The following is a 144,179-nucleotide window of genomic DNA, read 5'->3' as shown; positions in this document are numbered from 1 at the left end:
AATATTAAATGTCTTTGCCAAAAATCTCTGTAAAAAGAAGGTTTGTTGACTGGTTATCAGTTCAAGATATCTTAAAGAATTCAGAAATATTTTCATAAACATAAGCATTTACTATATTTTGGTTGGATTTTTATATCTTATAATTGCTGTTTATGAATAGTTTGATGGCTCTTAACTGCTCATTAAAAACACCATGAACACTGAAAGTACGGTGAACATTAATAAAAATTCTCTAAGTTTTTATGGTGTGCTGGTAACTTCCTAATTCTGTTGCTCTAAGGGCCCATGCTGTTTCTCAGTCCTATTAACTCTTTTATCCAGACATTTTTTCTTCATGATATGCACAAGAGTGGATTCTCATATGCATGCTTCCTCCCTGCTGAAACCACTTCTATAAAACAAGCCCAGAGAAATCCCAATTAACTCTGCAGCTAAATTTAGTAATAAAATACTTTAAAAAAACCTCTTATGTACAGAGAAATCTAGATCAGTCAGGTAGTAATTGATAGTCCAAAGAAATATCAAAGTGTGTTGGGTAAATTATTCATGTCTTTGAGTATAAAATGGGAAATGCTGGTTTGTGGTAATGTAACTATGAGCAGCTGCCTTGGCTTGTCAGAAATGCCTCTAATCTGCCTTCTTGAAGTCTATCTATGCTTTTCTTCCCCAAAAATGAGGCTTGAGAAACAGATAAACTTTAAAGCACTTTACAGGAAAAAACTTCTGATCATTAGCAGCAGCCATACCTAGTTTAAAGAAGGACAAAGACTTTTAGAACTGGAATATATCTTGTCCTGTATGGAGATGGAATACCTTTAGCCTTTTGCTATATAACTTTTGCTCTTATCAGTTTGAAAAACCACAGCCACAGGGGAGATGATTGTTTCTAAACTGCATATCTCTTTCTTGCAGCTGCACATATACAAGCTCTGAAACTTCTCACTCATCGTGATAGTTTCTTCTGTGGGAAACAACAAGCAAGCTAGACACTGGACACTAGAAATAAATATGCCTTGTTGTGGCCAGATTTCAGAATAATTTAGATGCTTTTCAAAATTTTATCCATAGTCCTTCTCCCAGAATTTATCGAAGTCTCAGCCCTTAAAAACCAAACTAGTCCATTACCTCCTGCAAGGGTAAATAGCCAGAGTGAATCACATGCCCTGTTACATCCTTTAATGTCCTGCTGACATGAGGCATAGTATCAAATAAGTCAGAGAGACATTTTTATGTCACTTAACTGGATTTATGTACTTAAATAAAGGGGTTTGTTTCATGTCACTTTGGGTGTCCAGAAGCTGGGTGTTCTGAACTACACATCTGGGTGTCCCATCTATGTAGTCACTGGAGAAAAGAGTAGGACGACTTTGCTTCTGGAACTAGTGATTTATGGCTCCTGCCTTGAGATTAAATCAATCCTTTAAGGGTAAGAAACTCTTAAAGAATTAGGACAGTGACTTTAGCTATAAGTTAATTTTTAAATAGTGAAAATTATGTAAGATAAATCCTGTTCTCTGTGGCAAGCTCTGAAAGCAGAAGCTGTGCAAGAATTGTTTTCTATGAAAAAAATATTAACGGAATTGTAATCCCAGAACACCACATCTTAAGTCTTTGCTCTCATAGATCATTTGCATTTTTGTCCCTGACCATGGCATTGCCTTTAGTAATGGTTTTAAACATTCACATTCTGAAATTATAATAACAGCATATGTAAAAGTATCTTGTGATAATTTGATTAAATGTACTATTCAATTAATCCTATACTGCTAATGTGACCTTCACGAGATAGGGATGTAGAAGAAAAATAAGGTCACATAGTACCCTAGAAATTCAAAAGATCAGAGAGGAAAAAGAGGACTATTCTAAATATTTATTTGAAACACTCGAAAGCTTAGTTTTAACATTTAGATGGGCTATTTTATAATCATACTCAAAGGCTGGCTGCTTCCTCTCATTTCTTACCAGTGATGCACAGTCCCCTCTCTTCTGTGCTGGGGACAAGCTATGCAGACAGGCATGGCAAGTCTACTGTACTTTTGACCTGCTAGTTGCCTTTGTTTCCTGTCTACCTGTATTAATTTTGGTTCATTTGCACAAGTCTTCAAGTACAGCAAAATAAATACAATCTCACAGTGTAGCTTCTGCCTGCAATTAAGTTGAATAATTAACAAATATTTCTCCTTCATTTCTTTATACAGCTCTTGCATGGAGAATAGATATAAAAAGCAAGAATAATGCCAGAGGTCTCGCTGTTCTAGGTCATTTGGCTTTCAGACTCTGAAGCTGGCCTCTCTTGGGAAGGTCTGAAGTCTTCCAGTGGAAGGCAGGAGGAAATGAAAACAACCCTGTGGAAAAAGAAGAGAGGAATATTTTTCCTTCCTTGCTGGATTATATTCCCTTAGGGCTCAGCAAAAGTCTGTGCTGCACTGAATACGCAATAGATGGTTTTGGTATTGCTAATTCTGTGGTAATAACCCAGCAAGATAAAAAGCTAATAGGCTGCCCATGTGTTTAAAATAGTCTTCCAAAAACACGTTTTAAAAATAAATGTATTCCAGAAGATGAACTAGAAAAAGACATTTTTTATATCCTAATTATAAAAAAAAAATGTCAAAGCCTACATTAAAATTGATGTGAGTTTCTCTACTGAATTCAATTAGAGTAGAATTTTAAGAAGCAGTTCTTGAAAACTGTGCAGGAAATGTCTAACATTAATGCAGAAGCAGGTTCATGGCAAATCCAATTACCTGTGGACTATCTGCTTTTTCACAAGTGTGACAGAACCTATTGAATAACTACTGAATAATACATGCCTACATAATTCTGTTTGTCAACTTCATTACATCGGAATGTAGTAAAAGCTTTGATGGGTTTTCTACGTAAAAATCCTGGTATTGGTAGGTCTTTTGCTAACTGTCTATATCAACAAATATCAGTGGTACCATCTTCTCCTTTGGCAGCTTCCATTTACTGCTGTGATATCAGCTGTTATAACTTCTTCAGCAGTTTCTGCATTCCTTCTGTGTTTTGCCTTCCCTACAATCCATATGTGCATTGTAAATGCTTCTGTTAGTTTTCCCTTGATGCCTTCTTCTTGTGGTATCATGTGGCAACACATAGACAACTCCCTGTTCTTTTTTAACTTTCAGTAACAAATATCTCTAACTTCCCTTACTACTAAAGTCCTTCCACTCCTCTGCCTGCAGTATGTAAAGGTGCTTTCTTTCCTTTTTTTCTCTGTAGACCTCACTTTCCACCTTTTTTATTGTGCAAGGCATTGTGTACAACAAAACTGCTAATTATGGTTGGCTAAATATAATCCACCATCTGTGGAATTTCTGTCAAAAAGACTGGCTAAGCAATGACAAGCATAAAGGTGTTTAATAGTTATATAAAAGGCATTAAAACAAAGGTGTTGTCTGGGTGTCTGTTCAGTCATGGTTATTTTAGAAAGTATTTTAGAAAGTATTTTAGATTTACATGCATAAACAAGGGGGAAGCCATCCACCATTGTTCATTGTTGATGGAAATGCATCCACAGTTAGCATTTTTGCACGTCAATCACTCTCTCTTTTGTATCCTTTTGTTATCAGTATTTTTTTCTGTTACTCTTCATTTTCTTATTTCATTGCTGTTTCCAGAAATTTGTTCTTATCTCAGCCCATGATCTTCACCTTTTGTGCCTTTAATTCTCAGTTCCATCCCACTGCAGCAGGAAGGGGGAGTGAGAGACCAGTGTGTGGTTTGGGAGTCTTGGTGGGGGCACTGATTTGGGGCGCACAGTTCCTAGACCACAACACTTGACTGCATAAGCTGATGATAGTTTTATATGTAAGCAACAAAACTTGTAGCTGATATTATTCTGTGATCAATTTATCATATTTGAGTGACTTTGGGATATACCAAAAGCTGAAAGTTGCTATTAATCAATATATTAAAACCAGATCTTTGTAAATACACCTATATTTTCAAAGGCTTTTTGTCATGTCATTAGTCTGTATTAATTACAATCACATGACTAGTGATCGCATCCCAGTTCAACAAATGAATATGATTTAATTTTAATTTGAACCATTCTAACATTTTGTTTTAAATAACAGCTTTTTCATCTCTGAGTACATTCATAGCATGCTAACAAAAAGAAAACTGTTACTCTAGAAAAATGAAATGCGGTTAGCTTTTCTCATATGGATGCAATAAAGACCACTTCTGGTGCCTTGACATTGCACAGCTGAATAGTTTTTGACAGGGAAAATAACTATAGTTTAGTCTGAGCTTTGGCAGTACTACAAGTTATTAAATATTTGCAGTAATCCAGTAAGTGAAACTTTATTATAGGCAGGTTGCTTCAAAGTGTATTATCTCCATAGTTACAGACATTTTCATCATGTTGGCCTTTTTCTATATGGAGGCACTCTTTGATTCTTTATTTTTATATTCTTTCATGGACTGATCAATGGTCTTTTGGAAGCTTTCAGTTTTCCTTATTTCTCCTCTTTTATAAGTAGGTTGAAGTTTTTCTGAAATATTCAGAACGGAACAGTCTGGCAAACAAAAAAACCCAAAGCTCAGAGCTGCTGTTCAAATCAAGCATATTGAAGCTCACTTGTGTTGTTTTTTTTTTTCAATATTGAGTTTTATCAAGTTCTTTCATGACTTTATTTCACAAAAATAGTATCACTATGCATATGTTACCTTAGCTGTCCTTTGGGCTTCCTCTACCACACATGATAGTTCATCAATCTTAATGCACTTCTCTCCTGCTGCAGTTGGGAATCTGCCTCAAAGTGCAGATATGGAAACTGGGACACCTGTGTGGGAGCACATGGAACCCAGCACAGACGTGGGGACACCCGAGGGCAGTCCAGACACACAGGAGAGCTCTGGCACTGCCATGGGAATGGCCATATCAGAGCTGTTCTACCACATATAAGATCTCAGGGAACATCCCTGCTGAGGGTTGTATGGTGTCCTGCAGGTGCACCATCTGCTCCAAGTGCTGCTTTGCACTCTGGCTCCATGTTGGTAAACCCCATCTCCTGGCTGACAAGCACAGCCTCTGTTGCATCCCTTCATGACCTGCAAATCACCCGAGCTGAAGGTCACTAAAACACATGAAAGGAACCTTTGGTGTTGACCGATATTTGTTCAGGCCTGATTCAGTAAATCTTACAGGGTGGTCTCGACTAGGTGAGCTCTACTCTTGCTCCAGGCTCACATCTCAGGATTTGAAACAAATGCCTTCACACTTTGTAGAGGGAAAAATGAAACCCTGTTCTTCGGATTGATTGCACAGATAACGTGAGAAAGGAAAGAGGAAAGGTCTCACATGATGGGACTATCTTGTTAAAAGAGGAGAAATCTGTGAATGAAGGTGAGACAACTGTGATTGATGTACATATATGATAAGAGTGACGAAGCATATTAAATGTGAAATGTCCAAATCATGGTGCTAACATATTTTACCAAGTTCTTCCCCATATAACCATATGTGTTTCCTAAATAACATTATTATCATTAATGTCTCTTTGTAGTGATGATCAATAGACTAATTCACTTGTAGAAGGATTTTTTTTCAATAGACATTTTTTCATTAGTAATTGCAGTTATTTTCTGTCATACTTAAATGTAATATGAGGTGTTATTGAAGGTTAAAGAAGGAAAAGGTGAGGAATGATTAACTTAAAATTCCAACAATGTTAGGTGAAAAGTGGGAAACAGACTAGAGAGTGATGGAACATTTTTCAGAATAATATTTTTCAGAAACAGAAAATATGTTCCACCATTAGATATTTTCCTCATGTTTCATAGAAGCTGATTTATTTTATACTAGAGAGAAGTATCTTCTGTAAAAAAAAAGTAATGGAAAAAAAAATTAATCAATTGGACTGTATGCAGTGAAATAACCAATGCTGAAAAAGTTACTGAAAGCCACAAAATTACTGTGTCATCTTATAAATATAATGAGTTAAATATGATAAGTTATGTCATCTTATAAATGGCAAGTTTTATAAGGTAATTCTATATAATATTTTAAAATAATACACAAATAATCCATTCTGTTTCTTATGATAAGAAAATTGTTTCTTGAACCACATTAGTTTTTAGATTTATTCACATTGCCATGGACATGACTGGCATTTTTCACAATTATCTATGAAAGAGATAATTTTAAACTTTCTATTTATTAGAATAATTAAATATTTTTCATACAGTGGACTGTTTTGTATAAGCCCAGTCTAAGTATCCTATTGTAAAAAAGACCATGTAATTTTCTGCAGTCTACTGGGGCTTTTTAAAATTAATTATCATGCTTATGATGCAAACTTACTCTTTTCCTTGGTATTCAAGAGGGGTCAATATTAGCTTTCCAGAGTGGAGCCAAAAGAGTTTTTATTTGGTTGTAATTGTCACAATTTTGCAAAAGTCAATTAGATATTCAGTAGAGGTGCAGAAAATTTTACAATTGTGTCTAAATTTTAAGACAGTTGTTTATGTTTTCTGTTATTTTTAACAAATATTCCTAAGAAAAACACTTAATAGTTTTGTAAATCCTTAAAGGATTTGATGAGGGTACTAAGCACTACTCATAATACCACAAATTGAAGGTTTGAGTATTACAAAGGAAGGCACCATGGCAAGTAACACTTCTGTCAGATACCTGGTAGGTGATAAATTGAGGGACTGGTTAGAAGAGGACAGGGCTAATTTTTATGGCAGTCATGATAGTATTTGAGGGATGCTGATCTCAGTCGTGCAGAGCAGCATGAGGGAGGGAAAGGTGAACCTTTGTACTGAGCTGTGAGACTGGTGCCAGGTTACAAAGGTCAAATGTTTAATAGCACTCTTTCATTTTACAGCTCTATTCCATGTGTGAAGGCAGGCTAGGAATCCAGCTTTGATAAGGAAAAGGCAGAAACATACTTTGCTGTGCTTTGATTTTGGATGTTTTATGTTTCTTGAGTATAATACTATAGCCTCGAGAAGTGCCATGTTCCTCACTCAACAACCTAACATAGAACTGTGACCTAAACATCCATACTGCAGTGCACTGTGCTGAGGGAAAAAAGGAGGAATCAATTCCAGCTATTACAGTTGCTCTGGACTTCCTGGTGGTGGGCTCAGAGCCATTTTTCTATTCTGATTAGAAAAATTGCTTGAATCTACAGGAATTTCAGTGCTCTGTAGGGACTCTTCCGCACATTCAGATAATGTTCAGTTATAAAAACACAGCTCTCCATCAAACATTATTTAACTAATACCATAATTAACTGTATAGGGTTTGGCTGAGGTGGAGTTAATTCTCCCCATATCAGCCCTCACAGTGCTGTGCTTGTAGCTAGTATTTGTACCTAAAAAGATGTTGACAACACACCAATGTTTTAGCTGTTGTTGAGAAGAGCTCACAGAGCACCAACACGGTCTCTTCAACCTTTTCCCCATAGCAGTCAGCAAGTAGTAGGCACAATTTTTGGAGGCAACATATCCAGGACAGCTGACCCAAACTGCCCACACGGATATTCCATACCATGTGATGTCAGCTCAGCAACAGAAGGTAAGGGAAACGGGGAGAGGGAGGCATTTTTTATTAAGACATTTGTCTTCCAGAGAAATTGCTACATGTACTGAGGCCCTGCTTCCCAGGGAATGGCTGGACATTGCTTGCTGATTGGAAGTAGAAAATAAATCCTTTGGTTTTCTTTGCTTCTGCATGTGCAGTTTTTTCTTTTGCTTTATTAAGCTGCCTTTTATCTTGACCCATAAGTTTTCTTCCATCTTGCTTTCTCCTGCCCTGTCCTAATGAGGAGGGGAGTGACAGAGCAGTTTGGTGGGCAGCTGGTGTCCAGTCAAGGTCAACCCAACACACGATCTAAAATTGTGTTACATATGTTTATGAACTTCTACCCACTTCAGCTAAGACAAAAGCCACCCATAAAAGTTGCATCAAGACTAGAGAAAGGAAGTAAATATTGAAATCCTCAATTTACAGGTAGTAAACAGAATACCATGACAGGCGATGCTTCTTTGAAGGTCAGCCCAAATGATGGAATATATGAGCACAGCATGGAGCAGAAAAAAACCCACACAGAAGTTTTGTCCTTGGAATTGTAGCAAAACCCTGTTGGCTGCAGCAGCACCTACATTTTCTTTTTGAAGCTCCTCAGCAGTAGATTGGTGTTCCTATGGAAGACATATACCCTGAAATCTGGATGGTCTCACCTTGAAATTAAGAAAGGATGTATGGGCTCTTGTTCTGCATCATCCTGTAGGAGACCTCATCTCCACTCACACAGTGAATCCCGTGAGATTAGCAGCTGACTTCAAGACTTCTACTGATTTTTTTTAAATGGAATTACCATGAAAACCCCAAATGCTGCAGCCACCCTGCATCCCCCCCAGTGGAATTACAATGGTCCCATCATATAAAGATAGATCACATGTTCATATGGGCCACAACCAACAATTCCTTTGTATTTTTTACGTTACCTAGCTCAGTGGAGCTCCATGCTAGCTGATACTTCTCCAGATTAAGGAAATATAAATATTTAGTCACAAGTAAAATAACTCTAGCATGTTATGATGTTGAATCGCATGTGCTTTTTTATCAGTTTCTCAAAAAAATGACAACTTGTGATCTGTATCATGGGTCACATCTATAAGCAACAGGACATAGCTCTGTGAAAGTATTCAACACTTGTGCAAATAAGAAAAACTGGGAGCCTTTATGTTATATGAATGACTATTACTAACCCATATTTCCAATTAATTTACATTTTTTCCCCATAAGTTTATGAACACCTTATATAACCACAGTTAGTTTTCTACACTGACCTAATCTGTGACAATAGATTTACTCAGAGAAATGAATCCTTGCTCAATCTTACCATAGATCATCCTGTTTATGGAAAAGAGAGGGAGAAAAGGAGAGAGGAAAGTGCAGCTGTCTTTGTGGCTGAGGACTCCCTTTTCTGTTATTGAAGTTGGCGCCACGTACTTTTATTTGCTAAAAGCTCTTTGACCTGCAGACTAAAACATGACTGTTAATAAAAGGTCATGAAACACATCTGAAATGGTAATAAAATGAGTGAGAAGAAACTGCAAATAAAACACTTTGCGAGAATCCTTTTTTCCCTCGATAAGAATGGACTGTTCTGGAAAAACTAAAACTGAGAAATATAATCATGTGAAAGAAGCACATATTTTAATGCAAAAGCTTGTTCACTGACTAAATTTCCATGTCTCAAATCTTGACTAGATTTAAACTTTCTCAGGGGTCTACAGAAACAAGTAATTTTTGTTTATGTAAAGAGGAAGGGATTCTTTGCATAAGCACAGTGGTAATAGCTCTGGTATGTACTTCGAGGTCTGCAAAATTGCTCTTCCTGGGGAAAGCAGTTTATGAAATTTCCGTAGCTAAGGCCAATTTGCACAATCCAAGTAAATGTCTTGGGTTATTCTCTGAGGTATAAAGGGCTGAGTACACCCGACATACCACATTCTACCAGCACCAGTCATGGAGGCCCAGGGTAATGGGTGTCTGCTCTTGCACATCCTCTGAAGTCATCTCACTTCTGAATCCATATTTGTGCCCCATTCTCACAGAATTAGAATTAGTAATAATTATACTATGTAATAATATAGGATTGCTCAATAACACAAAGGCTAAATGCAGAATGATTTCCAGGGAATCAGATGCAAATCTGCGTAATCTTTAGGGTGGTGGCAAATTCATACACAGTGGGTGTGGACATTTTTTCAGGACTTTGCTTTATGTTCCTCACATTCAATACACACAAGGAAAGGATGGGAAGTATACAACTTCCCTCCCCACTATACAGCATTAAAAGACAAATATAGCTTCTTTTTTTTAACTTTGCATTAAGTGTTCAGCTTTCACCTTCCATATCGTCCAACAATCTGCTAAAATTTCCAGCAGCTACGTTTTCCAGTGAAGCCAAGTACAGGATGAGGTTTTCCAAAAGGTGAATGAAACAATTCATTGAAAATGTCAGTCAGAAGCCAGAACATAATTTTATTTGGTTTTTTTGATCCTTGTTCAGAATTCATATGATTAGCATGTGGCGAACTGTAAAATGAAGTGGAACCAAAGTGCCTGAAATAAATTTCACCTTGACCTGATTTCCACTTGACTGAATTTGTTGTAGTAAACTGGTGACACATAGTGGATAAACAGTAACACATGTCTGCACTCGGAAAAGGAGAACAGATGGTAAACACACTGATATAAGGGCTGTTACACAAGAGCTCTGTGTATAATTCAGAAAGGTCAAATCCCCTGAAAGACGAAACAAGTTTGATAAGGGAAAGGGGTTCATTGACAGGAAGGAGTCAAGTGGGCACAACTGAAGCAGACAAGGCTTTTGCCTCCTCAGTGGCTTTCACTCAGAAAAGGCATCTGGCCACATCTGTCTTCTTATGTAAAACCACTGTCAGAGGTGTTATTCACTTTCTCTGAAGGCACTTCCTCAGAGGATAGCACTGCCAGTCTACTGGTGGAAATTCTACCACTGTCCTAAAACCCATCTCTTCTGAAATAGTAAAAGCCATACTTTTAATGGTTTGGGAATATATTTTGACCTTCCAAAGACATTAAATCCTTAGATCTTGTCTTCTGCAGCATGGGTTATCTGTTCCCACTTGTGACCACAGCTGGCCGTGACTGTTTTGGGTAAAGGAGTCTAAGCTGGGTATGGAAAGGCAACTGTCTTTGAATATCTTCACTAACTGCAAGTCCACTGGTGTGCAAGAAGGGTTACTGTCCTTGTTTCTCCTACTGGGAACAAGCAATTTTTCCAGTGGCCACCTGGGGTTGAGTAGAACAGAGGTCACCCAGATCCTAAGTAAATTCCATGCGCACTCCACTGCCTAGGTTGCCAGTGAAGGATTTGGTCAAGATGGACTTGCAAATGAACAGAGCTACTCAGCCTCACATACAGCTGAAGTGTTCATGGTCAGCAAGAGCAAATAGGAAGACAAAGGAAAGATGAAAACCCAAATAAGAGGTCATTAGCCAGTGGTGATGGTGGTGTTCAGCTCCCAGACTGTGATCCTGCAGCAATTCAAGATATCCAAGTTAAAAAATTATGTACATGCAAATATAATTTTGCCAGCACATATTTTATCTTGTATGGTTCTAAAATCAGAATTTTTGATGCTCAGAAAGCACCAAAATATATCTAATAAGGGAGACAGATAATAAGCTATTTAGGAGAAAATAATTATGAAGATATTAGTTTTCAAAAATATTCAGAGGAATTCTATTAAAATGTATTTCATGTTATAATAGTTACTCTACTTTAAAGATACTTTCTGCTGTTAAAAATATACCTAGAGAGCGTTATTTTTAAACCGTATTTTTTCAATCTATTCTTGGCAGGAGACTATAGATTTAACATTGAAATTGTTCTGCTTAAGAACTCACAGAAAACAGAGGTGGAGTGAAAAATTAGGTGCTGAAGTCAGGCATGTTGAATGTTCAGCTTGTATCTGTTTTCAAGAGTTAACAATGCCAAAGTCATTTCACTTGTGACTTATTTAACAGCTGTCTGCAATTGAGGATCCAAATTTAGTCTCTTATCGCATCTTTTACTCCAGGGGCTACTTATTCCCTTAAAACAAAAGCAACCCAAGCCAAAAATTTTTACAAACAATACAAGATTTTCTCTTTAGCTATAGCAGGGACCTTGCCAATGTTCCTGCCAAACAAAAAACATTTCTTTACTTTTCACTAATGTGTCTGAAATTTCTTTGATGGTTACAGATCCAAGCCTAAGGGATTGTGGCCTTGAGATTTACACAACATAAGATGAGTAGAGGTGCTGTTCCATTTTCTTCCCCAGCTACTCAAATGTTGGAAAAAGTCCCTTCATCTACCCTACATCTCCATCACTGGCTTCTATTGGGCGTATTTCGTGGTGACTTTTACATATGACTTGGAGGATCCAAGAAAAGGCCAAAGTGCCCAGATACGGCACATCTCTGTACTTCCTGGGAAATTTCCAGAGGAAAATCAAAGTATGCCTTTCTGTGCACTTCTCATGCTACAGCCAGCCTGCATTTCCTGTGCACCTGCATCAACTTTTAATTCAGCTTCATTAATGAGCAGTCCAACTCAGGTACTCTGAGCCCAACTTTTGGTCTGTGAACCAAAGAACAAAAAAATACAAAAACTGTATGAGTAATTTTATAAGCGCATTTGTAATGTAAACTAAACTAGATAAGCATTAGCTGTAGTTTTAGTCACAAATTCAACCTTCAAATAATGAATATTAAAGAGATTATTGGCAATTTTTTGACTGAAATATATTTATGCAGAGAGGTCCTAAACAGAAAAGCAAATCAATGCAACTCTAGGTCTGTTTCTGAAGGATTAAAGATACAAGGACTACTGACTTCATGTCATGGTTTAAGCCCAGATGGAAATAAAGCACCACACAGTGTGGGTGTTAAGTACATGAGAAATCAATTCATTGTCTTAGCAGAGCAGCCAGTACATCATAAAAATCAAGAAGTCACTTTCTGATTCACCTGGCAGGTCCAGGTGACTATTTAGACTGTTAATGTAAAACTCATGTAACTCTAATATCAAGCCTACAAGCACTTGCTAAAAACTGGCCATCTGAGAATCAAATCAGCATTTTTATACAAAGAAGAAATTAAGTAACACTTAAACTCTCCAACATAGAAGCGGTTGCTCTGAGTGAGCGTAGAGAAGAGGATGCCTCTAAGAAAATACAGAGTGCCTCTGGAATCAGATATGTATGTAACAATAGCAATATGGTTTAATATTTCTGTAACAGAAAATTAACCTGAACATAGTACTATTGGTAGCTTTATTCTATAAACCTGGAAATATACAGTGATTTTTTTTTTTTTTTTGCCTTATATGACATTTAAGAGAGAGGATCACTGAGGTTACCTGAGTGCTGCTCTTTCAGAACCACTTATTAGTTCTGTCTTTAAAGGTCACCAGTAAAGGGTAAAGTTCCTGCCTTTTGCTTTTAAGAGTATTTTTTCCTTTATTTTTACTTAATGGAGGATATTTCAAGTTTCTGTATGCCAACATAGGGATTTAAAAGAACATGGAAAGGTAAATGGCTGTCAAGTTTGCCGTATGTTTTGTAGAGAGACCATGTCACCAGTGTATTACATAGATTGTTATCAATTTCCCAAAAAGGACACATTATCAAATGGCATATTTTTTCTGTTCAGCACTGGTATGTTCAATCTGTGCATCATACATCTCTATGGCTAGGTTGAATTAATTGTCATTTCAGGCATAAGCTTATAATAGGGAATATTAATGACTTCCTCTGCAGCCACATGACAATCACATTTACTTTTCAAGTAACTACCTTATGTCTAAAATTTGTTGATTTGTAATAGGAATCCAGTCTGGACAGAGAGAGAAGACAGAGTTCTTAAAACATTGCAATGCATATGCAGCCATATCTGGTATGCAAAAATAGCAACCCATTTGGGGGGTATCCCAGGCAAAAGGCAGAACAGCCTGAAATGGTTCCAATAGAGATTCCAAAAATTTAGGACAAGGCAATAATCTATGGCTTTGAAAGGAACTGGGGTAATTCTGGAGGTTTATCAAGGGCAGAAACTCTCCATGTTTACACTTCACTCCAGTTCCCATCTGCATGGAATTGCTCCTTCCTGACCAATTTAAGCAGCTGCTTGTGATTCAAAGTTACTTTTTCTAGTACCTAGAGACTGTTAAGGTGACAAAGTACTTTGTTACCTGAGCAGCAATGAGTTGGCCTCTTGGAGACCTGTGAAGGCAAATGGGAGATTTCCAAATTTTCCTTTGAAGTCAAATACAACTGGGATAAATTTTGTCACTGCCACTCTCATATCACCATCACTGCACATAAATGACACAATCAGAATTTTAAAAATAACGAATAAAATAAATCAAATCATAAACCACTGATACCTCTGCCAATTCCTTATTTGATCTGTGGAAAATGCTTTTCTGACCATCCAATCTATCAAATGAAGCTGATTGATAAAAGTAATTCAGTTGTTTTCAATTTTGGAGATAGCTCACATCTCAGCAAGGCCCAGTTCAGCAAATGCCTACAGAAAATACAACATACATATGGCTGTCCATGAATGAAGCGAGTAATTAATGAAGCGTACAACAAAGGTTCAACAGCTGGTTACTTTTTGGATGTTTGCTACATCCACACCACAGGACACTAACAGTTATATTGAACATGTTATATTTCAGCAATTTAGACGTACAAAGGTTTAACAGCTTTGCTCTGCAGGGGTCATATCAAGAGGCCATTAAACACCAAACTCGGAATAGTAATGGTTATAACCATATAGCATCCACGTATCTTTAAAGATGCATGGAATATATATCACCAACCACATTCACTAAGCTCAGGCACTGAGACTTTCTGAGCTGTGAACATGTAACTTGAAGTAAAATTCTGTGACAAGCTCTTTTTACAGGAGCTTTAAGAGTCTGCTTCTTATCTACTGATCAAAAATTTGAAATAAAAAGCTAAAAAGGAAATGTATCTGTGGAAAGAAAAAGTCCATTAGCAAAATATTCAATACATTTATAGAACTATAAAAAGTCTATATGTTACCATACCTGGAATCTTCAGAATTCTTAAGAAAGGCTATTTTTTAATTAAAAATAATGGAATAACTTTTGTTTTTCTAATAAATTCCTCAATTTTTCATATTTGTATATTTCAGTCTTATTTATTATGAGAGCTATCACTGGTAAAATAAAAAGAAATGGTCTTTAACCTGCAGAAAATTATATAGATTTACTGTAGACAACAACTTAGCAGAAAATAAAACAAATTTAATATGACTGCAAGATGAACTGTTATTTTGTAACTTCTTTTTATTATATGAAGACATATTTGTCTTCTAGATTGGTGAACTGAGAAATAAATATGTTGCCATTAAGTATTTGACAATGAGATCTACATCAAATCTATTTAAAGAAAGCCTGTGTTGCAGGAAATATGTTACCATTCTAAATGTTTTCCCTTCTTCCCTTTCTCTTTCTTTCTCTTCTACTGGACCTCTGCTTTTAGTAGGGCTGTGTTTCTACGTGAGGCCAGGTAAAACATGTGCCACAATTGAAGACGAAACCAAACTCATCCAAAAATAAAAGCCCATTAAAGCACTGAGGGCCTCAGTGGGCAAGATGAGAAGGCCATAATGGGAAAAAGTTCTGTGTGTAAGAATTGGATATCTTCTCAAATGAGGGAAACATCAAATGCAAAGTATCAGCACTTAAAATCCTCTGCAAGTTTTGTTCCATTCAAAATGGCCGACAAAAAAAACCAAGAAGGTTTTTCAAGGAATGACATTAGCTGGAGGAGTAATTTTTGCACTGTACAGAATCATGTACACTCTTTTTTTTGATTATTATATGTAACTCTGATGTTCAGTGCTCTGGGACAGTGAGGTAGATGTGCTGACTTTAACTAAAAACATTTCAGGGCTACAGCAGCTGCCTTCTGTAGAGGGATTGAACCAGCTGGGATTCCACCCTGCAGAGCTGAAGGCTGCAGTGGGATATGATAAAAGCTTACACAGTTGTGAAAAGAGTAGATAAACAAAATGGGGAACTGTTCATCACCAAATTTTACGGTGAAAGGACAATGCACAGTACTACAAAAGGAAGTGGATACCAAAGGAAAAGCAGGGAGAGATTGCAACTATTCTGAATGCTGGAGAGAAACAGAAAGTGTATACCACAGAATGTGCCCTCATTATCAGGTGTCTGAGTCTCCTCTCACCGTGATTTCAGCTCAGTTGGACTGACCATAATGTTTCACAGGAATACAGTCTGGGGGATCCCATGACCACATTATCATCAGATTCACACGGTGAAACTGTGTAGTTGGTTCATGAAACTTCCATATTGTAGCTCTATTTCATTATGGTTTTCCAGGACAAAATAAACACGTCTAGAACCCCAGCCTTCCCAGCCTTCTAATGCAGTTGTTTAGTATGTAAGCCCTTCTACTTTTCTCATAAATTCAGTACTAATGAGTGCTGTTATGGAGGTCTTCTACATTCTATTGACTGCATTTTACCTTGTGTAACATTCTTCAAAAAATCTCTGTAAAAAGTGATTATCTAGAACAACACATTAAGTTCCTCATTGAGAATTTATCTTGATGCCTACAGAGAACACAAAAAAAGAAAAGGAAGGGAAAAAAACCCCTATGCCTGAAAGTTATTTGGACAGATTTTTGAGAGATTTATTGGAACTCTACATAAAAGCCTGAGAATCATGCCTGCAGGAAATTAGCTATGCATTCCAAGAGACATTTTAAGTGGAATTTCGGAACTAACTCGTCTCTACTGTATGAAAATAAAAGACTAGAGAAACTTCCTGTGTTTCATCCTATGCACCTATATAGAAAAGAAAAAACTTGACAAAGAACATCTTATCTAATCTTCATATGCAGTAAATGTTCCTTCAGGGTCTGTCAAAGGTCTAATCAGCAGTCTGACTGCATCTCTGAGTCTTTAGGGTACACTTACAAAGACACTTCTTAAAGTGGTGTTACCCACACATCTTTTTCTATTTCTGAGGCCAATGTGAAGTGCAAAGGCTCCTGTAATGCTCAGCTGGTGTTGTAGTCCTTTGCAATATAATACATACACATGTATCCTGTTTGTGTGTCTATAATGAATGGAAGAGGGGCAAAATGAAGTAAGAATTCATTATGTTTGATGGAATGTCAGCATTGAGAGTGCTGAAAAGGGAAAAATTAAAGGTGCCAGTTCTGCCACAATTGTTCCACCTAGGAACTCACTGATACCATCTCTCCAGGTGCTTCTGAAGAGCCCTGACCTGAGTCCCAACAGCCTGCAATCCTCCAGCCTCCACTGCCCCTAGCCCAGAGCAGTAACAGAATTCACAGCGCTCACCACTTCCAGGCAGACCTCACGCACCACCCTCCCCGCCTCCCTCACTGTAGGGTTTTCCTTTCCCTGCCCACTCAAGTGCTGGAGAGGACTAGCTCTCTACAGCTGGGATCACTCATGCCTCTGGGTCAGGGAAGGACAGTGTGGGAGGAGGGGGAATTGTCAAAGGGAGGCAATTGTGTCTGCTGTCATGCAGCTTGGAAAAGAAGCATGCAGCAGGGCTGAACAGGTCTGCAAAGGTGATTGCCAGAAAATAGCATTCTATCTGCAGCCTTCTGAAGCATCTTCGCTTCTGAAACATCTCTCCTCTCCAGATTATTCTCCAAAAGATTAAAATTATTGTAACAGATGATGATACTGAGATGCTTTTTTGATAGTCTTGAATCAGAGAAGGCTCATTTGACACTGCACATTAATTTCGTTTACAGACTTAACTTGTCTGCCTTACTATAAAGTCAAATGATAACTCCAAATTATTACTGTGAGGATCAATTGAGGCTCTTACCTTGAGGACGCAGATCTATTTCCCAAAAATTTTTAAGTTAGTAAAATCTTTCTGGATTTTATTTCCCTCTGTCTCTGGGTGCAGATGGTATGCATTTTTATATCAAGTCTAGCATCAGAATTCATGGATGTGGGAAGCACTTTACATCTTTGTGTCAGCCCTATACAAGCAGTTTAGTTCCTTGGCTTACCCTGAAATCAGGGACAGGCTTGTGGCACCTCAGGTTGTACACAGAAACAGGCATGTAGGAGACAGGATGCCTTTTTTTTTCTGTTTTCAAATGTACAAGCTCTAAATACACTTGTCTTGTACTATCTTGCTTTGCTACTATCTAATGGCTTTGTGTGAGACTTCTCCTAAGTCCACATTAACTAATGCACATGAAAGCACAATTTTATTGCAGTTGTTTTTTGAGATCCCTACCAGATAAGAAGAATTTAGGGGTGCCCCAAGTAAAGATTGTATCCAGTACATGGTAACCAGACTAACTAGTGGGTTACATTTACGTTCAGTGCAATTGAACTTTTCCTCATTGTATTAATACAAACATTTTATCTGCTTTAATACTTCCTTGGTACCAGTCCCCATTAGTGTAAAGGCACTGGAATAACTGAGATCAACATCCATCAAACAGCTTGCAAAGATAGCTCAGACCATTGTCCAGAACCTGTGCTCCTGTAGCAGTGCATTGGAAGCAAAAGTCTTTAACAAAGAAAACAGAACCTGTTTGCCACGTCTGTATAAATTCAATTTTGTATCCTCCATGAATTGCTGAAGCTCGTTCAGTGTGATTTCAAGCAACTTTTGTCTTCTTTTTGGCTTAATATATGTCTTGTTGAGGCAGACTTTTAATTTGTTGCAGTCCTTGTCACCAGTGTTGAGAAAGGACCACAAAGGAATGAATGTAGGCTCTACAACAATCTTGGCATGACTTATTTGCCAGGGCACATGTGCGGCAGGTTAAAATCAGAAGGTTTATATTTGCTACTGAACAAATTTACAAGTTAGTTACCACTAATGAAGACCATTCCTGTTAACAACGAGATTCCACAGATATGTCCTGAGGCGCTCTGGGTGAACTGAATGGATCCATATCAAGTGATAGTCTGGGACTTTCTCTGCAGAGCTGGCTGTTATATGCTCACAGCACACGTGCAGTGCTGGTATGTTATGAAGCACTAGCAGAAATGGGAAAAGATTGGATCAGAAGGTTTATGATACAAGGCACGATTAAACAGAGCTGGCTTCCCTCCAGCTTTGTGTGTGACTGTCAGGAGCAGGCTAGAATGGCTGAGGAACAGATGGCTGGTACGGATGTTAGAAAGGTTTGTGTTTAGGCACCCCATGCTAAGCCAGCTAATCTACTTTACAGATGTCCTTGCTTTTGCAGCTGTTTTCTTTAGATGTCCTTGAAAAGTCAAAGTCTGATCTAGGGCTACTCCTAGATACACCTGATTTGGTTTGTATTTCATGCTGCTTTCACAGAGTAATAAAGCCAGTACTTCAATTAAGAACGGTCAAGCTGCAGCATGATGATTGTATTTGGCTACAACCTATAACTAGTTCCATCACCTCTGCAATCAGAATTGCATCTAAGATTATCTGACAGAGCACTTATATCATGAAATGGATATTTTTTTCTACATCAATTTAAAGGAAGTGATATAGTTAATTAGACTGTGTGAGGCTAGCAGACTTCTTGGTTCAGGCAATCGCCATCAAGTTCAGCATCCCATCAGTATCTCAGGGTTTCTGGGGCAAGTGTTAGTTAAAGTAAGGAATGAGACAAAAGTAGCCAACAGTCAGACAGACTAGCCCACTGTTGTACCTGAGAAGTTGAAAAACCATTACAGAATGGCTCTAAAACATTTGGATCTTTCTTAGATAAATAAAATCTTGCCCCCCAAAAGGAAAGATATGGATTGGGATTAGCTCAGTTAGAACATGGTGCTGATAACAACAGTGTTGTGGGTTCAGTCTGTGAATTCAGCCAAGCATTGGACCCGATGATTGTTGTGGGTCCCTTCCAACTCAGAATATTCTGTGATATCTATAGTGTTTGAAGCCCACAGGTTCAGCTAGAGCTATAGGTGCAGGGAGGGCAGTGCTTGTGTTGCCAAAGATGGTATGGTTTAGGGGAGGAGGGCCCACATACAGTGCTATTTTAAATTTTATTGCAATATGTAGCTGTCAAAGTGCAAAGGTATTTTTGAGAAGGGGCGTGCTGGACTGCAGCTACATGCAAATATTGGCTGCTCCTTATCCATTCAGATAGCAAAAGGCTACGGAATTGGAGTTGGTACTAGTGAATGAAATCTGCAGAGATTGTCACATCAGTTAAATTTAAGCACAGATCTGAAAACTGTGAGGTTTTATGGATCCTGGATTTTCATGGCTTGCTTGAATAGTGGAAATATTAACCATGATCATAGTTTTTATTGCCTATTAAGTGTAATGCTCTATTTTTTCTCAGTAGTCTATAGAAAACCGGCCTATATGAACTGTATACATCTGCGCATATGCTAAAAATATCTGTCTCATTTTTCCTTCTGGAAAATCTCTAAAGAAAAAAAAAATCCCTTATTTAAGAATCTTGTAGGATATGACATCTTGACATCTTCTTTTTTTCTTCTTCTTCTCCATGGAAATTTGGAAATAATGGTGCAGGATTTTCTAGTAAAGAGAGAAAGTGTAACAAAGCAGTGAATGGTAGGGAAACAATACCTTCCAGCTTGTAATTTTTACAGAAACTCTAGTGTTTCATCAGGGCTACGTGAGCACAGCCTGCCCTTTGTATCTGAAAGCAAAACTACCATGGGGCTTGGAATAAAGTGATTTGGATAGGAACTGAATTTTTACAAAGTGAAACACTTCCAAAAATGGCTGCATATATATCATTTGGGGTTTTTTCAGCACTGATAACCTGTCAAATTATTTCACTTTCTTTTTGTTTGGATAGATGATTTAGGTGTGTCCCATTCAGGGCTCTTTTAACTAACATATATAACTGTGATGGATTTATCTTCCATCAGAATTAAGGAATTCTGCCTGGTTTTGAGGTAGTTGAAAGAGAGAGCTAAGGCTATGCTTCCACAAATAAAAATCCAAGCAAAATTCAGATGATCTATGTGGAAAAACGTGGCTTGAAATTGTTTTTCTAAACTGTGTATGCAGAAAAGAAGGTTCTCAGTTGGAGAACAGAGAAGCAGATAAAGAAAGGAGCTTCAGAAAACTTGAAAAGGCTTGTCTTGGAGACAGTGGGCTTTGGGGTGGAGGTGTTGGTTTAAGACTAAGTGTTTGTTTCATTGTATATCCAAGGGAGAAGGATTTTCTACATTTTTGACATATGTGTCAGCCTCAGAACTCAGTAGGAGGCAAGGACTTCTTTTGTTCTTACGACCACATTAGAGGTGCAACACTTTTATTGCATTTGTGCTTTTCACTGCTAGAATTTAGCAGTATTGTTTCTTCTCTAACTAGAGCTCCTTCAAAGACACTAGCACTCCTTCAAGCCCGCATTATTTTTTCTCTTCATTGGAATATCCCAGGAAAACCAGCTATTTGTTAGGCACTGACTAGAAAAGCTACTGTTTCTAGCTTAATGATAACATTTTTGCATAACATCTTTTACCATGTGCCTAGCAAACTGCACACATCTTAGAAACACTGAGAAAAGTGGCAGTTGTATCAGAGTCTTTGAGTAAACCAGTATAACTGAAGAAAGTAAATTACATTAACTTATTATGAGAAAATTGGATGGAAAAATAAACAAAATTCTAGTTTTCTGAGCCAAACCAGAAGTTGGACCTTTTATAAAGTAACTATTTAGCTGCTGGTCAAGATGAAAACTTTAACATTAGCTTAGAAAGAGGTAGTTCAGATAATGGAGTTTTGACAACTGACACATCCTTTCCTTTCATGGGTTTATATCGTCTATGTCACTAAACTCTTTGAAAACTCAGATGTCTTTTCTAGTCTTGCTCCTTATTGTATATATGGTCTCTGTAAAGAGAATTTCCTCAAAGATTTAAAGGAGCCTGGAGTATCTTGTGATGACTCAGCTACCAGTAGGTGCAGCAGAGCTGAGCTGTAAATAAGCCAAATGAACAAATTACACCTCTTATTCTGTAGAAAAATGCATAAAATTTCTTAAATCAAGAGTTATCAGAGTGACAGCTTAAAATCTTCTCTGAAAAAAGACAGTAACTATCAAAGACAAGCTGGAGAGGTACAAAGGAACTCTTAGGGAGGAGTGGTACTCGATAGTCCTCAAAAATGAATTTTGCACATTTTTTTATTCTTTCATATTTCTACCAGAGATAGATAATTCAGGGGAAGTCTTTTCTTCAAAAAGAGAAGAAAGGTCTAGTGTGAAGATGAAAGAAATCTTGTCTTTCATGTTTTGGATCCAGGATCCACATGAATTGCTGTGGCAGAAGAGAAGAATGCAGGTTTCCTAACTGCTGTCTAAGGCCTCCAGCACCAATCCCTCTATTCACTCCCACATTTTTCTTGAAACTATGGCCCTGCCAGATGTTGCTTCTTAATGTATGAGCATCACAGGCAGAGGTGGTATGGCTGTTCTCAAGCAGCCTATGTAAACAGCCTGCAGACCAGGGTGGAGTGGGTTTAGCTTAAAATCTTTGGAATTTTAGGGATACACCAGAGACAGCACGATTAGAACAGCATTACTGGGACTCACTAGCATGATGCACTGTTAACCTGCAAGGCTTGAAATCCACTTTCTTGTTGGGAGTTCATAATTCCACAAAATCCACCACAATTTTTGGTTTTGACATCTGAAGGGACTTTGATGTTTACAGCACAGGTTTGCTTATGATCTGCTGTGAAATTTGCCCCCCTGAGATATGTTGCTGGCAGGTATGACCTTTTGGGGAAGCTGGTTTAATGCCTGTTTATTTCTTCTTCAAAGCTAACAAGTAAGTAACACAGAAAACTGTCTGCCTTTTCTGATGTTGGAAAAGATTATTTTGTTTCTTTAGTATGGAGAGTTGATTCATTGCAATTCCCTCAGTATTGCTCTTACCAGCAAAGGTTTCAGAAGGTAGGATGATTTGGTTTTGATTTAGTTTTTTTTGTCAGTACATGAAAATTATGATATTTACACAGTAATTTTTTACTCAAATTAATTAAGAGTATTGAAGCCAGTCTCCTGATTGTCCCCTCCTACTGTAATTTGGTGAACAATGTTTCTAGGACTTCTGAAACAGGACACTTTTTGGTTGAAACTAAATGAGGAGCAGAGCTGATGTGATCCAGCCATCACTGTGCATTCAGTCCACTGAAAAAAACCTAAAAATGGCCTGAAATAAAAGGTCTCAAAACATCTAATGTGGGCATCAGGTCCATATCACCAGATGAGGGGATCAGTTACTCAGCAGATCCACTCCTATCAGTCTGTGCTATTTCCCAGTGCTGGCAGCCAGTAAGAGCCTTACAAGACTCTAATGAACTCATGTAGAAAAAATGCAAACTCATAATTGTGACAGAAAGAGTGGCTTCCATTTTAGTCAGCTATAAGAGCTCATTTAGGACGCAGAATTCTGGGTTTTGCTGAAGCATTTCACATACAAGGAGCACAGATAAATAAATAATGAGTACCAGTACATGATAAAAACTGTATATTAGACAGCTAGGCTATAGCACAGTACAAGGGATTATGCCTACAGTTAAGAATAAAGTGCAGCTTGGATATTTCCATTGTCACTGAGGTACCTTAGGAAAGCTGTTGCTCCATCAAGTAGAAATGGAAACCCATAGAAGACCAACCAGAATTTAAAATAGAGCTTCTCCCTTCCCCTGTGACTGTCATAACATTTCTGGATTAAATTACCCTAAAACATGATAAAATAGCCACACTTTTCTTTATTCAAGACAAAACTACATGTCTGTTAAAGGATTTTACATGCTTCAAACAATAAACTTAATATTTTATTGAATACAGTTTGACACAGACAATAGAGATAGAGAAATACAATGTTGGAAACAATTTTGAATAAAAATTGGGGACTTGTATTTTCATACATTTTAGATAACACAAATGGTTCCTTGTGATCTTAGTACCTACAAAATGTTTTCTATTTTTCCAACAAGTGTGGAGGGCTTGCTATCTCATCTTGTCTGAAATTACAAGGCTAAGATCTGTAAAGAGAAAGCCATACTTACAAAACATACCAAGCTCCTTATCCTGTCTTCAGAAAATGGCAGAACGATAGCTGACATGAACACTACATGTGATGTATTTCTTCAAATAGATGTTATGAAAAGCTAAATCTATTAAAATCTAATTTTCCTTTCTTTACAGAAAAAGGTGCTTTTTATCACCTAAGTTGCGCTTTGTGCAGAGACTTTTCTCCAGGGTGTTGTAATTCCTGGAGTTCCAGTAGAAATCAGGACCTCATGATTAAACAATTCCTGTTTCAGTACCTTCTGTCTAAATTCAGTCATGAAGAAACTCAGAAGAAAGAAATCAGTGGGTTGAAGTGATGTGCACAAGGTTACATAGAAGATTTCTTCAAGCGCCAGCTGGAATCCTGATAGTATTCTGATACACTGCAATCTTTGCTATGCTTGGAGTGACTGTGGAACTATAAAAGACTTTTGGCAGCAGTATGTTTTAAAAAATGCAAGATGGCATGAAATACTATCTATCTTAGTTTCATTTAAAGGGTGGAGCTTTCACAATGCCCACACTACCTTCTGGAAAAAAAAAAAAAGATAAATCATTGAGTACCACTGCTCAGTTAAGATGTCCACAATCGAATTTCTGAAACTCTTTGAGAACTGTTGCTTTTTTTTTAGATCACAAAGTTTTGCTTTGAACCATATGAAAGCTAACAGAATGGAAATGAAAACATTTATTCTAATAAATTTGGATTGACTTGAATAACTGTTTAATAAACTTTATGTAATTATCTGCATAGTAGCAGCTGGAATGAAAACAGTAATGATGTCATAACAGTAATCAGCTGAACCTGGTTCAACATTTTTCTCTCAGACACCACAGCCTTATGACCCATCAACATCTGCCTCAGTTCAATAATCCTTAGATGTAAAAGCTGTATTAAATATTCTTTAGATCTACATTTATACTCTTAGATTTTCTTGTAACATGGCAGAATTCCACTCTTTGTATACAAAGTGAGTATTGTGCTTCTTACAACATGAGATTGCACTATTTGAGTTGTATCAATTGTGTCTGATGTTCCTTGAGGATAAATTATTAATTTGTTATTAATCTTGCCCTCCCAAACTCCTCCAGGTTATGCATCCCTTTTTTTTGCCACCTCAAATAATTTTGCTGCCTCAAAGACCTCATGATCAGACCTGTGTGGTATTTGTATGTATATGCAGTAGATGTTTGTGTGAATTTCTTCTGGGTACTCTGACTTAGCAGTGTCCAATCAGTCAAACCATCAATCATGTACCTATATTTTTGTCAGTGATTCCTAGGTAATTTGGATACTGGTCCTTGACTAGAAATTCATTATGATATCTTGTCAGATACTATCATATTATGGGTAATGACATTTGTGCTTATGTGTTATCCAAGCCTAACCAGCAATATGTGCAAAGCAAGAGATAAGCTTTTAGAGCAGGGAGAACTATTCTTAGCAGACAACTGACTCAGCAAATGTATCTATTTTCTCTTTATGAGTTAACTATTGGTCCCTGCTGGATGGCTCCCCAACCCACAGAAGTTTTTCTAATGACTACTGCATACCTCTGGCAGGAGAACTTCTGTAAGCACGTAATCATGACAGCTTCTCATCCCAAAAATAACTTTGCAGATAAAATGAACATAAAGTTTTAGAAGAAATGAATGTAAAGTGACTTTCAGTACAAATTAATCCATTTCAGGCTGTATCCAAGCAAACAGCTATTTATTTATGATGTTTCCTACTTACAGAATACTAAAATAGTTATACAAGGATCATCCAAAACTTAATCAATTCTACAAGAGTAAATGGGATGTTACGGAGTTGCAAATGTCCATGTCTGCACGCAGTACTGGAGCGTGTATTGGCTAATGTATTTTGTACTGAAATAATACAATTAAATGTTCTTATTGTGGCTAAATCTTGCAGAGCATATTTTAAAAACAGACTTCAGAGTGGTCCTTTGACTTTTGAAACACAAAATCTTGTGTCAATGACACTGCCTTTATCTTATGAAGTAACACTGGACACAGCGGGCATACTTCAAAGAAGTATCAATCTTTGCCACAGTGGAAAGCTTTTTATTTCTCAATTGAGCTAAATTCCTTACTTCACTCACAGAGTAAAAAAAGAGCAGATCTGTTTTCAGGATATGGCACTAGTTTGGAACTTAAGCTGTGGCATCAGGGTGCCAGGATTTCTGCAATATGATATTGTCTATTTTTTTGTCTGTCTGTCTGTCTCTTGCCCTCAACATCCTCTCTCTCTCTCGCCACCCTCCTGTCCCCAGAATTTCTCTCTTATGTGGGGGACAAGGATAATAAAAATAAATGGTAGCAAATGGAAACAGTTCAACTAACCACAAATGTGGCTGATTAGAAAATTAGGGAAAAGTGTCCTACTCTCAGGGGCTTCTGTTCTTGGAAAACAGTGGGGAAGCAGGAGACTGTAGTATGTTTCTTATTCATTGTCTCCATTTATTACATTAAAATAACTATCCCATTTTTGTTTGTGCCTCAAGTCCAAACGGATAGCAGAGTACAGGGAATGAAACATCCAACATACAATTGAATATACAAGCCAAGCTGACCATTAATAGTTCACTCTCCAGCATCTGGATCCTGAATATACAGTTATACAAGTTGAATTAATATGGTTGTTTACTCACATTCTTCCGGAGCATTTTCAGCCATCAGCCCTTTGCAATAATATTACGCCCAGCCAGGCTAGAGTCTGGTGACTGGTTATTCTTAACCAGATCCCTGAGAAAACTCCTGAATAAAAATATTAAAATACAGTAGTTTTCCTTTTCACTCCTATCTCAAACGTAAGTAGTGTAATTTAAAGTCCATTTAACCTTGAGTTATCTGTGTCCTTATTAGGTTATATTAAGTATAGTAAAAAGTTGCTGAGCACAGCAATAGTTGGAAGGTATTTTGATATTCCTTCGATTTTTAACCCCATAGACTTTTTTAAATACAGCCTGTGATTCAAATGTTAATTTTACTTGGAAGCAAAACTGAAGCTTATTCTCCACATGTAGAACTTAATTATTTTTAATTTTCCTGGATCTTTAGAAAGTACCACCTTATGGAGGAAATTCAGTCAAGGCAGCTTTGTCCAGCCCAAGGATTATATTTGAAAGGCCTCTACATGAAAATTCAGCCACTTTTAATTTTACTGTCCATTTTTATTCCACATTTGAGAGCTTTCTGCAGGGCTGTGTACAAGCTGCTATTTCACTGGGCTTTCCAGCTACCAGTAAAATTTTAGTTTGGGTATTAGGAAGCCCTTACATTAAAATGTCCCACATTTCCCTGGAAGGTCCTATCACCTGAAAGGAGCACTACAATTTTTTGCAAACTCAAAAAACTCAAAACTGTGTGATTTTCTTCCCAGTGGAATTCAAATCTGAGATCCTAGAGAACATCTGAAGACCATCTATTTAAAATATCCAAGTGCCACACTATGTCACATTCTGTGTCATAGTATATGCTTTGATCTATAAAAGGAGATAAGATGTTTCAATCAGCACTGAATAACAGCTGTCTTTAATGGTTTTAAAGATAGACTGGACTATTTCAACTATTATGTAGTGTCATCTTTAACATCTCAGGGGTGGTGAGCAGTGATTGTAAGATACATAGTACGGTATGAGGTGAAATTCAAATATTTCTCTCAATACAGAAACAAAAATAGTATTTGAGATGAAGTTTGGAGATTCTGAAAAAATCTTTATTCTGAAACAACACTTGTGGAAACTTTTTTTTTTTTTTTTTTGTATTTTCTCATGAAGCTTCAATTTTTGAACAAAAATTATGGAAACTTCAAAGTTTCTCACAACATAAAAATCCCAAACTTTGATGTGGTGTGCTAGGAAACATGAAAAACAGACAGCTGCAGGTCAACTTCCACTCCAACACTGTAGGTAAGAGAGGAAACAAGGATATATAAACAAAAGAATCCCAAGTTGCTGTGGTGTTAGGAAGATTAGGACTGTGGTGCTATAGCCTTTGTGTTTATATATCTTAGGAGACAGAGTTGAGAAAAGTGCTTCTTGTGAGGACCATAATCATGGCAATCTATCGATTTAGTTCAAAGCAAAGGTTAACAGTTCATTTAGTTACATACATCTGTGAAAGTCGGGTTTTTCACACTAAGGGGATCTCCAGTACAGCTGACGAAAGCTTATCAAGGTCACATGGCTGCAAGGAGAAGCCTGAGCAATTCAGAGATAAAGTGAAGAAACTTGTAGCTAAGACTAGTTATTTCACTGACACGATTTTGTCTTGGTGCAGTCTCAGAAATCTTTAAAAAGAAATTTGGAAATTGTCATGAAAGACATTCTGCACCCTCTTTGTGCACCCTCATACGGCACCCAAAGTACCCTGGGAACTTTGCAGGCACATGGAGAGAAAGCCAAGGACAGCCTTTGCTATCCTGCTAATCCAAAATTGTCGAGGCATTTCAGATCACTCTGGGGATACTGGAGTGATCACAGAAAGAATTTGTTTTCACCGTGGACTCTCCCCTTTTCTACATGTTTTCCCTTGTACTTGAAGAACAAAACACTTCACAAAACACAAACCTTCCTGTTTGCAGCACCTTCTCCAAAGTGAAGATTATGGCGATTTCTTTTTTCCATGAATTATTGCAGCTCTGCACAGTGTAATGCATTTGCTACCTAGGCCAATTTCCTGAACAGAGACACAGAGCAAGAAATATTTTATGATACAAAGCATCATCCTAATGACATTTCTTCCCAGAGGGAGAGACAGACAGAGGGAGAGAGGGAGAATTTTCTGTTTTCCTGCTTCCAGCTTTATCTACTTTGGGATCAACCATTCAATCCAAGCTTAATAAAGTAATTAGGTCAGTGTGAGGCAGTTTCCCAAGGGCAGAGCCTTTTAGAATTTTTTGTTCTTTCTTAAATGCAGAGATGTTATCCAGTATAGCATGGTTCCTACAAATATTGTTATGTAATGTAGATTTAATTTGTATATATAACGCAGCACTGCAGCAAATCATGATTATTCAAACTAAACCTGGCAACATTTCAATGTCAATTTCTCTTTCCCATTTTTCTTTTTCGTCTTATTTTTCAGGATCCAAAGAACTTATTTTTCTTGAAAATATTCTTTTTCTCTGTTGCTACCAGCAATCGATGGAATTTTTCTCAACCCTGAGGAAACTGTATTTGAGCTCAATTAAGTGCTTTGTCACTGTCTAAATGAGTACCTTGTGGCAGCAAGTGACCATCATCTCTACACCACAATGTGCACAAAGTTGTATCTGTATGGGATATGACAAAGAGGTCCATATTTAACTCACAATGCCTTTAATATATTTTCCTGTTACTAAATTATATGCATGTCCTGTGACATTCTCTACACTGCATTTTTGTTGTAACTGTACTTTTGTTTTGTTGATATGAGTAACAGTCAACTACTGTCTCTGTATTATTTTATGTACAAACGTGTCCTGCATCAGTTTAGCTATAAAGATTAATTGCTGGAAAGCCATAAAATACTTCTGTGCTAGCTAATCAGTTTAAGTAGCAATAATCTCTCTGAAACTAGAAATTCATTAATTAATCATCCCAACCGTAAATACAGTCTAGGCAGAAAAATCAATAAAAACCCCAACCACTCTTTTAAGGTCAGATGTTATCAGCCAAAACTCTGCTGTTTTATTTATGCAAGACTACACATCTAGTTAGAGATAAGGCAACCACTGCTAAAAAACTCTGCGCATGTGATTAAGAATTTTCATAAAGACCTGGGAAAAAAAAAGCCTTTTCAATTTTACTAATCTTGCTTTTTACCTCATCCTTCTCACACTATTGCCGTTGCATTTTAAGCAGACCACCAGTAACAGAGAATTGAGTAGGGTTTTCACTTAGCATAAGGAAAAAGGGCAGTTTTGATCAGTAGTGAATTTGTAGTCTTAATAGTTACTATTCTTTGGAAGGACTTGGGAGATTTTCCTATGTATGAATATAAATTCTACTTGGTGAAAAGTTTTACATATGTTCTGAAAATTCATGAATTATTGATCAATAAATTATTAACAGTTTTTCATAAGAAAGGATGGGGTGGGAACACTCAGAGATAATTGATGTAAAACCAGCTAAACCCCATTATTTTTCACACATATGATTACAGTGTGGTACTCAGTAAGACAAGATGCACTGTGTACTGAATCCTAAATTGCTACCAGATTTAGCTAAATCATAAAGATTTATCTTACAGAAAAATTTTGAAAGAAAAATCTGTCAAGGACTACTAAGCATATTAAGTGTCTCAAAGACAGACATTTTGCAGATACCTGAGACATATACTCTTACAGTTTTCATGCATCCTTTTCATAAATATCAGCTTCAGACCTTGACAGAGGCAAGCTCTTTAGCTGTTAGTCTTTCTTTAACGAGTGTTTCTTATCTCCTGCCCTAGCTTTTGCATTGTGTCACTCGCTCGTCCATACTTCTGTCAGCAGATGGCATTAGTCAACATGAGCCATGAATTTAAACCAAACAAAAGGGGGTTGATTGTTTCAGAAAAGGAAGTCTTCATCAGAGTACAATAACGAAGTGATCTGATCTATTTTCATTTTTGAAATTCCACTCTGAAAGTTAGGAAAAAGAGAATGAAATGGTTCTGAAATATGTGTCCTAATTCATTACATAAGGTAAAGGAGGAAACTAATTTTCCAGGAGAAAAATGTGAATTGAAGTGCATTATTTAACTCAAATATTTCCTAAAAAGTAAATGTAACAAAACCTTTCCAAATTCCATCTCTCAGGTCTGTAATAAAAGATTCTTCTGGTGAAATTATTATGTACTACCAAATAAAATAGTTTATTCCATTAAAAAGGTAATGTTAAAGAATCCAGTTCAGCAAACTAATGAGTAGCTTTGCCAACCCTACACATTTTACAAATGTCTTTCTCTTTGAATACACCAGATGAAATGTATTTGACTACTTCTGATAATGATGTGTGTAGATTTCATTCCTTCTTCAAAAATTCAAAAATCGTTCTAGTTATCAATGAGGAATGACCATACAAAGTGGGAGAAAATCTTTTGGAGGCTTTTGGGTTTTTTCAGCAATACTGACAGTGATTTTAAGAATATGTTAATTCCCAGAAAACAGACCACAGCAATGCCCAGAAACACAATGGCAGTTGAGCTGCTTGAAAGAGCATTCAAAGCAGGGCTAAACCTGTGTGGCTCACCTCTGCCTAACCTGGGGAAAACAACTTAGGGACTTTGAAAGAGAGACAAGGAAATCTTAAAACCAACCAAAACCATGCTTGTATAGGTTACTCACCAAGTGAAGTCATCGCTCTGCTTGTGAATCTTTCCCAGACATTCTGATCTCTTCCGAAATGTCAGGAGCCTTCTCAGCAAAGGTGCAAGTCACCTGCAAATTTACAGGCTTTCATAAACTGCTTTTTTTTGAGCACAATATTTTCATAATAGACTTAGATTTGTTTTCAATCTGTGTTTCACCTTTAGCATTGCCTGCTAGGGATACTTGCAGTTGACATCATGTTGAACACCGTCAATGATTAAACCATTTCAGACACCTGACAGGTACTACTCCTCATCCTCTCCCTTTTCCTCCCCCTGCCTTTTGATAGCTTTCATCTTTCTCCCTTTAACTATGAGCAGAAGAAAACTTCTCAGTTTGCTGAAACACACCTAAGCTGCACACTTAAAATGAGACGATGCAGGTGATGAAAATACTCATTTTTGTGTAACCATCCAGTGGAGAAAAACTGCAGAGCTTTGGAAAAATACACCACTAAGAATTGATAAACCTGTCTCATGGTCCGCTGAAAGAGGATTCTTTCATTGTGACTATTTTTCCAAGCAGCATTCTTTTCCTCATAAAAAGACCTCATTGAAAATTCAATAGAAAACTTTCAAAAGAATTTACTTATTTATATGGTATTTCAAATGTTTTCAGAATGAGCATGTTCAACAGCATAATGCCTAGAAGTATTATTTTAAAAATTATGGGGAAAAACTTTATGTGACAAATCATTAATATGCATTCATGTTTAAAAGCAGAAAAATTCTCATAAGTTATCTTTACTTCAAGCTGGAGTTTTGCAATTACAGATGTTATGCTATTCAGAATGCAATTTACTTTGTTGTTAAAATCCGCTTTGCAGAACTGAATGCATTTAAGACTGCAGCTGGGCAGGATGATTTCAGTGTTCATTTCAACTTTATAAAAATTTTGTGAATTGCATCCTTACTTCAGGAATTTCTTTCTGAAAAGCATTTTTCATTGACTTTGTGACTAACAATGAAACATAACTTTTGCTAGATTAATATAATGAAAAGAATTGCTGCTCTATTTTTACTTTTCTTGAAAAAAGAGAAATTTATTTAGATGATAATTTTATGTATGTTTTGCTAAAATTGGAAACATATTGAAAGCTTTTATTGCTCCTACTTCTGTGCAGTTTAAGGGAAATGATTTTATAGAAATCTTCCCCATCAAGAAATAACCAAGAAAATTAATTCCATTCAAACATCTGCAGCATTTCTGTGTATTCTTAATTTGGCAGTTCTTGCAGGGGTGATTTTCACAATGTGCTTAGCACCACCCTCAGGAAATCTTTAAGATGTTTCACATAAAACTGGAGAAATACCATATCACTACTTTCTAAGATATTTGCTTATTTCTTTCAGGAAAAGCTAATTATATGTGACATATGAACAAGCATGATAACTCATGCATATTCCAAGTTAAAATAAACCTATAGCCTAAAAAAAATATTTCCACAATGGGTAAGATGAACAGCAGGTGAGAAAAAGATGTATGGGGGAGAATCACAGATTATAGCTACCCATAGCTAATTGCTGCTTAGATGAAACATGTGCATCTGTTTTCAGCAATTAGTGTGGAGATCAATAGAAAACATATATATTTAATTAGACATATGGTTCATTTTACTATAATTGGAACCCCATGTCACTTCTGGCTCTCCATATGCAGTATGGTCTAAAATGTTTTCTGGGGTGTGTTTGCATCATATGGAAGGTGAAGTGCAGACACAAGCTGATACTCAGATCTCATTGTCTCATGGTGCTGTTAAATGTAGGCATTTATGGTGATTTAACCAGACCAGAAAACAATAAAACTTTGATTTTGAATGTCATTTAACCCTTTCCCTGATGTCTAACCACAGTGCATGTCTTGTAATAATCACAACTGTTAATACCACATCTGTTCACCAGTATTTGAGCTTACCAGTATTTTGAATTAAGTCATTTCCCAAATCTCTAAAAATTGAAGCAACTTTTATTTTTATACCTTCTGAGAAACAGATACATTCAGAATAAGGAAGAATGGTCATGAAATAATGAAATTTTACTCACTGAATATCTCTTAATCAGTGATTTCAGTCAAATCACAAAAATTATCAAGCAAATTCTGAATTGACAAACCCACCCCAGCTCCCCAAATGTGTTGATTTATATAATATTTGGTTACTCTATGTCAGTCTCATATATATTAAACTGCAAACGAGGGGAAGCTTCCTCTGCAGATACAAACAGCAATAGAATGCAGGAGGGAATTAGTAAAGCTTGTTCTCAATGCCCATACTGTCTGTATATGTGTGCTATCATAAGATGTGTTCATAAACATTTTAGGTGTTTAGCTCCAGTGTCTATCCTAGACTATTTTATATGCTCATTTAAATACTCCAATATTGCTTAGCAGATTATTTTATTAATTTAGCAGATATAAAATTAATTACATCGAAACAATATAGTGAAAATCACAGCTTTAGTATAGTTCTTGCTCAAAATACCTCACATTGTAAACATCTGCCTGGCCCAGGCTAATGGATCTATTTTAAGCAGAACTAGTTAACAGCCAGAGCAAGAAAGCTCTGTTAGAGAGGGTAAGGGAAATGGCAGATGGAAAGCTGCATCAACAGTAGTTGACTTTCATGTTAAAGATTCTCTGTTAGGTCTAATAAAGGATGCAGACACCAAAAAATGTGGCAGTGAAAGTACTCTTTGAAAGACAAATGGGTATGTATGACCTGTGAAATGACCCCATAGCTAAAGCATACAAACAGAAACTAAGAGCTGAAGTAAATTAGATCTTTCATCTGGATGAGAGATTTCAAAACCACATATCAGGAGAGCAACTTTGCAACCAGATATGGGATATTCCGGGCGAGGGAACTTCCTGGTTTTACACTCTGGTAATATCAGGAAAGGATTGATGTTTAATGTGGAGAGAAGAACGGCAAAAGCATTAAAGTACTGCATCTTAACTTTGAATCCAATATAGCTGCATTTTCTAAGGTGAGCTATTCAATGTGCATAAACCACCTTTGTTTCCAAAGATTATGTTTCAGGAATGAGTATCTTTGAACCAAATATTATGAACACTGGAGTCAAAACTGAGTATTTCCTCCCAATGCCCTTCACTAGCATATTTGATCATATACACTGAAAATGTTACTTTTCAGTCTAGCATGAGTATAAAAAAATGATGGTTTCACTTTTCCCTAATGTATTTGCTTAAAAACTTCTGCAGTTGTTATGCAGGCTTTTTATGAGAGGTAGAAAATACAGATTTAGCATGCCTCAAGCTGAGGAAAAATTTAATCCTTTCTTTCCATTTCTTAGGGAACATTCTAAACTAGTATTAGGCAACATCACCACAATCTTTTCTGAAGTCTGGTCTTGCCAGAGGAGGTCTGGGAAATTATTACTCTCAGGAGCCTTAAATTAAAAAATCTCTCTAATTAATTTGGGGAGAAATTAGACAAAGCACTCTTAAAAACAGAGCAAGGTTGGGTTTCAGGTTCCTGAAGAATGTTAAAATTAGAGTAAAGGATTCCTGGATTTAGAGCAAGTTTATCAGGAAGTTTCTAGGTTGCAATCTTGGGTACAGATCCTGAAACTCTGTCCATGTCTCCTTTAAAAATTTAAGTCCTTTTCTTCTTATACACATCCCTCTTTAACTACACAAGCTCCCTCTTCCCTATCTTTATTCACTCCTTATTGTTAGAGGCATCCATCGACCCAAGAAGACTTTCATCCTAAGGCAATAGCTGCATAAACACATATTTCCAGCGAATAAATCAGTTGCATTTATTTATTTTGTCAGAAAGTTGTTCTTTATCTTAATTATATAAATGGGCTCAGAACAGAACAGTAAGAGAAAAAGTGTTAGAAAAGCCAAGGAACATAATGTAGTTTCTTTCTCATGCATTGCTTCAAAGATCCACTTTGTCCTGCTTAATACTTTTTCCTTCTTGACCCTTAAAAGTGAAACTGTCCAGAACAAAAGTATTACTCTTGGACTGATGCCTATGAATATTGTCAGTAATTGCAGGAATTAATGGGAATTTCTAAGTGTAATTGTGATTGAATAAATTGACATCATTATCTTTGTTTTACAACGGGAAATTTCTTTCATCAGTATCTGAGTTCTTGCTTGCCTCATGCTGCTGCCTTGGATATTGGTGCTGGACAGAGGCCTGGGCATAGAGTGCACTGAAGGCCAAAATACAAAGAAAAACAAAAGAAGCAAAAAACCATCCCTGGTCCCTCTAGAAATCCATTGAAATTGAAACAGATTATGAAGTTTTGTTTTTGCAGAGTTGACAGAAGTGCAGCTGGTTCAGCCAGAGAATAGAGGGAGCTGTGCTGAACTCCAGTGTGATGTCTCGTCTGTAAGAGAAGGAAGGGGACAACTTGCATGACAGTAGCAGTCCACTTTGTGAGAGGTACTAACAGTTGATTTCATCCTTCCCAACTTTGCTCAAAATGGTTGTATAACTCAGGATAGTATCAGATATTTTGGCTGACAAGGCCAGGTTTATTGCAAGGGACACTTGAGACACCTTTGCACCAAGAGCATGTCCCTGCTCAGGATTTGCTGGGCTTCCCAGCTGCATCTTGGCTGCACAACAGAATGTGTCCCACAAATGGTAGACGTAATAAAAAAGCATAATCAGGCCAATATAAATGAGCAAGAGTGTTTTTCCCAGCTCTCAGGAGGTGACTAGCTCAGTGGTGTTGATGAAAGCACTGCACTACATTGGAGGTTGTTACAACAGCAAGCCCTGTGGCAAGGCAGAAGGGAAGTTTCTGTGTGAGCAACACTGCCGGTGTCTCCCTGTACCTGCCATGAGCCCGGGCCCTCTAACCAGGACTTAAGCACTTAAGACTGATTCAACACTGTGGGGAAACACAAAAGGTGGAAAAGATTTCAGATGCGAGAAATAAAAGCAGGTTTCAGAAAATGAAGCGAAAGGACTTAAGGTTCAGCTTTGCCTGTGAAAAGATAGAAGATACAGCTATACAGCAATCGAGGACATTAAAATCAATGGTTAGAGTTTCTAGGCTTGGCCTAGATAGACTTGGAAGTTGCAAAAAATATGCTTAGCAAGATAGATAAGTTTAAGCCTTATAATAGAATATTGTGTATTGTTAAGGCATAACAAGCCAGCACTGTGTTCAACAGTTGTATGTGCACTATTGTGGATTGGGTAAGACAGCTGTCTGTAACTTTTAGAAGCATGCTGATTGGCTGAGAAGCTTTTAAGAATACTCCGTTACCAGGATGTTTTTGGATGACCTTGGCAACGTGAGCTCTGTACCATCTGTGTCTCAACTCAGTATGTGAGACTGATAATGGAATAAAATAATAAAAGGCTTCTGGAGCGCCTGTCCAGGCTCTCCATCCTGTTGCCGAAAACGCTGACACAACACCTTCTGCAGGTTACCACTCACACAGAGATTATGCCTCTGTTCAGGCTAAAGTGATTAGGTTTTACCCCAGACTCTGCCATGGAGTAGGTGTTGGCAAATAACTGACTTTTTGTGTCTAGCCCCACCCTTAAGAATCAAAGAGACAATAACTCTAAATAAAAGGTTGTAACACAGTCTTGTGATTTTTCACATTTTATGTGTGAATTATAAACTTTATAAGGAGTGATGAGTTTATCATCTTCTTTAAACTGATTTTAAAGTTCTTTTGTCATCAGGAGGGTAGGTCAAGGCCAGGTAAATGTTTATGGACATAACTGCATTGCCTAGGGAGCAGAGATCGGTGGTAGGAAATGCAAAACTCCTGCTGCCAGCTCAGTGAAAAGCCCACTGCTTGCAGTCATCTCACTAGCAACTTCTGTGAAGACTCAGCTGCTCCAGGGAAATGGGAAAATGCCATCTCCTCCCAGCCCACAGTTATTTAAATGCTCCAGTGTCAACCAATATTATACTGCTTTTAAGCTTTCTCCATTAGATCTGCCTTTATGAGAAAGCCACCCTTGAAGTCACTTGACCTCTTGGTGCCTCAGTCAGATGGAACATTGAATAAAACCAGGATGTTGCTAGAAATCATATGACTCATTTGGACCAGGGAGGGCGGGCATTTTTGGGAATTGTTTTTTTTTCTCCTTGAATAAATAAGTTTGACTAATCTAATTAGATGCAAAGGTACACAGATTCTGTTTCGCAATAATGTGTTTTCACAGTCCAGCAGACATCTTTAAAAGGTCAACAGTTGTATGAGAAAAAGCAGCATACATTTTGATTTGAAGCAATGCCCTTACTTCTATTCAGATCACTGGATCACAGGACCACTGCATGGAAAGTATTGGCATATAGATGATATGTGCTTTACGTGTCAAGACTTTAATTTATGTTATAAGTCTATTTAGAACTATAACTGAATTCTTGTTACATGTAAAACAATTCAATAAATGGAAAATAAAATTTTTTTCTCAGAATCAAGATACCATAACCTACAGTGATGACTTTTTTGCTATCATGATCCAGCAGCCTCCCCAAAGAGCTGCCAGCAATTGCCTGGAGGTCATGAGCTTGTTTCCTTCCCTTTTTTTTTGGCCTTCTGCCAAAGCAGACTTGTTCAGACATCAAAACCAACTCCACTTGCTGCTTCAGTATACCAACAATATCTAATGATCCTGCTCTGCCAAATCATGGAGTGGATTTACTAAATTACCATTGGACGCAGGACTAAAGATACCATGTTGTAATGAAATTCATTCAAATCAAAATCCCTGGCAACCCAGCTGGAAGCAGTAAAGCTTGAAACCTCCAACCTGAAAAATGCACACATTATCTATTAATCCACCAGATGGACAGATTATAACTATTTTTCTCTCGTCTTTTTTTGATTTAAATCACTTAGACATTCCATTATAAAGTACCTTACTGCAAAGAAGAGGTATTCAAATATTCAATTTATGTGAAGCTGTCAAATAGTGAGCAATTCCAGGAGTCTGACTCTTGTATTTAGATGTTTGCAATGCAGACTGAGAAATTTTGGAATGAGTATAACAGGAATTCTAGTACAATCTCAATTTTATGTATCTGGACACATAATATCTCTGCTTGCAAGCAAAGAGCAAAGTGGTTTTGATTGGAATGCAACATCCTACCATTCCTCATTATCGTGGCACACTGCTAAGCAGTGCATAGTCAGAAGATTCCCTTTCATGGTGCCACAAGCTCTTTCTTTAACTTTGGCAAAGGGACCCTTCACCTCATCACTCCTGATATTTTAATTTAGCTTTCACATTTGATTTCAAGATCAGCAAAGGTTGCATTTAAACCATGACATTTTTACAGCTTCACATGACTTTTGGGACCACCAATGCATTATGAAAGGTTTGTGAGCTTTAACGGGTCAGTCTGTTAACTGACCAAGTCGCACTAGTGTCTGAACAGGAAAAGATTGAATCTGGATGATCTCAGGATACCAAAATGTCTCTGATGCAGTGGCCCTCTTAAAATCCTGACATCCATTTATTGGGAGAAATAAACACTGTAATAATGGTAGTAAAATAAATGTCTGCACACACAGTATGAGAAAATGACATATACTATATGACTTGAAAGTTCATAAAAGCAGCACAGACGAAGCAGATGCATCAGTAGATCAGAAAAAAAGGGCAACAGTCAGTTCCAGAGGACAGGATACACAGGCAGTTTAAAGACATGGCTGGAAGCCCAAATTCTAAGAGAAAGCCTTTGTAGAAAGGGTGACATCAGTTAGCATGGCTATTAAGTAGGAGCTGTGTTCAGTCTTAGGGTCTACTGGTTTCTGCTCATAGAAGGTGTTGATAGTGTCACTGAGAAGGGACCAGCCCACTAAGAGGGACAAAGAACAGGCTGCAGCTGGTGCACACTCCAAGTTCACATCACAAGTTCAGGAGTCCTGGGAAGCATTTTAATGTCTCCAAACCCCTTCAGGGAAGGTGTAACTCAAGATGTATCTGTGCCTAAGCACAACAATAGTCTCTGTCTTAACATGACAGATACTCTTTAACTTAAACATACTCACAACACAAACTGTATGGATAAGGCTGCTTGTTATTTACAGTGTATTTCTCTGAATCCCACCTTGTCTCAGGTAGTGATGTGTCCTGTTAAGTACCCTATACATAAGACAAATAAAGTTATATTGACCACGATCACATGTTTGTTTCATAACCCCTTGCCTATTGTGAAGTGCTGGTAGAACTGTGTAATCCAGAGACCTCCCTCTTGACCTACTTCAGTGATAACTGCTTTTTGTTCCATCCTTTGATAAACATTATTTCACATCTGGAAGACAGTCCCAGATACTTTAATATCTGTAACAGATGTTTTGTATATAATTTAAAAATAGTTCTTAAGTGAAAGTTTAAAGAGCTGCTGCATATTACTTTTATTGTTGTTCTTATTTTAAACAAATAACTTGTAAGTTAGCTTCCTCCACCATTACAGCAATAGAAAAGTAAAATGAAATTCATTTAAGTATGATAGAGTTTACCAGACAGCAAAAGTAATTTTAATGAATTTTTTTGAATAGCGCTATTATTAACCATCAATGCAAAATCCTGCTGCAGAGCTGCACCCCACACACGTATTAGAAGGCATTATCTCATACCCAATCTCCTTGTAAGTTATAAAAAGCATTTTTACTCCTCACAATCTGTAGCTAATCAAAAGTTATTGTTTATTTACAAATTTCAGAAGTGGCTTAAACTTTGATGTTAATGCTGTTACAGGGGTATTTTGTGTGCAGATGTGAACTCCCTAGGAATAAAACTTCCAGTAGGTTTCACTGTCCATTCTCTTTCATTGATATTGTCTCTCACTGACATTTAAACCTCTGTTTTTGTGATTTCGCTCCAATTCCTATCCAGGTATAACAGAAATGCAGCAGATGATGCCAGTAGGCTTTTCTATTTGAAATCTCAAAGATGGGGTAAGTGTGGGAACAGCAGTATTATGGCAGACCTATTTTGCTCTCCACAAGCCCCAGCTGAATCACACTAACCAGTGGCTCTGTTGCTTCTGCTCTGGCTTTTAAAAAGATTTTCAATCCTCAGGGTGCTCTAGATGACAGACATTTTGAGCGAACTCTTGAGGAAACTCATTCTCACCCAATAGCGTAAGAGTTAAGAAAAAGTCCTCTCTCCATGTTAGAAGTGGCTGAACTTTGTTACCTAAATGCCAAATAGGTTTTTTCCCTTTATCTGCATCTCTGTCTCCACCCAAACGTATGTCTGCAGAAACTTCTGGTTTGTAAAGTTGCTGGATTGTTCACTGAGTTAGCCACAGTGATTCTGAACTTTATTGCTAATGGAACTGAAGTATTCACAATCCAAATATCCACTTCCTCAAAACGAATAAGAAGAAAAGAAAAAAAAAGAAATCTTAATTTTGCCACAATAACAGTATGAACATATACTGGGAAGTTTATTATGCTATAAATCGCTGTTATAAAAGAGTTTTCTTTGGAACAGTTATAAAATTAATGAAAAAAAGATAAACAGAGTGATTCATATGTTCATGTGAACTCTGCTAAGCTACTTATGAAGTGAATGAGGATTAGTGGTTTGTAAGAAGTCTCTGCTTTCTTAGCTATGAAATTTTGGTGCTTGACGGAAGAGTCTGATTGAAAATAATGACCTCATCCACTGATTTACAATTGACCATTCTGTTACTAGGGGTATAAAGAGGCTTTCTGCTAATTATAGCTTATTTGGGCTCATTAGGTAGAGACTGACATTTCTCATAAAATAAGAGGGTATGCTGGAGACATGTATGTCTTAGCTATGGTCTGGAATTCCGGTATCATTTGAGGACTGCAGTTTTGAAAAATAACTGAAGACCTCACAGGCTGCAAAGAGGAGGAAGCAGACAGTATAAAGGCTGGGCACCGTGCCACTGTAAATACAGAAGTGTTTGTCATCCATCACACCACTGGTCTGGGCAGTACCCAGAGATATGCCTACAGGCCACACTCAAAATCCGGTTTCATGGTTCTCAAAAACAATTAACTGAAACAGATATTTGTTTAAAGCTCTATTGCTTATGGATCTTATATGAAGTATGTCCATAGATGACCAAATCACATGTACTGACTCATATTCATGTAAACCTAAGGAAATTAGAGTGTAGAAAATGTTCAGATTAGGAGCTGTAGCGTTGAAAAATGTTTCTTCCTACATGTGGGAAGACAGAAAGAGTTAAAAAAGCAGAATTTGATCCTGAAATATCGCAAAGATCCTTCTATAACCTATTATCGAAATGGCATGAGCTTTTTTAAAATATTCTGCCTTCATAGGCTTTTTGACACACTTCCAAAAGTTCTGCAAACCCAGTGAAGTCAATGAAGTTTCTCAGTTACAACTGAGATTGAAAATATATCTTATTGAACTTTGTCATGATTTCTCTTTTGAGAGAAAACATAGACAACCATGATTATGAAAAATTCCTGTCAAACCATTTGTATATTCAAATGTTTTTGTAATATTTTCAAACAACTCTGTGAAGTTTTGGGCCTCACTTTCTTCTGATGTTGAGGACTGGTGCGTACATAAGGTACAAATGTATTTCTTCTTGCTTGTTTCTGAGTAAAACAATGATTAACCATACATTCCTTTTCCTAACTGTGTAGAAAGAATATCTTGGCAGATTTCCCACCTTCAAGCATTTGTATGTCTCAGTGGAGGCATGTGGTCTGAGAGCACCTTTTAATACTAATATAAGCCTTGCCATAGCGACACGAGTGTTGCCACAAAAAGGTCACTGAAATCACTTAGAAAAATAATTTGAATTGCTGTGGGGAAAATTACAGATTAAGACCAGCTTCCCAGGACTGTTGTAACACACAATTGTTGCAGTATCACACTCTGGCTCAGTTTTGCATTCTCTGTCCATTTGCAAGGAAACATGGCTAGATTTTTCATTAGGTATAAATATCAAGAAGTAAGAATACATGGGACTCCAGCTTTAATTGTCAGTAATTTGCAGCATTTACAAGTGATTTATACTGAGCACAGATAGTCAACAAGGTTTGTAGGCCCAGACCTGCAGAAGATGTTCTTTCCCTTCATGGCAGCGCTCAGGAAAATGTCTGTAAGGGTGGTAAACCTCCTCCAAGTGTTCAGGGCTTTGGTGAAGGAAGGGATGAAAGAACTCAGCCCTCAGAGTGACATCAGTCAGATGCAGAAACCGACTGGTTGCAATTGTCAGTGCTTTAGGCTGATCCATCTGATACACTGTAGGACACAGAAGGCAGAATTCTTAATAAATGGAAACCAAATTGTGCGCCAACAAATCTACCAGTGCAGAGCTGAGATTTGAGGCAGGCAACAGACCTTAAAACTTCTAAGTGTTCCTGACTTCCTCCTCACATGAAAACAGGGAATTGGTCTTCTCCTGTGTGTGTCTGGCCATTGTTTCCATTACAAGAGCATTAATTATAGTAAAAAAGGATAGGACAGGTACATAATGAACAGTTAACATATTTCTTCTAATCTTTCCCTTCATTTACTGTCTGTTCTGTAAATCACTGGCACAAGATTTTCCACAGGAAAAGTTGAGTTAATAAGCAAACCCCTTAACCTGAAGAAAATAACACTGAAATCTTCCAAACTCATCCTAATAACTCCTACACAATTCTGTGGTTCCTGAGTTCAGGCCAGAAGACAGACAGAAATATAATGAGGAATCATCTCTGGTTAGGCCCCACTGTCATCCCTTCTTCAGACTACACTGTGACTCTACAAGCTAAAGTAATTTGCAAAGGAACATTCACTATGCTTTTGTCTTAAGTTTGATCATGTATTAAAAACAGGATCAGAGGGGATATAAAAACCCCCAATATCACTCCAGCTGTACTCTTGAGTTCTACTACTCTGAGGAAAAAAGTCGTTTCATGCTTTTTTTGAGAGAACTCTAAAGTAGAATGAACAAACTTCTGTTTTTAAATGAGATGTACCACACAATTCAGCTAATCTCTTTTTTAAGCTTTGTAAACCCAGGTATCTTCCTTAAGAGATTTCTGAAAAAATTCTAGGCTTTTCAGAGCCTGTCTACTTTGAGTTGGTGCTTAAAGATGTAAAATCTTTTTGCCTTTTGAAGTCCACTCACCATTTGTCAAGGAAAGGACTAAGGAAAATTTATAGGCTGTATCTGGTACTTCGGGCAAACATGAAAATATACAACAGAAAAGAAAAAAAATGAAACCTTACAGTTTATTTTTATCATGCGCTCAAGAATCACCAAAAATATTTCACAAGAATCAAATAGCTGGAATAGGCGTGGCTGATGTGAAGCAGCCTGAAAGGACAAGAAAATTCATCTGTTCTTGGGCCTTAAACTGCTGCCTGATAAGTATTTCTCATGATGATGACAATTTCTTTGCTGAAGCTGAGAGAAGGTGGCATGAGTGGCAGTTATGAGATGATACCATGTACAGAGAGTAAGTTTACATTAGTTATTAGGAAAAAATTCTTCACTGTGACTGTGGTGAGGCATGTGAACAGGTTGCCCAGAGAAGTTATGGATGCCTTATCCCTGGAAGTGTTCAAGGCTAGGTTGGATGGGTTTTGACCAACCTGATCTGGCTGAAAGTGTCTGCTCACAGCGGAGGGGTCGAACTAGATGATTTTCAAGGTTCCCTTCCAAATCAAAAAATTCTGTGATTCTGTGATACAGAGAATCTGTCCCCATTGCTGTTGTCAGCACCATGGAAGAGCCAATTGTAACAGCATTTTTATCCAAGGGAATATGTGGAGACCCCTCCCTTTGAGGGACCTTGGTGTTGAAAATTGTCTGAAAATGACCCTCAAATAACTAAAAGAAGGCATCATCCTGAATCTGCTATATCGCATAATCAAAGAATCAAGGAATAAATTAGGTTGGAAAAGACCTCTAAGATCATTGAGCCCAACCTATGACTGAACATCCCCATGTCCACTAGACCATGGCCCTAAGTGCCACATCCAGTCTTTGCTTAAACACCTCTACGGATGGTGACTCCACCACCTCCCTTGGCAGCCGATTCCAGTGTCCAATCACTCTTTCTGTGAAGAAATTCTTTCTAATATCCAACCACAACTTCCTCTGGTGCAACTTAAGGCTACGTCCTCTCATCCTGTTGCTGGTTACCTGAGAGAATAGGTCAACCCTCAGCTGGCTACACCCTCTTTTCAGACAGTTGTAGAGAGTGGTAAGGTAACTCCTGAGCCTCCTTTTCTCCCAGCTAAACAACCCCAATTCCCTCAGCTGCTCATCATCAGACTTGTGCTCCAGACCCCTCCCTAGCTTCATTGTCCTTGTCTGGACATGGTCCAACACCTCAATGTCTTTCCTGAGTTGAGAGGCCCAGAACTGGACACAGCACTTGAGGTGTGGCCTCACCAGTGCTGAGTACAGGGGAAGAATGGCTTTCCCAGTCCTGCTGGCCACACTATTCCTGATACAAGTCAGAATGAGATTGGCCTTCTTGGCCACCTGGGTACATGCTGGCTCCTGTTCAGCTGCTCTCTGCCAGCATCCCCAGGTCCTTCTCCACTAAGACAATTTCCTGTTGGGCTGCATGGGGTTATTCTGTCTCAAAGTTTTGTCCTGAAAAACAAGGAAGCTAGAAAATTACTGTGCTGTGATGAAGTAATTAAGGACGCCAAATGAATCATGCAAAAGAATAATTTAAAACACACACGTCCCCATCACATATATATGGCAATAGGGATTTTAACTAACTAGCTTAATTGCTTCCAAGACCTGCTGACTTGTCAAGTGTACAGGATGGCAATGAAACAGCTCTGCTGAAGTCCAGATCATCCAATATCCTGCCAGTTGACACTTAGAGGCACAGAGCCACCTGTGTGCTCCTGCTTCTACTGAGCTGGGAGATATACAGAAGTATCCCACATAGGCACTGTAGTCTTGAGGAGTACAGAAGAAAACAAGGGGAAAAAATCAACTATGTCTTGACAAGTATTTAAACAGTTTAGAGTAAAAATGCTGGGGACCACACATTCAACACACAGAAGAAACTAATTTTTATAAACCTGCTTACCATCCATGCTGAGCATAGGACAGGGCAAGGGTGATCTGGGGTCCTGTCTTAATGCATATGCACAAAAAAGCTGGATTGTTGTCACAAAGATAGCCCCTAAATCTGTTTCCTAAACTTCTGAATTATCTAGCTTTTAATATTGTGGTTTTTCAAGATAGGCTGTGTGTTTATAGTTTTACTGTAGAGCAGCCAAAGAATTCAAATGAGCAGATCCAGCCTTTCTATAAACCTGTTGAGAATTTTTCTCTTCTTTGAAATGCACAGGAGTCCTTGCCATAGTGTTTTTTGTTTCACAGTCAATTTCTCACTAGAAAACATGACTCTAAATCAAGATGTCTTTTTCTGCTCCATATTCACGACAGGAAAGTTTGGAGAGATTGATTAAACTTACCTTCCTGTTCATTCACCTCATAGTCCTCCCTGACTTGCCTTTGATACTTAGTTTCCAGGGCCTAAGTTCCTGCCTAAACCTTAACATCATAAAATGAGTGCATAACTCATGACTAAACTCTAGCATGTTACAGAAATATCTTGGTTCACCTTCCCTCTCAAACTGCTTTTAGGACCGTGGGTGATCCTCTTCAAACAAAGCACACTGATTCAAGTCCATGTTCTCCCCTGTCACTCACCACTGAGAAATCAATGTTGGGAGGGCTTAGGCAGGGTGGGATATCCAACTAGAGCTCCTTCCTCTGTCTGATCTGTGTATAGGATTTAAACCTAGGTCATCTAAACACTGCAAAGCAAAACTAGAGGTGTTCAGTTCTGATATCCTCTCAGTCTCTCTTGTCCTACTGTGCAAAAATACTTAAATATTCATTGAGCTTAGACAGAGTGTGAAAATCGATATATTTAGATCACAATCTCTGCTCATATATCTACTAATGTTTGTGTCAAGTGGATCACCTTCAACAAACACAGACTTTGCTCAGCTTATTCTAAGTGTAAGGAAGCTCTCTTGGGAGGAAAGCAATTTTATTTCAAAGCTTTGCTCTAAATCAAATTTGTGGGGACTTGCATTTCAGGATTCACTTCTTTGAGTTCAGCTAGGATAACAATCTTCCTCTTTTGGCTTTTTTTACCATCACTTTTGCATCTACCCTACTTCTGGAATTGATTTGTAGCTGTGAAATGTATGTTAACAGAATCGTCTGCCCCTCTATTCAGAAATCTTTTTAAAAAAGAGCTAAACCCTACTCTTGCCTGAGAATTCCCTGTTGGCCAACTTAAGTTACCTCACATGCACCTGGCTGTTTTTTTCTGAGCCTCCTGGCTTTGGATATTTAGATACACTCTATCAGTTGCCTGGCACTAATTTGGCTGTTGAGAATTACCCATTTGTGCAACTAAGATCCATTTCTGTAAGAGCTCAGGACAAATGGGAGGCAGTGTGATGGCTCTAGGGGCTCTTTGAAGGTTGTGGGGACAGCAAGGGTGACACTGCCTCCTTGGTGGAGAGCCTGGAGGCACTGGGAAAGTTCCAGTGGGCCCCAGGCCAGGGGGTGGGCTGTGCCCACCCCTCTCTGTGACGCCACCTGGGGCAGAACCCAGACCTGAAACTTCAGGCTATTGTGCAAAAGCCAAGGAGAAAACATATGGAAAGAATGAAACCAGGGAACCTTATAAAAAGACTGAATTTAGAAAGATGAAAAATATGGAGAACAACCTGAGAGGATTTGCCTGAAGCAAAGGGTACTGCCAGCCTTTTTCTGTGCAAATAGAAACCCTTGGCAAAGGTTTGAGGTATGAGGTAATTGTTAGCAATGTTATGGTTAACCAATATCAGATTGGTACACTTGCAACACTCTCACTTTAGAGTGGTGGATTTTAAGAAATTGAGTGAGACTTCCAGATTTTCTTGCACTTGAAAAATCTGTTGAAAATAATTTGGGTTCCTCAGAACTGTTATTCACAGTTTCCTCTCCTTTTCCTGTCCCTTCACATTCCCACAACAAACTGTGGTCTCCGAAATAATTTTCCAAACGAAACCTTCAACTCAACCCAGGTAAACTCTGTCAGGATACTATATCCCTGTTTCATTTGCTATTTCTCATTGCCTTTATTTGAAGAGTGATAGGAATGTGTCTCACGTGTCTCGCTCCAGGGGAGCTCCCTACCACAGTACAGCAGAAAGACAGTAGTATACTTGCCCCAGTGCAGTTAAGTTCTTCTCAAAACAATTTGCTGACCCATCGTTTATGGCAGTGTGTCCTGCATCTTTTATGGTGAACCCTGGCAAAATAAGGACTGGCAAAGGTAGTATGCTGTTCATGGCATATCTGCAAGCACAGCCATTGCCCGTGTCCACGAACATTTTGTTTTGTGTTCATATTGCAGATATGGGTGAGGAAGTGTCTTTCTTTAAATACAATTATTAGTCATCCTTCAAAACATAAAAATGTTTTAGGATGGAGTAAATTGTAAGCATGCAATTAACTGAATTATTTTTTGCAGCTGAGTTGCTGGTGGGATTTTGTCCGTGCTTATGCTGCACAGGCTTTCACTATTTTGCTTCCTGCTTTATGTTAGCTTTGTGATTTGTAAATATGTCACAAGGAAGACTGTTGCCAAGGGATACATCAAACTAACATTTTCTAATTAATAAATTAAAAATCAATAGCAGGTTACACCTAATCTTTCTGACAATCCAACTTGGAAATTTTAAAGTTGGTAAATGTACAACATCAATGAGCAAAGATAACAATGATTCATTCTCCTTAAATAAATCCTGTTTCTCTTCCATAGGAAAATGTAAGAACTTTGCTTATATAGTAAGAACTAAGAGAAATTATTTATGAAAAAAAGATTAGTTTTTGATAAAGTACCACACACAAATTAAACAAATGAACTCATAAATGAACATATGTTAAAGAAAATGCAGATAAATCACACACCCCACCCCCGCTTCCCCAAACTATTAAAATTGAGATACCTTGTTCAGGCAAAAATATATTTCAGCCCTATTCTGTAACAGACCTGAAAAGAATTTATCTGGGTAGTGTCAACATTCAGCTTTCAGCTGTTGCACCTGAAATGCAGACAAAATATTTTGCTATTATCTGTACCTGTCTGAACTTGCTATACTTGCTACTCCAGGGCTGCTTTACACACTAGTATCTCTGATGCCTTTGCTTTGAAACAACGTTGTGGGAAATAAAGAGGTCTGTGGCACACCTACTTAATTTTTTTGTTATGCCTGCATTATCAGAGCAGGAATGTACACATTGCAACCTCTCCTGTTCTATGTTAGTGTAGAGTGACTACAGAATTCTTTCTGGATTACTCTGCAATCTGCAAGAACAAGCAATTACAGTAGGTACAAATTATTACCCTTAGTACAAACACCCTTTAAATATCGTGTAAGCACAGAAGGCTTACATGGTAGCCATGCCCTGTAACTCAGTTATCTAAAACCCTGTTAAATGTTTTAGAGACCCTTTCACAGAGTTCCCCATCAGTATAAAAAAAGTAAAAAATAATGTCAGCAGATGATACGTCACAGCCATGTTTTTAGCACTGAAAAGAATGAAAAATAATGGGTAATGAGACCTAAAATAACTCTTCAATTAAAAGGACAGTGGACATCCTATTTATTCAATCTAACCAAAACAAAAAGGTTTGCTTCATTAAAATAATTAAAAACATCAGAAAAAACAAGCAAGTTGGTAATCTAAAATGAATGTAAGCCATCTTTGATTCTCAGTTGGACAGTTCCAGGAGTGCATTTAATTCTTATCTAAATTATACTGGGACAATTCTTTTTTATACACTCTAGTGGTCTTTTTCAGCTTATTAAAACTAGGCTTTAATAATCACTTTCTGTGTTGACTATTTATTCTTGCTTTATAGCTAAATCCTTACTCATGTTAGAACTTTACCATTTATGCTGTTGTCCCTTTGTTGAACTAGTATTAACTCATTACCTTAAAAATATTTCTCAAAGGGTATTCGATTATTTATAGGCTATTCCACGATTTTTCTCAGCCACTGGGGAAAAAAAAATCATTCAGCAATCATATTTTTGTACATATACTGAGATAATTCTGATAAATTTAGCTTAATTTTCCATGTGTTTAAGACACAAAAGAGTAGTGTAACCACAGTGGACAGACATGGGGCATGCATGAGGGATCAGAGACTTGTAAAATTACTTTTCAGTAGTCCTAGGAGTTGTCAGAGCCTCTTCTACAACACTTGTAACTCTTTAGAGCTGGAACTAAGTTACATCAGGATTTCTCCACACAGATGTACGTGCTCTGGGACCAGCAGAAGATTGGGCACAGGGAACTGAAAGGGGTTCAGACAGAGAAAAAAAGTGGGGACAGTTTTCACACTGTCAGCAGCTAGTGGAAAGCTTGCCTTTGCCCACGGAGTTCTGTGTCCCCTGTAAAGTGCAGGCATAATACTGAATATAATGAAAAAAATAGATATCTTTTCAATGGTATATGATGCATAAAACATCTATTCTTGAGCCTCCTTTGCAAAAAATCTGAAGCTCAGCATCTCATCTTCATCTCAGATGAGATAACATCTGTCCTTCATTATCTCCACATGCGGGATTCTCTCTGATGTGTTTGTGAATAGCTCTTTTTTTTTTCTCTGATAAACCTGGCATTACAGGACTCTAACTTGCATTAGAAAACAAGGGTACTTTTTGTTGAATTACTAGTAGTGAGTCTTTCAGAGTTATGGGTTTAATGAAAGTTTCCATAGATGGTGGATTTTATTTGGATGGCATTACACTTCCATAAAAACAGTAGGTCTTTATCGTTTCCATATATACCTCTTATAGTTGTTTTTTGAGCTAGACACAGGGAAAGCTGATGTCATGTAAAACTTCTGTGAAGGGACCTTTCCAAAATTTTTTGGATCATTATCACAGAAACAGAATCAAGAACAAAAGTTTCTGAGAGGCCAGAGGAATTCTTACCAACCCACCTTTCTCTTATTGAGGTGCAAGGTTCAGCTTAGCTGTTCTTGGCCATCCTTACACTCACACCAACCACAGAAATACCAATGAGTGTGGTGTTTTCTAGCCATGATTAATTTTAGACCTAGGTTTTAATTTCACCTATAGTGTCTGCAGATCTCTACAAATAAAACTTCCAGTCACCCACATATAGTGAGTTCTAGGACAATGTGTAGCACTAGCATACCAGATACCTAAGTCCTATCAGCTTCCTATTCCCTATTCCAGGATGAGTTTTATCTGTAGTTTCAGTTGAGCACTAAGTGTGTATGATCTCAAACTCCATGTATCTGGAGAAGATAACAAAGTGTTTTCCAAAGTTTCTGAAGACACTACAATAGCTCCATGAAATAATTTTGATGTTATTAGGCAAGGATAAAAATTGTCACAACAAGGTGAAATAAGTGACATGAATGAGGCAAGAAGAAATGCTAAGTATACCTTTTCCCTATCCTTGAGATGATGTTATATACATATATAAATATATGTATATTTCAGCAGGAATGTTCATGGTACTTTGCAGACATAAGAGAGCTCCTAGAGAATTTACCATTTAAGGTTGTTTGTCATTGCTTTACATGAAACTACTAAACTTGGCAGGATCCATATTCTTTTCTAATATTATGAGGGATAAAATAAGCAGCCAGGGATCCCATAGACTGAGTAATGCTAAAAGAAGGTGTTTTATACTGTAAATCTGGCACCATCCACTTCTGTATCTGGATGCATCTGGTCTCAAGATGGCCTGGAGTGGAAGTGGACATCACGGTCATGTAAAAAATTCCTCTATCTCAGCTTGAGAACTTGGCTGCTCCCGAGCTGCAGGTGGTCCTCTGCTGGGGACACTGTCTCTTGCCAAGAGCCCTTAGCTGAGGTGGGAGAAAGGAAAGCTCCAGAGTTTCCTGTTTTTTTGAACTGAAGTGTCAATGACCATTATTTATTAACTGACAAAGGGGCCTTTTTCCCCTCTCTTTTAATTAGAATCTACAACAACTTGCTTTTCAAAGCTGAAAATACTTGAAATGATCCCAAGTAATATTCCAAAACCACTAGCCTAAAGCTGGCAGTTAGAAACCTAATGAAATCTGATCGACTGGCTGAGCCCTCCTTTTCCTACACACATACTCACATGCACGCACACTCCCCTTGCCCCAAATACACAAAAAAAGACCCCAGACAAGGCGAGCGCATTCCCTTTTAACAGCCATCTAAATTTGTCACATTTAGTGGACATTTTGGGATCTATACATGAGAGATTACACTTACTGCTTTGAGAGGCAAAATCTCCTTCATGAAACCTCCCAGAGCAGAGTAAGAAAAGTACATTCATTTCACAGGCTATATTTAATTGCATTCCAGGCTCATCACAGGGCTTTATAATCCTCTTCTGTGTGGAATATCTTCATGGTTTGAACTCCTCTTTAGCAGGGTAGATTTAGCATTTGCTGTGGGAGGGGGGAAAATCTAAATGAAGCTGTGCTGAGTTGCAGCAGCTGCTCCATCACAGGCTCTCTCCTTCCCCATTTAGCATGATCTTTATTCCAGCTCAGGCCTCTGCAGCACACACACACACACAAACACACACACCAGCTCACAAGATGTGAGGGTTTTGTCTTTTAATGGCAGAGCTTGACAGGCAGCTTGCTGCTGAGGTTCAGCCAGATACAGCTGGTCAAAGCAGTGCTGCTCATTTACATCTGCCTCCCATGCACTGAATTCTGTCAGGGTTTATTTTTCATGGATGGAGTTAATTGTGAGATGCTCAAAACCAAGAGAATATGGAAGATACAACATAAAACAAGCATCTGTTCTGTGACAAAACTGAAATGCTGACACAAAGAAGGGCTAAAGCTCAAGCAGTTTAAATGGCTGCATAGGTCTCATGTGTTTGAGTGCTCCAGGATTATTTAGTTTGTCTCATTCAGTCCTCCTCCTAGTAAGTTCTTCTGTCATAGCCTGCCCAAGGAAACAGCTTTTGTGCCTGTATTTGCAGTGTTTTGTATCTCAAGAGGTGCTTGAAGATTGTGATTGCACAGAAATAATTAAGACTATGTCACAGGTGTAAAAACAGCAACCAGTATAGAGATGGTGTATGACTGAAATGGTCTGAGGAAGGGGGACTTGGGATAGGGAGTGGGCAGAAATTGAGGAGGAGGGAGATGCATCAGTAGTGCAGATGTGAAGTAGGAGCTTCTTAAATTTGGCTTGAAACATGCCCACATCACCTCGAGCCTATCTGGTATTGCGGGCCTATGCTTCTTTTGCAGAGGAATGCCTGTCTGCAACATGCTTATTTAAACTCATCAAATCATCTGTGTGTTGTCCACCTGTTCCTCTTCAGCAGCAGCAGGATCACTGTTAGCTGGTCACAGAGCCATCATGATATATTTGCCACCAAGTGGAAACTAATTTTTAAGACTTTTCTGAAGACATTATGGTGCCCAAAAGTTTTCACAGGGAAAATATTTCACCTCTCTGAAAACACGGAAAAAACCTCTTCTCTATAGATCTTCAGTCAATGACTGCCTCAAGGAAATGAAGGTTTGTAGGAATATAAAACTGGCATGTGGCGCTTTTCACGCAATATCGAGACTTTTTTTCAAAAGCACAGATATTTATGAGAAATCATGTTTCGTTTCCATTTGCACAAAGCTTTATCATGTGTTCTCATAGCTGTGTTTGATTACATATTTGACGTCTCTTCCCATGAAAGCAAATCTCAAAAAAGAAACTTCTTTTGGATAACCCTACTTGGTATAATTGGGATATACTTTTTCCTATGCTAGCCTTTTTATAGGCACAGGAACATCAATGTTTTTCAAAATATTCCCCACACATAATGCATATGCAAAGAGATACACTCAAATCTTACTGATTCAAGTGTGACTTCAGCATTGTAAGTTAAACACACACTGAAAATCTTTGCAAAATGGTGCCTCAAACACTTGTTGAAACCTCCCTCCTTCATACCAAAGGGTCATAATAATTTGGAGTTAGTGCTGCCACTCTGAGTACTTTGATCTATGCAACAAACTCTTCCTTGTTGTCTGCTGCCCATCTGTTCATCTCCTCGCCCGATGAGAGCCTCTGGGCTTTCTGAAGTCTTATTTAGGTGGGATGCAGCAGAAATTCATCCCTGATCTATGAGAAAGGCTAAAATGTTGACACTTTTGAGTCAGGGGTTAGAAACTGAATCAAATGTGAGGACGAACAAATTGCTGCGAATTGCAGAAAACTGCTAGCAATCCGTGGAAGGAGGCAGAACTCAAACAAGAAATCCCACAAATTTCAGGAACCTCAGAATTCCTCTTGGCCATGGTGCCTTTACAGTCTTTCTCTAAACTCATCCTTTCAATGGCAAGCTAGCTACCCTTTGCTCCTTTTGTGTGTATCATTCTTTGCCTTTATTTTTTTTACAATCCCTTTCCCATCCTCCTCCTTACCTCCAAAAATATATGAGTAGATAAACAAGCAGTGACTGTGACCTCTCCCTGACTTTGCTCTGCTTCCAATAGAAACATGGTGCAGGTCGATGCTTGAGCAGAATTCATGATCATTTTAATCCTTTTGAAACAAATGTTTCTATGTTTTTGTCATCTGGAGCCTTAGGATAAACTTAGGAATAAGAATATTCTGTCTATATTTGTTTGCATAATTTTCAAGATCTTTATTTGTTTTTTATTTGTATACAGTATGGTGTTGCTGCCTGCTCCGAGCTTCCCCTCCCCCTCCCCAAGCTGAACCCCTTTGTTCTAAGCGTGGGCAAAACCAAATATAACTCAAACTCTTTAGCAGTGTCTGATTGGCCGGTCACCCCGGGTCTGCCCCCAGTCCGCCCCTTTCCCCTTCTCCGAATAAAAGAGAGAACCAAGGGGAGGCCCGCCCTCTTTGGCTTTGCAACTCTTTCTGCGAACATCTGTGTGCTTCTGTTTCTTTTGAAAGCTTCTAATTATTAAAATTAAGCAAGCTATGAGCTGTATTTCTCCCTCTTTGCTTCTGCTGGTGGTATTAGATTTGCAGCTACCATTTTGCCGCTTTTAAAGCTACTGAAATGCCAGATTGCCCGTGCTACCTCTCTAGGCTTCTCGAGGCTTTCTAAGGCATTAAACTATGAGCCTAGCCGGTAAAAAGCTGTAAGTATACCCCTCAGTATGGTGTTCACTACCAAATAGAGAGAGTGGAGCCTCTGTGGAGTCATAGCTGTCTGTGGAAAACCATTCAGAAATTTGGAACTCTCTTTCATGTTCAAGGAGTCAAACCCCTTCAGCAGATCAGCACCACCCTCTTCCAGGCCATGAAAAGCAATATTAAACTCGTCATGATCACTAACTGGTTTGTCCTTTTTCTTTGAAGTGTCATCATATGGAAGTCTGTACAAAGAGTAGAATTTTTTTTCTTAATTCCCCCATTTCTTTCTGTCAGCTATTCTCCATCCTTTATGTTTATACTGTTTCTCTTACATAAGCAGTTCCAGAATGAGAAAATCTGCCTTGTCTGTCAAAGATACTAGAAATTTTGCTTTTTCACATCGATCAAGCACTTTGACATGTGGTAAGTAGACAATGCAAAAGGTGTCACACCAAAACCCTGTGACTGAGCAAAAGACAACAAATATTTCCATGCCACCGCATTCACAACTCCATTCCAAATGCAATTGGTAACTAGTTTTGGGAAATTTGCAGTGTGTCTTCCAAAGGAACTTACGGGTTTGCCTGGAAGAAATGAACTGGATTGCCAGACTGCGTCAATTAATACTTTCTGAAATCGTGCATTGGGCTCCACATTGTGAGTATATTCTCACAGGTTCTACTGTAAAATAAAGGAAGGCTAGGTCTCAGCTTGTCCAGCTGGCAAATGTCAATATTTACACTTTTTTGTCTGCATTAAGAATTCATAACATCTTAATTTAGAGAACTTTAATGTAGGAACCCAATGTGTACTGATCTCTTTGGGCCCATAAAAACCATTTATTGTTTTTAAGAAAACAGAAGGATTAAATAAATACAAATGTATAAATGTGTTTGAATTTTCCCATGCTTTAATAGTTGAAGAAAGAGCTTCAAATGTGTGGTTATTTCTAGGACTTGTAATACCAAGTCTGAGATCAAGCAATTTTAAAAAATATAAATTTTATTGGAACCATGTTTTGCTTGCTCTTAAAAACCAACATTTTGGCTTTTAAACTCAGATAATTTTTGCGGGGAATTAATGCTTACTGCTAATAACTGGATACCATTTCTAAGAAATCCAGGAACAGTCTTCTGATTAACAATTAAAGATCTCTTGTGAATTTATCACATGGCCCAGATTTAAATTTGATCAGGTTCTCTAGTGTCTTCATTTGCATTATTGAGAGCTAATTCCAGAATTAAGTGGCTTAGTTGCAAATTTTTGAAGGACAGTGATGACGTTGATTATTGCATGAAGCAAGCCTAGGATTTTTTAAGAATTTAGGGGAATTAAAGACCCGGCTTGCAGTGGAATGTAGACACCTAAAGCTCCTAAAGCTTATTTATATTATGACTAAAAGATGTTTTGTTACAGAGTTACCTCCTTAGACATTGAAGTGCTAACTATTAGTTAAGTTTTGACCTGAGACCTCTGTTGTAGGCAAGAACATGAGAAGTGCATGACCTACATGTAGCACTGCCTCTCTGAATTTCCAGCTACCACCCATTAACAAAAAATTCCAGGCATGGCAGTGTGAAGAAATATCCTGTGTCAGGGAAAATCTCCTAGTTTCACATCATGCTGTCTTAATAAATCATGGATATGAGCAGAACTAGGACAGCAAAGAAGATGAAACCTCAAGGTAATGGTCAGTGGGTGAATATGTCAGCTTCTGCCACCTCAGTAGTGGTGTAATAGTGTTGGTTCTTAGGATACGTTACTGATATTTCTCCCATTCACCAAGAACTGCCTCAGCAAAACCTCGGGATGAGATGGAAAGGAGAAACATAGTAGTTTAACCCTGAGGGAGAGCATAATAGAAAGGCCTTTAATTTTCCTTTTTCATTTTACATGCCCTTGTGAATCCTCAAGCTTCCCCTTGAAGTGTTGCTGTCAGCTGAAAACATGGCACTGTGCAATCTTGTATCTTGGGTATTTAAAAAAAGAAAGTGTTTCTTAATATCAATTTTAGCCAGTTTTAGAAAATCAATCTGTGGCATTTCTATCTGGAATGTTACTGCAACAGCCTACTACACACCAGTTTGTGGTACCATTCAAAGCACTAAAACACTGTTCTCCTAAACTATGCTGGCCAGGGCAGTGGGAGATGCAAGGTCTGGAACTTCATGATTACTAGCAATGCACATGGACGAACAAGACTAAAAGGACAAAGTAGCCCTTCCAATTGTTCCTCTGAATCCTGGGTAGCCAAGAAGAGCCACTGCTTCGGAAATTTCAAGGTCAGGAAACATTTCAGTTAAATTTGGGGATCTGAAGGAGAGGGGGAAAATTACTTCCATGGGAGAGTAAATTTGGTGGTTGGAGGCAGGAGTGTGAGATGAGTCTTCCCACTGCCATTTAGTATAAAAGTTTTTGAGATGGATGAGCTGTGCAATGCATAGCTTGCTGCATTAAATTCAGTGGTTATGTTCACTAGGATGTCATATGTAAACTTATGGTGTTATTCAGCCCACACGCTCCCATAAAAGGGAGTTTTTTAGCTGTAACTAATAATTTTAGAGCATTAACTTGGAGCTCTGGTCCAGATGAAAAGAATCTGCTAGCAGTAGCACCTTATGATCTGGTCCGGTCTGTGTTACTGATTGAAAGCATGAAAAGGCACAACCAGTGTTTTAGACACATATTTAGATCATGCTTGGCAACCCCCAGAATGGTTAACATACACACTCTCACTTCAGATTATGTTTCAAATTGAACTGACACCTCTCTCTTTCCCTTTACTTTCAAAACAAGTAATAAATCTTTGACACGCCTCAAATGAGAAACTGGCTAGCCCTATTATTTTTCTTGAGATGAAAAAACCCCACAAAACAAAACCTAATAGCAAAACCAGAACTAGTTTAGTTGCAATACAATGGACTAAGTTTTTGGCTGTAAACCCTACTTGTGGTGCACTGCAGTGCACCAATAATTATTCTTGGATAAGACAAAAACATATATGGTTGTTTTAAAGTATATACACACAGAGGAAAAGTCCCAAACCTTATTCATTTTGGCTGTATTTGTGCTTATCTAACCATAAACCATGGTTAAAACTATTTTGGCAGTGTAACAGTGCATTATATAGTTTATTGCTTTTTGTTTTGGAAAATGAAAACTGCTAAGATATTGTGGTTTGGAAGCTGCTTGCAGAGTGTATACAGTGTTTCCCACAGGCACACACTTTCACTGTATTTTTGTTTTGTCAATGGATTACAGACGTCTCGTACAGTTAGGCTTTTATGTACCTTTTTAAAGACCCTTAAAAAGTGTAGGTGGACTCTCTGCACATTTTAATTTGAGTCACTCCAATGGTATCAGAAGTTATGTGTTTTACCATGGTAAATATAATAAAAATGTATTACACCACCCCAGAACTTATTGGTTTTATGGGTTATTGTAACAGGGTTTGATTTCTTACTTGCTAACTAAATCTTTATTCATTTTACCTTTCCTTAAAGAAGGTTTCCTACCCATAAAAATATTTCCCTTTCTGAAAATTATAGAATAAATAGAAGAGAATGGAATTCACAGTGGTTTTTTTCTATTGTGTGTACTGTCTGATGCCAAGATATGCACAGAAGGAGTAAATGGAGATATAGGTGAATAAAGAAAAGGAATTAGAGGGCAAATCATGTCAGGGGTGTGTGATGGGTGCTGATTCTGTGGGATTGCAACAGTAACAACTGAACTAGGTTTTATAGTGAGAAGGATTACACTATTCATGGCTTAGGTTATTTTTTGAGGACACTGAATAGATAGAGAGATATGAGGGGTAGTATCAGGATAGAGGTGGTGCTTAACATTTAATTGGAATTGAGAAGTCTGTTGAGTAGACTAGGAGCTTTTCACATAGGGACACTGGGGCCATCAGAGTTGTACCAGAGCCCTGCTTCACCTGGAGACCTGAAAGGTGGCCTGAGACTACCTGGATTGTTGATGGATTGTTTACAGTGTTCTCACCAGTACTTTCAGCTCTTACAGTTGTGTCGTAATTACCTCTCAACTTCAAATCAGGATGGTTCCTGCACCCACTGTGCTGGGTGGTGATGAGGAGACTCCTTGTCTGTTTTGCTGAAAATTAAACAAAGTGTGGTGAGATTTCAAGGATTATTAGGGTAAAAATAAAATGTTTCTGTCCAAAAGTTACAGCACAGATGCAAACTCTGTCAGGTGTCCATGGGTCAGATCTCTTAATTTCCCAGCATGGTCCCAGAGGTAATTCCTCACTTGGGATAGATAATTTATTTTGAGGAAAGTTTCACGGAGATTTCTGTGTTTCCTCCCTTTTATGAATAAAATGGTGAACTGCTGTTTAAGTCCATTTCAGTCTCTTTTTCATCCTTTTTACCTCCCACTCGTATATCACTATCAGGGGAAGAGTAGCTTGAGCATAATTAACAGCTTCTATAAAGGGGTAAAAAATTCCTTTCTTTGTTCACTTTTATCTCAGGACAGAAAGGCTGGTAGACGTACAAGGAAATAAATGACTAACTTATTAAAGTGCTTGTCAAAGAGAAGAGGTTCCATTTTGCACAGTCCAGTATGTGAGTTGAGAGGAAGTAGGGAAATATTTTTCTAGTGGAAAAATGCAGTCTCCAGGATAGTCATGACAGTGAGCAGAAGCTGAGTGGTGCCCAGGTGCCAGCCTCCTCCCACCACAGTCATGTCTCCTAAGCAGCTTGCCTGGCTATGCCTGGCACTGTTCAACACCAAACATGCTGTGACAGGCACTCCAGATTATGGGCTCCAGCTGTGCCAGGGGCCACATCTGCAGGCACATGGAGAGGAGTCTGGCCATGAAGAAAAGTGATCCAACTGAAGTGGAGACATGTACAGAAATTCAGAGCTGGAGGAATCAACCTGAGGACACAGGTTTTTAAAGACCACAACACATGGTGAAATGCGGACTACATTTATATGTGGTGAAGTAAAGCACGTACTTTATAATATAATCCAGCAGCTATCACAGTGATTGTACACACAGTGGTTCTCACATTATTCCTTTGTTATTGCCTTCTCTTACTTGTAGCCATGCATTGACGTGTAACAAAGATATGTGGGTGTAATAAATATTCGGATGCTCTCATTTATGGCATGCCACTGAAGAGAGTAAAATCAATATAGAAGAGATAAAAAAGCAAATTAGTCTTAAAGGCTGAAGCTATAAATCAACACTGTGCAAGGTGCCAGTCAGATTTATTGGGTGCTTTTACTGCAAAAATACACAGCAGTAGGAATTGGCTTGCATGGAACAGAATAGCAGGTAGGGCACACAGCCACACCTTTACCTTTGCTGCCAAGATCTGCCCCTGCCAACACGACTATGCTCTGACTTACTAAAGGTCTCCTTTTTTATGTTAATCTATCTGCCAGCACCCTGGCACCTGCACTCCGGTGGGGGGCCCTGACTGTGCTTGGGGGCCAGCAGAACCCTGGCAAACTGCAGAGATGACCTCGCAGCAGTGCTTGCAGGCCATGCTGCTAGGCTGGTTCACCCTCTATTTCACAAGAGCATCCTCCTCCATGTCTCCACCGTGGTGTAGATGTCCAGAGTCCTCCAGATCTGTACCACATACCGGTCCAGGTGAGGTCCACTTACTGCTGCAAACAGTGGGGCCCACATACTCCTACACACTGGATGCAAACTTATTTCCAACTCCTCTTCCAGGAAACATAGTTTTCCTGCTGGTCTGACTAGGAAAGAAAAGTGTAGGTCTAGGCTGGGTTCCGAGATCCTGAAGACAACTGCTGGGGAAACAGAGGTGCTTTTCTGCAGCTGGGGTAAGTGCTTTAGTCCCATCAGTGAGCAAGAGAGTGCTGCCAAGGGGCCCCTCGGCTGTGGCAATGTTTAAAGGGACGTGTCAGTCGCGAGCGTGTTCAGCGTGCTTTGCAAATGCCTCTCTGACCGTGGCCCGTCGGGGATTTAGGAAGAGGAATGCCTGTATCCCCAGCTCCCAGCTGCTCAGCCATGTCAGAAATGGGCCCATTCTGGTGATGTGCTGAGATGTGAACCCTGGCCCCAGGGAACTGTGGCAAAAGGGGAAAACATCTCTGGTGTTTATGTGCCTGCAGGCTTCTGCAGCAGCTGTGAGCTCATATTTGGTGCCTCAGTGCTGCATTCACCACCCAAAATGTGCTTGAGACCCCCAGTGCGAATCCAGAATCTGGATCCACCCCACTTGGAGTGCATTAATGGGCACACAGAGTAATCCCTACTCTTTCTAAAATGGCTCTTTGCTTCTCTGTCTGTTTATCTTTCTTTATTTCACCTCTTGTTGAATTCATCCCTTCATATGGCCCCTAAACTGGACCTCTTCTTCTGACTTGCAGGCCTGGTCCCATCCTGACACATCGCAGTCCTTCCTGCAAGCACCTTGTCCAAACCCAGTCTTTTCTCTCAGTCTCCCTCTCCAGCATCTTTCCCGGCTCTGGCCAGGCACCACACCTGTGGCTTGTCAGCCTCAGAATATTCCCCAAACATCTCCCAGTTTTCTTTAAGGCTACAGTCACGATCCTTCCGTGATCTTCCAGTCCCAGTGACAACAGCTGCTCTTCACCAAAACTGTGGAGCAAGTATTAGATGCCAGAAGTAAAGGAAGATTTTATATGTGAACTGCTGATTTTTTTTTATTTTTTTCTTTGTTAGTTCCTTCCTGAAAGTCTTCTCTGTGAAGGGGCCCAGAGGTAACACATGACAGTGCATTGCATAACCTGCTGCAATTATTTGTTTGCTCTGGTAAACAAACAGGGTGCAGAATCCAGCCAGTTCCCAGATTTCATACTTTCCCCAAATGTTTTCACAGGAAAGAATTCAGATTTCACTTCCTTTGTTGTTGCAAAGGTTCAAAGCATTCATACTTGGCATATGGTTTTATTTTATTTAGAGCTTTATTTATCCTTGTTTTCCCTGAATATAGAAGGCACCATAACGAAACTGTTCTGTAATTCAAATACATATATAACTACACTGTGAAAAAATGAAAAGGAATTTTAAACAAAAAGTAAGTGAACTTGTCACTAAACCACAGCATATTTCCAAATGAAACCCCACAGAATCATTACATTGTCTCTGTGGTGGGATAAAATGAAAATAATCTCCATGAACGTTTTTCGGCAAAGTGATAGCTGAGATGATATAAATATATGTATATGTTGGGGTCCCTCCCCCTGCCATGCAGCCCTGGGAGATGGGCCCTGGGGGGGAGAAGCGGGGTTTCCCTGCCCCTGGTCAGTCTCATTCCCCATTGGTTGGTTTGTGTTCCCTGGTGTGGCCAAGGACCCTCGTGTCCCGTGACTGGGGGGGGTCCTGAGCTGAGCCCCGGCCATGCGGCTGGAGAAATAAACATCTCTGAAACATCTACCACGAAGCTGTCCACATATACTTCCTTTCCACGGGACTCCTGGTTTGAAATATGCTTGTTGCAGTAATCCCCGCTGCAACATGTATAGATGTATATATAGATATATATGTTTAACATAAAATTTGCTAGTATCACTTGAACTTTATTCCTCTCTAGAATATCCTTGTTTACACAATGATTACCCTTGATTTATATCAATCCAAGTGAGAAAAGGCATGCCTACCACTTGCAAACAATCGGACCATCATAGTCTCAAATGTAACCACTGTAACAAGCATGTTTTCCATTAATTTTTTACTTCATATATTGAGAACTTTACTTTGTTTTCACCTCTGTTTTGATATTTTTCTTTCAAAAATTTTTCTTATGTGGGATGGATGACCAAACTAATTTAAACAGCTGTAGAAATTTTCAAAAGTAGAAAAAATATTATGTAGTATAGCTTTGAACTAAACAGATAATTATGCCCAAAAGTCATATTTCTGAATTTTTTGGGAAAAAACTGCACATGGCACAAAAAAACCTCTCCAAACAAGATCAAAAGAGATAACCGCACATTTTACTTTAGATTTTAAAATTAAGAAAAAAGGCAAAATCCTTCTGGGAAGTGAACTCCATATATCAGAAAGAGAATACTTTTCTGGCTAAAATAATATTAGCTATGGGATTTATTAGTGCAGGCAGATATCAGTAACTTACCCTAGTTGTTATTACTCCTTTGTAGCTAAATGCTCAATGTAGATGAATAGAATTCTTAGCAGTCACAGAAAACACCACTTTCCAACTGGAGAAGAAAATGTCGACAAAATATGGGAGGATCATAATTAATCTCACGAAGAACACTGAACTCTTCACTAAAAAAAAAAGGGAGTATCTGCAATGCAATAATTGTATATCTCCCATTTAAAATGAAATCATAATCAAACAATTCACTGTGCAGATGCATTCTCATTGCATTAATTGTGGCAGGGTGAACAAGTTCTAACAATATGGTGATTAAAACCATATTGTTCATGTAATTGTCAATCCAGAGCTGGAAGGTTTCAGTAGATAAGTACTGCAAGACAGCATCCTTCGTTGTTTTGTTACTGGCTGGAGGCAGCCCCGATCAGTAGTAACCAAAAGGTTTTATTGTCCTAAACAAAGATCTACTGGTCTGTTTTCTTGGTGAAATGAAGCAGTATTTTCAGTTCCATGTACCAGTACAGCTTCCACTGTCATCAGGGGCTTTGTGGGCTGTCTCAGCACACTAGCAGGAATTTGGCATTCCGGACTGTGCATTTACATCTCACCCCTAGGAATATACCTGAAGGATAGGTTGGGAGAGCTTGCTGTGGGAATGTCTGAAGGACAGATAGTATTTAGGTCACCCAGGCTAAATTAACATGTGAAATATATTAATTGTTTCAAAAACTTGTACTTTTTTATTCGACATGTTGACACCTGCTACAGACCTGCTACAGACCTGCTGAGCATCTTTAAAGGCTGCAGGAAATGTGTTTACTCTAAGTCACATGCTGCATGATCTTAACATCAAACTGCAAAGCGTAGGAAGATTCTGCTTTCTCTGCACCTTCTGCACTCTTTTTGTTGGTTGGTCTTTTGTATGAGTTATATTAACACTCAGTGACAACCTTATACTGCTTGTGTCTGAATTCGAACCAGTCAGGAAAAAGTCTGCACTATATTTAGAGAGAAAGTCTTGCTTGCTTTCTTTATTAGTGTAAATTATTTTGCTCTGAGTCAATACCAATCTCAGAGCTGCCAGACTTACAGGAAATGATAAATAGGCCTCTGCTTTACATGCAGGAGAAAAAGGCAGGAGGGAAAACCCCTCTAATTTGTTTGTATGAATGATAGTATATCTCTTCTGCACTGTGCTTGAGGAAGTTTCATTGAGGAGTTGATGTTTCAGTTTTGGAAATGACACCCTGTCATGAATCTAAGCAGATCTACAAAGCTGGTGGCAAAGAGAGGCATGGCTGATGGAGGGCAGGAGCAGTGCACATCCATGTGCAAACAGGCACAGGACCCCTGCCTCAGTAAAATATAGTCTTCAACATGGTGGACTGACTAAAACAATTTTTTAACCTGGTCTTGAATCATGCAGGCCTATGTAGATGCTATTCCTCCTACTGAGAGCTGCTCTGTGGGACTGCTCAGGCAATAGCTGAGTTAATGAGCTAAATCTGTGAAACTGAAGCATATAGTTAATGCCACAGAGAGTGTACAGGTCAGACTCATCCTGCCTCTTTGAGTAGTCTAGACAAAGAGATATATAAAATCAACTTGGAGTGAGAGGGAATTATTTTCTAATTGTTCTGGAACTACTCAGTTAAATGTGTCAGACTGCATGTCTGACACACATTTATTCTCTTCTAGCTTCAGCTTCTGTAAATATCTTCCCAAACAAAATAAGCCTGTGTTCCCACAGATCTCAGGATGCTTTCAAAGAATTACTGAAAACATCAATTGAGGAAAGGACTGTTTATGACTCTCTGCCCTCCAACTTCAGTCTAACTATGACCCTGCAGGATTTTCCCATGTGCTGAGAAAATCAGAATGTTCTAGAGCAGACTGCAACTTGCCCTCTTGCTTTTGTCTGTCACAGCATGTGCCCTGATGACCAGAAGGAGAGGAGCCTTGGAAGTTAACTCTGTAAACAATATATATCTTACAAGTATCACATCTGTCTCTAAGGTAGAAGCCTTAGAGACAGATTCTCTCTTTTGCCCTTGAACAATGGTAAAAGAATATTTTGGATAAGAGGATCTACTTGACTACTTTCAACATTCAAAATGTGTTTTTGGAGAGTTGGGAAAAAACAATAATAACTCCAGATTCAAGAAATTTAATATTTTGGAATATGAGCAAAGCCCCGAAAGTCTTGAGAAACAAAGAGGTGTAAGAAAATATGCCAAAGTGATACAGAAACATTTTTTGAAAGTTGCTTCTTGTGCTATCAAGAAAGATAAGACAATCAAAAAGTCACTTTGCACACAGGACAATGTCACTTTCTAGCCAAAAACTACAACTTGATGGAGACTTTTCACTCTGAAGACAGGAGTCTGAAGATGCTTTTTTATTGTGCCCACAATAAGCTTAGCCTTGGGCAAGCATGAATTTGATTATAAGAAAGCTGACTAGAAGCCAATCAGAAAAATTCAAAGGACAAATTAGAACTGTTCTTGCTGCAAATGAACCACATTTTGAACCCTAATGGATCTTGGTTTGTCCATAGTGTTGTGCGCAAGCTTGAATTGTAATGTTTTATGTACATGTAATTGTAGGTTAAAGTTACATGTTTATTAAAAGAAAATCTACAAGGCTTAGCCAATATATGATCGTCCTAGATAAAAGCTGATTCACTTTGGCCCAAGGGCAGAATCACTGGGATAAGTCCTACTAAGCACTAAAATCAGAAAGAATCAAAGCTACAAATCTGGCATGCAAGAGCTTTAATCTAGAAGCACTATATACATTGTATTATAGTTTTGATTTTAATGTACTCATTGCTTGAGGAAAACCCATCTGCTTTACATTATGCCTGTGGTGCAGAGTACATAGATTTCATCACATCTCTGTACAGAATAACAATAAATGGACTGTGAACCATTCTTCAAATAACTTCTTTAAGGATATAGCAACTGGTATAACATTTCAAGGTATGAAAAGACACAGAGAATGAAACAGAATAACTGCAAAAATGCACTTTGAAAGAATGTGTCAGAATCATCTTGGTCATGTTCCATTTATTTTGTTGTCCATTTTGACTGTTGGCCATCTTCAGCTGTCACTGAAGAAATTGATTCAAAACTTTCACTTTGTTCCTGCTTTAGAGATACTAAAATACTAAATGAGGTATTATATTTAGAAGAGATATTTATCTTCTGATACATGAAAAGTGCTGGACATGTTTTGTGCTTTTTTTTCTCATAAGAAAGTTATTAGTTAAAACACTAAAGAAAAAATTTACAGAACTTCGGATTTTCAAGAATAGATTAAGACAGAAAACTCTTCTAGGCTTTACAAATAGCTGGGTTTTAGAAAAAGTTGTCAGGTTTCTTCTGGAATGGGACTTCCATAACAAAATTTAAAAATCCTAAACAAACAAAAAAGCGTGGTGCTCACATGTGTTTTCCAAAAGAAGTCAGTAACCTGTTTTCACACAGAAGTAAATCTGTCTGGAACTGTCAGAAAAGCAGCATAGATGTGATGATGATGATCATAATGTTACACAAACTATATCATTGTGCAAACATTATCTACAGCGTAAAGTGACATACATGGTTATTATGGTCACAAGCCAGCACAAAGAAAGTTCAAAGGCCGAAGCAATGAGGTGAAAGTAAATACAGCCAATAGTGCAGTTTTCCACTGCTTTGATGGAGAGTGTATGCTTGCTCCATGCAGTGCAAGGTAATAGTACTACAGCAGGAACTCATCCAGAACAAATGTCAGGTCAGAGCCTGAAACATCAGTAGCAGCCAAATCAGAACAGATCTGGGATTATGGGACTATGTGATGTGAGGAGAAGGCCCTTAGGTCCTGTTGTTCCATCACTGCATGATCTAGATTCCCCTGCTTTGAAGGATAAATGATCACTGACCAGCCAGATTTAGGCTAGTAAATCGGAAAATTTTTCCTGACTATCACAAAAATTCAGTGGTGCTTGATAACTCTGTGTGTGGGATGATATGACCATATTCCTTTACCACCAAAGGTCTAGTGCTGGTGTCCTGGAAGTCCTTCTCAACTGATATTGGACAGCCTTGCTGTTTCCACTAGACCAGACTCCAGTGTATTACTCTCCAGACTTCACTTGACTGTAGGCTGAGATCTTTGCTGATAATAATAATTGAAGTACAGACATCAGGCTCACATGTAGATTCTAAAATTAGGCTGGTGCTGACTCCACACCTTTCACTCTGCTGTTGTTTCTGTTGCACTTTTTCAATTGTATGAGTCAAGACAGAACTAAATAATGGTCATGCAGACTAGCTGGCACAGATCATTCTGATTCATCCATGAATCTGTAAATCAAAAGAAGTTTCAAATGCTCAATAAAATAGTCTCATATGCTGAGGTCTGCATGCATAGAATATGAAAACATTTTTTTAACTCAACTTTAATTAAATGAAAGGGATGCATATTTAAGCAGGGAATCTAGAGAGGAGTTAAATTTTACCAGTGGGGTGATCTCCCCTGCTTTGGTCAACCCCATTACCTGACTCAGGGCTTCACAAGTGAGCAACCAGGAGTGCAGGTTCTCCATTTCCATCAAGATCTAGTCATAATTATGGGAGGAGGTGAATGGATCCCTTTGGAACAAAATCTGCCACTGCAAAGGCCATATAAGAAAATAAGTAACCTTTTCCATGGGAGGCCACTCATTCTGCATGCTCAGATCAGAAGAGTCCATCTCTAGCAGGTTCTATGACTGCGTCTGACTGTGTCAGGAGAGAAAGAACTGGAGCTCTTCTGTGAGTACATCGAAGAAGTTGCACTTCTTAGAATCTATTTTGGCATATTTGTGAAGACAGAAAAACCAGGAAATGTATATCAAAAAATGAAATACAGGTAAAGGGACCCCAAACTAATTTACGTTTCCATTTATTACTTTACATTTTATTTTTAGCCTGGGACTGAAAATTGTTTGGATGCAGAAGATCATAGAATCACAGAGTATCTCAAGTTGGAAGGGGCCCATAAGGATCATGTTATACCCTAAGCCTTCATTTTTCCTGTTTGTGAACAAAGCACACTTCTTCCACTGCAGTAAGCAGAGGAAGTGACCACACATTCTAGTTCCCTTTTTGGTACCTAAAAGAAGACTATGAAACTAAATGAAATCATGCTAGCACTTTGTCTGATGTGACATTGTGTATATTCTTTTCTTCCTCAATGTAATTCAGTGGCTCTCAGCATACAGCAGAATCCAATTAAATGTAATAAATCATGATAAACATAGATTCAAGTAGGAAAGGGGGCTTTCACAAAACTAATCAAAGCAATGAGGAAAGACTGCTAAATGGGTCAAGGGAATAAAGCAAAATATTATGCTATAATTACACTAAACACAAAGAAAGAGTCTGAAGACCTGACCATACCTGGCATCTGTTGGGACTCAGATGTCAGAACATATCTACAATGTTCTACAAAGTTTAGAGTCTGGCACAAGTGGTCAGTGGCTCTATGACTTTAAATGACAGTCATCCTGAAGCAAAGTATGTTGTACAAAAAACAACCCTGAAGTAAATGACTTTTCTGGCAAAGATCGTGTTGGTATTTCAGGTAAATCAGACAGTGTTTATAAAAAAAATGCAGTAAAACCTTAATGAATGCCTCTGAATTTGGCAAAAAGCCAAAGCAAAATGCTGTAGCACTGCTTTTCAGAGAAAGTGAAGTTATTATTCACTTCATGGGTGTGGGATAATTGTTATGCGCTTCTTTGAAGCCAAACTTTTTCAAAGGCAATTTAAAGCATCAAGTAAATTGCATGTGTTTTAAAAATAAAATAACTCTTTTATTGACAATGCAGACATTTGGCCAGGAGGAAATCTATAAAGGGAGTAGATTTACTGGAAGAAATGATAGGAGGATTTTCTAAAGATTGGAACTCTGTAAAATACAATTTTTTGGTTTTTGGTGATTTTTACTGCATCCATTCTAAAAAGATGATTTCAGTGGGAATTTGGTTCCTACATATTTATCTATCTATCTGTCTATCTATCTATCTATCTATCTAAACCTACCTGATTCCCCTGTGACCCAGACCTTGGTAAGAGATAGTTCTCAGCCTTATTCACTTCATAGGGGAGATGCAGATTCTCAGTACACTCTTTGAAACCTCTCTACCCATATTTTAGCTTTATTTAAAGTCTTCTCTTGGATAGATATCCTGAATTATTTAATCACTTGCAACAGCTAATATAAGAGTTTACATTCTGCACATGTCCCAGGTGAGTCTTTCACACAGTTCTTGGAATTTTTTTGAGTCATAGATCAGTCAGTTTGTAAAGCTGTGAAGAATTGTCCACAGAATTTTTGGCCTGGTCAGCAAGCTTGTCTTTAGCCAATTACCTCATCTGCAAACAGAAAGTCTCTTCAGAATGAGAAATAGGAGATAAGAGGGGAACAGTTATGGCAGAGCTTCTATTGGAGAAGTGGATTCATCATCTATGAAAGATATCCAGCACTGTCCCGGCTAGCTGATTCTACCCAGAAACACACAAGGCAAACTCTTAAGGGATCACAATCAACTTTAAAACACTTTGCTTGAAAAATACCTCTTAAAAAATGTTCTTCCTCCTCACCGGGCCAGAGGTCTGAAGCAAAAAGAGCAAGCATAGAAAACTAAGCTGAGTGCCAGCAGTTCTAGCACAGCTCGAGTGCTGGGATCACTGTATCTGGCTTTCATGCCTGCCTAAGGCAGCCTGCACTGACTGCTGTAACACCCACTGGTACTGGCAGACAGCTGGCATCCCTGCCACTGTAAAAGCTTTCTGGTCGACTTTCATATCCCCTGTCACAGAGAGGGCAACAGGCAAGATGCCACAGGCAGCAACAAATGGATGATTCCCAAGGACTTCTGCTGACAGAATACTTAGAAGCAGGATACAACCTAGCTGAATGTGTTGGATAGTTGATCAAATGAGTTTATATTGAAGGCTGAGCACCAGAGGCCAGAACAGATGTGCTGTCATGGGGTCACATTTGGACATAAGTTCTGTGTTTTCTTTAGTGAGAGGAGATTGGCAGTTTCTTGTACATAAAAATATAAATTGCTTCTGCATTCCAGATGCTGTGGTGATACAATGAAGTCTTTCCAGTTTTAAAAAGTTTTATTGCAACAACATTGACCGATTATGGGCACAAAAAGACTGTGACCAGGGGGTGGATTAGAAAGATAAGAAATTACTAAATTCAGTTTTCCCCTCTTGATTTCCATGTCTGTGAGAGGGTATGTAAATCAAACTGATTGCCTATTAACATGTTAAACAAATCCACATGCTGATCATGTGAAAATGTAAAAGGAATGTAATTATTTATTAATTTTTTCTTCCTAAGTGCTTCTCAAAAACATGCAGATGCCCCAGTGTGACAGTGATTCCTATATCTGGAATAGGCAGCAGTCTCTCCTGGCCCCCCAGCTGCTTCTGTAAAAGTTGTGAAATTGCTTATGTAGATATTTTGGATAGCCTATAGCTAAAATGGCACTAGATGTCTGTGTCTAGGTCCTTGAATATCTTCCAGTGTGTCATTCATCGACGTGCGTAAGAGATTGAATTTAAGAGTCCAGAATTTCAAGATTTATTTGTGTAACCACTAGCTATGTATACCCTGAGTAATTAAATGGCTGATCTTGATCTTATACCTTAGTCATGCTTTTGATATTCTGTAAAATACAGAATAAAGCTACATCTAGTATTACATCTGGTAACAGATCTGTTCCATTTCCAACAGTGAAGTATTTCAAATAGTCACTTTTCATTACTCTGACTAAAGAGCAGAATGGATGATGACATTATCGCTGAGCAAGGAGGAAAAGATGCATACCAGTAAGACTGTGTCAGTAGATTGCTAATTGCTGTGTCAGTAGATTGCAAAGGTTTCAATTTCTCAGTGAAGGACAGGGATTATATTCTTTGAAACTACGCAGATGCTGAGGAGAGGTTGAATGGTTGAGGAAAAAATAAAATAGAAAGGAGGAAAAACATAAAAGTTGATTTCTCCACCTGCAGAAAAGATAATCTTCCAAAGGTGTTTAGAAAATAAAGCACTTTTTTTGTTCTATTGCCTCAACCTCTTCAAATAGTATATCGTCATTTATGAAAAACATCTGCCAGTTAGTGGCAGGACTGAAATGTGGAAAGATCTGTGGTTTTGTTCTACTGTCATTATTTTCTATCTTCCCTTCTTTGATGCCAGAATGGCTGTTGCAGAGATCAGAAAACTAAGGTTAAAAAATCCCACAGTCAGTGTTTTCGAGGCTATATATTCATTTCTAAAGTAGGAATAAGAGCTTTTCTCTGTTTTGCATGTATGACAATCATCTCCAGCTTCAGAGGCAGTAACCATTCCTGCTGGGATGGGAGCAAAATTAGGAGACCCAGAGGTGACATTCAGAGCCAGAGACTGCCAGAATTGTTTTAGGTGTATGTGGACAGCACAGTTATTTTTGCAAATATGTTCTGTATTTTTCTACATGAACAGGCAAAAGTGATCTCTATCCTGAGGCACAGAGTTCCTAAGAAAGGTAGGCCACTTCTAAACTCACCTGTCAGCTTTAAACAAGGTAATTTTCTTACCTTGCAGACTGAACTAAATCCACTGTGACTGGGCCTGCAGGTGAGGAATAACAGTCAGGGTATAGACACTGACAGGGATAGAGGGGAAGACAGAAAGTGAGTGGGTAAATCTATACTTATCTTTTTGTTTTTTTCGCCTATAGGCCAAAAGGATTCCACAAAACATTGACAGAAATATTTAGAAGTGGCAAATATAGGATTTCCTTGCAATTTTTGCAAAGAAGCTCAGATAACTTATGCTGCAGTTTGACAAGTTCCATAAGGTAAAAGAATATCATGCGCAAAGAAATATGTATGTTCAGCTGCTATGAGAACATCTTGATGATAGCTGAGAACACCTGCTGCAGGCTGAGATATGACACACAAAGGCTGTGAGCTAGGGAGTAAACACCTTCCTTTTTCAATTCCTCTGGGTGGATTTTGAAATGTTTGTGTGAGTCATTTCCAAAGGTTTTGTATGAATTTCAAAAAACACATGAAACCAAAAAGAAAAAGCAATTTGGCAGGCACCTATGAGCCCTTTAAAAGCACACAGGCAAGCATCCACTCTTGGGCTGTGCACACATGTTTTTCTCATAGAATGAAAGGCCCCAGTCATGGACCAAGCAGAGTAATGAATAAAAGATAGGAGAAATCCATTAAGCCATATAAATTGTTTTCAGAGTACAAGCTAGCTCAGTCTAGGTCTGAGTGTCCTACACAACGGCACCTCTACCTAACCCCCAAGGGACCACTGCTGGATGTTCTATTATTCCTCAGGCTTCCTTAATATTTTGGTCTTTCTTGCACAGAAAGCTCCCTGCTGCATCCTCTTCAGTCAGATCTCCCTTATCTTTTTATCTCAATTGTTTGGGAAATGCAGACTGTCAACTCTTTCAAAGGACGAAGATAACAAGAAATTCTTACTGGTGGAGAAAGAGATGCTGGATAGGCATTTGACATGAGTTTTCAACATAATGTTCTGCAAAACCAAACCAATACAAATCTGGCATGCATAAGGAATTTCCTCATATAAAGAAGGAGGCAAGAGATTTTCCCATATATATATGTCTCTAATATGATGAACAATCAATTCAACTAATGTCTCTTTGTCCAGCACTGACATAATGGACACATTCACTTTGAGAAAAAAAAACCAAAACAACCCCAAACCCCTTAAAAACCCAGCATGCTGAAAGAAAAGTATTTTCAAAACACAATAAAAACAATGGGCTTGTATTACAAGGTTTTTATTGGAGGTTTTTATTGAAGAATTATTGTGTCAAGAAAAAAATAATAGCTCCTCACCTGCCACTTCTGCTGGATCATTCTATTACTTTTTACTTGTCTGTTCATACCAATTATTTTATAGCATGGTATATGGAAATACCAATCCCTGAATACATACTGTTCAAATTGACTAAGGGTGATCGTCAAGAACTATTTTGTTGTGTGCCTGGCTGGAAGGCAGTTTCTTGAGATAGCTACATAGAGACTAGAAGGAAGAAATGAAGAGGAGAAAAATATAGGATAAATGAAGGGAAATCTTTCTCAGAGGGAGAGACCTACTGGGCTCTTACATGACTTGGAGGTACCACAGTTGCCCTAGTCAGACAGATGAAGCTTTTATACAACCATGAGGAATCCTGTTCCATCAGTGAGAGAAGAGAGATGATGTAAGAGATCTTTGCATCATTCTGTGATTGTAATGTTTCTGTTTGCTGTTGCAGTTGATTGAAGTTAATCAGATGATGTACTTCTACTACAGGCTCTGCAGTGAAGTAGCCATTTTGAAGGTTCCTGACTGATAAGTAGAGATTAAACAATTTGACCACAAGCTATAGAAAACTATAGGTCATAGTTGTTTATGCAGCTCCCCAGGAAACACCCAGCAGAATGATGACAAGACTTTTCACAAGCAGGGTAAAGAGCACCATATAGCTTTAATTCACAGCACTCGACTATTTTTAGTTTTTAGTGCTTAAAAAGCAGGCTTTGAGACATTAAGAATCTGAAAAATCAGAACAGGATGCAATTTATCCTGCAAGGCCAAAAATGTTAGCCTAAAGATCTCTTTAATGTGATCTTAATGGCACTGTACTGACATTTATCTGATGTGAATGATTTTATTTAGGCAGACTGACAAAAAAGATCTTGAAAGCCACAGAGCCTCCACTGTGGTTACAAATGAGTATGATCCCAGAAGCAGATAAGTAGCTGATTTGCTCCCAAATGTGCAGGATCTCAAAATACATTAATGGTGTGTGAGACTTTTTTAATCTTCAGCCAAGAGTTACTATTTTTTCTCCTTCTGCTACTAGGCAAAATGTGCCTGGACATTTTACAGTGTGTCATAAATTAAAGAACACCAAAGGGACCTTTCCTCTTTATTATAGCAATCTACACCAAAGCCACAGTCTGATTTTATATTGTAAATAGAACAACATATCTGGTTTCTAATTCCAGCAAGCGGAGCAGCTAGTTGTTAATGTGGCTCTGAGAAAGCATTTCATGCATGATTTAAGAAGCTGAGTGTAGATAATTGTGTCTGAAATTATACCACTAAAAATACAGTATGGTAAATGAAAGGTCAAATACTAGTTCTTGAGGGATGGAAGAAGGGTACTCCATCATTTATTGCATGTAGTTTTTAAAGAAGTGTTTCTCAAGTTTTAGGTTACAACTAGGAGGTTATAAAAGGCTCCAAAGACATAATGGGTGGAAGAAGTATTTAGAAGTTCTATTCCTCTAATGTGGGGAGTGACAAGGGAACATGAGTGGGCTGTAGTACGTCACTGGGTATGTTTATCTTAGCCAGAGAATTGCTACCTACCTCTCACTGCTGGCAGTGGCTTCATTTCTGCTGGGCAGGAGAACTGACTCAGGGCTGCATGAAGATTGACAGCCCAAAATGTTGAGAAAGATTGCTTTGAGGGAACACATGACTCAGAAGCAACTGGAAAAGAGAGAGCAGAGCTATTGCCATGTTCTCAGGATGCAGGGGGCAGAGAAGGAAGATTGATGACAAGGGACTTGCCAAGTGTGCTGTAAGACTGATGGTCAAGGCCTAAAAAAAAAAAAAATCCTCTCCTCTAAAGTTGAATAAAGGACTGATATGCAACAATTCCCTCGATGCTGCAAAGCAGGAAAGGCTATTTAAGCTAACACATATAAAGATGTATGTTAGTTATCTGTGTTATTTTCAGCGCTCTGAGCTGCTGTAGCAGGAACCACTCACCAATATGCCATGGGTAAAGAGAGCAGCTGCCAGAGCAAGGAACAGAGAGCAGTGAGAAGTTGCAAAGAATGGTAGCAAAGAAGTTTGGAAAAGCTACAAGCAGATAAGCAGCTTACCTTACTGTTCAAATTGGGTTGTGTTACCCAACAGATTTTATCGATTGAGGGCTGCTGCTGAAGTGATATCTCAAAGTGGACAAGAGTGTACCTAACAGTTGCCACATCAGAGGAAAACAGATTCTAAAATATTTGGTATTTGCTTTAGGCATTAGGTGTTATAAATCATCCTGTTTAACCAACTTGGAATTTTCCTGCTCACTCCCCCTCTCCCTTCCCGCCCAAATAACAACTGCTAGGTGATCTGTGTCTGCAAGCATGGGAGTCAGCTCATTTGGAACATTGAATAATTCAGATCAGTTATTCCAAGTTCCTGGGTGGAAGTTCAGCTGGTATATTTGTTGTGAGGATCCACATTTGAAGGCAGTCCTTCCTGCTGCCAGTTGAGCTCGGGCAGAAGGCTCGTCCTAGAACCACAAGGCTGTTGCATAAGAGGGAGTCACCAGTCAGACAAGTCTGGTCTAGGAGCTTAGAGTTGGCTCTGGGCCCTGTGGTGTGAGCAGCACTTAGCACTGTGGATCTCCCTGCAGTACCTGTAATGAATCCTTGGCAGCAATGCTGAGCCATATTTGTCCTTTGTATATCCTATTAGTGACTTCAGCTACTGTGCAGTGCTGCTGCAGGAGTCTGCCTACCTTGCCCTGATGAAACAGGCAACTGCTCTTGCTCTACAGACTCTGACAGGCTAAACTCTTCAGCTACCTTTGCTGTCTGTCAAAGGGATTTCAAGACACTCTCACAGTATACTTTGGCCCTTTCTGCAGAAGCTGCACAGTTGTCTTCATTCAGAAGCAGCAGAAGCTAAAAACTTCATTGGTAATATCTAAACAGTAAGCCCAAGTTGGTCTCATTCTACTGGTATCTATTGGAGTAGGTTCTGTAAGATTTATATGACCCCTGAGAGTGGGTAGGGGTGTCCACTAATATACAAATACTCCAGATCTAAAAATAAATAAAAGCAATGAAAAATATTCAGTGCTACACCTACTCAGATCTGGATCTTCTGCCACATATTTCACTTTTGTCCAGATTCTAGCTTAGAGAGCAATGGGCATGCTGAATTCAAAGCACTTTGAGCTTCCACAAGTTTTGAAGTCACAGCTGAGTCAGAAAATCTGTATCTTTCTCATCTGTAGCAAGAAGCATTTTAAATTATGGTTTTAGGTGTCTGCAAAAAAAGGAAGGAATGTAACAAACTTGATAAATGTGACTTCACACAGTTATATTTGAGGGAAAAAGTAATAGCTTAGAAGGTTTTGATGAGGTTTATCTACATTCTTTAAACTGATCATTTCCACATTTTTGCTGCTTAATAATAATATTCTTGGTCTGAAGCTCTTATGATTGTTATTTCACTTTGCAATATTAAAATTGAAACATAAAGTTAGCAAAACTTTTCTTTGCCTGAGAACTTCCTTTTATTTATTTTATTAAGAACTATTGAGGGACTGAAAGTAGATTTGAGCCATAAAGCTAAGTACGTAAAAGTTTATGTACTGATTATAAGTCTAGGTCTGAAGTTTAATGCAGATCCTTCCTTATACTGAATGAGGTGTCACAGGCTCTTATTAGCCTTTCAAGGTTTGATTAAATGCCAGTATAATTAAAACATTCTTTGGCACACAATCATGTGCCTTCATGATCACAGGCTGCTCTGCGTACGTGCATGTGCACGTTACACAGCACTGCTATCACCACCCACCAGGACACACAAAAGCTACACCATTTTGTTTAGTAATTTTAGGTACTTCTGCAAACAAAGGACTACTCTATTTTTTATCATGCTTGGCTGTACTGTGAAGTCCTGACCAGCTCTTGGCATTGTATTTGAAGCTCCACTGGGAAAAAGTCATTCTGCACTTACTTTACAGTTCCATTTATAACTTGGAAGAGCACTTGCATCTTCTGTAGAAAAAGATCTGAGAGACAGTTATGATTACAATATTGATGAGAACTTGCAATATACATGCCTCAAAAAACATACATGTCAGTATGGACAGCTAAAATGAAAGAGAATAAACTCTCCAACGAGGCCATTTGTAGCATATTTCAGCTGCAGAGATCCTTCATCTACTGCAGATGTGAAACCAAGTATGAAGGGTTTTTATTTTGTTTGAGGGCTTTTACATTTAAACCTCCATCCAAACTGATAACATTTCTCCCCTCAAGAGAATGAAAAAGATGCTGATGAAGAGGTGAATGAATGTCCTAATTGCTGGGCCACAGACTGTGCTGGGAACCCAGCACCTCCTCCTGAAGAATCCAATTGTCTTAAGTTCATGTCCTAGATCCTACACCAAAGGATATATCCCTTGCTCTCTCACGCTCTCTGTTATTCATGAACTACTCGTTCCAAGTGGAACAACTTAAAAGGAGAGACTTTTTCATTTCAGCATATCCTATGAACCACTATGGAGACCATTTCATTCACATCCCAAAGCCAAACAAGGCAGAGGATGGAGCTAACTTCTTTTGCTTGCCAATTAGTTCTTTTTGACAGACTTTCTGTCTGCTTTCTATTGGATAAATTCTCTCGGTATGTTCTGAAACCCCTTACTGGTTTGGGCCCCACAGAGATGCAGGAAACACCTGATATGCAACTTTGAGGACTTGGCAGCCAAGTAGCTCGGTGTTGCCAGGATCTGAGTGGCTATGGCATAATCAAGGCAGCCAAGTAAGGACTCTGAATATTTAAATTTTGGTCTTTAAAAAACGAAGGATTATGGTTTAGAAACTAGAAAATAATACAAATACCTTCAAACACCTTTGAAGTCCAGTGAGTGTGAAACCATCCTTTCTCTTCCTGCACCTCTTCCTCAAAATTTTACTGACAAGTGTCACAAATAAATTTCATAGTTTCTTCTAATTTAGCTCTTATTAACAAGGAGTTGAGTTCCTCTGGTTTATATCATGTACCAACAGATGCCCACTACTCTGTGTTGTGGGAAGTCTGCCTGTCCAAAACCAGCAAAAAGGAGAAAATTTGATCAAAAATTTTCATTCTGTAAGTATAGGAGGGACTTTAATATTTTTTTATTATTATTGTTATTACCATTATTATTATGCAGCATGAAGGATTCCAATTAGTCCCAACATTCCTCAGGCTTCCTCTACTGTTTTTATAATTTATTTTTTCAATAATGAAACTTCTCAAACTTAGTTGTATAGGTGATGATTATGATCATATAGAGTCTTCAAAACATGTTAAAAAAGCTGTTGAAGTAATTAATTTTTAAGTAAGTTAGTAATTAATAAAAGTTATAAGCAGTGTTGCTTATACTTTTACTTGCATCCAGGGAGGATTAAAGAGAAGATAAGAGCCTGTTGGCTTCAGCATAAATCATAAAAATGTTTAAGGTTGAGGAACCTCTCCTTTTCTCAAAGACTACCTTCTTTGGAAACTAAGTGTATATAGCTTTATTTAATACTAATACTATAACATTGTATGTTGGACATTGAATAGAAAAGTCAGGTTATTAAGAAGAAAACTCATCATCTCATAAGACTGATAACATCTTTGATTTCACATATTTGGTTGAATCTTTGAATCTTTTTTACTTAGATACTGATGCCTTAATATAGTTCTTCTTTACTTGTCAGGAAGACAAACTTCAAGAGATAAGAGGAATTATAGAATGTGGGTTCACCAGAAGAATCAATGCACCAGAACTTGCTAGAGTAAAAGAATGGATGTCTCTCTCTAGAGCTGGCTCAGATTCATTGATAAGTAATCAAAGTGAGAATTGCTTCCTGGAGGGAATGGAAATGAAATGGGGGAAAGCGAACAGTGCCCCATGCTGGAAATCATGATGTGTTTAGACTGCACAAAGTATACAGTGGGGGGGAATTTCATTATTACTTTTAAGTGTCAACTTGTATTTTAGATGTCTAAAGCTGTTTTGCTCTTGTATTACTTATTTAGAACTACAACTGTCAGCTAGTAGGGAAGGATGCCTAGGCAGAGAGGGAAGAAGGCAGGAAGATAATTTGCCAAATTAATCAATGACAGAATAAAAATATTAGAAGTAGAATCAGGCTCCTACTCTAAACAGTAGAAGTAACTCTAATCAAAAAGCCAGTTCTCAGATGAACAAAATCATCCGAGAATAAAACAGCTCTCAATTTAAGTGTGTGAGTGGAAGACATGGTTCCTCACTTGGAAGATCTCCAACATAGCTATTTGGAAAAGCTTCCCTCTGACAGAGCCTTGTGTACTATCAAAAAATTGCCTGAGCTTTTGATGCAGTGCCCTACTGCTGGTTTGGTATCACCATGGTTGTTAACTTTTCATGCTGAATTAGAGCAAAGAAGAAAAAAGCTTCATAAATCATAAAGAAAATGGCTTTCCCCAGAAGAAAGTATCTCCTTCCTTCAAACAAAACTGGACAGTAAGGTCGTATACTTCTGGGAACAGGCTGATATGTGGCTTGAAGGTGCACATTTAACAAATGCAACAGACTACAAAGAAAAGGATGACCAGTGTTGCTTATATTACTGCTTGATTATTTCCAGATGTTACCTTATAGATTTGCAGTCTTGTTGAATTATTCTTGTACCTTAGCATGTCTTTTTGTGCAGTGAAAGAAGAGTAAACAATAGGACTGACATAAAGAGTTCACAGCCTAGTATTGATTCTGAATAAGACATTTGTCTTAATAAATTTTACAAGACAGTGGTGTAGTTCAAGCCAATTAAATTCTTGTCCATCATGTCACTAAACTGAAGAACTACTGTAAATTTGGTAAACTGCATAGGGAATTACAGTGAAACATTTGATTTAGCATTACAAACGATTTAAAAGATTATAATGCAAAGCCAACATACCACACAGGAAACAGTAATATTAGCAAATATTATTAGAAATACACAAATTGTTTTCTTAACCTAATGTCACTACTAATAAACTAGCAATAAACAGTAAATACCAATGTAATTTAAGTACCAATGGCCAGCTACAGATCACAAAAGAGAACATACTTCTTTTCAGCAGCATCAATGCAGAAATCTGTTCCTGCCTCAGTACTGTTCAACTGTGAATTTACTGTGAGTAAGCAATGAATATAGGAGCCTTCCAACTACTAATTGTGGCTTGCTATTTACAAACTTTATTTATAAACTCATTTTCATGCAAGTATAAAATACTAATTCCATGGACAAATACACATTTGTTCACCACTCTAAATTATATACATTGTATTTGCATCTAATATTCAGAGAAGTGCAAAGTCCACAGTGACGTAAATAACAAGTTTTGTAAACTATTTTAGATGACGAGCTCTCAAAAGATATTAGTAACCATATGATAATGTATTTTTTGTATACTGCTGAAATCAAACATTTTTGTAGTAAAAGAACATACATTTCAGCTACATTCAAGTGAATACTTTATTACAATGTATTATGTCTTACAAACTTTAGTGGAGATGAGCAAGAGCGCTACAGAACCATACCTTAACGCAAGAGGTGTATTGCATGGTATGTGCAGGCATAGCAAAGGAGAGAGAAGAACTGGGAAGTAAAACAAGGTAAGAAAACTTGTACAAAAGCAGAGAGTAATACTGACTAACACTGGGTTATAATCTTACTTATAACAGACCTGAAGGGCTAATAGAGATCCAATTCAAAAACACCTGTGCACTGTAGGTACAGTTTGGTGCAGATCAAGAGTGCGCTAATACAGTCAACGTTGTACACGTAAGATAATGCACAAAATGTGCTGATATGCATATAAACAACTAACTTGTTTACATTAAGTAGGGCAGCACAGTTGTAGTACTGCATCCTTGGCACTTAGTGATAGGACAACAGGTATTTGGTTTAACTAAATTCATAAACAGGATATATAATGGTTTGTAAGATGGAACACATACATTATCCCTTTCAACCTTCCGGTTTTACAGCATTTTTCTAATTTTCAAGTTCAAATGCAGACATGATACACTAGCTAGATATGGAAGACGCTTCAGATATTGGCTTAAAACAAGACCTTCAATAAAAAAAAATAGACAGAATGAAGGATTAAGTCAAATGATATTATGTGAATTTGTTACAATTATCTTGTGCTGAAAACAAAATCTGAAACATCATAAAAAAAAAAAGAGCCTTATAATAAAACCCACAACATCTTTATGGGCTTTTCCTGAATAGTTACTGCTTCCTTAATGTCCCTTTCATATATGCTAATTTCACTTAAAAGAACTGCTGAATTTATTAATCTGAAAAGTTGTAACTAACAGTTAGAAGTTTGGCCTAATGTATCACATCACACAGAATGGAAGAAAATAAGTTCTTCTTCAGAGAAAGCATGTTTCAGCTATGAAAGGATTCCAATTTCAAGTGATTGTCCTTTATTAAACAATATTAACAACTACCTGGAGGGAGCCAATTTACTTTTGCCTGTTTCAAACAAACTAGCTAAATTGCCATTTTACATTATATTTAACAAATGTAATAAAATTGTTCTTAACATATAACGATGTAACACTTTAAAATTAACTGTTTAAAATATTTTACAAAGACATTTTATTATATATATGAACTATACAACACACAGGAGTATGAAATATTTTGAACATATACACATTTCTGTATTTTTCAAGGAGATTATTATTTTGCACCAAACATTGGTGTCTGAAATTTGAACAGTCCTCAGAAAAAGCAAAACAAAACCCCAGAATGTTTAGTGGATATGTTTAGTTTGGCTTTTTTCCTGAAAATAAAACCTATTACAAGGAGAATTTCTCCAATTACTTTTTTCTTTCCCCAATTTCATATTTTGCACAAAGCTTTACAAATGGATCAACATACACAAGAAGAATAACCTCTCTGTTCTTTGCAGTGCAATTTGCCAGGGATAAAACTGAAACGAAACTGACCCTTATCCCACTATTAACATTGAAAATTGCAGTCAAAATAATGTCAATACCAATCACTATTGAGACTTCTTTACCCCTTTTATTGAAAATGCAATCCTTTTCAATATCCATTTTAATGAAAATATTTGCATAGAACAGCCTTGTATTATTTCTAAAGAACATTATGAGCATTTTAACACAAGATAAGGCACATGTTTTTCAGCATTAATAATCTAAAACTAATCCTGAGGATCTGCTCCTCCCCCCTCAGCAAAATCTGCTTTTTAATATACCCTGTATTGCCTGAAGAAAGCAGAAAAGCAGTATAGAATAAACTCAAATTCTTTAGCTGAACTAAATTCAGAACATTAGCAACTCCTGATAATAGTGTAACAAATCCACAGATGAATCAAGTCACTCTCTAAACAAATAAGGAAAGGAAAAAAGACACGGCCAGTAGCACTGTAGATGTTAGCTAAAAGTTCACAATCTAGAGATGACATTTATAGTGAGTTTTGCTAAAATAAGCTCCCATCAGAAACAAGGTAGCTAAATTGTGAGGCACTTAAGGTTGACATGAAAAGGAGGAATGCAAGGGGTCTGTTTCATAGAAAACCTGAAGTTGCATATCATATCCTTGTATTAAGCCTTCTATTAAAGTGCTAGAAATGGAGACTTAAACCAAAAGGATTTAAATATAAAATAAGTGATTAAAGAGCTTAGTATGCATTAAAATTAAGTGCTTTTGATTCTCATTAATTTAGAGCTTTTTAATAGTTTTTGAAAAATAAAATCTGGAAATAATTCACGTGTGAAATCACCTTCCTTGTGCCATCAATGCTATTTGTAAAGTGCCCAATTATTTTCTAAAGAACAAAACCATTTGCCTTATCTTATGTTGTATAGCATGACATAGTCTGTAGTATGTATGTAATCCATACTTCACGGACACAGTCAACCTGATGCAAAACAGCACATGCATACTTTTAATTGGAAGATTCAATTTCACCTGTCATTCTCAAAAGCCAGGTCTTAAATTACATATCCACCCGTATATAGTGCAATCAACCTCATATTCTCAAAATGCAATTTAGCTGTTAAAGTCTGATGCTCAAAGAGAGACTTATCAGAGCAACCTGACGCCCAGACAAAATCACAGATGGAGCTCTAGATCTGAATCAGATAAATCCACTAGATGCCAAATCTGAGAAGGATCTGGGTTCTTTTGGATGATGAAGAGGCTGAAGATGTGTGGCAGTCTGTGCATTACTGATCACATCTAACTGAGAGGGATATGATTCGCTTACATTTCCTCCATTGAAACCATTTTGGAACTGGCAGGAAAAAAAGAGAATATAAATGGTTAGCATAGGAAACCAATTTATTTATAAGTATTTAATAATCCTCCTAAAGACACACTGGATGAGATAATCTTAAAATACATTGATTAGGTTTAATTGCTTTTTTAATGATGAATAATGAGAAGTTAATTTGCATTAAAGTAGGGACTTAATCATCAGTGAATCTTACCCATGTTGAAGTCAATGGGAGCCATATTTCTGGCTAAGTAAAGAAACAATTCTCTTATCTAAAGTGCAATATAGTTTCTATTTTTAGAAAGTACAGTCTGACTGAGAACTCCTAATTGTCACATCCAGCTGTTACATTTTAAAAGCAACCTATTTACATCTTTCCATGCCTGCAGTGGGATCCAGACATTACAGCTCTTCCAGGAATGCACATGCAGGCCTATCCATAACCTGAAGCATACTGTGTGCAATCCACAGGCTGAAATGTTGCAGGGTGGGCTTTTTGACAATCTTCATACTGACAATGCCAAGTAAGAGCAATGAATGGCTTTCATCAGTCTTAAAAAAATTGTTCCTAGGATTATTTTAATCACCTAATGTAATGCTTCCTGTCATGCCATGGACTTTATCTACAAAATACTCCATTCGGTCATGCAAAGAAAATACAACAAAGTATTTTAAACATTTCCATCATCTCTTTAGGAGCAGCTTATATCATAAGTACTCATTCATTCAAGATTTGTCTTTAAGAACATGTCTCATACATTCATTCATCCATCTATCAAATTATGCTGGGTATTAGTTCTTTTTTTTCCTTCTAGGCAAACATTGAAATTTGACTAACTGAACCCAATTCTTCTAACCTTTTAAAAACAATTATGTTTTAATCAAAGCTGACACACTTTTAAGAGCATGCACTAGGATTATTTCTGACAGAAACAGGTTATTTTAATATTCTTCATTAATAAGATGACCATGCTCATTAAATTTTTTAAGAATGCTCTCAGCACAGAAACAAGTACTTAGGAAGGTTTCTCCTACTTAATAAAGGAATACTGATCCTAAACAAGCAGTCAAACTATCATAGGCATTTCTGTCCTTCTCCATCTCTGAAAGTGATTTTAGACTACATTGGCTATGTTCCCACCACAATTAAAAGATAGGCAGAAGGTCGAGGCACAATAAACCCTTCTGGATTTCTAATCCCATAGTCTTTTCATGTAGAAATCGATGGGAGTTAGAAGTCTGAAAAGATACCAATCATGGCTTGGATAGCAACATCTGTCCTCTCTCTGGACTCTAACCACTGACAGGGAGGTCAGCGTGCTAAACCCAGCCACCAAGACTGCCCTACTTTGGTTTGGCTGTGTGAATGTGGGCTCAGACAGCAGTATCCTATCTGCTTATTCACAAGAGGCTTCTGCTTATGCAGTGCTACCCAGCCCCACACAGCATGGGAATACCCTAACAAGAGGGGCTGAATTTGCCTCTGAACAACTTAAGTAAGGACAATTTTTCACAAAGTGGCTTTTGTTCATTTTTTTACAACAACAAACTGAATGTCCTATTATTATTGCAGCACAGCATTCTATTAAATATGAAGCAATAGACATAATTTTTTCAGAGCTACTGTCTCAGTCATTAAATGTTTTATAGACAGATGTGAAGAAAATGCAAGGAAGAAAATAAAAAAACAGGGGTCATAACAAAGATGATTAAGGCAGTGTAACAACAAAATAATCTGCAACATAAATGCAATTGAAACCAACCATTAAAAATAAAGAAATGGAATTGAAAATGCAATGGCTGTTCAAAACTGATGCCTCACACTAGTACAGCTTTTGTGAAAAGAGTAATTCTTTGTTATTATAAAAACAAACGTGGATGGCCCTGGAACTTCCCTGCAACACTATTAAGAAGCACTACAGTTTCTCAAAGTCACTTCATGCAATTTCAACCCTGGAAACTCAGGGAGAAGCCATTCATATTGCTGAGCTGTCCTATATTTTAGGTAAATTTCTGCAATTCTGCAGTTGCATTCTTTTCAGCAGTGAAGCAGTTTTAAAAAGGGAATGTTTTGTACTTGTATTAAGCATGTAAAAAAATGGATATGTTCTAAATTGCATTCCTCACCTTTGTCTTGCATAGGTTAAATACCAATTAATACTTTAATTCTGCAAATGCTTATGCATGTGCATAAGCATTTGCAGGATCAGTACTTCAGAACATTAACTCATTGAGGTAAAACAAACAAAAAAAAAGAATTATGGCTCTGTACTTTAGCAGCATTAACAGAAATAAACGGTACAAGAGAAAGCACTTCAACAAAGGTTATTCAGAAGCAGGAATTAGTAATTGAATTTTATTTCTAAGTTAATTTTACCAATGAAGAACCATGTTTACAACTGTGCCTGTGCTACAGCCAGGATCCTCTCTTCCATGACTTTTATTGTGCCTTCTCCTTGGTGAAAAAGAACCAGCTTATCTCACTGTGAATATAACTTTTTCAAACTCTGTTTTCTTCAGCAGATAATTTAGACAGCAGCATGAGGAAGAAGCTGACTTTCACTTATAGCAATATATAAAAAATTTTTTTGAGTAAAATTGTGTATAGAAATGAAATAGTTCATATTTAAGGCCATTTTTATGATATTATAACCTAATACTTTCACTAATCCTAAAATCATTGAAGGATCTGAGTAGCTAGACAATACAAACACTTTTTTTTTGATCCTTGCAACATATTTAATGAATATTAGTGTGCCAAGGAAACTCGACTCCTTTCAAAAAGGTCTATTAGCAAATTCCAAGACTTTAAAAATTCTTCTTTTGCTCCTATCAGGAAAATTACTGGTAGGTCCACAGACTAGTTCATTCACTGTTGATTAATACTGCCAAAGAGAGCTATCAGACTGCAGGGACATGTATATATAAACTTGACCAAATGCAACTCTCTTCACTCTAATGAACAAATAAAGCAAAGACATCCACACACTACAAACCCATCCATTTCAAACTCAGCAATACAGTCACAACAAACTCTGTCCCCCAGCAGCCAGCCAAAACTATAATATAAACTCAATTCAAAATGCAAGCAATGCAGCAATACTGTTTACCATACCTTGTTCCCCAAGGTTTGTTGTTGTTGATTTGTCATCACAGGATCATACTGCATTTGATCCACGCAGCTAGGCTGTGCCTCCTGCGTGCATGGGTACATAGAAACAGCACCTGCATAGCATGTTTCAGGAGTGAGCATAACTGACTCAGAATTTATCCCACACTCAAGGTTTTCAGGGACTTGCGGCAAACAACTGAGAAAATCCTCAAAGTTGGAAGAAGCAGAATAGGTCGTTCCATCAAAACCTGCTGCAGGAAAATCCATTTGAGCAAAATTAGAAAGCTGTGGCATCATCGCTGTGGGTTGCTTGTAGGGAACAAAGTCTTGCCTACACTCATAAGGGGAAGTGTTTACTTCTGATTTGTAAGAGAACTCAGATGTAGTGGCATGCATGCCAGGGAACACGTATTGCTGGGGCTGCTGCTGTGGGCAGCTAAGAGGCATGCTGATGCCAGAGCTCCAATTTGTGAACATCCCATTGACTTGCATATGTTTCATCTTTTGACAGAGCTGCTGTTGCTGCTGCTGTTGTTGTTGCTGTTCCACAAGCTGTTTCTGGTGCTGATGAAGTTGATGTGGATCTAAGTCTTGCTGTACCATGCAACCTTCATTCTGGACCAAGGGCTGCTGCTGGTTACAGTCTGCATATAAGAAGTCAGATTTATTTAAAGAATCCTGAACATAAGTCAGGATTTCGTCAGTTATGTTGATGTCCCCAATATCATCTACATCAGATAATTCAGTTTTAAAAAACTCCTCATCCTGCTGAATACACTTTAGATCTTCAAAGTCAATACCCAGACTTTTCATGATGCTGTACAAATCACTGGTTTTGTTATCCTGAAAGAGTGCTGCACTGTCTTCAGGAAGTGGAACAGTACTGTCCTGGGAACACTCCATCATCTCCCGTTTGAGAATGTTGTGGTTTCCAGCAGGTAGGAGATTGTCTGTCCAGCCACTGCTAACAACACCACCCAGTTCATCCCTACTGTCTGCAAAGAAGTTCCGCTCAAAAGAAAGTTTATGTGATGCTGGAGGGCAGAGATAAACAGACTCATCTTGCCTTAACATGACACCTAGGAGGGAGTTTGGATCCACAGAATCATTCTGCAGCATTGCTTTGGCTCCTTTTCCCACTGTGCTTTTACTCTTCGGTTGAGAGGGGTCCATAAGGCTTGACATAGGGAAAGAGACCTCATATAACACAGCCTCACCAGTGGCAAACATGAAGGGCAACTTCATGTTACGCTTCCGTAGATGTTCTGCCCCTTCTTCATCTCTGAAAATAAATCAGATATATAGCATGGTACTGTAGTACTAAATAGTTACTCTAATGTTTTTGTCCCCTGGAATTAACATAAAAAATGAACTATTCTATTTGTAGGCATTTTTTGAATTCCTACCTCAACTCAACTTGGCTGAGTTAAACCAAGAGGCAGATTATGAAATAAGGAGCTTATGACTGTAATACCACATTTACATATTACATTTATAATTAAATTTAGATAGCATACACTATTTTCTGTGCATTAGGGCCTGAAATGAAAATAAGTAGGCTTTGTGCCATGCATTAAGCTTTTCTTGGTGTAGCAAGTAAATCAATACTTGAAGTATCTCTTTTCCTCCATTTTACAGACTCCTGTGCAAAAATTATTTAATCTATTTAACAAGGCTGAATTCCATATTATGCAGAACATAGTTCTGCACTGAAATTCAGGACTGAATTTCTTTGTTATTTGTTGTTCCTTCTACACAACTGCAGTTGGATTTCTCAGTTTTTGTTCACTGGGATTGAATATGGTGGATGGAATAACTTCATGCTTCTGCTGCTGATCTTGCTCTTTATAAGAAATCAATCTGTCTAAAGTTCTATGCAAAAGGACTATGCCACAAGTTCTGAAATGTTTGTTAGCAAACTGAAAGAACTTTGGGAATTTGGAATATAAAGGGTATTAATTTAAAAACAAAAATTCCTTTGTGAAATAAACAACCTCCAGTTTTCAGTTTTTGAAGCCTACTACTTTATGCAATGATGACTTACGTAAGAGGTCTTTGCGTGGCAATGATGTAATCTGGTCTTCCATTTTTGTAGACAAGACGTGCATTTGCCTGTACCCAGGCCCATCGATTTTCTTTGGTTAAAAGCCTAAATACAGTCATTCCACTCTCACCTGTCTTCATCACTAAAGAGTAAGCATACCGTTTACTGTCCAGCAAACAAAATCACAAAAACCTGTATGTCATGAAAGGAAATCCATCTGCAGAGCAATTCTACAAATCTCATGTCCTCAATCGCCCAATTCCGTGTGGCACTAACACATTCCCAGTGAAACGGGATGACTGATCACTTCAAGATGTCTAATTTACTGGTAAAATAAAAGTCAAAACTGCAAGATTTCTGCTACAGATTGGCAGCATTCTATATGGGGCTTTGTCCACTATTTCTTCAATAACAGAAATTAATAAATACTCGAACATGCAAATGACAAAAGCATAAGTCTCTCTTACCTTCAAAAAAGTGACAATTACTTAAACAATTAGAAAACACTTAGTTCTGAATCCAATTCTTTCACATACTGAGTGGTTAGTGCAGAGGTACTTAAAAATTTTACGTTACATTCCCACTACCACTAACGATGCTTGATAAACATAGTACATTTTCACGGTACATTTCTGTATTGGGTTTGTGTGGCCAGGTTTTGGTAGCAACAGCGGTGGCTATAGGGGTAGCTTCTGTGAGAAGCTGCTAGAAGCTTCCTCCATTTCCAGCAGAGCAGATCCCTGGCAGCTCCAAGGTGGACATGCTGCTGGGCAAGGTGGAGCCAATTAGAAATTGTAGTAATGACTCTGTGATAACATTTAAGAAAAAAAAAAGTTATTGTGCAGATATAATTGTGGCCAGAGAAGAGTGAGTTGAGAGTATGTGGGAGGGACAGCTCTGCAGACACCAAGGTCAGTGCAGAAGGAGGGGCAGGAGGTGCTCCAGGTGCCAGAGCTGAGATTGCCCTGCAGCCCACGGTGCGGCCCATGGTGAAGCAGCTGTGCCCCTGCAGCCCATGGAGGATCACGGGGATGCAGAGATCCACCCACAGCCCATGCAGGAGCCCCACGCTGGAGCAGGTGGATGCCTTAGGGGAGTCTGTGAACCTGTGGGAGGCCTGTGCTGGAACAGGCTCCTGGCAGAGACTTGCAGACCCATGGAGAGAGGAGCCCATGCTGGAGCAGATTTCCTGGTGGAAGGTGTTTTTAAGGTCTTATTTCACTTCTCATTATCCTGCTCTGGTTTTGTTAGTAATAAATTCAGTTAATATCCCAGATGAAGTCTGTTTTGCCTGTGACAGTATTTGGTGAGTGATCTCTCCTGGTCCTTATCTCAACCCATGAACCCCTCATTATATTTTCTCTCCCTTCTCCAGTTGCAGAGGGCAGTGATAGAAAGGCTTTGGTGGGCGCTTGGCATGCAGCCAGGGTCAACCCACTACAGTCTTTTTGTTGCTGAAACCCAGGGATCATGAGGATTTTGAGATAAGGAGAGTAATTGGGAGAGGTAACAGACAAAACGAGTACCGAGCAATGTCAGAGAGTAGAATTATCACGGGGAAGTTTTGTTGTAATTGTGGTGAAGGGACAAAAGGTGGATTTTGTGCAAAATGTCCAGTTTTGTTCTGTGTTGTGATGAACTTATCTTGGTTTTTGTGTGGGGAGCTTCAGCTTATTTTGGCTGGTTTTGTTGTTCTAAGGAAAGGTTGTGTGATGAATGTGGATTTTAAAGATAATTCTTAAATATGTGATTCACAGAGGTGAGGGGTGGAAGTAATACAATTGCTCAAAACCCCTGCATTTCTAGACAGAAAAATTAAATAAAATGTATAAGGAAAGTCTAAGAATCTAACCAAAAATCCTAGCTACAAAACATTTCTTTATTTTAGTCTTAGCATCAAAAATGTAGCAAAACCAGTTCTTTAAGACAAAATTTCAAACCATTCAAGTTTCATACCCTTCTACTCTGGAACAATTTCTTTGTTATTCTTTATGAAAGAAACAAAACCACCGATGTGCAACAGTGACTGAGCTATACCTGAAACAGAAAACATGCCTAAATAGGTTGAGAACAACCTGCTGAGGGGCAATATCTAATTGTCTATGAGGGGATAAAAGAAAAAAAAATGAACTTTTCAAGTGAAGTCAGTAAAAAATAAGAAGTACCATAATATTCTGAAGATGATTCTGTAAATTCAGAAGATAACTTTGTTATAACAACAAAAGTAAAAAGCTGAGTCCCCTAAATAGTTGTATATCAGATAGCTGATGCTTATTTCCTTAACACTATACTTCTCTCCATAACTGTTACTTAAACCAACTCAAAAGGTCAAGAATTAAATTCAGAAATGTTTGGACACTAGCATGTTAAATCAGAGATTAATTTCTGGTAAAAATCTTACACCAATATCAAAAGAAAATGCTGTATTTAACTTGCTAACAGGAAAGCTATCTTTGGTAGTCCCCTTGCCCAAAGAAAGTTGCTCAAATAGCAGAAGTTGGGTTGAGCAGAAAAGGAAGTGAGAAGAGCAAGATGTGACAGAGACTGGAATATATATCCTAAAAGGGTCTAGATATGAATATAAAACATTTCTTCAGCTAGGGTAGGTTTTTAGATGGAGAGAAAAAACACAGGAAATGAACAGTGTTCTTTTTGTTAACAACCTTTTTTTTTATACTGTACTTCATATTGCATTCGTACTGAAAAAATACTCCATGCTTTGATTTTTCAGCTATTCTTAGGGAATGAAACTTACTTCGGATGTGATTTTCAGCACAATAAAGCATATCAGCTGCATGAATAAACTGGTATCCTGTTCCTCTCATACACAGCTCTGCTTCGGTGTATCCCAGGACAATCTTTCCTCTGGAAGGTAAAACCAAAAAATTGCAACACGGCTGATGAACCAACTCACAGAATGAATGTGAAGCAAATTAATTATGGCTAGAACATTTCAGATGCAAGTGCTAACTACACTTTGTTCCTATATCAATTGTATGCGGAAGCAGAACAGCTCCAATAAAAAATACAGTCCACAAATAATAAAATTTTAACTAGTCTGCCAAGTTGCCTTCAGTGACTAGGGCTGGGTACACAAAACCATTAGATCATAAAAAAAACCAGTGGATGCCTACAGCTGGACTCTCAATTCCATACTATTGAATATATTCACTCCTAGCAGGCAGCTCCCATTGGTTCCAAAGAAAGAAACTATTTTCTTAGCCCTGTTTCTTATAATTTACCTATAGGTGCTTGTGTGTAGAATTAAATAGGGGTTTAACTTAAATTATCCAAAACTTCTTGCCTAAATTAGAATTTTTAGCAGCTTAAAGTTCAAACCCAGGTGCATTTCAGAATTACATCCTGTTTGCTATCGAGTGGTTTGGGACCCCTGTGTTTGCATTTAAACAAGATATGACTCAGAGGACTACTAGTGATAGTCATGTTTGACCCTGGCAGCTAAAATTAGAGTACTTTACTAGAGGCTGGGGAGATGAAACACTTAACAGAATTCATGTGATCTCTGTGCAATACATGATAAAAAGACATAGTCAAAAAGAGACTTAAAGGTGATTTGGAACAAAGAAATGGAGATTCAAAGACAGAAAGGTAGAAAAAGGGGGAAAGTAGGGATGGGGAACAGTATACATAAAAGTGTAAAATGGGACAAAAATTGGAAGTTTCAAGTGAATGAAAATATCAGAGGAAAGAAACACTTGTGTTAACATTTTGTTAACTTTTACTTGTATCAGCTTAGAGAAATAAAACATTTTGGTGTCTCAGTAGACAGAATACCAAGTAATTTAACTGTATCCTATAAGAAGGCATGGAAACCCATATGTGAGACTCCATTGCAAATGAAAGCATTATCAGTCAAAAATAGGAGGGAGAGGAGAAGGAAGGAAGCCAGAGGCTTTTATTTTGATAAAAAAGCATCCTAATGGGCTTCTTGCCATGTTAATGCATAGTAATATTATTTTGATCTAGTAATGCAGTAGTGTTTCCAAATTTTACATAGGGAAAAAAATGGTTTGGAAATAGGTAAAAGTCATACTATAAAAAAAGTACTTAATTTATTTTGAAGAAAAAAACATTTCCATTGTATTTTACACCTATTTGAACTGAAGGAGAAAACATGCATGTAAAATGAAATGAAACACTTGTTCTGTCAGTTCTAAAACCAAATTTCAAGCCAGATTTAACATGAAACTTTTTTGTTCCCTAATTAAATAGTATGCTGTCTTTTGGGTTTTTTATTTTGGGTTGGTTTTGTGGGTTTTTGCTTTGTTTTTCTAACAGTGGAGAGTCAGAGAGCACTATGCCATTTCCAGGAAATAGACTATGGCAAACCCATTTCTCTTTCCTTGTTAGCAGGGCTGAAGAGAAAAACCTTAATAGTTTATAAACAACCATCACTGAAACAGTTTATATACTGAAAGAGTAGCCTGCTTTATATTTCAAATACATACTTGAAACCTATCTCACTGGCAGATTACTAGACTGTTACCAGAATAATTTATACCTACTTTGCATCACAGCCAGTAGGTGTGAAATCCAGTTTGTGTTTAGTTCTGAAGATGAAGTTTTTGGTTCGTATCTCAAGGATAGATGGTGGCTGCAGGGGAGTAGCTACTGCAAACAGAGCAAGCTGAGGAGACAAAGTAGCACCATCCTTCCCTTTCTTGTTTTGTCCATGGAGAAACTTTAATCGTCCTTGAAAATTCATAGCCTTAGGATGAGGAAAAAAGTAATTGTTATATGCTGGAGATACTTAAGAGCAAGATATTTCTGTTTTGATGGAAAACATGTATTTTTCACTTTTTTAAGACCCATCAGATTCAAGCTTTATAGGATGGCATACATAAAAGTTAGCTAACAAGTACAGAATACTGCTGTTATACCCCTGAGTGTGTCACTTCAAGATCTACTAATAAACTTACTGGAAAATTAATTAATGGGAAGATTATTCTGTAAAAAAATAATAATAAAAAAACCCCCCTGAACATGTAGTAAGTAATAAATATCAACTGGGGCTTCTAATATTCTAATGAACATACATACATATAACTATATCATTATTTCTCTTGCAAATGTGTATGTTCAATTTTGCAGTTGTAAACAATTCTATTTGTGAGATATCACAGAGGGTGATAAACCCATACTTGCTTTAAAATCTAAATAATTGACTAACAAAAAAATACATTAAAAAGAGCAAGGACAAACTTTCCCAAATAAGGAAGAACTAGGGTCCTGTTAATTACTATAGCTTATTACATCTCAAGATAGTCAACTTGATACAAGAAAATACTCTTGCAATGCCTTTTTATCTGCAAATCACACAGCACTTTACAAAAGCAGTTGCTTATTTGCATTTTACTGAGGAAACTGGGCCATGAGAAATGAGAGAACTTGCACCTGGTTATGACAACATGTTAAAGGGGAGACATTCACTGTCACTAACTGAAACATTGTGGTTCAAGCAGCTCAGATATCTTTGGAGACTTAACAAATAAAGTAAATTGCTGGACCTCTTGTTATTTTAATGCAGATTTCCAACTTTTAAGCATACGTGGAAGTTTTTATGTAACTCCATACTCACCAGGAATCCAGATGAATTATCCAGAAGGCATCGTAACCTGCAGATGAAATTCCTTTCCATAAAGGAAGAATTCTCTGGAGGAAGTTGGTCTGGGTTATAATAGGTTGCTGGCTGTGAAAACCCATTATCTCCTGCAGGAGAGGATTATTTATAGGGATTATTTTTAGAAGAACACCTAGTGAAGGCTATCTATGACAAACGATCTTCCGTCTCATAAACAAAACATTAGGTCACGACCTGAGCAAGAACAATGTAAGCTGGAAACATCCTCAGAACCTGTAACGATTGTAACACTGAGGTTAAGCATCAGATCTTCTGATGGGATTATGTTTTACAGGCTATGGTATTTGAAAACTGAATGTAATTTATTTTTAAGTGGTTTTTTTCTTTGGGGTTTCTGTTTGTTTGGGTTTTTAATTTATTCATTATGTTTGTCAACAGCCTAGATTCTGGATCAGTTGCAGAGAGCAGAGTCCTCAGCAGAGAACACATCCATGTTCCTACAACAACAGGGTCTATAAAAAGGCACAACACCTATGGGAACTGAGTATTCAAAAACTCAGTAATGGTATCAAAATGTGAAATTTTCCAGACAGCCAGGTGAAAGCAGTAGCAGCAAATAAAAATCAGCAACTTTAGGAAATTGCCACAAAAACCCAATATTTTTCTCTAGTGAAAGCAGAATCACCCTACTAAATAGTGAAAATATTTTTGGGCTCTGCTGATCAAAACACCATAGTTACCTCTCCAGGTACATCTGGAGTACTTGTGTTTTAGGGGTTGTTTGTTTTAAAAAATACTCAAAGCCATGATTGTTAACTAGGATAACAACATGGTATCCTTCTACCTTGTCAGAACAAGCATTTGCTGCTAAGTGGTATTTAGAAAACAGACTTAAACATTTGGAATAAAAAGTAAAAACAGAAGGTAAATCAATAAACTTCTGACAGAATACGTATGTTCTACATGAGGCTACATATACAGAGAACCTACCAGGGCATGACTATCACAGCAAATTTAGCAAAGTGACCTTACTTGCAATACAGATGAAAAACACCGGTTGTTCCCTAGGAATTCATACATGCAGGAAATTGAGAAAAAAGAGCATGTACTCTTAGAGAACCAATTATCAAGTATGAACAAAATAATAATACAGATTTTAAGAACCCATGTTGACCTTCCAGACATGGAGACGAGGTCAGGGAAAGCATGTCACTTAATAATACACCACATTATATCTTCTGGAATACAGTTTTGTTTCTTGAACAGCTGGAAAAACTTACAGATAGGCTCAGAGGTTAGGACAATGGCAAAACAAACCCAAAGTTAAACAAATCATTACCAAAAGCCATTTCAGTTTAATCTCCTATGAATTCAAGGGACTGAACTGGAGCCAAATGAGATTGCTGATGTCTTACCAATAGGCCTTGCAACCTAAGGCCATCTAAATCCAACAAGAATGCTGAGTTATCCAGCTTTTCACATAAAATCAGGAGCTCCTTTTTTTTTCTTAAAAGAACTGCTATGCAAGGTCAAATTTTGCTGAATAAACTTCAAGCTGAGGAGACAAAGTAACACCATCCTTCCCTTTCTTGTTTTGTCCATGGAGAAACTTTAATCGTCCTTGAAAAAAATCAGAATTTTGCAAACTCCTCCGGGAACAAGACAGGACTGGTATGGAGAAAAATAAACCTTTTTCCACCCTACCTGGTAGTGTGTATGAAAAGGGATCAGCTGAAATTACAGCCATCTGAAGAACTGTATTGGCCAGTCACCATTATGAGCAGATCCCACAGGCACAGAAACTCAGGTATTTGTAGTCCAAGATAGTTACCATCTAACTTTGAAATCGGAAAATAACAAATTCCCACACTCGTCATATGGCTGGTTCTCAACAGACAAAGAAAACTTCCTTACTTCCTAGTGCTGCAGATTTTTATTATTATTATTATTAATTGCCTAATTGCTGGTGAGAATTTCCAAAACTTCTGAGACAGTGCTTCTCCAAGAAGCTCTCTGAAGAAGCAATGATTATGAAGAAGGAGCATCAAAGAAACAGCTTGCAAATCCAAACTTATATTTCAAAACTGCCAACTCTGACCAGGTGCAGATCTAGTACCCAAAAAGCAGTGCCAGGGTTTCTGCTGGCATCCTTGGCACTGGTAGGTGTGCCCTTCAGCATTACTGCCACACAAGAAACTCAATGTTATTCTTTTGGTAAAATACAGAGCTGAAATTTGAAGGTTCAGCAAGTCCAGCTGGGTCCTGTGGATTTTGTCAACTTCCATAGTAAAATGCACAGTTTCCAAGAGTGAGCAAAGCTGTGGTGGAAGAAGTGGCTCTTGAGAGGAGGGGAACACAATTCAAAACAGCAGGCAATGGGCTTCAAAACTGAGCCTCCTACACTTGTGAAAGCACTACTGCTGCACTTTTCCAGGCAGACAGAAGGCAGGGAGGTTTTATTGCCAAGATCTTGAAGAAGTGACTCACTGTAAGAAGGCAAAGAATCTTACAGAGCATCTACAATCCTGAGAGCAAAACTACCAGTTAACACGCAGGGGTTAGAACCGATATCCCTCACAAATCTCACACTGGATCTTATCAATACCATGGAGCAATGTGCAGAACATGCAATCTATTAGTGCTTGCCTTTAAACTCAAGACAATATGGTTGCGCAACATGCGAAGTTCAAAAGATAGTCCAGACTTAATGCCCCAAAGCGGATATTTGGGACTGAAAAATCAGAATTTTGCAAACTTCTCCGGGAACAAGACAGGACTGGTAGGAATGTCTGGGAAGCACAGTAACAGCTGAGGAAACCAGTGGTCTAGCAGCATACCAGAGTCTTGAGTGAGAAATAACCAGTCCAGGCTAACTGAAGCAGAATTAGTTCCCAGACTCAGGATGGAATCTGTGCTGAAGCCAGAGCGCAATTATATCTATAAATATCTACATAATGCTAGTTGAATGTATTAAAACAGAAATGGATTAAATTATGAAAAATGGAAGGGATCCTTATGGTCATAGCATTATCCTTTGCTATAAATCTGAATTCAATTTAAAAATCCTCAACATCCAAACATTTTATGCTACTTGAGATTCAAAAGTCATCATAGAATCATAGAATGGTTTAGGGTAGAAGCAACCTTGGAGATCACCTAATTACAAGCCCCTGGCCATGGACAGGGACACATTTCACTGGACCAGGTTGCCCAAAGCCCCATGCACCCTGGCCTTTCAGGAATGGGCACAATTAGCAGCTTTTAGCAAGCTAGAAACACAAAATACAAAACAAAGAATTGTTTGTAATTCTGCTCAGCACTTCTTGTCGTTCAGTCAAATCTGAGGCCAATTCAGCCTGGTGTCATAGTTTTCAGACAACCTTTTGTAAATTCATATGCACTTAAGGTCCATAGAACACCATTTCACTCTAAAGCAAACAGGAAGTCACCACATGAAAATCTGGTTTCTGAGCACCTTACTGTTTGCTGTCCTGAACTCTACTATTAACTAGCTGTGCAGCAGGCCTGTGGAGATTGATCCAGAGATGATATAACAATGTTGACCTCTAAGTGAAAAACTGAAATATACTGAGGTGTGTTACAAGCACAATAACTTTTCTCTATCAAATCATGGCATTTCCATATTCTAAATTTTTTTAGATTGAGTTACTTTAAGAATGACAGGTTTATTAAAAAAAATGGACTTTTTTATGGATTAAAAGAACCCCTATAATCAAGTCAGTGTAATAGAAGATTTTACCTACATATTTAAACAACTGTTGTGCAAAAGGAGCATTAAAATGGAGCAGTTGTCTCAATGGCTTTGTTGTCGTTATGATGCTGGCACATGCTTCCTGTATTACACATAACTACCTGCACCTACACATCATTGCTCTGATACACAGGCAGTGTGATTCTCCTTAGCTGTTTCTCAGTATAGCAGCTCACTTAAGCATCAGCCAGTAACGTGACAACCCTATGCTCTAGCATGCACATTAGTTGATCTTAAAGGCTCCTCTATTTCATCTTTTATTTCTCTTCCCCTTTTATCTCTAAGAGAAGTGCTCGTCTATGTGGCAATGAATGCACTATTCCCTATATTAAGACTGTAATTAGCACATTCTTAGACTGATCAGTCTAAGAAACCTTTCACTTACACTCCAAATTAAACTCCTCCAATTCATAGTATAATTAGTATTTTAATGGTGCTCTACTGTGAATAACAGTGCTTATTTGAAGTGCAAAAATAGTAATTCTCACTGTTGGCTAAATATGTCCATAAAAGTCAAATGAATTTGAAAGATGCTATTTCTTCCTTTCTTCATATAAAATTATCTAAACTTGTTTACATAGACAAATTAAAAAAGCCCAAAAAACAAACAACTAATCAGACAGGAAAACACATTAATTGGTTTTGTTCTCACCTTGTACACTTGGTCCAGAATCTCCTGACTGGGCAGGATTTAATGCCCAATGTAGCTGTCGTTGAAACTCAGGTCTGTCCTCTGTGTGAATCAATTCAAATACACTCTGGTGTATGATATCCGACTATGAACAAAAGGAAAAAGGTGTGAAAGAATGAGAAAAAGAAAATTATATGACCATATGATACAAGTTGTCTGATTGACAATGCTGTTATGAATACAGCAAAATCCATTTTGCTCAGTGGTAAATACATACAATCACATGCATGTGGCAAAGCTTCATGAAACAATTTTTAGCAACACAGAGAACAGCTCAGTTACACCCATGACTGTAAACGTGGGAAACAGTAATAAAAATATTGCCTTAGAAAAAGAAAGTTACATTATGTCAACTATTTCTTTACCTGCTTTTACCTAAGAAGGCCTGGAAATGCTAAGCTTAGGTACTGTTTAAATTATTTAATTTTACACAGTGGTAAATAAAGTACTTGCCAGCTAGTACTTGACTTGACCCACTGTAGATGCTACAGGAACACAAAAGAAGCAAAAGACCCTGATCCAAACAACTGCCAAAACTAAGCCAAGCAGATTATAAACAGTGGATTTGTTTGCCTGAAAGCTTTGTCACTTCTTAAGGATGTGTTAAAACATGTAATTACTAAGATCTTATACCAATACCAATTGTGTGGTTAGGAATGTGATCTAAATGGCAAAGGCACTAAATCAAGGATCAGTGCTTAAAGGAACTTAACAGGGAAAAAGCCCACCCAAAATATTCAAGAAAAGACTCAGTTGACTGAGAAGAGTTAGGATCCCCATTTTTGGCATGTTTCAAAAACCCAACCATTATATAAACAGAAAATACTAAAATAAAACATAGATCTAAAGTAATTTAAATGAACTGGCAAAAGCAGAAGCCTAAGTCAAATTTTGCTATGATGAATTTAATAAAACAACCAGTATTTTCCAGAATAATTGCCAGAAATGCTAATTTTTGTAACTTTAAGACTTCACTTCTATATAATGCACTTAATTTGCTGGCATTACTTCAAAAATGTTATGCCCAAATTTTTTTCCAAGCTTTTTTCTTTTTTCATTCCCCAACACTGAAGGAATATGTAACCCCAGGAATAACAATGGGTTTTTTTTGACATATTTTCTTTTACACAAACTTTCCCCAATCTCTTACCAGTTATCTAAAATTGCAGACCAACCAAGGTTTCTCCCTATTTTTAGACAGCAGCTGAATGTCTATATGCAGTATCCATGGATATACATTGAGAACTATAACTATCATCTTCACATAAAGTAATCCCAGGAGTTTTTTAACACAGGCAGAATTTTCCTGCTATGCCTTGGTCTTTAGAACTTTGGCACCTGGCTTGCAAGCCCAATGAAGTTAGCCATATGTGACCTGCACCATAAATAGCAAAAAGAAATGCTTGTTTTGAAATTAATAATTAAATAAATAAACATGAGCAAGAGAACAAATTCTAAAAATACCAAAATCACCCACTGGATATTTAAAATCTCAAGGCATATGGAAATAATTTTGCATGAAAGGTTTCTATTAAAATAATTACCTTCCCACTGAATTATGTCTCACTCAGCATCATAAACTGGGTAACACCACAGCATAAATTTCAAACAGTTGTTCCAGTAAAGAATAATTAAGTGCGAAAATTTCCTATCTTGCCTAACTCAACTTTGGAAATTATATTCCTGTTGTGCTTGGCCTGACATACTGGCTATGTAAAGCTGATAGAAAAGTAATATGGTTTCAAAGTAATTCAACCTAAAGTACCTAACTGAAATTTTTAGTACAAAAAATATTTTAAAACCCTAAATATGAACACTGATCTTCTCTGAAATTAAGCAAAATCTCTGAAAAAAATAGAAGAAGAAATAAACTTACTTGTTGGAACCCCAAGTAGTCTTGGATAGTAGAAGAGACGTAAAAAACCAGAGCATCTGCTGTAACAACTAACACAAATCCATTTAATGCCTGGGGAAGAAACACACCAATCTGTCAGTTCCAGAGACAAAATTCCGGATAATTATTGTGGCTCTACCTATACTGTAGACCCCCAATAAAATGTGAAGCATGCAAAAGCATATCATTTTCTAACAGCATAAACAGAAGGATCCCTCACTGCATCTCTCTACAGTATACATGTTAAAATGAAGAAAACTGGATCCAACCAAAAAAGTAACGAATTTTTTTTAAATTCAGTGGAGAAAACAAAACCATGTTGAAGACTTTTAAATACTCTTGATTGTACGAGACAAGGGTCAGCAGTATGAACTATAAGTTTATCTAGTATCAACCACAGTTCACAATGCTTGTGTGGTTTAAGCCTTGGATACCCCCAGCTGTCCACAGCACAAACAAGAGCCATGTCACAAACCCAGTCCCCAAATCCATTCTATTCATAGTGCAGATAGGCCACTGTGGAGAGGAAATCAAACTATCACGATCCCCTACATAGCCCAAGAAAACATTTTATAGCTTACTTAAAATAGAAAACCTCGGCACAAGCGGACTGTTGCAAGTAAACAATGTTTTTCAAGAGATTTCCCCCTCCATGGAGCAGCAGACCAGGCGGCTCCACACTCAAAGTCACGCAAAGGGCATTTATCTGAACTCCCAATCAATACAGTCCATGGCAATTGTTGTGATAGCAAACAGTACATTTGTGACTTGGCAGCTCATCTGAAAGGTGCCGATTTACTTCCACGGATTTCAGTCAAGATTTAACAAAAGGCAGTCTCTAGAGGCCAGACTGAGTATATTGTGCCACTTAATTTCCTCAGCTGCATTCAAAGGCAAATTTGGCCAGCATACTCAAAATACTTTTTAAAAAAAACCCTCTTTATTTATGCAGAATTATTGTACATAGTAAATGTAAAGTAAGGGAAGGATGTCCTATATCTTACTGCAAAAAAGTAATAATATATAAATGAAATATTTGATTAAGTGACTGGTCTTTAAATGCTGTGAACCACCCCAATTTAATGTGTAGATATTATTTAATTTACTCTCATAAACCATTGTTAGCTCTAAAAAACTCCTTATACATTTAGTAAATTTTACATGAATAAAGAATGAGTTGAAAAAAAATCAATAGGAATCTGAAATTAAACAGCATAGCCAATCCAAGAAATCTTGAGTGGTTACACAGAATCCTTGGTTTTGAAGAAGCTTGCAGTAATTTCACGGGAGCAGAATGCCGCAATGGCAGGTGCTCGTGTCCTCTGCTGACCTGTTCTGCAGGGCCTTTCACCTCAGCTGTTTGACATAAAAAATCTGCAAGCTGCACAGCATCTAACTTTGTCTCAAATGTTAAAATTGGTTCTTCTGGTCCCTTTCATACAGAGCTATGTACACCTTCTGTACCTGGAATTCAATCAAATTTTGCAGTAGCCCTGGTATGTGGTTCATCTTGAACCAGGATTGTTACTGAGATAGCCATACACATTCTTTAACCAAAATATCCTGTAAAATGCATATATCTGGATATTCCAATAAATGGGAGATGAGTGCTGATGGAGGTTTTCGCAAAATGCAATCCAAAAATAATTATCTTAAAAGCCATAATGAAGTTTCTCAGTGAGTTTATTATTCTGGAGAACTGAAGATATTTCTGCCTCTAAAATACTCTCAATGCTCCTAATAAAAAGGTAATTACAAAATTGTTCATTACTGGTGAGAATTAAGCTTTAAAAATTTCTTAGGGGTCATCATTTGTCTTGCACGTTTTATCATAAACTTGCTTAGGCTGTAATATATTTTGTATTTAAAATAAGAATTTAAAATAAGTTAAATATTTTACAGGAAATGTAGCTTGATTTTTAAGGAAGGCACATTTATGTATTTGATCTTTACTTCCACAATCTATTGGGTTGGCAAGAGAGTTTCTACGTCAGAAATAAAAGTCAATTTTCTGTTTGTTAGGAATCTGATGAACAAATAAAAGCAAATACAAACAATAGGGTGTTTATTCATACCACCCTGGCAAAACCAAAAAAAGTAGGGACATAATAAAAGAGAAATGTTCATCATCAGGTATAATTTATTGACACCTGTGTAACACAAAAGACTTCTGAACATAAGTGGAAGGGAAGGATTTGATCAATATTTACAACTTACTGATTCCCACTACCTTCTAGAAAATTCCCAATTTCATCACACTTATGACTTGTTACATAACCTAAGAAAACTCTATCTGCATATTCATTTTCATAATTTTTTTCACATATATAAAATATTTACAAAACAAATTCATTTAAGAAAGTCGGTAATTTACTTACTTCCCAAGAGGGGCAGAATTTACAGTAATAACGATATCACCCATTTAATTTTCATACTGGAAAAGAGTTCCCTCATATAACTTCCACTCAGAAGTCATAAAAAAACCCCCTATATTTCAGATTTGTTTAAAGCTGTTCTCCAGCAGTGACTCTGTAACAGTTCATTGTCATACTTTATTAAGGTTAGAAAATGAAATACATGTCCTAGTTTTTTTAGTTGGTTAAAAACCAATTTTCAATTAGCATCAATTTAAAATAATTGTTTTGTGGGAGTCTTAGAACCTGTTTTCATTCCTAGTCTTTGAACACTGAAATTAATTTTGTTTTAAGCAAACAATTGGCTCTGACTGAACAATTTGCCACTTTTGATAGATACATCAGTGTGAAACCTGTGTAGAAAACAGACTACCAACATATTTCAAACGGAGCTGCAGGTCTCCATAAAATCTATTTTGTGAAACTAGTTAGAACATTGTAATACCTATAATTGTAATTTCTTGAGTTTAATCTGGACTTGGTAGTATATAATTATCCATATGCTTTGACACTCTAGGACATTAAAACAGGCTATATAATTTTTAAAAACCCACACTTTTACAATTAATATTTTCCATTGGTTCATATAAAAGTTATTCCAAGTATTTTAAAATTTGTCCTGGATCTATGTATGTTGAGTTCTTTCAAACCACTGAAAAAGCAAGATATTTCACCAAGCCCAAGGTCTTTTGAGGAGAAATTGTTTCTTTCAGACAATTAATCACCAAATTTACAGTAAATTAGTAACCTATCTGGCCCTTATAAAAACTGTTCCTTTATATTATCATCTTTATTAACAACAGATGCAAAGAAATGGGGGACCTCCCCCCCAACAAATGACTTAGAAACATTGAAAAGGAGCCCATATTCTAACATCCACTCCAAAGTCACTACTACCAAAGAAAATGCAAGAGCTGTTTAATATTACCCTTAAGAAAATGAAGAAAGAATTTGACAATAAAAAAAACCCACTTTTTCTATCTCATCAGTGAGCATCTAGTATGCTAAATACTGGTGTTTGTTTTTTTGGTTTTTTTTTTAATTTAAATCTTCATACAATATGTCTATTGCAAAACATACCTGCAATAGGAGTTCTCCTTCCAGGATCTGCATCCCTTCTCCACATTTTCCTGTTCTAGAGGTTTCCTGAATGCCATTTCTTTCTGGTCTGGTAGAGTTAGAAGATTTTAATGCAACTAGAACAAAGAAAATAAAAAAAAAAAAGAAACCTGATCAATCTTTGAAAGGCTTAATAGAAATTTAGGTAATGATGTGCTATTCTGTGTAAGAAAAAAATGTATTTAAATATATATATTATAAATTCAATCTAATGAAAAAATTTTGTTTCATGTCAAAATTTTTCCTTACCTTTAGAGTGAACCCCCCAATTTTGCCATTGCTCTCTTTTCTATATTATAATACTTTCACAACAAAATCAGTATTATTGCAATCAGTGCAAATCTCATTATTTTATACCTTTTTTTCCTTCTTCTCCTTCTCTTTACTGTAAGACTGACTTCTAGTTTGTCATTCTTGTGACAAACAAAGGGCCCTTTTGTTTTCATAGGCCAACCTCCTACAATCTGATAACAACTCTGTGTTAAGATATGCAAACACTTGCACTTACTCTTATCCCACCTAATATCAGACATCAAACTCTGGTTCATCAGACAGGTAAGCCTGCTCTAGACCTAAAGCTCCCTTCAGGGAAAGGAAGGAAAGAAATATGAGCCCTAAATTCATGCTACATATTAAAAAAAACCCAACAAAGCAAAGAATGGTATTTCAAACAAAAAGGTGTGGTTATATTCTTTCTTAGTTAAATTTTAACCTTTTAAACAACTAGGCACTTTTTCCAACTTCAGATAAAATACTATAACAATGAATCATCATTATTCAGATCACAAATATATCCAATTGAAAGAGAAAATTACTCAGTGACTAAGAGAGGAAAAATCAGACCATATTGCTATGAAGTTCCTGAAAGATATTCCCATCTCTGCATCCTTCTAATAAACAAGATGCTGTCAAATAAAACTACATACTCAAAGATCATCCATAAGTCAGAATTTACCTACTTTTCACCATTCCAAAACAGGGGAGCAGGGGTGGGGAAGAAGTCTTCAAATCTGAAATTAGTCTGAGTAGGTCTGTAGTGTCTAAACAGCTTAAAATTACTTGAGCAATTGTATCTTAAACCTTTACCATAAAACTAAAGGCCACCACCTCCCAACCCAAAATTTCTATGCTGAAAAGCAAGGGAAAGATATAATAGAATAAAACTACAAAAACAACTCCACTTCAGTAAAATACAACAGCTTCTCATAACAATGGGATATTCACTCTAAATTTCAAATTACTTTTCAACCAGCTGAAAACCTTCATTTTTCCACTGATCAGAACTTTAGTTAAGAATCCTGGAGAATTTCTGTTCACTCACTTTTAAAGTACATTAAATGATATTTTACACTACATATATTAACTGAAAGATAGATTATGCCTTTCCTGTTTTTTTAAGCTATCATGGCAGCTAAGAACTTTCAAGCCAGACAGTTTTCATTAAAATATACCTCAAAGGCACCATAGGGAAAAATGTGTTCTATGGAGACATTAACTGATTAATCAGATCAGAATGTATCTAAGGGTTTGCTTTGAAATTAAAACCCTGATGCTGTTCTTCCTACAAGGTAGTAAAAAGTCCTGCAACAGGCCACACAGAGTTGCAGTTGCACATTTGTGTGAATAGGTTATGTAGCCAACTTTTTTCTGAGCATTATTTCAAAAGGATATATAGAATATTCATTAAACACCCCTGAAGCCAACAGGCAGTAGAGGAAAACTTTTTTTAAATTTATATTGTATGATTATTGAAAAAGTCCACATTCAGCTGTGAAAGCTTCAAGTAAAGATGCCTAATCACGCTTGCCATTCTGCAAAATACTATATGTCATTATATACCGGTGGGATTTTTCTTTTGTAATGTCTGATAGAATAAAATCCTGTCTGATAGATAACATCTATCAATTAACAGAGCTCCTGAGCTCAAACGTAGCCAATACATTGGTGGCTATATTCCTCCTGACTTTCAAGGTGCATAAGAGGTATGTGTGAAGTTAAACATTTTCCTGAATTGGAACCTACACCTTTTGCAGAAATCAGAAGGTGGAGGGAATCAAGCTGTTTACAACTAAGGCACATGGAAAATTGCCAACAATCTGGATTAGTAAAAATGGAAGATAACAGTGGAAATTAGAGCTGTATATCCATCATTGGTTAACAACTCCCGAAAAAAAAGAAACAAATCCAAATTTACCTTGTTCTGACAGATAAATCACAGGTCTGTTAGTGCCTGCTACAAGCCACCCAAGTCCCTGGCACTGAACAACCTCATATACTAGGATGCACACTTGAAATGTGTGGTTCTATACAGTCAAATTGAAGGCTACCAGCAACACGAAACTTTACAGCACAGGAGGACCACCTTGCCAAGCGGCAATTTTGAACAGACTTAGTCACAGCACACAATGATGTGGCTTCAGAAATACCAGCTAGAGATATAATAATAGGTAATGGAAAGGAGAAGTAAATCTTAAAAAGCATAACTCAACCAAAAGTAATATTACAGTCAACACCACCTAGCTTAAAATCAGCCATGTGTGTTCAGCTAGTCCTCATAGTCTATCTTACTCATGGTATCAGACAAAATAATCTCAATAGTTCATTACTTGATAATCTTTGAATATCTGAATTAAATAGAATTCATTTCAGGCTATCCCCTCATAATTTTATTACACAGGAAATTAAAACACGGAAACTCCCCCAGAGTAAATAGGAAAAATCTGGACACATATTCTAGAATATATTCACTACCAAATTACTTCTCAGAATTTCCCATTAATAATTTTAAAGCATAAAAAATAAAGCAAATTTGTTTAAACTTGTAAAAAAGTGAAAAAACCAAACCCACAAACAAAGAAACCCCAAACCAAAAAGATCTGTAACACAATTTTAGCAGGAGGGCTGGATTGTAAGCACCTGCTTTCCAAGTAGGTTAATGACTTCATTTAATCCTATGTCCAGCAATAAGCATCATTTCCATTGCCTAAAATTCCCTGATTTGAAGTAGAGGCTGAATCCCAAAGACAACTAGATAGTGACATTTAATAGATTTTTCTAGACATAAAAAAAATTTATATATTCTGATACATTTGTTCTATGATTGTGAAATGCTTTAGCACCCAAACCAGCAAATGTAAAAGACAGCTGCTTTTACATTATATCTTCAAAGATAAATTAAATAACAATGATTACATCAGTGTTTACCAGCTTCTTATCTCTGGTTTTAACCATGACATTCAGATGATATGTGCCTTATATGGAGAGGTAGTGTACTTTATCAGACTAACACTGTGGCGTGGAGGAAAAAAAATGTTTGACATACAACTACTTCTTCAGGTCTGAAATTGAATTCTAACTACTGCCAAAAGCCATCTTTCATTTTAAAACCATGTAAATGTTCATTAAAAAATTATTTTCAATACCTAAAGACAACAGGTATTAGGTGATCTTCCTTCTTTCCAGGGACCAACAGTCAGTATAAGAAACTGCATGAGTTATAAGCAGCTTGCTGAATCAACTAACAGTTCATGATAGATTAATTTCATTAATTATCTGCTGAGATATTCAGAAGGTAATCTAACATGAGGAAAATTATTGATTAAATTATTGAAAAAATAAGTCTCATTTAATCTCTGCGCTGTCCTCCAAGTGAAACTCTATTTCAAGATGAAAAAGGCCTTTTTCACCTTCAAACACTTGATGTCTAGGGTTTATACTTGATCAGTATGCTCCCCTCAAGCTTTAACCCACAACCAGTGTCCTCTTCCTTCCAGGCTGTCACTCCTGTTCTCAATAAGAACCTTTGCCATGACTTCCTCACTTGACAGGCAGCTGCTCTGAAGTCCCAGCTCCACTGTTTCATCCACTTCAGCTTGCAAAATCAAAGATGAAGCCATCTGTAGCTACCAGAGCACCTTTAACAGGAATCTTGTAAATGATGATTCCTTACTCTCTTTAGCAGAGAATCACAAAATTGTCACAGAGCAGGTGCAAAGACACTCTACTGATGCACTTGAGAGGGCCCTACCTGTACTAATTGTTGCAAAGTTAATAAAATAACTGGAGATGCAGAGAATTCAGCATAAGGTATATATGTTAGCAACTATCTAGCCAAGTTTCTGATGAGCATTCATGCAGAAACCTGATTTAACACATAAATACTTGAATTGTCAAATTTACTATTACTTTAAGAAAAAATATAGATAGTTAAATTACTTAAAGTACAACAAAGGCATTCAAAAACGGTTCCACTTCCCCTTTTCATGAAAGAAGTGACACACCTACAACACTTATACAAATATATATTCAAAAGAAATATCAGTAACAACGAAATCTAATAAAAATGCCTTTAACCTGAATGTGACTAATATCTTATGTAATAATCAGTTTTCTGACCATAGAACAAGAGAGTAGCATCTACCAGTGGTTATCAGGACACCATCAATACTCAACTCAGCCAAACAAAGATTATTATACTGTTTTCCTCAAATCTAGAAACTACTAAATTTGGAAAAAAGGAACATATTTTCTCAAGTAATCAGAACAAAGCAAACAAGAGAAAACCAAATAAAAGTATTTTTTTCTGTGTTGAGTGAATAAAGACACTTTTTTGACATAAATGCACACTTGCTGGTGCTCAGCTGTGAAGTCTGCAGAGATTTTTCCCCAATGAAACCTGAGCATTCCCACACCAAATGTCTCTTATTATCAAAGGAGTGAAAAAATGTATCCTTAAACTTTCCATCCCAAAATTCCTGTAATCCAGCCACGTATTATTAGAGTGCTGAATACAAACCATTTCAGCAACTGCTGGCTGTAAGCTTCATGGAAACCATATCAAGGTACAATGCCTTTAGAACCTTTTCTTTTTCCTACCTGTTCTTCCCCAAAGAAAAAAACATAGCAAATTGTTTTAGAGGAGTCAGGGTAGCTCACTACAGAGAGCTCTAGAGAATGGAATATCAAGATGCCATATGTTAAACAGACCTTTTAAAATCATATTGAGATGCAACGAATTTCTTTGAGCCAGACTTGAGATAATAATATTATTGAGATAATGATCTGTTCAAGCCTAAAACTGTATTGAAGCAACACTTGTCTAATATCACAAGTATATCACTAGCACATCAGTCATGCAGTCCTGAATTTAATCTTAAAGAGCTTCCCAGAACTGCTTTAAATCAAATCTTGGCACAATTTCCAAGATTCAGCCAAACAGGTCAAAGTTTGCAGTCAAAGCCCATTGAGACTGTTTCATAACCTTTTCAGTAGATTTATAAATTCTACTTGTCTGTTCTAGATTACTGTACAAAAACAGTTCTCTTGAGGGGGGGTGGTCTTGCTTCAGCAACAAAAGCTAAGCTTCAACACGAAGGTCACCAGCTAACACAAGAAAAGGAGGGCAGTACTGAGAAAACAGTAGTTTAATATTAAACTCTTGCCTAGATCATTAACATAAGATAAACTGTTTATACTGGTGAAAGATCTATTTTAAGAGGGAGAAAGTATTATATATACACACCCATGTATCTACATGCAACCATATCTATTTCCATTACTTAAGATTATATAAAACATTTTGCACCTGCAATCTCTGACACTGTCAAGGCAAAAATGTTTATGAAAGTTAAGTAACACAAAGAAAAAATGCAATTAATTATTTTTCTAAGAAGATAAAAGATACATTGGCATTATATTTTGTAAATAGCTACATTTCTAGATAGCAAAAACTGTACATTTTTGTAACAAACCTTGTGAAGAATTGCTCTGTATTTAGAGATACAAGAGAAAATAAATAAAATTCAGAATTATCATAACTAGTTCTAAAGTCTTAGTTATGTTACACGAGGCAAGATTGACTTCTATGTAGGTTGCATTTACAAGCAAAACACGTTACATATAGGGGGAAAAAATTTTTCACTGTGTTTTGCATACTTAAATTTTCCATTTCCTACCTTTTCATTTATGATTCTGAATAATTGTCAAGATAGATTTACATTGGGTCTTCTTCCTTACGTGTCTGAAGATGAAATAATTTAAGAGCAGTCTTCCTGGTAAACTGTATTACAAATTACAGTACAGCTTCTAAATTATAGTAAACTGTAGATGGATGGATGGATGGATGGATGGATAAAAACATGTATTCTCCATTACTACTGAAACTCCAAAAGATAAATGCATTAATAAAAATGTAAAAAATACATGACTTTTCTGACAGAGTCCAGAGCAATATCAGAAGAAAACACTTTACAAAAGTAGTCATGGTAGTTGAATAACTGAATTTTGTAAATATAAGAAAAAGAGGATGAAATGGTACATTTGGTAGTATTACTAACAAAGGATACCTTTTTCCCCCTTAAGCATCAATGAATGCACCTAATTATGACAGTACTGGAACTGCTTTCAAATGATATATTTTAAAGCAGAAAAATTACCAATAAAACATATGCAGAGCTGCCTTTACTTTCCACTAAAACGCCAAATATAGTTTAAAAAACTAGTAACAACCATCCTTTGGCCTCAGAACACATGGTACATTGATTCATAAGCATATTTTCAGCTAATGTGGAAACATATAAATATGTCTACATATTTAGGAAAAGCTACTGAAAGAACCAACACGCCACAGAAGAAAGGTATTTCTTGATTTGGCCTCAAAGAAATTATTCATGGTTCAAGAGAGAGAAAATGCCATGAAGTATCACAAGAGGATAAATCATACAACCATGAATACTTTCAAAGAAATATTAGTAGGTTATGGTTGGTGAGGGAAGAAAAAAAAGAGACTAAGGGGGAATAAAACTTTTACAAGAGTAAGTTTTAACAAGAGGGAGGAGGGAAAAAAAAACCCAACAAACCCAAAAACTTATTTCCCCTACTTAAAAAAAGGAGAACAGAACAAGGGTAAGTGGCCAGGTTCTGGGCATTTCCTGGGCTTTTGAGAGTCAACAACTGCTGTGCAGATACAGATTACTTACTGACGTTACAAATCTCTAGAAATCAAATATTTCCAGGTGTGGATATTTCTGTGACTCAAACCACAGCCCAGCAGCGCCATAGACCCGCACTGGACATGCTACAAGTTCTGTGCATGTGCACTCCTCCATTTCCAGTCACCCAGTACTTTCTTTTTAATCCAAATTCAAACCAAGTAAAATGCATACTCATCAGCTATATGATCAGACACAGCAGAAAGAGCACAAGTCTACCCATCTGTGAGGATGTTTAAGTATAAAATAAACTTTCTTTAAGGGAGGAAGAAATGTAGGACTTGCCCAAAAATGCTTAGGCTAAAAACAGGAAAAGGAAATTTTCTTCTCCAAAGCAGGTGATTCCAAAGGTTCAAAGTGCCAAAATGTTTCAATAGAAACTGTTGGGAACCTTTGGTGGCTGCCACTAAAGCAACCACTACAATATAGCTGTATGTATTTGCTAGGCTGTGGGGAAATATTTATACTTTTGGCATAATCAAGATAAAGAAATTTCAATATTAAGGTTCTACTAAGAATCCTACTTGAACATTTCAGAGACCATGGATAAAAGCAAACCTATAAACCAGTAAATATTCTGTCAGGATTGGGCTGAAATTATTCAAGGTACGGCTCCAGAGCTTCCCAAGGGCCCCGCTGTACTTACACTTCAGACATGTTTTCATACATATTTTACACCCAACAAGAGAAAAGAGCAGAAGTGGTACACATTACTTGAACTGCTGCAGGAGTCTAAAATAGCCTCTTCACTGCAATCAATATATAACAAATACAGATGAGGAATAAAAGCAGAACACAACATTTTTCTCAATACCAAGTACCATGGTTTTTGAAGGCGTGATATTTCAGACTCACCTAACAAAACCCATCTAATTTTAAAATGACCTTGTGTTTCCCCTACTATACAAAAAGTCCAAAGTGAAAAATATTATTTTTCATTTATCTGTGATCAAATAAGGGGCTTAAATAATTTAGCATGAAAGCTATTTTTGGCATAAGGAAGTCTGTTGCTTGCCCTTTCAAAATTGACAGGTCTGTGAGTTCAGATCAGTTCTACTTAGTTTCCAGGTCTATGGCAAGGATAAGTTTCCAATGCTCAGTTATAAATCATAAAACTGACAAAAACTTGGCAGGAGGATCACCTTTTATTCTACCTAAACTTCAGTCAAATTTCATTGGCCAAGACTCAAAGGGAGCCACAAATTTCCCAGAAATTACATTTCTGAATCACAAGATTACTTATAAGATAGTAAATGAGTACATTCATTTATTCTACTGAGGGAAAAAAAGAAATGTTTTTTCTCAGTCTAATTTTGCTGCTTAGTAAAATTTACCAACACTAACAACAAACAAAAGCAGAAAAAACCCTTTCAAAAAGTTTCTAAACCCTGTCCTACAGCTTTTGTTGATAAACCACCATATCCTAGAAATACTATAACATAGTATCTTAATTCCCCTTGCTATATGATATTTTATACTTGAACATATTTGAATATGTATCTTCTAAAGAACACGATTTTCATTTAAATTTGCAATTTTTGTCATTTAAATAATTATTAAACTACATACATAGAAAAAAATACAAACCCGTATCAGCTACTTTTCAAAACATCTTGAAGGTACAAAAGGTGAACCAGCAAGCTGGTAACTTATTTGCTGTTTTGCAAGTTGTGTGTTTATTGAACCACAATTTAAATCCTAAAACTCATTTATAATAAAACAAGGATATATATTTTAATAGTTGGTTGTACTGAAAAGTCATTGTAAATACTAAATAGGAGGAAGAAAACCTTAAACTCTTTCTTTCTAGCACCTGAAACATGGGAAGGCCTGTATGAAACATCTCTAACTCTTCCTGGCATTATTTCTATACTAGCAAAAAGCTTCTTAGAAGAATGAATCCTAACCTCAGTCTCCTATTGAAAGCTGAATAGGTAACAGCAGGTAACCAGGACAGGAATTAGATCTTACCTAATGAGTTTAGGATGGGCTAAATGTATAGCAACTTCCTGAGACAGAATTTGGACAAGACACTGGGTTTCCACTGTTATTTTGGAGAAATATCCAAAACCTCATGGGTAAATATCCTAAAAAACCAATGCTTTAACTGCAACAGCCTGCAAAAGTGGCAGCTGTCTTTCCCCACAACTTCAGTCATGGCAGCATTTTAAGACAGCAGAGCTCTGCATCCAAAAATGAGGAAGTCCATAAACAGCGCAGAATCTGTGGCTTAGGTATATTTTTCACACAATAACAAACATTATTATACTTTTCAAGTAAATGTAGGATTTTAAGATACACTACAGCATATACATGGGGCAAACTGGGTGGTAGGCAGGCAAGAAGAAGACTGAGAGGCTGAAGACAGTGAGGAAGTTATCAAAAACATGCCCAAAAGTTGAGAGGATGAAGGGTTTTGTGGTTCTGACATCACCTTCCTGTGCGTTGTGGTGGAAATCATACAGGCGCTGTACACTCCATTTCCTTAACCATGAAACCAGAACAGGAGCACTCAGTTCCACCAGCATTGCAAGGATAAGTGCAGTAAAGATTTGGAAGTTCTGATTCTCTAATAGGGAGACATTTCAGAGCCCCATGTGAAAATCATATTAGATTACACAAAGCTTAAAGCTTATAATTGCACAGTATTTCAATATCATCTTTCTGGACAATTTTGGTTTGCTATGCTGATCTGTAAAGTTTATGAATTAAAGACCTACGAATGATTATAGTCTCCATATAAGAAAAATTTCAATAGCTTTCTATATAGAAAGAAGAAAAAGGGAAAAAAGGTCACACTGGATTTTATCTCAGGTACTTGTATTGAAGACTGTGCTTAGGGAGCTGCACAGGACAGAGGTCTGTATTTCTGATCTAGCATCAGAAAACAGAAATAGCAACAGCGAGCATTATATAACTTATGTTGCTAAGGGTTAGACGGTGATGCAAAGGAAAACTATATTTTATTCATTACAACCCCTAGGAGGAGGGAAAGAGAAAGGCAAGGAATGCTGCAAAGAAGGGGAACTGGAGCACACAGACAAAACTCTGGAAGAAGAGGACTTGGTGGTAACAGGAACCTCTGCCTCTGTCACCTGCTCTCCCCCGCAGGGATTCATTTCCCAGAGGGTCTGTTCTAGTCCATCCATAAGTGAAGCTGATAGAAGTGGTCTGATAAAACCACAGACAAATCATGGGTGTAAGTTTGCAAAGCTTATTCCAGTAATTCTAACATTAGAGGATTTTATATTAATAAATATTTTAAATATTTAAAACTTTAAATATTAAAACACACCCTAGAGACTACACGTATTAGCAAAAGCTTACTACTAGAACAACTCATTTGCTCGTCTTTCAGAAATAACTGCTCAATTGAATCAGATGTGTATGAAGAGTAAACCTAAAGCAAAACGATATTTTCATTAATATGTTACCAGGTATGTCTACCAGTTCTCATAGAGAGGACCTTATCTTCAATGCCATAAAATATTTTAACATATTTTATGCTCTAAAGATTCTAAAATTAATACATAAAATTTCAGTTATTATTTAAAAAAATCACTCCAGTTAAGGTTCTATTCCCAATAATTCTAAATACAGAAATGATACACCCCTTTCATAGCATAAGCTTTTCAGTAAACCAAAAGGTACACAAAATTTTCTTAATATTTTTAATGCTTCCATTCTACTTTTAATAAACCGCTTCAAAAAGCAAGACAGATACTTAAATGCTATTCATTAAACATCACCACTTACATTGACCCACAGATATACATAAACCCAGAAAGCTCCTGCCTTGATGAGATTGCCCTGGAGGGCAACCACACACACAAAAGAAAGATGAGTAATGGTATCAAGATTTCAGTTTCTTGTTGCAGTTTCATGCTTTAAAGAACTATGTGGCTTGTGTGGACTGGCAGAACTTTTTTGGTTGGGAAGGGGAGGGGTTGAGGGTGTCAAGGCTTTGGGGGCTTTTGTTTGTGCTGTGGGGAAATGTTGTTTGTTTTGAAATTGTCTATAAATACAAAGATTGTTCTGAGAATCTGACAGCAAAAGGGACCTCTCTGGAGCTGTGACACCATCTGGCCATAGAGATCATAGGTACCCTGTGTTGCAGTATAGACAATACTACAGCAGAATTTAAAAGGGATTTCCACCTGCTTCCACTTATCTTGGTCCCACAGTTTTACTGTAAACATGAGACTTTTCTAGATGCACAGAAGGAACGGCCCCTTTCATTGACTCTTCATTTCACACACATTCCTTTCTTGTTTGGGAATTCCATATATTCTTACTTCTAAAGAAAGTAGGACATATAATAGGCTGTACATAAGTAATTACCATTTCCCCTCAAAATGCTTTTTGAAGCACGTCCAACTTTCCCGGCACCTGAAATGCCATTAAAAGGCTAAGCTGGAAGATGCAATGTCTTAAAGGGGACAAAGCAACATTTTCAGAAAATAACTGATGCTGCAGTTGAGAGGGACCACACCACCACAGTAAATATTTAGTTAAATCTCAAGAATACTTAGTTCTTCCTCTTTTTTTTTTTCTTTTTTCTTTCTCCCCTCACTGACATTCACTGACTTATTTTGCTTATTTTACTGGAAATCTTCAAATCTCCAGCAACCATTTTATCACGTCCAGCTTATGTCCTTCTGTGATAACGCTGCCTATTAACTTCAAACAGCTCTTCTCCCTTTTTGGTATTACCCTCCCTGGTATATGCACAGACAGCAATCATAACCCCTAACCTGCATTCTGCCATGCTAAACATGACAAATGCAGTCATGTCCTGTAGTATGTACTATTCTCTAGGGCTTCTTTGTTCCTGTTCCTACAATATCTGTAAGACCCTAACTTGATTTGACAAACTAAATGACATCCCTCAGATCTTCTGGAGAATCTCAGTTGTTTTAAACTCAGTTTGATAAATGGAGTAACCCTGCTTTACAGGAATGTCCCCTTCAATACTATCTCCAAGACTGCTTCAAGAGAATCTACCAAAATCTTCAGAAAGGAGAAACAAAAGACAGCTAAGCCCAGCTTAATAAAAAGTCTTCCACATCACTTGTTTTAGTCCCACCAGAAAAGCTGAAATGAGAACAACTACAAGTTTACAAAAATACCTATCAGTATTTATTAACTGTAGCTACTGAAGTGAAAAACATTCTTAACATTTTAGTTTAGCCAATTATTGTCTGGCTCCCAGACTCCTGAAAACAGTTACGTAACAGGAAACACTGTTTTAACATGGACAATTGCAATAGAGATGGATATGGCTATAGGCCAGAGTGCTGTACTGGCCAAAAGGCCAGAGCCATATAAAGGACCTGATACATCCAATTTGGGGTTCTAAACACAATATACTATTTAGAAAACTCCCAATCTAAATACCATCCATACTTCAGTTTCCTAAGTTTCACTGTAAGCCCCACCATGCATAGCTGCCTTGCCTCCTGCTGGATGGGTAAGAATGGTTTGGCACACACTTGACCCTGACCCTAAGCATGGTGCAGAAACTGGGTTTCTACTGACTCTTCCCCCACGTGGCATAAATCCAGGTTCTTCTGACAGCTACTAGCGGCTGATTCTTTTACAGGTCTGAGAAAATTACATACCTCTTCTTTGCAGTATCAGGATACAAACTCAGGTTTTATTCACTCCGCTGCTGCGGGTGGTTCCCACTCCTTTCTTTTCCACTGCAGAAGAGGTCTTAAAGCTGGGAGTACAGGTAATACCTACTCTTCCTGTTGAAAATTACCTACCATACAGAAAACAGTAAAAAAAGAGTTTCTCAAGTCTGAAAGATCAAATCAAAAGGATGTTCCATCTGGGACAGTGACCAAAAAAAGAACTCTGATTCAGTCCCCACTGAAAGGGCCATTCCACTCTGTTATGGGATGAGTGTTTCATGGGAAACACATAATCTAGTCCAGAAAATTCAGTTTTCAAAAGACTGTAGATGTAGGAAGGCAATAAAGAAAAATCAGAAGTCACATAAAACAGAGCATACTGAATTAATCTTGACAGCACATTTCTTATGTTGTAAAAAGAATTTTTTATAGGTAAGGCTACAACATCAGTAAGGATATCTGCCCACCAAGTGGACACTGCAATAGAGAATTGGCAATCACTGATATTGGGCTCCACATAGAAAAGAGAAACAGAAACAAGCTTAGAGCCAAAATTTGATTGCAGTTTTATTTATAATAAAAGGAATAATGTGCATATATTTGCTTTGAACACCTGCATGATATTAAATTTGTTTTTACAGTTACACAGATTGTTCTTGTTCTTACCAAGATAAATGTACTTTGCTTCAAAATTTCAGTTAGAAGTTTGTGCCATGCCTTTATCAAGCATATTCAGATTCATATTAGAGTAAGCACAAATCAACTCTTATTTTAATGGTGCTGTCTGTCATATTTTTCTTGTATTCGCTGCCAAAGCAGCAAAAGATCAAATGAAATAAAATCTAAACATGAGGTTTCATTTACCCTGCCACAAGAAATAATTTTCAAGGTGGCAAAGACAGATCTGTTTGATAATTACATATTTTCTGCTAAATTCTTCCATATGCTTAGAATATTTGGGATTTCGCCAAGAAGAAAAGCAAAATCACTGCTTGTAGTTGAGAAGTTCCTCCCCAAAATACACATCAAGTTATCTTTCTGCAGTTGATTCTTACATAACAAGATTTACATTAACTATTTCTTTCACTATGTTCATCAGAAAAAAACACAACACACAGTTACAGAAATATAATCATTTAGCTTAATAAATTAAAATGTAAGCTAAAATAGTGCAAAAATACTTTGAAATACTCTGTTGACAATTTCACTCAATTCACACCATCTGCTTTACTAAGCCATTTGAATTAATAATAACAACATTTATATATATGTGCCTTTGACAACTGTCATTAATTGCAAGATACATTTTTATATTAAATATAACCCGTTGCAACTCTTCACCATATTTGTTTAATCTTTTAATAGAAACTAAATTTTGCTTCCATATTTAAGACATTTGCTTTAGTTCTAAAATTAATCAATCAAATTAAAGATTAGCTTTGGCAAACCAGAATGAGAATCTATTATTAGTTTTAAAATGTTAGTGAGGGAGATGCATATAGGACAGATGAAAAGATGACACGGAGCTCTCGGCGGAGTTCAGATGGTTACTGTTAGTGAGAGGAACTCCACTTCCTTCCTGCATCCCAGCCCTTTGTGGAGGAGGGTGCAGAACTCACCAAGAGTGTTTTAATTAGAGTTTATAAATTACGGCATATTCTGATAATAACTTTTTTTTTTTTCAAATATACTGTTGCTATGAATAGTTTTGTAGAAGTAAGTCCAGATTGGTTCCAGGCACAACTTCATAATAATTGCCCTTACCTTACAGTAGAAAAGAAGAAAGAGCAACATGAGAATTTTTGGCAAAAGTTATACACGTTCCCCTTACTGCCTTGCACATCACTATTTTTGTAACACTACTGCAAATAGTAATTGAAGGATTTAATTTTACCATTACATTTACTACATCACATAAATTTATAAAAGGATATAGAATTATGTTTCCATTTCAAAGCAGTTTTTATCTGTGTTGGAGAAGAGCTTGCATACATACAAACACAATCTGGATACAGTTTATTAATTCTGCAGTTTAGCTTCAGCTACCTGCATTCCAAATGAACATAAAGTTGAATGATCCTCATTCTTGCAGCAAAACACAAGAAGTAAGATGGCAAGAAATTCAATGGTTTGAAGAACAGATTTTGATTTAGAAAGGTGAGACAGCCCTCAAACACTTGCACAAGGCTATTGGAAAAGTTCATGGTTTTATTTATTTTACCAGTTTAAGAAAGGTGAAATGAGTCTATACTGTTTCAGCTTTGTGGTACATATGTATAAATTACTCTGAAAAATAAAAATAAATAAAATGCATTCTGCTAAAAACATAACTGGTCTCTCAGGTATGTTTAATAGAAACATAACAGAAAAATTCAAGTGCAAAAGGAAATTAAAAAGGCATATTACTAGTGATAACTACACTAATGTACGAGCAGAGAAAGGTACACGGGATAGACATGGTCTGTTTTGTACACAGGATATACACAACTTCTGAGATTTAACTGATCTTGTTCAGTCTCACAAAAGACAGACAAAATTGCCAGGAATTCCTTTTTCAGAACAGCTTGGCTTTGCAGGGAAGATAAAAAGTTAATATTTCTATAAGCTTTCCTAGTCTACTTCTAGCTTCAGCAACAAAATAAGCTATTAAAAAAGTAGTGTCTAATGTATCAGATTCATTTTCCTTCTCTTCATGCAGGCTGTGAAAACTATTGATACTTGTCTCCTCAATTTTAACTGGCATAATTTAGGGGTGAATTATAAATAAACTATAGGGAATTCAATTATGTATTCCTCATGAGAGGAACTATGTGTGTTTAGTCTAATTAGTACTGTAGTAACTTACAGCTTTCTCCTTTTATATACCAAATGGCATTTCCATCCTTAGATCCTAGTGCCAAAAAAACCTACTATTTCATTCCAAACATTTAGCAGTATTGCAGTATGCATGCATAAATATATAGCTGCCAGCCTTGCAGAATAAATTCAAGTGACAAATATTTTACATCCAACCTGGAATCAACTTGCTCTGCAAGCAAAACAGCAAAAGCTTCTGCTATAAGCAATTCATCATGTTCATAAAATAAACAAAAGAATCAGAACTGATTTCAACTTTCATTGTTGCATGGCATAAAAATAAAATAAAAAATCAGCTTTTATAAAATAATTTATTACTTGTATCTCATGTTTCCTTTTGTCTTATGCATGTAACTTTCTTACACAGAATCTTTCAATTCACTTTGAGTCACATGTAGTCCATTATCACATTCAGAAAGTAGACATTTATTTTCAGAGATGTACATAGAAAAGGTGATGCTGCAGCAGTGTTATATTTGAACTTACTGTATCAGCTAACAATTTACCAGGTTGAGATTAATTTTGAGTTACTAGAAATTACACAATTATCATTTAAGTGTAAACTGCTTAAGGCTACTATCAATGTTTTAAGAGGAAGATAGTTCAGTTTGTGACCTTAATATAATCTAAATGAAGTAGATATCCCATTATATGGATTTTTTTTTTTAATCCTAGGTTGTTTTTTTGACAAAAGAAAGTGGCATTTTGTGAAACTTGTTAGTGCTTTGGCTCCTACTGATTACAATGATCAATATCAGAAGCCAAAACATAAAGCTATTTGAGATACAGCACTGATTCCCTATACGTCTCACAGATGCTGCCACAAGAGCTACATCCTGTTAAGCATTAAGTTTCTAATTAGGGGAGATTAAATCATCCGGTGTTATATCTTGGAAGGTGATAATCTTGACTTCATATCTTCCAGAGAACCTTCCACATACCTACAAGTCTGAAGTATACCTAAGCACATTAAATAGTATGTTTCGCATTTTAAAAGTTCCTTGAATGAGGAGTTCAAATTTTTGATGTGAAGAAGGTTCTTAACAGCACCTACTTGGTTCTTCCATCAGAGAAGGCAAACAGAAAGGAGAGAATTTGGTCATGACATATAAAATCAGTAAACATCTCTGTAAAGGCAGGAATTCCCATCTAGAATTCTAGAGTTCCCGTCTAGAGTTCTAGAAGGCTCCATGTAAGAATGATAGCTGTGCAGACAGTGCCATCATGAAACCCCAAGTTAGAACATCTGAAAGTATCTGAAATGTAAGTGTATTCTCACTGCTGTACCTTCTTAAAAACAAAACAAAAAAACCCTAGAGAAATTGAAACAATTTCTCCAAAAGTCTCTTCCATTTAACATGTCTCTACTTTAACATTTACTTTCAGATGGCTATAGAGTGGGGCTAGCTAATGCAAGCAAAGAATCTTCAGAATACTTGAAAGATACCTCAAGTATGAAAATATTTATATACTGTGTAAATTCCTGTGTTTTATTTTCATCTTGAATGAAAACATGACCCACTTTATGAACACAAGCAACTGTAGGCTTGGGGGCCATTACCAAACCCAAAGGGAGACAGATCTTGTCTTGTATGATTTCACCCAGATAAGAGTTTCAAGCAGCACACGGCTTTGAACAGCACTGAAAGTCTGCACAAGTCATTTTCTCCCAGATGGGTTTAGAGCAGAAGTTATAACCATCTGAACAGTTATAACCATTTAATGTGTATCATTTGGATCTGCCCCCTTCCACTTGATACTGCTTTCCCTCCCCATTCATTTCTATTCCTTAATCAGACAAATACTCTCCAAGATATTATAAAGTAATTTACATATGGTTTTCCTCGGAGAGAAGAGGAAAAATGAACATGGCTATACTCTTTTCTAGGATTCTTAGGAGCTTAAACTGAGAAAATAGGGTGAAGGACAGGCTCAGCTCTTTAGGTTAGTCTGACCAGCTTAGTCACTCACTAACAGTCAGGTATCCTCAGTTAGAGGAAGGCACAAAAAGACAGCAGATAGTTTTCTGTCTCTTAATGGAGAGAGACACTATTTGAAGTGCAAGAGTGGGAGCCCTTCCAAAAACGTGTCTTTGTACATAGATGTAGTGACTCACTTGAGCCACAGGATTCCAGAGAGAAATGCATTTCACAGCGTCAGCTGCCCCTCAGCACTGCTACTTGATCTGCTGAATGGGAATGTAACTAAATATTTGCACAAGAAACACATCTCCTTTGCATTACAAACACAGACTGGCATGGATGTTACAGGTGGCATAAAATGATGGCAAAGCTATTTGAATTTGCAAGGCATGGAATGAAAACACTTGCTAAGGTTCCTCTCAAACACAGACATGTTTCTTGATTTTGTGCAAGTTTTTTGTTGCATTCTTCTGTTATGGTCTAATTCAGATGGATTTAAATCCTTCAAGAAACAAGCTTCTAAGACTGAACCAGCATTATTGCCCACAACAGGTAGTACCTAATATCATGTTGTTTTCAGTTTGCCTGCTCAGCCACTTCCTCTTCTGTCATCAGTATCTCTAATGCTTTCTTCTCTTTAGTAAGAAGAGGCACTGTAAGACTCATTAATTTTTCTACGTTGTTAGTAATCCAATCCTTTGCTTGAATTATTTTTCATATATAGCTTATAACAGTTATTACAATATTCCACCATTCCATCTTTTTCCAGGCTTCCTTATTGCTTAATGTAAAATGTTCTTCTTTGTTATTTTAACTACGTTTTTAAATTCCTCATTTGTGCACACCAATTGTGTAGCTTTCTCTCTCTTTCATGAGGTGTCTGTCTTCTTTAATTCTCTGATATGCATCCTAATGATCTTGTAAGTGTTCTCTACTTTCATCCAGTCTTGCATGCAATTCCATTTTTTTTACACTCTGTATTTCATTGGGAAAACAATTTAGGAAGAGGTCAAAAATACAACAACTGATCCATATCATGCATTCATGACTTCAAAGTTTGCCCCAACTTTTGATTTCTAACATATCCTAAATCACCCATTATGATGGGTAGGCAGCTCAGAACCGTTTGTCAGAGAGTTATCTGCTTGCACACACAGGCCCACTCAGAATTGTTTTGGTTTTTTTGTTTGGTTGTCTTGGGGTTTTTTTTGTTCTGTTTTTTTTACAATCAAGCCTTTTTATTGTTTTCAAAAGTTAGCCTAATTACTTGGCCTGCCCAGAAAAAACAGATTTTTTTTTTAAGCCTATTCTCATTACAACAAGCACTTTTAACTAAGTAAGCAGAAGTGTCTGAGAAAGAAACCACCTAGCACAACATAATACTCAAAAGTCCAGGCAATTAACCTTTTTTCAAACATTTTCTCGATCCATATTTCTTTCTGTATCATTAATGCAAAAATATCAAATCAGCAACAGAAACACCCTACCTTATCTTGAACTGAAACTGCCTAGCAACCTTTTCTTCTGATACAGTTTTGGAGAAACAAATGTCTTTTTGCCCTTGAATTCTGAAGTGAGTTAAATATGTAAGCGGTGGTTTTAAAATGTTTTCAAAATAGACAAATCAGACTAAATGCAACTGTAAAGCTCATTGACAGTGTTCTGCTAAACTATTTCTAGTTCAGCTCAAACATACAAGTCTCGTAACATCAGCAGTTTATTCTCAAAATTCTTGACTTTTGAGGTACTAGAAATGTCATGTCTGAAAAAAATCCCATTCTAGTGCTAGACCCACTAAAATGGAAAGCTAGCATGAACATCAGTAGTTTAATACCAGAGTTCTTAATGTTCTTTTTTCCTCCCACACAGACAAACATATAAAATGTTAGCTAAATCTCACTCCTCAAGTCACGGCCCCTACTTTCTATAAAATTTACTACTACCAAACAGTAAATTTGCATTAGCAACTACAGAAAAATTATGAATAAAAGTAACAAATACAAAAATGCCTGCTGCATGCTTAGAGCAAAATGCTTTGCAAAATATTAGTGGTACAGTAATTGAACTCTTTTCCCTAAAATATCACACCCATGTGGAACATATTTCTTTTAAAAGCATTAACAGTAGCTATGACATTCTTAAATTTGGCTGAAGTAATAACATTGAAGCAGTACACTTACTGGTTTTAGAAACATTTTACAGAATGAAGACAACAGATTTTACTAGACTTGCCTAACATATATACCATACTCTGTTTTAAGACATTCACCTAACCCAAGAACTTGAAGTTAAACCAGGTTGTTTATTGGACAATTTTCCTCAACTTTCACAGTATACTTTCTTATGAGCCATTCCCAAAACTTAGCTCAGCAAGCCCTGAACTGCTTGTTGAAGTAGATTGGTGTTTCTCCCAAGATCATCAAAAGATTAAAATAAATAAAATATCTGCTGTTAAAGATCTGAAAAACCATTACACACCACTGAGTTGCTCACAACACTGATTAAAACCAACCCAAGCTCTGCTACACAAGTCAGTTGAACTCAGGTTTTTATAAGTTTTTAGCCTTTTTAATGTTGCTTTTTCAAGAAAGAGTTAAGAGCGTTATTAAGTGTGGAATGTTAAGTGTTTATGCAGTAGTCTCCCTTAAATGGGGGACATATCCTCAGTTGCCACAAATGGTACTTAACACAATGCTATGTTTTCTTAAGTAGAAAGTAAAACCAACAACCAAGTTGTGTATTTTTTTTTACTTGAGTGACTGAGTGATACTGAACTTATTTCACAGCATGATAATTAATCAGTCCAGAAACACCATGCTAAGTCAACATGCGCTAGCCTACAAAAATGAGAGTTAAATCACTGCAAAAAAGACTCAAGTCTCTGCTCACATAAACAGCTGCCCTTCCTAAAGCAGATGCCCCCAAACTGTGCTGTGCTTTAGGAACCACTGCTCCTGATATGGGGGTGAGAATGAAGACGAAAAAAAAAAAGAACAGAAAAATAAAAAAGGGATCATAAGCAGTGGTGACCACTATGCAATAAATGCTCATTCCTTTAAAGCCTAAAAGCATGTGTGTGCATCTTGCTGAGAATACCCCCATCAGACTCCCAGATTCAGAGGATGTAAAAGGAAGGCAAAATTACATTTACATGCGAGCTGAAAGGCAGCTTGCCCTTTTTGAGACCAAGAAGTCGGCAGAAGGTTACAGAACCTTGTAAGAGTAGGATCAGGAATAAACTATCATGCCTTGGTCAGAGAGGGTCAAAGGTGGGTGGGAATTTCTGAGCTTCTAATGCAGCAGTGGTAGCTCTCCTCAACTCAAAGCAGAGTTGCGAAAAACAAGCCTCAAGAATGCTTGCATATGACATACGTATGACGCAGCAGAACGGCAATTAGTGTGCAGTGCTTTTATAGTTAGCCAACTGTACCTAGTCACCTGATTAAATTTTAGTTCAGATCCTTTTTTTGAAACACACGTAAGGAATAAAAACTTTGCTTTTGTCTTGTACTTAAAAACAGAAAAGTAAATCTCAGGAAACATACAGTTGTTCAAATTTGTAATCTCTCACTTGGGCTTTGAAGCTTAACAACCACATACCAAACTGTATACTGCTTGTGGTTTCAAGACTTAGAGGCAATGAACTCTTGTTCCCTATCACAGAGGTGACAGTCACCTGCTGAATCACCAAAACCATATCCTGGCACACACACATTTCTTCTGAGCTATTTCCCATTCAGTTGCTTGTCTTGGTACATCTGCCTTGCTTCTTCAGAAAAAAAGGTCAGCAAGAGGTGCATGCTGGTAAATTGTAGCTTATCATCAGACCTATTAATATGAGACTGCTTTAGCCACAAAAAGGAGAGGAAAAAAGTCTTCCTAATATTTTTGAGGTGAGGCATGAAAAATCAAAGAAGAAAGTGAAGTAATTTAATTCCTTGTGGAATGAGATATGTGGGAAGTTGAACCTAGATTAACAGTATCCTACTTCTGAGCCTTTGGTTCCTAAAACCAGAGTTTTCTCTTCCTATTACAATTTTTCAATATGTTAGAACAAAGCAAAAGCTAATCAGATATTATATATTGTTTAAAAACCAGCCATTTGTTAGGCTTTTGATTTGTAGAAAAGATTAATACCAACTAGAAAAGGACAGCCAATACCATAGATTATTTTAAAAATAAATCACTAATTCTGAAATGGTTAAACTCTTCACTTAAGAAAAAAAATCATATTGAAATAACTGTTCTTTTTATACATCAGTATTAATTTTTATTATAAAGCCTAGGAATCTAAAGCAGTTTTTAAATTCCCTTTACAGTTCCCAGTTATTTTCTTATCCATCAGTTTCATTGGGGAACTTGGCTCACGCAGACTTGGACCTGGTACTCAAATATTAACTCAAATCCTTTTTTTTTTTTTCCCCTACTGAAACAATGCCTTAAATTTATGTTCACTGAACTGATGGCTCAACGGCAACTTCATAGAATTTTTGCCTGGAGAATTTCTCTACAATTTTAACTGAAAAAACAGAAACTGTCAATTATATTCCATACATGAAAGAGGACAGTCAATTCTACAAGTAAAAGGCAATGTTGAATTTTGCAACTACTGCATTAAAAGGGAATGGAAGTGGGTTTGGAAGGTTTCTTTACAAGACCATTCAATTCCAACCCCTGCTATATAAAAATATTAATGAATAAGCACTTTCTAACAGAAATATCTCTTACTTGAATTGAATGAGGAAAACATGCATTCCACCAAAAGAGATGAAGTTGCATTTCTGCACCAATTGATAATTTTTCCACAATTTGGCAGAAGGCTTTCTGCAATGACTGAATTATAGCAAGGGAATCAAGTGAGCTTTTGGAGGATTGCTTTCTTTCCAGACCAAGACTGTCTTTTCTCTACTTGGGATATGGGAGTTACTCTCAGCTTATTTCACTGCCAGAGCCCAGGGACTTTTCTTGTTAAAAGCCACATGCATGTCCTCGGACTGAAAGATGATTCCTTCCTTGTCGTTTGCAGAAACCTCTAGTCACCCCCAGAACTTGACAGGCTGCCATTGATATTGACAGCAAGACCTCAGTTGTACTACACAGGGGGAAGAGGAATGGATCGCTTAGGACAGAACTGGAGAGATTCTCTGGAGAGACGCTAACTCACCAGCTTGGTGATACAAAAACAACATTGAAGACCCCATAAAAGTCAAGGGAAAAAATATTAACCACTCTCCTGCTGTCCACAAACCCAGGCACCCTTCATAAAAGGGCTGTTTGTCTATTTGTCAGGCATGATTTGCGCCTAGCCTCCAGAGGAGACAAGTATTCTCACCGGATAAAGCTGAGGAAGAACTTCTTCACTTAACTAAGGCAGTAGCTTTTACACAGTAGTGCTGCCATGTTACAAGAAGCACTGATGGATTCAGTGCAGTTGATGTTCCTAATGCTGAAAGTAATTAATTGCAATTAATTACACAGGGCTTGCAGTCACCCAATATGAATCAAGACAAAGGGAAGGGGGACACTTGAGAAATGCATAGGCTAATACATTCCTAAAAGCTCTTGGTTATGGGGCTCAAACCTTTCCTGCAGAAGATCATTAAGTCTTGAGCTTTACCTTCAAGTGATGATGGAGTGCATGAAGAGGGGGAGTTTTTTTCCCCCCCTCTACATCACTAGGTATAACATTAGCATTTATGCCACCTGATAACATACTGACCAGGAATTCGTATTTGCATTGCTATCCTTCTGAAGGATCAGCTACAAACCACACAATTATGTAACTTAACATCAGACCTACTAATAGGCTTCGCCTGTCTACAAAGTTTCCCATTAACTAGGTCAAGAAAGCATATTAAAAAAAGCCCTCAGTATCAATGTGTTGTATGACACCAGATGCATTTCAACATCCTTTAATGTGATCAAATCGACAGCCTGGTCTCTGGTAAGATATTACACATAGCACCATACAGAGCATGACAGTATCAAAGCAAAATTCAGAGCAGCTGTGAGGATAAGCCAGAAAGACTCTTTGTTCTGTTCTAGGCACATCTCTTATCGTTGTCTGGTAAAAGTAAACCAAAAAATAAATGATATAAGCAAGGACGAAACTGGGGTCTATCCTTATTTTTTTCCTCCAAATAAGTAAAATATGGCATATTAAAAAATGTGGCATAAAGAAAAGCATCAATAAAGGAAAGACATCATCCTTCAGTTTGTAGCTCAGATGGAGACATCAAGAGGAAAAAGAGAATTCACTCACAAATCTAGTTATCTTCTGGTGGCCCACAGGAATTGTACTGTTCAAGATGTGACAATGGAATTTGATGGGGAAGTCAGAATATTTGACCAGTCAGGCTGTGGGCATACTCCAGTAATTCCTACTTTCTGCAATCAGTTATAATTTTTCTAGAGGGGCCAGGTATGTATATCTTTCAGCTTATTAGATGTTATACAATGCCACGCATAAAGTGTGCAGTAATGTGCAATTCAAAATGCACATGTGTTAAATTTCAAGAGGCAATTATTCAGTGGAAAAGAACGAGCATCTCTTTGTTCAATTAAAAACAGTGTTCAGCATGCATCACTAAGGGTGACTAATTCCTATTTGCAGGTCCCCTTTAATGTTCACAGCTGGCATGCAGCAAACCTACATTTTCTTAAAGTAGTTTCAGATAACTATTCATTCTAGTTCTTATAGTTTAGTTCATTTAAGTCTCTAGAGTAACTATGGTAAGTTTTATCATTTACATAGTACCTTGTTAAAACATCCAGATTGGACACTGCACTGATGAGTAGGAGCTCCCAAGAGACTTTTACCAGGAATTATTTATCAATACATTACCTGAAACTTTGAAGAGCACTTTTGAAATTCATTATTTTTACTTCTTTAAAAAGAGGTAACTAATAAATTCAACAATTACAATGACCAAGCTCTGGTAAACAGAATTAGCTTCTATTTATCTAGCTGGATTTCCAAGACAATTCACAGGGCAATCATTCTTTAAGCAGTTTATGAAAGCATGTACAGAACAGAAACTGTTTTAGCAAAGGTGAAGTTTTTGTTTACTCAGGAAAAATAAACAGCGTTATAACTGGCTAGAACTGTAAACATGTACAGAGCTCAATCATACAAGCACGTCTTATTTCCTGTTTGACTTTGTCTGTATTCTGATAAGGAAAAACTAGGGCATTTCTTCCACTGGCAAGCACACACAGGAGGAAAACTGCTGAGTCATAAAGGCACAGAGAGCAGTAAAAACTATTCCAGTATTAATAGATTATTTGTACACATTTTTAATGTGTATTCCTACTGAAGCCTTAAATAACTAGGACATATTTCTAAGGCCATACTCAAGCAAACCATACTTCTTCAAATTCGGATGGATGAAACATGAAGCCCATGGAAAACAGATGTTGAGAGCCCAGTGCTACTTCTAATTCTCCACTCAAACTTTCATTGGAGGAGGGAGCAACAGTTGTGGTGATTTGTATAACAGAACCAAAAAGCTCCAAATCGCATTATCTTTAGGTGCTACAGTACAGCAATAACATTAGCAAAGGTTACAAGACTTGGAATATACAAGGCCAGAGAAGCAGGGGTACTTCCTGAGGCTAGGCTTTTTATCTTGCTACCTGTTCTCGGTTTGACTGTCATACAACAGTGTCAATCTCCAGAACACTGATGTTGTTAGAACAGGATAAATTATATTTTAGGCTCTGATCTTGTAAACAAGAGCCAGGAATCCAGAGCAAAGCCCAGAACAGTATGCTTAGAACTGATCTCTCTATTAACAAGGGCTACAGAGAAAAAAATAAATGCTCTGCATACTGGGACAGGGTTTTCAAGAAATTTTACAACATCTCTGTGGAACATAAGAGGCTCCTACAATGACTTTTCATATGCCTTTGATTAAATAATACACATAGGGCAGAGAAGAAGAGATAACCTTTCATTTCTCTTCCTTGCAAACAGAGTTCTAACAATCATTAACATCAATCACTGAAATACCAGAATGTAACAGGAAAAGAAAATCCAAAGAACACATTAACCTGTTAGCATTTGTATTGGTTTCTCCTCTTATCCTACAAATACAATGACATTTTAAGCTCATACTTTGTGATATAAACAGAATTTTCAATTTTATGTGTTCAGTTTGGGTTATATTAAATTGCATCAGCCCATGGGGGTATAGAGCTGCCCAGCTGCATCAGATGCCTAGTGACACAGCACTCCCAAAAACAAAAGCTAAGATTGTGAAAACATACACATTTTGTGATTTAGGGTGACATCACAGCTACATGGCTCTGATCATCATTTTTGAAGATCGGAATGTAGGACTTCAAAGCTTAAATCCCTACTTACCGTCTGTTACGTAAAATACAGGCTAAAATAGTCTGTAGCAGACAGTCCCAAATGCTCAGTGTGAATCTCAGGAGATTGGGGGCAAGGGGGGAGGTTTGGAGAAAAAAAAGAAAAAAAAGAGACAGTGAAAGAACAAGCATGGATTAGGAAATAATTTGAATGGTATGATAGTCTGATACTGAAATAACCATACAATTCCAAGGTTCACATTTTGTAATAACTTTGGATTTGGGCCAGGGGGGAAGAGAGTATAAAAGGAAACAGTTGGTTTGTTTGGGTTGGGTTTTTTTTTCCTGATTATTTTTTTTCTCTCCAACTCTCAGATGAGATTCAAAGAAGCTCATTCAAAACTGTGAAAATTAATTTGTGTGCATGGTATAAAATACCAGATACAGAAAACCTAGTTAGAGAACAACCAAACTATGGTGTATTTTCTACCTTAGGTGTAAAAAAATAGCTTAAGACAGAGTCCTGAAACAAATAATACTAGCCAAGCCCACTAGAAGCTGCTGGCAAGAGTAAATTCCTATGCAACATCCACATAAACACTCAAAAGCAGTAAGTGTAGCCTAACTCCACTGCCCTACAGGGCTTTAGCTTTTCCTAGTGTGGAGGTCAAGCATCTATGTATGCAGCAGCAGGAGCAGGGAAAGGAGGTAACATGAAAGGGAAGGAACACTTTCAAAAAATACATGAGGAAAACTGCATTAGACAGACACGGCAGGTAAAGATGGTAACTGTCTAAAATAAAAGCAAGTCAGGACAGATCTACTGTATTATCCTGGTCTTACTGGGTTGTGTTTAAACAATTTTTGTACTTTCAGGTTTCTGTTCCAGACCGCCACCTGACACTTGGCAGAAAGGCTGTGTATATCTGCTAGACTGGAAACATGTTGCTGCCCTTCTCAGCGCGACAGAATAAATACATTGTCTCCCACTCTGCCTGTCTTTCCCATGTGTATATCTTAGCCATACTCTCCAGAACAGGAACCCCATGCAGTCTGTTCTCTCCAGCACATATGATAGAAAAGCGGGCATGACAGGAAAAATACATTATCAAAAAATATATTTTATATGATGACAGTGGCTGCACTGCAAATTTAAGCTATACTATGCCAAGGAATGTGTGTTAATTATATTACAAAGCAAAAAAAAAAAAAAAAAAGGCAATGCAAACTTACTGGAAAAAAGAAATCTTAATTAGTTTGTTATTGCTGTGCTTGCCAGAATCACTAGCATCCCACATAAGAAACCAATTCTAAACTAATTTTGAGCAGAAACTTTATTCTATAAATGCAGATTACTGCCCAATAAGCAAGAGGGGAAAAAAACCCCACATACTTTAAACCACAGGAATTCTTAGTGAAATGGATGAAAGGACAATTAATAAGCAAGATGTTGAATTTTGTTTCTAATGTATCGATAGGCACACATAGCACAGCTACTTCATTTTAGATTCTGCAAGCCTCTCCTTTATTCTCAGTACACCTTTAAAAGAAAAATTCTCCCCCTAACATTAAAAAAGTGATCAGTCATACAAACTCTACTTTTAACCTTTTAATCTGTTTCACCAAAATCCCAAGAAGAATAATTATGAAAGTTTTTCCTCACCACAGTAAAGTATTTAAGTGATTATCAATTCATCATATAAGGACCAAACCTGGAGGCAAAAGGGCTTTTTCCTTTAGTATGCATGGGAAACACAGGCTATGCTAAATGATTGCCCAGTGGTGCTCCAGCTGCTGAGCTCACACTAACCTGCGTCCACACAAAGAACTGTTGTCCCATGTTCTACTTTATATTTTTCACTGCTGACTGCACACATGCATGGGCACTTAACATCAAAGTGAACTGAAATAATACCAGGACAACACACAAAGTCTTTTCTGATTGTCAGCAGACACCTGCCTGATTCATCCTAGTCTCTTATAAATAAAAAGCTTGCCTTAAGCCACTTTCAGAAAGTATCTTACATGCACAAAATAAACACTCCAGTGGTGATTTAAGCTAACCTGCTTGACTTTGAGGACTGCTAATCCACTTCAGTACAGCAGGTAGAACTGCACAGCTGAGAAGCAACACCACCCTAAAACACTTTTTAGCTTTGACTTGTCACACAAGACTTTATAAAGAAACAGACTTGAGACTCACTATTTTAATCCACTACTGCAATTTCCTTCTTGAGTCAAGGTCAAATTTGTGCATATAAAAGCATGCCAGAGTGCCTGACATGGGGATAGAGAAAGCCTTCTGACATAATGTGGTCTTGAGACTAACCTGACCACACTAAACCAGTGTATCTACAGGGTCACTTAGCAGGACAATAATTTCACCAACAGAGAAAAACAATCAAAAGCAACTGCTTAACAGAATACAATCACCAACACAAGAAAGTAAGATCTTTTGAGGTTGGGGAAGAGAAAAATGCATATAACTCTTTCCTACAACCTGAAATACAGCAAGCATGCAGAGGTCTACAATATTTCAGTAGACACTACAGAAAAACTCACCTGCCTCTAGCTCCAGAGAACATTCTGTACCACTGTACCATCGTAATGACTACAGTCAAGGGAAGGTGTTCTTTGGTGGTGCTTTTTTATTTTTTATATATACACACACATATATAAACACACACAGAGCTTTTAAAAAAACCTTGTAGACATTTAAGTGAGGCACATTTATCCAAATTGATGTAATTTTCTGAGATGTCTTTCACAAAAGAGTTCTTTTTCTCCCCCCAGACTTCCGCCTTCAGAAAACAGACATTCACTCTAGATTATTTAAACTTGGAAAAATGCAAGTGTTTTCTTTGAAAAAAAAATCTATTGTTACAGCAAAAACTTGGGTTTCCTTTCAAGCAAGATCATATGATTAAGCGTTTATATTTTACTTTCCGCAGGAATTTACACACCCCCCATTTGCATCCTGTTATTCATTTAGTGTTTCCCTTTACTTCAGCATGCTGTGTTAATAAAGTGGAGCTTTGGCTCGGTCTAGGCACTCAAGGTGACAATCAGAGCTCACTCTTGCATTTGCCAGATTTATTCTACAGGGTTTTCCGTATATATTCAACCACACAACACACTCTTTCAAAAAAGCCCGTCTGAGAAGCACTGCATAGACAGATCATAAAAATCAAACCTAGGGGTTTTCAGAAGTTTTTTGCTAATTCTGTTCTTCAAAGCACTAATTTTTCTTTTGGAGGGTGAATTTCACTGAAATAGATTCCATGTTATTTAAGACAACTAAAACAGTAGAAAGATCTAATTTTCACTATTGTGTCTGTCAGTCATAAATTGGTTACTTTTGTTTACCTTCACTTAAGTCATCAATGTTAGTCTTTAAATACCTTCAGATGGAGACTGATGACTAACCTGATTTGTAGTCCTACAATACAAAGGCCTGAAAAGAAGTAGCAAAAAGACTTTTTCTGGTAACAAAACCCATTAAGACAACTTCTACTGGAGCTATTCTATCTGATGGTATAATTTTTTTCTTTTCCCGTGTAGAGAAATCATAGCCTTAAACTCTATTCCAGGACCTTCAAGTGCAAATTGGGTGGAAAAGGCAGCAAGAATAAAAATCAAGCAGTTCCACTGCACAAGAAACTGAGATGAGAAATTAAGATTTGCTATTATCACTTGCAGTCTTGGATTTATTTCAGAAAACATAATTAAAACAAATACAACAAAGCTCATTTCATTGAGACTAGAATTTCTTCAATTCACCAAGAGAACATAGGCAAGCAAAATAATTTCTGTTACAGCAGTCTGCCTCAGATAACATCTTACAAAGATTTTCATGAAACTGAGGTGCCAAGAGAACTCTCATTTGATGTAAGAAAACATTTTCATCTGAAAAAAAAACCTGCTAGAAATATTTGGCCAGATCTAGCCTTACAGCTTAGACTTCATACTAAGAACTGTCCTGAACAAGCACAGAAATCAGGACACTTGGATATATTCTTCAAGCAATAAAACTGAATATAAATTTATAAGCACTGATAAACTGAAGCCAGTTGACACAATAAGTGAAAATAAACATTCTTTAGTACTGCAGGAAAAAGTGGAACTATCTTAGACAGGTTTCTTGACTCCTTTCGTCCATGTTTTGGAGGCTGAGACAAACTGATGAGGACAGAGGTTATTTTAATGTCCAAAAAAGTTTAAAAACAACTTGAAGTTTAATATCAACTCCATTGCAATCAAGATTCTTCAGCTACAGCTGATCAATAAAATTTCATCTTCAATATAATAATTGTAAAATCTCAGTGATTGCTAAAAGAAAAGGACAATTAATACAAGCTCCTTGCTTTATTCATGCAATGAAAAGGATCAGACTATGTCTGCCTTTGAAGAAACTGGCATGAAGCCAGCCAGTGCATCTCACCCTACAGAGCAGCTCAGGTAGCGAAGGAGAGGGAGGGACAGGACTCCTTGGCCAGCTCTGAGGTGACCAAGGACACTCACTTCTGACCCCATGACTACTCTGAGTGTTGCTGTATTACCCTTGCCAGGACTGGGGTCAGTGCACACCTGCCCACATAACTGGAGAACCTTAGCTGTCATTTTAATGCCTCATGTCCTGCATTAATCAGGACTTGGACACAGGAGAGATTTTGTCTCTATTCTTTACAAGTCACCTTTGCAATAAACTGTAGGAAGGGGCACTATCAATTACTTTACATCAAAGCAAAATCATTTCTGATGCATCATTAAGCAAAATACAACTGGATGGGAACTCATACGACATTTTGAAACTGTAGTAGTTGTACAAAGGCAATTTTCACAGGGGGAAAAGAGAAATCTCTTGGGTATCTTTGACAGTCTGATGAAGAGGACTGGAGGACTCATTAAGGGCAATATTACTTCCAAATGCAGGGCATTGAAAGGCTGGTGACCTAAGTGAAATGAAAGTAGTTACATTTGGTTTCAAGAAAGTGGAAAGCTTACTTTACAAAGTTACATTGTATATATTCAAGAAACTGGAGTTTCCATTAAAATACAGATAAATTTAACAGTTTTAAGTACTTAAACAGCTGAAATCAACATACAGTATAAAATGAATTTTACGAGCAGTTCAAACCCAAATAAATTCCCAGTGCTTACCGTCAAAAAAACTTTTAGCTCTCAGGTAACTGACGCTAAGCCTAAGCACAGACAGCTTATCCAATTTGGCGATAACATCTTGAGGGAAAGGCAGCAGGCTCGCCAAGCGGTCCAGCTCCGCATTCAAGCGGTCCCTGTGTCTCTTGGATGGATTGGACTTGACTCCTTCAGCTGGGGATGGCTTTACACTGTGGCAAAAAAACAAACACAATATGAATGTCAGGTCTGTTCCAAAATGAAGGCAAATATTTGCCAAGCCTAAAGTTACAAATTGTAACATTCTCAAACTGTAACAACTAAAATATTTTCCCAAGTGACTTTGTTTCCCCATTGGAAAAAAAAAAAATTAACCTAAAATGGCTTAATCTCCCTTCTAACACACACACACACTGGTTAAATGAACCAGTTTGAGCTACAACATCCATTTGAACTTGCAATGAACATTTGAAACCTTTGAGATTCAGCATTTTTTATAAAAAGCTTCCTATATTTTCAGTCAAATTTCACTTGAATTCTTCCTAATGATAGTATTCCAAATACATCAATAACTTCTAGTAATATTTGTGTACAAATAAATTTGACAGTACACTTTTTCACTTCAATAACAATTTCTCACAGATGTCCTCAATTTTTATCAGTCTGTAACAGGCTATTATTAATTGAATACAACAAAATTTTAGTAAGTTGCTAGGCATCCAAAACTATACAGAAAACCATGAGATACAGCTCAGCCAGCATATAAAATCTTTGTAGGAGCTCATCCTTTAAGTCACCTCTCAGCTGAAGCCATTTCATTTGAGTACAGCATGACAAAAGCATGCCTTTGTACCTCACAAAGAACAATTGTGAAAGCTTTGTTTTATGAATTACATAATGAGGGTTTTGTAAACTTGGTATTATCCATTCATATCCACCCTGAGCTCCAATTCCAGATACTTCTTCCCACATACACAGAAGTCTGGGAACAGGTTTAAACCCCTACTCATTTGAATTGCAATTAGTCATTACAAGCCAATACTGAAACCAAGTAATTTATATGCATAAGCCAAAGTACATTTTATCTTCTTTATTAAATAGTTTACTAATTAAAGAGTGACTCACTTTCGCTTTTCCAGTACTGCAGTTCTACATGAGATCTACAGCAGTTATCAATTTGTGCTTCTCTTACAGAAATGTTGGTTCTGCAAGATGCATCACTCAAAAATACTGAGCATTAAGACATTGAGCAGCTAATTTCTCCAGTAGTTCATTTAGTCTGCTCCCAACTGTCATCCTTATATCAATTTTATGATAAGCAATTGCAGAAGTGCCAGTAGTTATTTTTGCCACTGCTTAAACCATACCGAAAAGTAATTTCATCTAGTGTTTTCAGTCAAATGAGTACTGATAGAGTGGACATTCTTATTTTTAGCTTGTTTTTACTTTATGTTTCAATTACACTTCTTGTTAGTTTAAATTCAAGCCCTTCTTTTTACAGCCATTACTTATTCAATTGTCACTTGTCAAAAACTTGCACTTAAGCCTGGCTGCCTGCTCCCCAGCACTACAACTGTCCTTTTCCACATTAAAGGAGCCTTTGCGGAGCCTGGAAATGTGAAGATGCCATAATACATAATGTTGTTAACAGACAGAAATATAATACATCAGCAGAAATTACTTCCCAGATGGATAAAGTTAAACTTGCTGCAGAGTAAATATTGTAAATTAGTAGTGCTTTATCCTGAAAAACATTTGAAAAGTGGGCAAAACAGTTGAATCAAGAATTGTGAAAATTCTTTCTCTTGAAAAAAAAAAAATAGGCTCATCATCAGTGGCAATGGATGACAAACTAAACTACTTGGTTACATGTGTGCTTCAGTCACAAATCACAACTTTGACACCAGCAGTTTACCATATTCCCAAGTGAACATTAAACTTTAAATAATTTAGCAAGGTTTTCTTCATATTCTCTACTGCTGGCAGAATATTAACTTGTACAAGCCATATGATTAACAAAACTTAAGTATAGCCCTAAAAAAATCAAGGTCAAAATCATCAAGCAGTAGCAGCGACATTAAAGGATATTTCTTAAATTTTTTTTTTATGTATTAGACAGTTTCTAAATGTAGAAATAAAATAATGGATTTTAAACATTAAGCATGTAACAGTTGTATAACAACCAGTGAACAGCTAAGTACTATCAAATCAAAGTGATCTGCTTCTGAAAAGCAGAGGACCCCAGAGAAACCATTCAACACATGCAAACTTTATGAAATAAATCAGCACTAAGTAACAGGCTTTTTTATCTTAAAAACTGTCCCCTGCTTTGCTTTAAACATGAAAATTGACAAAGTAGTTGAAACTATGTGCAATTGTGCAGTCATCTCATCAGATAGTCAGTTAGATGTGATTGTTTTTCTACTTTAAGTTTACTTTCTAAAGATTTCTCTTACTTTTAAGTAGCTCAAAGCATTTCCAAATACTAAGTTACCAGTATTTGCAGCATAAATATTGCCATATTCTCTCCCCTCAAATCAAATATTGATTATCCCTAATTTTTCCCCTTGTCACCCAACTAAAATTCATTATATAAAAATAGATCCTTCGGTGATGAAGGGAATAAGGGCGGAAGTGCTGGGGGCATAAGCAGCAAGCTAAACCATTTTCCATCCACTTACATAAACCCTCGATGCTAAAGACAGCCGAGCTTCAATGCAGAAAATGATCTTCAAGGCAAATTATGTGCAATGGCAAGATTAAATCCATGCATGTGCTTTATTTAAAAGAAAAAAAAAAAAAAGACTAAAAGAAGGAATGTATTTAAGCTGATCTCTCCATTCTTAATCTTCTACCTTTCATAGGAAATCTGAATTCCCTAAGCAAAGACCAGAGATGTCTGTACACTCAGTGCCTCTAACTGATCTACAAATTATTGCCCAACAGCTGCAAGACAAGCAAGAACACTTAATTTTTGACTTAACAATTTTAAAGGATTTGCCATCAAAACACCAGCTGACTGCTGTTTTCACAGGTCTGCTCAGAATATTTAATCAGAAGTTTTCACTACACATGCTCATCATGCAAACCTTCACAGACATTAACACTAAATTATTAAAAAGTGCACAATTACCTGAGTCTTAATTATTATCAAAAGGTCAAATTAAGTTTCAATATTTACATGCTCATTTGTGTTATTTTAAAGTGAAATTGAAGCAGTTTCTGAGAAAATGCCAAAAGAGTAGAAGTTTATTTTGTTCACGACAACATAAAACGCTGGGGAAAAAAGTAGAAAACCAAACAACCAAGCACTGAAAAGCATGATTCCTTAGTAACAAGACTGAAGTGTGAAATGAAATCAGAGAATAAAAGAATGTGCAAGAAGAACACTAGAGATACAGAGCCATGTTTTAAAAAAAAATTAATTTGTTAAAAACCCCTAATTATTAGTTCATCAGAACTGTGTTATTGCTTAGGAAAGAAGGACATAAGAAAGAATAAACAAGTCACCCAACTAATGGATTTAATCTTCTCAGCTTTGAATATTTTTCATCTCATATTTAATAGTACATGCAAAAACATATGTTCTTCTTATGCATAGAATTTCACAGAGTGGAGGACAGGTATATGAAATCAGTTATCACTAAGCAAGTAATACAATCCTAAAAATTTCTCTATTTACTTTAGCAACTGAAAAATACTTCTAAGCATTTATTCTTATTTCCCACACTGAATTTACAGTTACTGAAAATTCCGCTGATGATTTCTTTGGAAACAACGGATAAGACACAGACTATCGACTTCTTAGATTCAAAGCTGTTGTCAACCAATCCTGCAGGGGCAGAGACTCTTTGCAGTGGCTCTTTCAGCAGAGACTGAAACCAGTCCAGATTCAAACTGCTGAAGGGATAAAGTTGTTTTACCAAAAAAACCTCAAGCACTGACATGCTACTCATCTGATTCTGGGCTATTGTTTGTCCTCCAGTAGTAAATAGTTATAGTTTGTTCAGGTTGGTTTGGCGCATGAAGGATTCAACCAGAGTGATAGAAATATCCAGAGCACTAATCAAGAATGAAAGTTTGACACTCATTTTTAACATACCTCAATACTTTTTAAGATAACAAGCCAGGATTTCTTGGAAAAAATAAACAAAATATTAGGTTCCTGTCTACTGACCATGTTACCTATATATGTACACCTCCATTTGCTGCAGATTCTCTTTCTAAAAAGTATACTTTTGCAAGAAACATTAACCAAAACCAACCAATCAAAAAAACCCAACAAACCTTAAAACAAGTGACTTTTAAGTAGCAGTCTACATGTAACACACAGCTACCCCAAGACTGACAAATATATAAGAAGTTTATTCTACATATGACAAGAGTCTTAATTGCCTCCATTTCAAATAAGAGGTGCAAACTGCTTTGTAGCAGATACTGCTTTACACAAAGGAATATTTCAAAGATTATTTTTCTTTTCTGATAATCTTCCTTTTTGAAAGCTTATTCTGGCACTTCTTGTTTGTTTGCCTTGCAAGAACACATAAACAGTTTCAATTTTTTAAATTAAAATTTCTCTGCTCTGCTTTCTAACATTACTAGGACTACTCATCATTAAGGATCAACCAGTCAAACTTCTGGACCACTAATATCATAAATCTATTTAAGATAACACAGAAGAAAACACTATCGTAATTTTTAAATTTAGTCTACTAAATAAACAAATCATTATTCTTTTTGCCTCTGCATAGTATGAAACATTTAGAACTCCCCACCCCATTCCTTGTCTATTATATTTATCCAGTTATACAAAAGAATTCCTATCCAAACACTGAAAAAAAAAAACAAACCAACCAAACCAAATCAGAGCTAGCAGGCAGAGAGACATAAAAACTGCAAGTTGGAGCTGTACTTATATAACACCTTTCATCTCACGTTAGAATCTATCTGCAGTAAACCCCACTTCCATAAAACTTGCATTTTTTTCCCCTCCAACTAAAATACTAGTATATTAGTTCACTTAATAATCACTAGCCAAAGAAACTCAAGGTTTGGAAAAAAAGACAAAAACCTAAAGCAGGGGCCACGCCATTGCTCCCCAAGCCTCAGTGGGGAGTGAAAAATCCCCCCAGCCCTGTTGCCACCAGGGGGACTCACAGGGTTCAAACCTTAAGGAGGGAGGAAATTGAAAGACTCCAAGGTATTGAGAAAGTGATTTCTGTAGCATTCTACAAGCAATTGGAGTGCACATGTTCTGCATCTTTTTTTCTCTTCCCTCACATGACAACATAATAAGATGAATTGCAGGAACAGTTGACTGTTATGTTCCCCCGCAATTGCTTTTCTTTTTCAGCTGCAATACTGTAATTCCTGACTGAATCAAAAAAGCACATTTCAACACTTGGCACTGTTAGACAACAGCCTGTGATTCCCTCTCAAATTCTCTTCTCTACAGGGCACACAGTAAAAACTGGGAGTTGTAGGAAGGAAGTTTCTTAAATTGTTACAGAGTTATGACCATGGTTTTCATGAGTTATTTGTACCTGAAACAAGAAGTATTTCTCCTATTTCATTCTTTTCCTATGGCAACTATAGCACTATACGTACACCACCTTTCATTTATATAAGCTGTCTCCACAGATTTCTAATTATTATGCTCTACTGAGAGTTACATATATGGCAAACAAAACATTAGAAATATCAACAGATACAATCTCTTCTATAAAATATAAACTATACTAGTCTCAGAAATGTATCACCTCTTTTTTTTTGTTTTGTTTTTTTGTTTTGTTTTGTTTTTGAATAACCGAATTCTGCTGAGAGAAGGAAAAATCAACTTCAAACAGATTAAAATGACAGCATCAAACCTTTATTAGCCAGTACCAAGTACATCTTTCGTCTCTCCCGCAATCATTTAAAAAAAGATTATTGCCTGTCTCACTTTTTTTTGGCCTAAAGGTATGGTCTGTAAGTAACTTTGTGAGAAATCAGAGCCTAGCAATTTCTCCAAGGCTGGCCCAACAGAAGCAGCAACCAAAGAGCATAACACATTTTGAGAAGGAAAAAGGATGAACAGGATAAATGTGTTAAAAGCAAGATAAATGTCTTACATAAAAATAATTTCCAGTAATCCAAGCAAGGTGGGTTAATAATCAGCCTCCACTTCAATTACAGGTGAACAAACTGTTTCAATATGAATACTTTTATTTTGAGAACAGACTTCTCCCTCTGATCCTAAGGCAAAGTCCCTTGATAGAAAAATAGTTCCCATTAGTAATAAAGCTTCAACTTCAACTAATCACAGCAGTTCAGCCAACTTACATAACAAGAAGATACAGGGGAAAGGATTACTTACACAGACACTACAGTAAGGTTAAACAAGAAGGTTTCACATCCTCTAGCTAAGGCTAACCAAAATTTAATAACAAGCCAGACATTAAGTGATCTCACCAGCAAGGCAGAATACCTCACCCTTTCACAATCAGAACCATTTGCCTTTAGCTATTAGTAGGCTACAAATGTCACCAACACATTTCACTTCCTCATGAACAAACACTGATTTCATTCTTAAAAATCCAAATCTGAAGTGTTAATTTAATTAGGTACCTCTACCTTTTTATTTGGAAATGAATGGTCAAAAAAGCAGACATTGGTCTCTTCATAATTAATGAATTTTCTAGCAGGGGAATTAAATATATATATATACACACACACATTTTTAGACCTTTTTTCCTAATTTGTGGAGTAAAAAACTCCCAAACTATATACATGCATTCATTCTAATAACTCCAACCTTAAAGAAGCAAGCACTCAAGCTAATTCCCTTTGCCCCAAGACAGTTGTCTGCTGTGAATCTAAAAACATATCATTCACAATATAATTTCATAAAATATTTTTTCATTTTTTGCTTTAATGCTTTTCTAGTCCTTGGAGTTATTTTACATCTACAGAAGTAACCCACAGAAATGCATAGGGATTTTTTGAGCTTTGCTTGTTTTTCTTGCAACTCAGTAGTTTACCTTTGCTACTTTTTATGACCTATAGATTCTTGACTTTCAGTTGAAAGTGCAAGTTAAGCATCTCCGCTAGCCTGAAAATTCCCCTCATGAGAGCAACGTTTTAGTGAAGGATATAAAACCTAGGATGCAAACCTAAAGCAGGTGCATCATCCAAAATTACTCCGGCACTAAGCTGTTCCCACAGTTTCAAAAATATACATTAATTAACAAAAAGCCACCATATAGCCAAGCTTTTTTATTTTCCCCCTCTTTCGACTGGTCTACTGCACATGGGTTTCTTTGGCTCTACACAAATAAACGCATCACATTTCAGTCCTCGTAGGCAGGCCCTAAACGGTGGGAACCGGCCAAGCCTTTCCCGGCTCCGACCCCGCGCTCTCCGCAGAGACACCTGAGCGGGTCGGCGGCCGCGCGGTGCGGAGCGCTGCGGATGCGCAGCGGGGAGCGCGGCACCCGCCCCGGCGGGGCGAGCGCAGCCACCGCGCGGAGCCGTCACCTCAGATGCCTCCCAATCTAGGTCAGCCGGCTGCGCCGCGCTGCCGGCACCGCTCCCCCCTTCCACCGCCGCGACCCTCCGCACCCCGACGCTCCCTTCTTCTTCTTTTTTCGGGGTGGAGGAGAAAAACCCTAAAAGCAGTAACAATCCTGCCGGCACCCTGAGGCACCAGCACCCCCGGGCGCCCTGCACCGCACCGCCCCACGGCTGCCCCCGCCGGGCCCCCGCGGCGTGGTGCGCCGCAGGACGGCGCGTCTCCGGGAAGCCCGTCGCTCGCTCTCCCCACCTCGCCTGGCCTCCCGCCCGTCCGCGGGGCCGCTTACATTTTTTGCACAGGTTTCCGCCGCTTGCGGCTGGCGTAGGTGACATTGGGGTTCATCCTGCCGCGGCTCTAGCGCCCCGCGCCGGGGGCGCCGCCGGCCGGGGGCCGCCGCCCCTCCTGCCCGCCTCGCCCCGGCTGCTGGGAGCGGGAGAGCCCCACCGGCGCCGCAGCCCTCGCTTTGCTCCGCCCGCGGGCCCCGCTCCTGCTGCCCGCGGCCGCCCGGAGCTCGCTCGCTCGCAGTGGCGGTGGCACCTTCCCCGGGCGGGCGAGGACGGGAGGCGGAGGCGCTGCGGGGCGGGATCCCAGGTGATCGGCGGCGGCTACACCCACTCACCGCCCCTGGAGGGCACAGGTATGGGGGCGGTCGGGGCTTTCCAGCGCCGTTCGCGCCGCGTCTCCCCGCCGAGGCGACGCCGTCTCCCTGTCGGCTCCTCTGCGGCGGTGGGAGGGTGCGCGGCGGGCTCTGCACCCCGGCGCGGCCGCCGTCTGCTGGCCGAGCGCCTGTCAGAGTGCGCGGCTCCGGGACCGCCCCGCACCGCCCGGCCCGGCCCCGCGCCCGCTCCCGGCCGGGTCCCGCCCCGCCCGGCTGACAGCCGCCACCGCCCCCTCGCCGGGGAGGCCCCTCGCGGCGGCGGCGGGGCGGAGGGGGCAGGGGCGGCCGCGCCGCCATGTTGGGAAGGTCACGCGAGGAGAGGGAGGACCCGCGCGGCGGCGGGGGGAGCGCGGCGGGAGCGCTCCGGGATGGGGGTGGGGTGGGGATGGGATGGGGAGATGGAAAAACCCCGAGCCACTGGTGGCCGGGGAACGATGCGAGGGGGGCTCCCGCGGCCAGTGAGAAGGAAGGTCAGCTCCGAGCGCTCATGTAGCCCCAATAACAGAAAATAGTCGTGGGGGAGAAAAAAATCACAGCGTTCAGGTTGAAAGACAAATTACACCAGCTCAGTGTCACAGTGAGGCCCGTGTCTGTCACTACCCCGCCCCCTTCCCCCCCCCTTCCAGTCTGCGCTGCGCTGACCCCACACAGCCGCAAGTCGCCCCAGCAGAGAAACCCAAAATAACACGCGACCGCCCAAAATAGGGGGTTAGTGGGGGAGAAGCGCAAAGGCACCGGGCTCCACCGAGGACAAGGACAGCAGGACACCTGGGGACAGAACGGGAATCACTGAGGGCAAGGTTGTTGCTCGCCGAGCGACTGGGAGAAACGGCGGGTCTCAGTGACCGAGGACGCGGCTCATTAGGTGATGAATCTCTGAGTTATTACACTGACATTTTAGGCTAAACACTTGTTTCAAAGGAGCAGAGCTGCATGGGAAAGTTACTGCCAGATTGCTGACTAGTAAAACCGTCCGAGGAAAGCCCCGGTGCCGCTCTGACCCGCCGTCGCTCCCCGGCCCGTTCTCTCCCTCCGGTCCCTTTCGCCGCCACTGCAGCAAGGATCAGAGCTCGTTCTCTCCCCTGGAATAACCGCAATAAATTTTGTCTCAGCGCTAAACCTGAGAGCCCGGGAATCGCCCTGTGTAAACACAGGTTGCTCGCAGTCACGGCTGAGACGAGAGTCGGGAAGAGCACCCTTTTCTCCTCCCTTGCCGACGCACCCGCGCCCCGTGGGGACGGCCCTGCCCCGCCGCCGGAGCGCGACCGCAGCTGCGGGCTCGACCCCGGCCCCGCGGTGCGGTTCCCCCCGCAGCCACCCGCGCCCAGCGGGCGGGAGGCCGAGGCAGTGTCCGTGGTGCTGCTCTGGCTGCCCGTCCGCAGGGGCTGGCCGAGCTGTCAGCATCGCACCAGCGGCGGGAGGCTCGCCCCTTGCTTCGCTGCTGCTGGAGCCCCGGTTACACGGGCGTTTCGGCTCCGGTCTGCCGACGGAAGAGATAGCGGTGGCCCCGGTGCTATCGTACGGCAAAAAGCTGGGGCTGAGCGCGGCGCCCGTCCCGCGGCACAGCGGCTTCCCCGGAGCGGCGGCCGCGGGGTCCCTTTGGGCGGGCCGTGCCCCGCTGGGTCCGGCACTAGGCAGCATAGAGCGCCCTCGGTTATCAGCTGAATTGCTCGGGTTTAGTTCCCTGCCATCCTATGCCAGGGGCAAAGTGCACTGAAGCCACAACAGGCAGATAACATTAGTTTGACTAAACCTCAACGATGCTAATGGGCTTGTCAGATGCCAGGGATTTGTCAAATGATGTTTTGCAGAAATAGGTCTTCAGAATACAACATATTTGGGAAAATATAGTAAGAGGACCTTATGCCTTATGAGGTCAATGTCTTGCAGGCACAGTCCTGCCAACTTTCTGACCAAACATTTTTGCAGAGGACACCAACTTTTTGGTAGCTTCTTTCCTCTGTCCCTTTCCGCTTCACTCTCATCTCTCTTCACAAGATCACACCAGCATCCTAGAAAAAACAAGTAGGTAATACTCTACATGTCTTACTTCCTTCTCTTTTCCAGCCCCTTTCTTCTTTTGATTTTAGGGCTGAAACTGGAAATTCACACACTTTCTTCACTCCATACACATCCATCTATGGAA

The 144,179-nt window shown here is 37.8% G+C and overlaps 1 protein-coding gene across 1 annotated transcript; it reads right to left on the bottom strand.

Annotated features, from left to right (window-relative positions):
* Window positions 1–79,408: 79,408 nt before the first annotated feature.
* AHR (aryl hydrocarbon receptor) lies at window positions 79,409–142,153 on the bottom strand. Its single transcript, XM_082296403.1, has 11 exons — window positions 141,662–142,153; window positions 133,848–134,035; window positions 102,933–103,048; window positions 99,421–99,510; window positions 97,506–97,629; window positions 93,079–93,209; window positions 92,006–92,208; window positions 90,235–90,344; window positions 87,480–87,621; window positions 85,439–86,717; window positions 79,409–82,341 (listed from the first exon to the last, which is right to left on the bottom strand). The coding sequence occupies exons 1-11, from the start codon at window positions 141,715–141,717 to the stop codon at window positions 82,186–82,188; spliced, it is 2,595 nt and encodes an 864-aa protein (XP_082152529.1). The 5' UTR covers window positions 141,718–142,153; the 3' UTR covers window positions 79,409–82,185.
* Between the last annotated feature and the right edge of the window lie 2,026 nt (window positions 142,154–144,179).

The sequence above is a fragment of the Coloeus monedula genome (genome assembly GCF_965178545.1).
Source record: "Coloeus monedula genome assembly, chromosome: 1".
NCBI classification, from domain to species: domain Eukaryota; kingdom Metazoa; phylum Chordata; class Aves; order Passeriformes; family Corvidae; genus Coloeus; species Coloeus monedula.
The sequence above is the reverse complement of the archived record's forward strand: the minus strand, read 5'-3'. Positions and strand labels throughout refer to the sequence as shown.

What these genes read in the sequence shown, in the direction of transcription:
- AHR (XM_082296403.1), bottom strand. Translation starts at nt 141,717, where the DNA reads ATGAACCCCAATGTCACCTACGCCAGCCGCAAGCGGCGGAAACCTGTG. An exon ending in AGCTAAAAGTTTTTTTGACG is followed by an intron (nt 103,049 to 133,847) that starts GTAAGCACTGGG and finishes TCTTTGTTCTAG; the next exon opens with TTGCATTAAAATCTTCTAAC. An exon ending in CCTACTGGCTGTGATGCAAA is followed by an intron (nt 90,345 to 92,005) that starts GTAGGTATAAAT and finishes TTTACCTTCCAG; the next exon opens with AGGAAAGATTGTCCTGGGAT.